Source organism: Dermacentor silvarum, chromosome 6 (assembly GCF_013339745.2).
Source record: "Dermacentor silvarum isolate Dsil-2018 chromosome 6, BIME_Dsil_1.4, whole genome shotgun sequence".
Classification (NCBI taxonomy): domain Eukaryota; kingdom Metazoa; phylum Arthropoda; class Arachnida; order Ixodida; family Ixodidae; genus Dermacentor; species Dermacentor silvarum.
In genome coordinates, this window is record NC_051159.1 from 136875145 (window position 1) to 137019323 (window position 144179).

A 144179-nucleotide genomic window follows, 5' to 3' on the forward strand; every position below is an offset into this window, starting at 1 on the left:
TACTGTAAACCAGGAAACAATACACACAAGTCATGATTTAGAGCCGAGAATTCGTGAGTTAAAACAACAGGGGGTGCTGGTTAAAACCTCGCCTACAAATCAAAATTATTTTCTCGCTCAGGGGTGTTTTGTGATAATAGATTGACGGTCCGAGCGAAGGTAGACACTATGCAAAGATACAGCTGTGATATGTGCAGATACTATTGAAATAAAAAGAATCGCAACATCTCCCCAACTAAGACTTCATCCCGGGTCCTCATAGCATAAGATCGTCACTCGATCCTGGGGTCCGTTGTCGTCGTCATTGCACTTATATTTACGTCTGCTCGCGGTGGTATGATCGAATTGGTACGGTGCCAACAACTGTTTGTTTTAATACTTGCAAGTATTAGTATGCACGGCATGCACGGTCTTGTTTTAACACGAAAGTGTTTTATGCCGGGGTCCACCAAGACTTCACTGACGTATTTCCGTCACGGAAATACGTCATAGAACATAATACAAAGAAAGAAACCAGAAGAAAAAGTTCCACAAACATGCAAAATTTGGGAATCGAACCCACGACCTCTCGGTCCGCGACGATAGATCGCCGAGCGTTTAACCCATTGCGCCACAAACGCATTTGCAGAGAGTTACACAGACGCGCCTTATATATCTAACACTCCTCCGTGTACCCGCGCTCTTGTTCGGGGCGGTGCCGCCGCCTACGAGCAGAAAAGAGAAGTACTGCATTATGACACTAACGCGCACCGACAGTGAACGCTTCGGTGGTCTCACCACTACGACGCCTCGATGCCAGCATTCGAAGGGACGCTGGCATCAAGAAGCACTACCAACGCCACCTAGGTGGCGTTGCTAGGTGGCGTTGGTAGTGGCGTTCACCGTACTCAGCACAGCGGAGCATGGCCTCCGCAATTAGCTCTGAAAATGTTTCTGAAGTTGATCGCGGAGGCTGCAATTACGACGCGCTGTACGCGCTGATTTGACTCGGTGACGATTCAGTTACGTGCTTTGTCTTGCGCGTTGTATTAGTGTGTCAGTTACGTGCTTCGTCTTTCGCGTTGTGCTAGCGTGTGCAGCGTAGTGCAGCTTCCATATGCACGACGGTTGCTCATGGTCATCGACGTTGGTAGTCGTGATGGAGGAGACGTGCCACCAGGCGTCAGCGTGGGTGCATCAACGCCTAAGGGCGCTTTAGCCACAAAACACCAATAGACATTATATATCAATGTGCAATAAACATTACACTACTTCTGTGAAGACACGTTTCACTTTCGTGTTCTATACCGATTCCTATATAAGAGGGATCAACCACATTTTTTTTTTCAAGTTACCGACGCTTATGCAGTATTTACTAGTGCCCCAATAAACATGCCTTTGTTCAAATGTAGCCGTGACATTATTGTGCACTTGTAAAACTCCAACGCATGTGTCTCTTGTTTCCTGGTATCTAGTAATGGTTACCAGATGCTCACATGTCACGAAGTTAAAATGAACTTCGCTTTTCCACCCTATACCGCGGGGACCCTGCGGTGAGAGTTCCCGGTGCCACTGAGCAACTTTCGGCATTGCTTACCAGGCGTGTCTTCCTTCTTCCTGGTAGCCCAAAGGTTGAGATACTCGAAGTTCGCGTTGACTGACGGCAGGTATCGCGTCTACACTCCGCCATCTCGCACATTGACATTTGTACATCAGGCAGCTAAACACGTCCGGCCTGCGCTCCACTCCATACTCAAAATAATGGTGTTGTATATATAAACAAAGAACGAATGAATATCAACTTTACAGGTGTACTTTCGAAGACCTGTGACCAGGAGATACCCCGACAGCCGCTACTGAGGTAGTATTAGCAAGCGTAGGGGATCGAACCTTATCGCACCTCGTTACACCGCCCTTCCCTGCGCCTCTGATTTGATTCAATAAAAAGGAGTTGAATGAAATACATTACCCAGTTAAACATGCGTAAAGCATATAAGCCAGGTGAGCACGGCGAAGCGGTACAGGCGTTTGGTGACTGGTGTTAACTACCCGAGATTGCATGATGCATGCAGGCAATCGAACACAAAGCAAGGGGTGTGAAGAGACAAACTCGTGCAGCGATTCTAAAGTATACGTGACAGTTTCACGATATTTGCTCGTGTTCAAGAGTTTAGATGGGTGTTTTAACGGCGCAGGCTCCTTCAACGAATGGTCCTCCCCAGCGGAAAGCCGATAGCCGCGACGTGCCAGTACCGAATCTTCTTTGCTGGCTGGTTACCGGTGGCAGCGGGTTTATAACCCCCAACTTCATGTAGCTGAGGCACGAGTCCAAGCACAAGGCTTAATTCACTTGCAGAACATTTTCAAATGACTGCACTATCTTGCGTCGATTGCAGAACAGACCGTTTTGGAATGTCGATCTCATAAACTATCGCAGCAGAAGGTGACGAAGGCAATGCTACAATTCTTAAGCACTAGAAGCCTGCAAGAGCGGCTTTAGCCTTGTGATTGAGAATAGATTGTGAACAAGGCTCCCCTGTGGAAGCCGAAGCGTCTTTTAATTTTTCACTGAAAATATTTTTTATTGTCGGTATTCTCCTTTTTCATCATGCCTCTTCCCGAACAGACAGCATTCCAAACCCTGGATTTCAGCCTTAATCAGTGTCCTTGTGCTGCACGTGATAATGTGTTCTGGTAGTGCGTGGTGATCGCGAATCGCTGCGATCATGTGTCTACCATCTGTCACTATCTGTACATGCTTTATACTCGCCCTCTCTTCCCTATCCCCAAGTGTAGGGTAGCAAATCGGATTTTCTCTTCTGGCTAACCTCGGTGCCTTTCTCTTTTTCCTCGTCTCTCTCTCTCTCCCTCGAACCTCCAGTCACCTGCATCGGAGACCCGAAATTGGCGGGGCGCACGCGAATGATGCCTCGACCATAGCCACGGCAACCGTCGGCTTGATGACGGGTCGCGTTGGAGGTGTCGCAATCGCTGCTCGGTCTTCGGCACACCTGCCTTCACTTCGGCGACTACTTCACATGTCATTCACGTTGTCTCAGGTCATTCAGGCAGAAACGAGGTGAACAGGACAAGTGTGCGACTATAATACATAACCAAGCATTGCTGATGAAGAATTCATGGCGATGTAATCGTTTCGCACAATTAAGGACGCTGCTTTATTGTCCTCAGTCTCTCTTCCTCCGAAAAAAAAAAAATGGCCGGGAAACCCTGGTCACCCTTTCTTTCTTTCCTTCTTTCTTTCTTTCTTTCTTTCTTTCTTTCTTTCTTTCTTTCTTTCTTTCTTTCTTCTTTCTTTCTCTCTCTCTATCTTTCTTTCTTTCTTTCCAGGTATTATTCGTGTTGCGGCCTATAACTTTCTTACTGGCTTTGTGAAAACGTGAGTAGTGAAACAAAGCTGCGCTTTTAAAGCGAATAACTTTCTTTTACTATTTTGTCCTCTTTTGTAGGGGTCGGACTTTTACCACCGATACAAAGGCGCTGCCAATGAATGGCACGTGCTCTGGCGCATCCGAGTTTCGGGGCACGTCCGTTGCCGAACGCAAACTATTATAGCTTTTTGAGACGCAAGTGATGTCGCGAGAGAGCTTTGCGGCGTCTGAATATTTATAGACCTCTTCACCATAGAGTTTCTCACTATATTACATTGAGAAACTCTATGGTTTTCACAAACCGACGTTTCAGTAGTGCCATTGCCCGACACGGGCGACGTCTAGCGTCACAACATGTTATGCTGCCATTTTGGACTGTGAGCCTTGCGAGAGCAGGCCGGCTGCACTGCGGTTATGTGATCTTCGCCGAGTATGATTTCGATTGTTTTCTTCCGCTTCGCTTGTTTTGTGCCGCTTGAATTGTTACATGTTTCACGTGCTCGTGTGAGCGCTCGGTGCGAAGTGCAATGGCAACAGCTAGCCCAGCCAGTGGATGTGGCGTTTTGTCGACGGTCGCGCAGGCAGCCCCGTCCGCTTCGTCGAGACCTGGCGTGCTAATCAGCGGCATTTTTCATTGTTATTGCTGGGCACATGCGACTGTAGTCGTCGATTTAATCTGATCACCATTACGTTTCACGGTTGAGGGTTACCTCATGTAGCGAAAGCAGGCGCATACGTAGCTCTCAGGCAATGCTTAGAACCAGGCGCCGGTGGCCCGCCGACGCATGTCAGCGGTTGGTAGATATGCGGTGATTACTCCATACGCTTCCGGCGCAACTCAACAGCTCAATCATGCAAAATTTATTGGATCTGGTGCAGTGCAGGGTGCCTGTAACCAAAGGTCAAAGCAAAAGCGTGGCGCTCGAGCAGCGCGGTACCTGCAGCGAACCGACGTGCGACAGTGATCACAGATGCCCGCGCAACTGATACAGCCCCAGGCGCTAGATTTAGAAATTACCTGTATGTGCAGGGCCGCGCAAGGGCGCGTGTGAACGCAGACAATGTTTTGGTGGACACAGGGGCTGCATACATCTTCCATACGCCACAATTTTTCCAGATCGTTGCGAAGCGCATTTAACGACTAGTTCTCTTGCTTCAATTTGTCTCATACCGGTGTCACACGGCCACTTTTGATAGCGATCGAGCCCGATCTGGAGCGGAATGTTCGACCGCGATTGGCTCCCTTCCGCATATTGAGCAAAGAAGCCCATCGCGACCGAGAAATTCGATCCAGATCGGGCTCGATCACGATCAAAAGTGCGCCGTGTGACCCCCCCCCCCCCCCTCCCCCAACCCGGATTAGGCACTGCAATGAAGTCGTGTGTGAAAGAATAAGAAATGTAGCCTCTGCCACCACATACGAGAAAATCTTGCATCGAAGCGCTGACAATTCTCGGCACCTACTGGGAAATGTGCCGCAAAGCGTTTACCAAAATGCGTTTTTAACTGATATGTGCATTGGTTCATATTAGACTGCAATGCTAAGTCCTCAGGTGATGTAGGAAACCGGTGAAGCGTGAAAATACCACATCGGCAGTGGTGTCGCGGAGTGCTGCGTTGTGGACACACTATAGTGCCCAAAATTGTTATTTTCCTCTGGTTGTTTGTGCACCCATAAACTGCACAGTGCTGGCCTGTAGCCTTTTGATGAGTATATATATGCCATTATTTACGCACGTAAGTCATTCGTGAAAAAAAACAAACGGAGACATCGAAGGAAAGCTACCACTCCGCAACGCAAGTGCAAGGCAAGCTCGCAGTCCAGACCAAACAGGCAACACTGACACATACTGTCGACGCCAGACCGTCGGAAACGCCCTCATGAAAACGTCTATATACTGTGTAAAGTGTACTAGACAATTCTAGTACACTCTAATACTGTGGTGGTGCGCACGGGAGGGACTGCCATCCCCCTCTCCCGCCGTCCTCCCCCCCCCCCCCCCTGCGTCGGCCATGAGAGAGGAGAATGGCAGTCGCATTCCACGCCTGCGCTCGCATCGCTGGAGACAACACACATATGACGAATCGGCTTATAGGGTGTCCCAACTATCATGCACCAAGATTTAAAAAAAAAAAGAGCAATGGCGCTACTCGAAGAAAACCTAGTGCATATTGTTCCCAGTACAGTGGAGTAGCCGCCAGTATTTTTTTTTGTTATTGAGATTTAATTAAGTAATTGTAATTAATTATCTTACTCGAGAAGTACTGTGCTAATTATCAAAGTGTCAATGAGAAAATTGTAGAGCAACATGAAAAACTCCCGATACAGGTTTGTGTTGCTCAATACGTGCTACATAAAATGTTTTCCGAGCCTGAATGAAGCCCGCGAATACACGCAAAGTGCTTCGAGCGGCCAGTCGCGCGGCAATTTTGCGTGTATTCGCGGGCTTCTTTCACAGCTGACTCAATGATTAGAGTTCAATTCAGACTCAGCTAGAGGTCGCGAAGCGGCTTGGAGCTGGAGTAAATGACGCGCGAAACAATATGTATGTATAATGGACGAAAGCAAAATGCCGGTAATAGTTTGACATTCAGCTGGAAGTATGCAGGTTCACGTGTTTATGCTGCGCAAGAAGGCGGCAGACTTGTGCGACATTGCAGAATCACGACCCGATTTCCAGCGAAGTGCTTTCTTGCCAGAACTTCAATAAGAATGTGAGTTTCCTGTAATTATACCACATATTGTAAAACGGTGACCGCATATAACACTTTCGAGCACTTTTGAGCGCAACTTTGATACCAGTGGCATTTATAGTTCCCCCTATAGGGAAGTAGTTAAATTCTGCGCCGTTCGTAAAACATACTTATAACGCTCAGGAGTGTTTTCATACGTAATTTATTGCAGAAGCCACAATCAACCTACATAGATTGAACATTGCTTACATATGACCCATCACCTACCCCTTATTCTCACCAAGTATAAACAAGATGCCTCATTTAGTTCACTGCGGACGCCGGGAGGACCCGTGAATGCATGAAAATATAGGAGGTAGGAAATAACACCCGAAAATAGGGGGGACAATCGAGGGTTCAGTGATTATTTGAAACGCTTCTAACTAAGCCACAACTGTAGAAGTTTCGCCACGCATCTCGCCACACTTAGCATGCCCCGCTTCTCACTGAATTGGAACTCGGTGTCATGTACAGTTGTTTTAGGTGTCTGGAAAACACTGCGGATAATGGCACTATGACACTTTGGAACGCTTGAATAAGTAATTTTCTACAAAGGCTGTATTAACCTACACTCATCAAACACTTATCGTACGTCACCCACAATATACTTCCTACTTCAACGAAATTTGGACAATGTGCCTAATTATACAATTCACCAAGCAGAGCGGAAAAACCAATTACATGCCTCGTATAACTCGTATAACATTGTGAGAAAGCGAGCATTCAATAATAATTTTAAAACACATATTTAACCTACACACTTCAAACAATCTGTACAAGCCAACCATAACATGGCCCCCATTTCCTCTAAATATGAAATTGTTGCCGTCATTGGCGCTCTCAGTGCAGCGTAGCCACTTCGTAAGCGTTTCTTATAACGCCTCGAAACAGACCGAAAACGAGGGTCTATCAATTTACCTTTAGCCCCCAATTAAGTTACACTTGAAAACTTGCCTGCAAATGCCCCTTAAAATTTCCCACATTTTACTCAAAATGCGAACTTCGGGATTGGTTTAGATCTTTTTTTTTTCAAAAATTGTGTAAACCGGCACATAAAGTTTTTGGAGCGTTTTTAGTCGCACTAACAGCTTCGCTTCAAATGTCCGCTTTATAGATATATGTTCACTTCGCTGTTATAGTGGTATTAATGACACATTTTATGTTTTGTTGTTATTGTTCAGCTGGTCCTATAACTTAGCTGATTTCCCTCTTGTATATTAAACTATAATCAAATTTCAGTTTAACATTAATCCAACAGTAGTCTTTAGGCACCTAACCTGTTTTCATTGCGTCAGTTGCAGGTTCCGTCCTCTTGTTTCGCTTACCGAACTATTGTCACTACAAGATCAAAAGTATTCTTGCTCAAACTGGGCGTTAGATGCCGAGTACACAATGTGTGGGCCATCCATGTTCTTTTAAGAGTTGTCATTGTCATAGCGCTGTTACCGTTACCTTTAGCTTCGTCGTCATTATTCTCGTCGAATTGTCATGTTGTCGGACAAGCTATTGTTTTTATGGCGCGCACTTAACGCCTTCCGTTTAAGTTGCCTTCTACATCTTCTTTTCCAATTTGGCTCTTCTTAAAGCGGAAGTCTAGTATCCCAGCGACAGGCCTGAAGTTTGGGGGAATTGGCGGGAGCGGTTGGTGAATAGCGCGCACGTAGAACTCTATTAGTTTTTAATGCGTTATCATTAGAACGCTCATGCGAATGAAAACCCGTCTGTCGGATTGTGCACGGTAAAGGAGGGGAAGGGAATAGAGAGTAGAGGAGGCCGACACAAATGGAAGGGGAGGGGGCACCTCACGTCACGAGAGAGGAGGCGCGCCGCTGGGAGGAGAGCACAGGTGCAGCGTGGCTGGAGAAAGAAGCGTGCATCATACGTCATCCGCTTCGGACCCAGTAGGGTGCCTCAATACCACGTAGGCACCCTAGGATAGATGGATGGATGGATGCTATGAGCGTCCCCTTTGTAACGGGACGGTGGGTTGCGCCATCAAACTCGGTTTCTTATTTTCCCTAATGTCTTACCTATATTTTTTTACGAGACAAAAAGTCCCAACGTCAAACTTTCTGAACCATAATTGGGAAACTTGTTTTGGTACCCGTCCGTTGTTTGTGGTCTTCCTACTTTTCTGCCACCAAACCTCCAATCACCTGTTACAAGTCGCAGTTGCGGACATGCTTACTTTCTCCCTGCTATCCCTGAGCCCAAGGGCTTCAAGGAGACCAGCGGAGCATAAACCGACAGCTGGGTAGATATCTTCACATTCTAATGAAAAATGCTCCATCGGTTCCCTAGATTTAACTTAGCAAGCGCGTACTTGTTCTTCTTTGGTGTACCTCGCTTTATAATTACGCGTTCTTAGGCATCCTCATCTCGTTTAAAAAAATAAGGAGGTTCCCTCTGAGTTATCCTAAACTGTTTATTTCCGGATTTCGTTTTTACTTCTTAGGTAATTACTCATAGCTGGATGATGATGATGATGATGATTTATTGGGATCCCCTTTGAAACGGGGCGGTGACAAATCGTCCCCTAGCCTGCTTGTTTAATCAGGTATACTGTACTTGTTTTTCATTCTAGCATTTTTGTATACATCTCTACAATCTTATTTTTTCCCCTCAAAACTTCTCTATTCTGTCGCTACCTATGCCTGTAACGGATCCGGCCGTATCTATTTATTCCCAGATTTTTTTTCCACTAGTACTCTAAACGTCTCTTGCTTATCGCGACTGCTGACCGGTTGATGCTTCGGTCCGCTTTAAATCCAAGCGCTTCTGGGAGGTGTACGTTACCTCCGAGTCTAACTGGGTGAATCCCTTAGCATTCCATTAGGATGTGCTGAGTGGTCTCCGGATTTTCGCTGCAGCATACACATCTCTCATCTTGTTGAGAATATTTGCTCCGGTATGTTTTTGTCCTTAGGGCAACCAACTCGAGCCTCAAATAGAAAGGGCACTGCCTTTATGTTATCGTACAGACTTCGCCTTCTCGTTTCTTCCCATTCTTGTAAATCCCCATGGTCGTTTTTGTTTCCATTCGTTGCATCCAATTCGTTGTCTCTTTCTCTCACTTTCTTTCTGGTGACTCGTGGTTGTCTATTTATACTTCCAACTAGCCTGTACTTGGTTGCCAACTCTCTTGACCTCTTCCTCCATTTTGTGTTCACGCTTTTCAGGTACAGATATACTTGTGCACTTTAGCCGCCCATTTATTTTCATCCACGTTCCTGAGTCTTTCTTCAAAAACTAATTTTGCTCTGCGCTTCTCCGACTTCAAAACAGGCTCAATCCATGTCACCCTGCACTGCCTCATTTGTGGTCTTACCTTGGGCTCCCAAAGCCAACCGGCCTACCGATCTTCGGTTAACTGCCAACCACGACAATATATCCGATTTGAAGCACAGAATGATATTTGCGAACGTTAGCGCTGTCACCATTACTCCTTTCCCGATCCCACGCACCACCCCATATTATTGTGGTCCCGAAAGTGTTTCATGTTTCATTATTGCTGCACTTCGCTTCCCATTTATTTTCAGATTATCTTGGAGGGAGTAAGTCCTTCCTTCGTTTATGTGTACCCCGAGGTATTTACATTACTTGACTATGGGTATGACTTGCTGTTGAATTGACACCACGTAATTACTCGTCTCTTCATTCAAGATCGTAATTCCCGATTTCACTGTGCTAAACTTAAGGCCTAGATTTGTCGCTGCGTTGCCGCAGATATTCGCAAGTCTCTAGCATTGTCCGCTAGTAGCACTATGTCGTCCGCATACATTAGTCCGGGGACCTTCTGGACCCAGGGGGGCGCCGCACCACCTGGTGCGGAGCCGATGTAGGAGACGCTGGGGCGGCGGCCGTCAGCAGATGAACTTCGCTCCCAAGTCCGCTCACGTGTCGCGCGTTCAGATCGCGCGCTAGTGGCTGCGCTTGTGCTATGTATAGTTAAAGGTGACGATGCACGCCACACCTTTTACGATTGGTACGAGTGATACGGTACCAAGAGCGTCGATGGAAGAATGCCGCGGCTATACGGCGAAGAGTCTAGCACGTCTCATCATTTCGCGCAAAATGAGCAACACAGGGGAAAAGTAATGCTGACTCATTACTATCGCATGAATCCCACTGATCACCCTCAAAGAGTTTTTGGGCGGGTGGCAGAGTAGCAGAGTTTGGGAAGCACTGAGTTATTTTCGTGTGCGAAGGCAGACCCTCAAGACGTAATAATGAAAAATGCAAGATTCAAGTGCTAGCAGAAATTCAAGTACAAACAGAAAAGACCGCTTGATTTGTAAACGCTGTGCGCTCGCAACGTGGCTTCTGGCTTCACAGCGTTGATGACCTGAGCGTAAAAGCACATTAAAAGTGAAAACACGCGGTCTCGTTACGCATGAGAATCCCCTCAATGGACTAATTTCGCTCTTTTAGAGATTGGTCGGCAACAAGATCACAAATATTAATCCAAAACCAGCTCCAATTCAATATTCGACAGCCGACGTGGCAGCACGCACATGTCTATACAGAAAAGATGACCGAGCTAAGTGCATACTTTGGAGATTAAGCTCACAATGAACGACCTTTGTTCGATGGTTGACATTCTTTACTTGTATTTCTTCATGTGAGCAATGAATTCGCCTTTGCACCTGCATGTGGTTTGGGAGTTGGGTGCGCCCACTCTGATAAGTTTAACGTCTGCCGCAAAAGAGAGGGCAAGGTATGTCTACATTCTTTGTCAAAATCTTCGAAGCCACTGCGGGCGTCACCGGAGCTGTAACAATGTATGGTGCCGGGATCCCGCGGAACCTTCGGCGCTCGAGGAAATACAGTGGTCATTGCAGGGCTAAAGTTGCAGGGCTTAACTCAAATGCAGTTGACATCTGCGTAATGCTTTACGTAGATGTCGCTACGTAGGTGTTTTTGTGGCACCACTTACCCAAGATGGCGTCAGAGAGGTTTGTTGAAGAGCGGCACATACCAAGTGGCCCCAGGGGCACATATTTTTAGATTGCACTATATCCGGGATCGGCCCATGAAAACGTCCATCTAGGTTCCAAGAACTTGGTTGACTCGGAAAAGAATGCTTTACACTAAAAATAATGAGCGCGAAATGATGACGAAGACGGGGATAGAAACACGCAAGCGATACCAAACTACGGGACCCTAACAAAACCGGTTGTTGTTATCCAGCAGAAATGTAGCTCATACTGATAATGGAGGATTCGCCAAGAGATTGACGGATTATTCCAAGTTATAATCGGAAATCAATTTTAAGGATTGATATAGAGTAAATGAAGTGCGACGGCGAAACTACACGTTAAAATGAGAAGATACAACAGTGAGAAGCATCAATCATTATTTGAAAAGTGGGAAAAAGAAAGAGGTGCAAGTTTATCAGGGCTGTAGATTAGTCTCGATAAGAAATTCCTGGAAGGCGGAGCAAACATTCCTGCAGCTGAATCCCAGAGTCAAGGCCAGAAACGAAAGAATAATAGGATCAATCAAATCGAGGCCAAGTCTTCGAAGGGGAACTTGCAAGATTATTTTTCTTGCCACAGTGAAGCGGCGACAACGCAGAAAGTCGTCTTGTCCGCGTGTTTCTGACCGTGTCTTCGTCTTCCTTTCGCTCTTATTGTCTCCAAGCGAAATAGCGCTTCAGACTTGATGGAGTCCAGATCGACCGGGTTGGTTTACACTGCCTAACAAATGGAATTCTGGCAACACCTCTTGCTGGAAGCAGCTGGCTGTCTTATGTTTGACCTAATTTCCAATAGTGCAGTGTGATTGGACGCAAGCAGAACAAACGTACAGTCGGCTACATAAACTGGCGGTACACAAAGTTTGCGAAAGACTGAATTCCCACGAAGCCTTGGCACATCTATAGCCTCGAATTGAAAGTTTCGAACTGTAGTAGTTCGCGCGACTTACGAAGTGACCGTTGAATTAGAAAACGTTAACAGAGCAGACATTGAATATTCGTCGTGGAACCCATGTCCCGCAAACTTTTGTGGCTGACTGCACTCCATAAAGAAAAAGCACGAAAGCAAACGAAAGTGGAGTTAAATATAGGACAAGCTGTTACTTTGCCACGGAACAGTCGCGAGCATACCCTTATTCTTCAAACAATGCCGAAGCCCCGCCACAGGGCCAGGCCACTATTCATGCCAATCTCGCAGTGGCCTAGAAACTTTAGTAATACTGCTCGTAGCCGCTTCAGGCACGGCGTGCACAATTATGCACGCCAAGATACTGCCTCAAAAGCAACAACACTAATGAAAACAATGATGTTTAAACCATGTCGCATACGTCTTGAAACACCGCTGATTAGATCCGCGCTGCAAGTTTGAATAATATTAGGCTAATAAGTTGAAAAGTAGGCGGCTGGGATGCTTGCTCTCGGCGTCAGTTTGCCATCACGTAGCGGGCTTCACTTCTTTCATTGTTTTTCACAATATTTCACATCGAGAATCTTTTTTCATGAAGGAGTTGATGTTCTCATATCTGCCATCCCTGTAGAGAGTTTTCGCATAAAGTCCACATTTTGTAAACTTAACAAAATGCACTGATGAAGAATTGAAACTTCCTCATCCATTCTAAAGCTGTAGGCTTCTCATGATTATGAAGATGCAAGCAATGTGGCATGATTAAATTTCTAATGAACCTAACTATTTGGCGCCTGAAGGGTACAGAATAGCAGTTTCCATGAAAGTCAGCATGTTAAAAACCTGGCGGCTCACGGACCTTGGCGTCACTTGTTTTAGCGAGGACACATGAAGCGAAACGAACAAAATATAAAACTGGATGTCACGTTCCAATGAAGACGCGATATATGGCTCGTGACAGCTTTCTGCAACACAACTCGCTTCGCTTTTTCTCTCTCGCATTTATTGAAAACAAGGCCACCTAAGCAGGACATCGTGTCCGAGAGGGCGCAGTTTAAGTATAGTTGTCACGTGTTTACAGTTCTGTGCTCACACTTATGAGTGACTTAACCATATTCAACAAACAAGGCTTTGCAGGCAATATACGCTTGTACCAGTACGTTTAAGGGAATGTATGCCTAGAGGGATATGCACAAAGAGGCGGCTATCGCAAGCGCAAGTCCGTCCTTTCCCGTGTCGCAAAGCATGCGCAGTGCTGAAACTTTTAAGAGAGAGCAGTAGAAAGTAAATGCAACATTTACAGCACAGACCGTTGTGCTTTCCTTCACTGTAGAGATGATCGTTTCATTACGTTTAAAGAGCGCCTTAAGATAAAAGGTCTGCGTTTGTTTTTTTCTTTCTTAGGCGTCAATCGCATTAAAGTTGTTTTCACCGATCTTCAAACCATGTTTGGATACTCGTAAGGACAGTCCTTGTAGAATTTTCGTAATGTCGGACAATTTCGTTGCCCACTGTGGCCTAACCACAGTGATTCCAAGCAGGGAGCTAGAGGCCGCACACGCGCATTGTATACGTTCACTGCGCACTATGCAAACTACCAAAGCGCGAGACAGAATGTCTGGCTTTATGATATGCGGGGCCCGTAGAACGAGAGCTTCGTTTCATCGTTTATTATCAACAGCACTTCAGAACAAGGGAACGACCGAGGTTTCGTCACGTGGTAGCCAAGTTCTCAGTGCTGCTCAATATTGCAGGTCGCCAAGCAGGTGCATGCGCGCGGGCGGGCTTGAATTTCGCACACGCGTCGCATACCACACGCGCGTGTCATCATCATGACAAGCGCTCGGAGCTGCCGGCGCACAGTACAAAGGCGACCGCTTAGCCTGGGACATAATACATGTGGCCGCTTTTCGAGACGTCTGTTTTCCTGTGCGCCCTCACCGCCGTCAGCGTCGTGCCGTTGCTCGCCAGGTCACCGGCCTCCGCGCAGGCGCCCACGCCGCACGAGTAGACGATCACGGAGCACGCGACGATCACGAAGAGCAGGCATATTGAGAAGAAGGCGATGGACACCTGACTCAGTGGCTCGTTGTACGAAAAGGAGGAAACGCTGCGAGAATGAAAGAGAGAGAGAGAGAGAGAGAGATAGAGAGAAAGGAGGAAATAGAGGTCAAGCACCCAGTGCGTTCTATCAGTGGCGACTAGTATGACAACCCTAGCTACATAACGAATCGTTTCTGAAGCAGTCCAGTAATTTCACATATTTCGTGCGCAGTTCTAGTGGAAGTCACAAGGGCTCCTTATCTATGTTGCTCGACTTCCTTAGAGTATGCGGGAAATATAAAGAAAAGGGTGTTGAAATGTGTACGGAGTGTTTCACACAGAAAAGTTGAGCGCCACTCGATGGGTGACGTAGCTGCTTCTGGACTACGATTTCAATCTCCTCGTCACAGTCAAGGGGTTTCCACATTTCACATGCGGACTTTAAGGGTGAGAACTTTTTTTTAGTCTCATTCGTGTGGTGTCAGGGTGTCCGGCAGCGCTATACAGGTGTATACACCTAGAATAAGTATACACGCTCCTGAAACATCAGCGGCTGCGCGGCCATGTATAGTGGCCTTTTAAAATCCAGGCACGCAGCAACATCCTTTGTTAAATGACACGCGGCAGCCAGGAGTATGCTTGTGGCCTAGACACAGCTGTGTAGTCTCGAAACTTCTGATGATTTCGAAAACTCTGGATGGTGAGGACGACAATTTACCCTTTGCCTTCCTCTTCTGAGTTTTCGAACGATGTAATGAAATGTTGGCGAGACGTTTAATAGTCCGATGAAGTGGTGCGCGCAGTGGTGTTTCCGACGAAGGTTGGACCTACAAGTTACTTCCAACAACTTTCGTAATACGACCGTTTTTTTTCATCTTTCCAAGAGGAACCTCTGCACACCAAAACATCCATCTAGGACAACTTGCTGTAACTAGTGCTAAGGAGTAAAACTATTAATAGACTTAATCTAGGCACCCCAGTGGAAGCCTCACAGCTGTTGAAATTTATTTATTTTGGTTTATAAACATTTTTTTATATCTCTCTCTCTTCCTCTTGAAAAGCATGGTTTTGACCACTGGAGCGTTGGACCGTGCCCAGGTGAACTCTATGGACTCCCATAATGAGTAGCCATCTTTAGGCTTTCTTTATCTTCTGTCATCTCCTTTTCGTCAATGCGTCTGTAAACGTATTCGAGGGCGGAATAACGTGACAACTTCGTTTCAATTCTTTTTTTTTTTCGCGTTTTCTCAGCGGTCCGTGCGGCACTCTATGTTATCACGGGAATCACCCGGCCGTGGGCTGGTCAAATAGGAATAGAATAGAGGGAAAGAAAGTTTTCCCGTGTAGAAACAGTTGACAATAGTAGCTTTCACCATCACTCACCCTCTCGTATCCATAATGTTACATGGCAAAACAAAGCACAGCGCGGAAGAGGACGACACACAAAGACAGACATGGCGTTGACACGCACGACGCACAAACTTCCTCCATATGAATAAATGCGTAAAAGAAAATAGTTTCAGCATGAAATAGCTGAGGAAAGAGTCTGCGATTGAGACGGTGAAGCCGAAGAATTTGTGCAACCAACAGATGCTCCAGGAGGCTTCCGCTGATTCTCTCCGAAATGGCCAGATAAATTTAGCGGACAACAAAAGCTACATCGTGGCCCACCATAGTCCTTTCCACACCGATATAAAACCCAAGATATGCCAACATATGCCCTGCATCCGATGAGAATTGATTTTCTACTAAAATAAACTGTGGATGTACAGCTGGAACACAAATAACGTGCTGGTAACCCGTTTTCAGCATGTAATCATACTTCACCCATATTTGATTTCACTTTTGGGAGTTGGAAAGCGTTCACTTCCGATCGAAAGCGTTCCTTGTCATAAGGCACAATCAGACTAAACGTACTATTGACAAAAAAAAAAGTTTACGGACCACGGGATCTCAGAAAACGCTAAATATCCTAGCAGCGTTAAAAAGTAGCCAGTAAAACCGTGATTAACGTGGCGAGTTGGTCGTGTTGGTACATTATTACGAGAACTGCAGCGCAATAAAACACAAAGACGACACAAAGAAACCACCAGGACGAGCGCTGAAATTACAACAGGCTTTATTGGAACGAATTTTACATATATATGCACTACCCAACACCGACGTCATTAGTTGCGCTAGCGTAAAAACGCCATCTATTTATCTGAGAGTTGTATCGATGGCACGCAACACACTTTTCCCCTAGCCGTGAAATAGGTTCTGCTTCAACAATTTCCTTTGAAGCGCGATTTGTTCCTCATATAATGACAGACGTGTGATGCAAGTCAGGTGAACAATCCTTACATGTTAAACAATGACTAGCCAGGAAACTTAAGTTTTTCCCTTCACGCGGGTGTTTCACATAATTCGCATGCTCCCTTAACCTAACGTTGACGCATCTCCCAGTTCGGCCAACATAAACATTTCCGCCTCTTAAAGGGATTTCGTGTGTTAGCGTGCCATCGATACAACTCTCAGATAAAGAGATGGCGTTGTTACGCATGCATGTGAAGCTAATGACAGTCTGTGTTATCCAACACATGTAATGACGTCTGTGCATATACATGTAAAATTCATTCCAATAAAACCTGTTGTAAGTTCAGCGCTCGTCCTGGTAATTTCTTTGTATCGTCCTTGTGTTTTATTGCGCTGCAGTTCTCGTAACAGTAAAACCGTACATCACAATGTTGTTCGCATATACCAGTAGAGGCTGGAATTGGGAATACCAGGCTGCGTTTTGAGGCTGCGGAGGTATTCAGCTTTTTGTCAGATCCCTTGGTCCGTAATTTTTTTTGATCGATCTATAGTACGTATGCCATCAGTGAACACAACTCGAAAACTAAGTTCTTTGTGGAACAAGCAGTTACTCCTAAAAAAAAAAAAAGACTTTTGACCCTTCAATTGTTTGTATAGAGCGCATTATATGAGCTTGGGTCCCATTTGAAAACGTAGAAAAAAAAAAAAAGACACCTAAATGCGTCCAGTACAGAACGCTTCTATTTATCAGCAAAGTCCACTGCAACCACACAGGACCGGATGTTTCTGAGGGCCGCAAGCTCAAAGCTGCCACGGCATGTGTGGAAGCGTTCACAGAAATACACAATAGCTGTGCGGGTACCGCGATTTAAAAAATGCGGCAGAAACCATTTTCGATGATTATCTAAGTCAATGCGAATTAAGCAGTTCTCCCCTGCACGTGGCGCAAGGACCTAACGAACTCACGTCCTGCCGGGCATGCGCTCACTCGAGGATCGCCACGTGCGCGGGCCGCGACGACCCTGACGACATACGATCGGAACCACAGGCGGTCGCAGACGCTATACACGCCGCACAAAATTCGTATTCGACAAAGTGCTTTTATAAGTATATACGCGTCTACGTCCCGCAAGTGGCGGCCCTCCAATCGGCGCCGCTTGGTCTCGGCGGCATGTCTTGTGACCATCTCTTTGGCGTGTCGCTGTTCTTCGGTCGCACGTCGCTCCTCTTCTTGCTCGCGCTCCACGGCCGCGCGTCTCCCGTCGGCCCGTCGTTTCGCCTCCTGCCTCACCGCTTCGGTACGCATCGCATACCTCTGTAGTCTCTGAAGAGCCTTCGCGCTTTCCCGCTGGATACTTTCGCGGCCTCATTGTTGTATCTGCAAGCGCAGCCGAGCCAAAAATAAGCCCCCACCCGCCCCAACATAATGCTTCGCATTTAAAATCCTGCTGTGACAGAAAAACAAGAAAGCGCAGCGCCTTTTTCTTTTTAATGCCTTTCCAATTCGTGTACAGGTGGTTGCTGACAATTCAATCGTCGAAAGATATGCGAAAGTTCGCTTCGCAACGAGAAGCGCACATTGTTTACCAAGGACGTCAGACATTGAGCGAAAGCAGCGTCTGTCTGGGGCCGAGACCGGTGTCTGTGTATACCGTCTGCTTTCACCGCTGCGAGGGCGGTGCCCCCACAAAGGCTCGAATAACAAGGCTGGTCACGCATGGCGGCTTCCCAAGCGCCACGGCTGGCTGCGCAGGCCAGAAGCGGGGAATGTGGCCCAGGCCTTCCATCTTCGTTGTTCCTCTCGCGCAGCATGTCAACCGTACCAGGTGCGGCGCGTTCGGCGGCTTTCAGAGCGCGAAATGTGAATCCGGTGACTCGTGCGAGATGAAGCCCTCGTAACCGTAACGGTCCCCGCCCGGCTGATGGTGGGTTCTTAAGGGCTTTACGTGGGACTCCAGCGTAACGAACGAACGAGCAAGCTACGTTGCAACGCTCAGCGTAGAATCTGGGCAGACTAAAAAAGAAGACAGCCAGACAGACAGGGAAGACGACGCAGGTTAGGCTGCAGTTTTGACGCGACGCTACGTGGAAGGACATCAGATATTTGTTGATCTTGTTTATATCACCGCGGCACCTGAATTGACAATGTTTTGCCTAGGAAGTGTTGAATGCATCGCATCGTACGTTGATCATGCACACGACTACCTTCGAAGCCTTTCTTCAAGGCACTACTTCAAAGCAAGCCTGCTTCGCGTACCACGGTGTGCTTGTTGTTCAGCAAGAATGTTAAAACACGCAATCCTGCTCCTTCTTTCCACCTCAGTAGCATTTATTCTATAGCAGTGAATGCGGGACCCGTTTACAAACAAACAAACAAACAAACAAACAAACAAACAAACAACAAACACACAAACAAACAAACAAACGTAACTTTCCATCTTCCTTGTACGAGGACTGTCTGCTAAGTAATAGAGAAGCAACAAAACTGCATGCTTATTAAGGCACAAACAAAATCTAAGGGCGCCTCTGTCCTGTACTTCCAGTCATAAAAAATTTCTTCCGGCAGCTTTCTCTTTTCTTGTGTTGGAAACAGTAATCAGTCCGGCCTATACGAAACAGCTGAGTCAGAACCATATTTTACATTCTTCCTGCTCCCACCTGCGTTACCTTTTAGTCCACATTCGTGTCCTTTTCTCTTAATTCTGCATTTCGATTAAGCACAGCAAATAATTTATCCTACGCTTTAAATGATTTCATTGTCTGCTTTCTTCATACGACTGTAAATAACGCAAAATCGAGTCCATCGAATATCCTTTATTTCCCGCACATTCTTGCGGACGATGTTTGCTAACTGAGAACTACTTGCGACATTGCCGAAGGCTTTTTATAAAGCGAAGCTTTACATGTCTCGGCGAAATCGTATATGCTGTGTACGTAATCGCCTGTGTAAATCGTAGTCGCCTCTGTACAGAAAGCCATCAGTGTCAGCATTGGCTCGAGTGTCGTCGTCTTCTTCCGCAGCTGGCTCGTTGGCGCCCCTCGGATTGCGCTCATGCTCGTGCTCGGCACGCGCTCGTGCCACTGCTCCCGCGTTCGTCGTCTTCTTCCACAGCTGGCTGCGTTGCCGCTCATCATTCCAGCGTAAAATTTCACATCTCTTCTGTCGTCGTAATGGAGAGGCCGCGTTTACGGGGGTATGAGTCATTGCTTAAGGGGGCATGAGCCATTCATTGTCTTACGTAAAGGACAGATTTAGTTTTGAAGCAACTTAATTTCGAATAATCTCAAGTGGAAATGGCGGGCGAATGCTGCTAACCAGTCGCCGAGCAAACTCGAGACATCAAACGCAAGCGACAACGGCGGACTGCGGGCATACCGTCTGTGATGTCGTTCTCTCCGCCGCAGCCGAACGTGTGTGTAACCTCATAAACGAGAAATACTTTAATCAACCCTCGGGGTTAACCCAGTGATAAACACCGGGGCCGCACGTTTCAGCTTCGCTGGTTAATCATTTTCACGGAGTAGAAGGGCCGACGAATTTTTATAGAAGCACTGGGAACAACTTTTGTGAACAAATGTTCCAACTCAACGAACAATTTCACGCAGTTTCGCTACTCCAATTTCACCGTCATTGTGAATAGTATACAAACAAATCAGAAACATTACTCAGTGGCGTTTATCGTAGTCAACGGACGCGCATCAGTGTCCATTCTTATTATTTGCAAGGTAACGTTGACTCCGGGAGGACGCGTGATTACACTAACGATGGCTGGATGCCCGTCCTGAAACTACATGTTGATCACTCGACGGCCAACTCGTTGTGTACGGACGCTTCATTGATGAACTAATCCCTGTTCAATGCAAATGGCGCGTCTGCAAGATATAACGACGCAGTTGCAGCCCCATAACACGTAGTTAGGCGAACTTACTAGACACAAAGAGTGCGTATATGCACCAAATGACACGAGTAATTTGGCTATGGCTTAACTCAGTTATGCCTGGGTGTGCGTAGCGAGAGGTACGGTAAATCTATTGTTTAGCTTGGTTCTCTCTACGGTTACATCTTGATCGTTTAGCTTCGTACGTCTGAGTGTTTAGGTTTGATTGTTACTTCTCATTAAGTTATGGTTACATTAAAGACTAGACATTTTTAAAGTGTAACGCATTTATTTTGAAAGTCTTCATCTTGTTGTTTCTCAATTGCCACAAAGACGGCCCGATGGTCGGTGAGGCGGGAGGATAAGGGGTTGTCGTCCAGTGACTTGAACATGTTTCGGGTGCTATCCTCATCTGAATCCACTCGCCTGGCGCTTCGTACTTACGACGCTTCTCGAGGTGTGCGGCTCGTTCTTACTCCGTCTCCTCGGCTCGCTGCCTCCTTTTGGTTTCGTTCCGGTGACGAAGCTTGGCTTCTTTCAGTCTCTCCGACTCACTTTCCATATCTGCCGACAAATCCCACCGAGCCGCCCCTTCTACATATACGATAAAACGCCGGCTCCTCCTCTGACGTCACGGCAGATGGCGCGGCGAGCGGCGCTGCCAGCTGCGGCGGTTGCTAGGCAACGGCTCAGCTCGCGGTGCGGCCACCGGCCACAGCGAAAGGCGAGAATACGGCCAATGTAACTTTCGCTACAAAATGCAACAGATTCAAACGCAGTAATAAATTTACAGTTTGCAGGAATGTTACAATACCAGTCAATTTTCATTGGACGGATTATTTAGGCGATTTATCGCACGTGATAAAATTGTTCCAGACTTTTAAAGAAAGCTAAGTGGACGCGCGTCTCGCACCTGACTTGGTGTGAGACACGTGGGGCAACACCGATGAATGAGACAACGTACGTAGTATTGCTTCTTGCATCCAAAATGGCGAACTGTCACAGAAAAAGAAATCCGCAAGGATAAATTGCCGCCACGTTGGTTATTCAAATGTATTTTTTTTTTGCATCCTTTGCCCTGCTTCTAGAAATGACAGTGACCTAGTCAAGGGTGGGGGGGGGGGGGGGGCACCAAACAGATATTTGGACTGATAGTTGTCCGCACCATCTTAGACAATGAATGGCTGAAGTCTATCTGAACGTTCAAGTTTTCCCCTATTGTACAGTTTGTTTGACTTGATAACCGAAACCATTGTTCTTCGCGTTTACTCTGTGACACTTGACCAGAGACCTTGGTCGAAGCCTCGAATACTCATCTCGCTTGCGCCACTGCGAAATCTCAACGCATCTCCTCGCAATGGTACACCGCCTCGTGGCTACGCCCTTACGCTGTTTTGTTCACTATCACGCACCATCTGAACTGAGCAGGCTCTCTGGTGACTTTGTTGAGCTTCAGTTCGCGCTTTTCATCGACGCCGAACACAACAAACACGGCCGCCACTTAAAGCGAGAACGAGCTTCACGGGAAGAACGGACGATTATAAAGGGTCGACAAGCAACCGGAGAGAAGCGATAAGGTTGATCTAACGGGGCTCAGAGTCCAGATTCGTTGCAGCCAAGCTCGGTTTAAGAGATGTTCATTGAAATGAGAGCTGTCGCTGGCCTGCAATGGACTCCAACCCTTCTCTTGCCTTCCACGCGCATTACCATACTCTTTCATTAAAGATGTTTATGTCACCGAGGAGACAAAGTGGCCTGGCTTTACAAAATTGGCCCGATTCCGGAGAGCGACAAATGCTCTCACTGCACACAAAACGCCTACGATAACCTGAACCACCTACTCTGGACATGTCCTGGTCGAGAACAGAATCTGCAAAAAAGTAACGAGTATGCTAGCGACACTCAGACTCGCCCATGGTGTACCCTCAGCCTGGCCCAGACATCCAAAAAGCGTTTTTCGAGAGCATGTACGCGTGAGATACATTGCTCCCGATCTCTAAACACCCCTAATCCTTACCCACCACACCTTTCACCTACATGGTCAATACCAAAGGATGATCCTACCCACAAACATTTTAAGCAAACAATCTAAAATACAAAGCGCTTCAGCCGTTTTGATGCATGCTAACACCACACCTGAAGGACGCTTTGGCGACGGTCTTGAGGAACGACTCGTGCTTCGGCTCGTGCTCGTCGTCACGGACGACGAGAATGGCCATGGACGAGGCCGCTGGGCTGGCCGTGAACGCCTGCGTTGTAGCGTGAGTCGGGGTGTCGACGTCGTTGGAATCTTCGCTCAGCCAGCCGGCAGCATCGGTACCGTGGCTGCTGCTGCCGGGCCACCACCTTTCCTTTCGCGCGCCACCGCCGCGCCACTTCGAGGCAGCGCTGCTGGTCTGGTCGCTCCTGGTCAAGTCGTGGATGTCGGCGTCCAGGAGCTCGCCCTTGACGTCCACGTCCGCCGTCGACTGCTCGTCGCCCAGCATCGGTTGACGACTCCCGTGCTGACGACGTCCGTTCTTCCGGTTGACGAGGCTCGGGTCGCTGTCACTGCTGCTGCTGCTACTTCCACTGCTGTCCTTCCCGGGCTGCCGGGGGAAGTCCCGAGATCGTGGCTTGAGCTCGCCCTCCGGCTCGCCACCGGCTGCCTCGCTGCTCGTGGAAAGCGAGTGCTTCTTTCCGCTCTTGATCGAGCTCGATGTCGAGGTTGAACGCTTGCTCATCGCTGCTTTCGTTCACTTCGGAGACCGACCGACACTGCAACGACGCGCGCCGAGGCGGTTTTCTTCTTCCTCTTTTCCCGTATCGACTGCATTGAGTGCGTGCCATAGTTGATGACCATCATCATCTACTGGAACCCGTAATAGCGAAAAAGGCCATTTCAAAACAACCACTTATGTGAGTCTTCTCTAGCTAAACAGTTGACGAGCTGGGACCCTGGCTCTGGTTCCGGATTCAGTAGACATGAAGGAATCCTAAAATATGCTTGATATGGATCAATGTTACGTTGTTGAACGCGGCGATCACGGCTCTTGAACATATGGCCATCCACTCAGCATGCTAATTAGCTTAAGTAGCGCAACACTCACGACGACGACAGCAAAAATAAACAGCCGCGAGTGCATGAGGCTCTATTTTTGCGAAGTACTAGGGCCGAAAAATTCGAACGTTAGCTTGCAAGCCAGAACATGAGTTGCATTAACCTCAAGAACAAAAAAAAAAATTATATCTGTCCGACTGTGCGATGAGTGACGTCTGCAACGTTGATGAGCCGGTCTTACAGGACAATCTCTACAGATTACGATGACTCTTGTTCACTGGGGCTGCTGGGAGGCAGCCACCATTTCTAAAGCAAAGCTTTCTTTGCGAATCCTCTCGAAGTTTTCTGACTGTGGCTACTGTCTTGCCGAAAAGTTCACATTGAAAAAAAAAATAGTTTCGCCCGAAAGGCGAAGCACCGATTGCGATAGCAAATTAGTAGACAACTATATGAACTAAGGATAGTAGTTTAATCGGCCGTATAAACTTGTAAACATTAGCTTACTACGTAAATCAACAAACACGGGGCACCGCGTGCGCAAGTAAACTAAAAACATGTCGCTCGATGACCGTGGAAACTCGCTGTCAAAACGCTGGAGTGAGGAGGCGCGGCTATATCAGCGAGCGAATTGATCTTCGTGCCGTCTCCCGCTTCAACGCGAACTAAACGTCGAAAGCACACTGCATACGAAGCTACCGGCGCTAGTTGCACTTCGTTCACATCGCAGATCGCTTTGAAGACGAGGCATGCGCGGGCGCGCACTTTTTCCACTTCGCAGATCGCTTTCAAGATACGGCGCGGCCGCCGCCGGATAAAACGACCATACCCCCTCTCGCCCCCCCCCCCCCCCCCCCTTTTCGTTTTTTTTTTTTTTTTTTTTTGCCTCGCGCGCGACAGAAGAAGTGCTTTAAGAAGAAGCGCGCTTCCGCGCCGCCTTTCTCCCTCGCGCGCGCGAGATTGCGCCGCAATCGCCGGCTGACCCTCGCAAGCACGGTGTGAGAGCTCGCAAGCTTTCACTCGCACATACAGTGTACGGCGCGCGGCGACGATGTTACCGCGTTTCGACTTTATACAGAACCTCACAGCGACGTCCACGACCACGTCAGAAATGCGCTTGGTGTGTCCACATAATTGCTATCGCAATAAAAAAGAAATTTGTAGATTAAAATGCTAAATCTAATAGCCGATATTCTAGGTGAAACTAAATGCAGCCATTGAAGCGGGTATTGTAAATAGCCCCGCAAGCTTTCGAGGCTTACAAGATTTGCAGCAAACTGTCTAATGAAATGAACAAGTGAAACAAGTACTCACAGCACAGTCATCGGCGGCTGAACTTCAAAGCGCAATTGACAAAGATAGGGTTTGAACAGCATCATATTACCTTTATTGTCAGTGAAATAATAATTCTTCAGGCAACTCACCAGGCGAAATAAAAGAACATACTTGCATTTCTTTTTACGTTTGAAGCACTGGCACAAATAAAACTTTTGGCACTGGTCTGTGAAAAAGATGCCCATAGTGGCACAAGTCGATGGAAGGACTTGTAAAATTTTAACTTTCTCGATGTTCGCGCTTTTAACAGGTAGTACTGTCCTTGTGTTGTAACCATAACAAATAACAGACACAGACAATGGTCTTAGGCCCTCTTCATCACCTGACAGGAACATGGGCAAACATCGGTGTTCGACCTACAACATTTCTCGGAGATTCTATCCAGCCCAACCTGTTTTCTATGAACATCATGTCAGAACACTATAAAGGTGGTCACGAAATGCTATATCTGCGTGTACAGACTCTTTCACTAGTGACATTTTGTATATATGCTAGTGTTCTATAACTAAGCCATTCATACATTGGTGTGCTTCATTGACTATCAATATCTTAGGCTGCGCTGATGTTTACTAAAAAAAAACAAACTATGAATGTTATGCCACACGTATTCAATATGCAAACGAATACGCATCACGTAAATTTCAGCACTGACTGAACCTACTAAACTGCGTAGGATTTTCCCGTTCAACGGTGAAATAAGAACAGTAATAAAATCACAATGTAAGGTCGACTTCACAACCAAACGTTTTTTTTTTTCGAAGCTATTCCTCTGTCACAACCGCAAAGACACCTACGAGAATAAGTAGCTATGTCGTTGCATCGCGATTCAAGCGCCCGAATCAGTGGGTATTTGAAGTTACACGAAATAATAATAATTAAAAAAGAAGGTACAGGTATGTTCATGCTTTGCACTCCACAAAAACAAAACTCCACCGCACAAATTAAGAAAACAGCACAGACATTACATTGTGACAATCGCGCCGGCTGGTTGTGCCGGGTACGAAAAACACTTTTTAGTTCCCAGCACCACAGGGCAAAATAGTTGAGGCGTAAACTCGCAAAGACTCATGGGACGCGTTGTCTGCTCAGCGCTTCCGGTTAAACAGATGCACGATGCAAGAGATGCAAAAGATAAGCGCGAAACTGCGACAGCACGCATATAGGTAATTCACGTGTTCGAACAATTCGACTGAAGAGAATTATTTTAAATGACCGCCTATGCTCAGATTTCGTGGTTGGTCATCGATGCGACCAGCACAGGCTCTAGAAATCAGCAGCATGGACAATACCTTACGATGACGATGCACAGAGAGCAAGCGCGAGCGGCCCCGCGAACGGAAAATCGTGCACCGGAACAGTCATCCGTTGAACCGGAGGCGCAGAGCAGACGCGTACCATGAGCCTTTGCGAGTTTACGCACCACCTGTTATGTCATCTCCTTCGTAACTTTCCGAAGCAACTTACATTCCACTGAAGTTAAATGAAAACGTTTCGCATGTAACGTGCTTGCGAGATGACTGTTTTTGTCTTGGTCTGTGCTGTCGATCGACGCCTCGAAAAAGTATTTTCGGGGTATCAGTTTCCATTAACAAAAAATAATGATGTTGTAGATCGACGGAACATTTCTGGTCCCTAGGTATACTGGTGTGAGAACGTTCCGTCTCACGCAAATGAGTGATTGCGTACTTAGCGGCATGGAACGCCGTAATCGCCACGGAGTTGTGGTATACGGCGTTATACTTTGAAACAACACAGCACGCAAAACAGGCAAATTGCTCGGACGGTGAACGATCTGGAAGCGCACACTTGCATACAAAACGCCTTCCTAAGCATAATAGGAAGAAACGGACAATTCACTATAAATTGCGCCAAGTAAACATCATGAGACGGCGCAAAATAAAATAACGAAAACAATCCCGACACTGGGGATGGATTCTTAAGATCACATAAACATGAGATGCAGAAAATCAGCTGTACGACTGCATTCAATCGATATCGCCCAGCCGTGTCCAGTGCGTGATGCCCGGTGAGTGTGCAGCGACGCGCATCACGAGAATTCTTGGCAGGTTCGTGAGATGTCGCTCGGAATGAGCGTCTTGTGACACAACTAGCAGTGATCGATGGGCCGCTGTAACTATCAACCGCGGCGCCGAAACAGCCATCGGCGCTGGAACAGCCACCGAACTCGTAAACGAAACCGAGAAGAGGGAAGCGTTGTATGAAAATAACAACACACAACAGCGTCGCCATCGCCTCGCCGTCACGTGACGGCAGACGACTTGCGACAGTAACAGAAGTAGGCGAAGTCGAACAAGAGCCGCTGACACACAAACTCGGTGTTCTGTAGCTGATCACGCAAGGCGAACATCTCCTTGGCGGTCGTGTAGTGTGCGGTCACCGCCCTCTTCACCTCGCAAACGGATTCGATGCGCAGCGAGTTGAACCCTTCGACTTGGACGCGACGCGCGCCGATGCTCTCGGCACACGAACCGGTGATGTAGGCGTCCTCGATCGGGAACGGCTTCACATGTCCCGTGGCCCGGTACAGCGCATCGATGACGTCGCCTCCAATGACGTAGGCCGAACCACCGACGTAGTCCGGATAAGTGTCGCGCGGGTACTCGTCGGACGTCACGTACCACTTGTTGGTCCGGTCACGAATGGGCTGGCTCATTCGGTACAACTTGCCGTAGATTGCGTCTGCGGAGCGGGACTGCATAGCAGCGAAGAAGTTTCCTGCATTCAGGTACGTGTCGTCATCCACTTTGACCACGAACCGAGCGCCGGGGCAGAATTGCGTCGTCCACCGGAGCATCATGATGGACTTGAGCGTAACGTTGCGGTACGAGTCGAAGAACGCCTCCTGAATGACGTCACCGTGCACCGAGGCCTCGCTCTCGACGGCCGACTGGAGCCTCGAGTCGCTGCCAGCGCCCAGCAGGAAGGCCAGACGGTTGCCGGTGAACGCGAGGACGTCGCGGCCCCAGGTGCCTCGAATGGCATTGCGTCGGTCGACGTTGCCCATCGCGGAGGATATGAGGAATAAATAGTCGATGCGGTGCCCATGCTTGTCCGTGCGGTTGCCGCGGCACAGTCGCTCCTGGTTGACGAGGTACTCAAAGGGCTGGCTGTAGACACGGCTGCCGGGGAATGTTCGTCGATGTAGCGGCTGCTGCTGAGACTCCTTGTAGCCCGCTGCCTGGGACGGCAGTGGTACGGGTGGTGGGTAGGCCGACGACTGGCGCCGCGTAGCGACCGCCCGACTGTCATGGATCCGCGTTGCGCTGCTGGAAAAGTGAGCCAGGCTGGCGAGCACCGTGACCGCGGTCACGCCAGCGGCCGCGAATCGAGCGAATCGCCGTTTCCTCAAGGACCACATCGTGGAATCCTGCGAGACGGAAGGAAAAAAGGAGAATGTGAGGAAACAGCGTTAATTGATCGATTGTTCGAGAACTAGAGCATTTATAAAGCCAACAGACAATGTTGGTATGCTATATGGCCATGATTAACAAAAATTGAGCCCCTCGGTTTCCATTCTTCTCGAGCATTTATGAAACGTATACACGGTGCATCACGGTATGAGAAATGCGTGCAATGATTTGGAGTTACTTCGTGGACCGTGTACGGACATACTGCGCCGTAAAACACCACAAGTAATACGAAGTATTCTTTCAGATTTCGGCACGACAAAGTTTCCTGTGTTATATCCCGCTGCCAAAGATTTTGATAATTTAATGGCCTTATTGTTGTTTCTTTATATCACCAAGTTGAAGTATCCTTCAGTCGTATAGATATCCTTTTTTCTATTCCCTGCTGCAAGTATGTCCACTTAATAATCACTGCTAAAGAAAAAAATACATGTGCCCCATAAGTCCTACGTATTGTAATCTCATACAATAAATGGGAACATGCGAAAGGTGAATACATTTACATTACTTCACTAAAAGTGCGTGAAACAGCTCGCTGCAAGGAAAAAAAATGGCAATGCACAGACTTGCTGCGTAGACATCGTAGACGAGCACAACATTTGTCAAAAGTACACAAGACAGCAAAGAACGCAAAAGAATAGAGATACGACGGAGGCAGTGTATGTTCATGCAACATTTGAATACTGCACTGGAGAGTTGGTAGGTACAGCTGCAGTTGCCAAGCTCAAGGCAGCTGCTGCAGATATCTACTGGTACTCCCGGTGGTCTGTAGAAATATGTCCTTAAACTCTCCTAATTAGCTTCTACGTGTTTTTCTCACCAGGAATGCCACAGGAGCCTCCCTGCACGCCTCCGCCATTGCTCTTGTCACTGTACTAGCCACGCACGAAACGCCTTTAGTACTTTTCATACTGAGGGTACTCCCCTAGTAGCAAATGTCTTTCGCTAAATACTCAGCTATGAAATGTCTGCAGAAAAGCTCACCAGGAACTCCAAGGAGCCGTGAAGCGACATTGATGGAGCAGACAAACACTAACATTTTGACTTCCGATAAACTTTGTTTGCACGTATGTTAAAGTAAGAATACTTTTACGGCTAATGTGCTGTTCCTTTTTTCTCTTGAATACATTTTACGAGGCGTTACCTGTTGCGTAGCAATCATATTATTCGGAAATACGCGTTGAATCCGGTACTCCGTGCAATAGCGCTCAAATGGCCAACGAGTATTATGCAGGGGAAAGAACTTGCTCACCATGACAATTTCAAGGAGTTAAAATATAAAATAAATGCAGAGAAAAGCGGTCTTACGCCACTATTTTGAACAGCATCGGAGAAAAATTAACACGTCTGTGATGTCAGCACCAGTGTGAGTAAGTGATATACTCATATGCCGACTTCTCTTCCATGTGTGGATCTTAAAGCTGCGCTAACGCAATAGTTAGACTACCAGAATCGTCCAGAATGTTGTATTGCGTCCTATTAAGTTTCTTTAACTGATGTACAGCACAAAGAGAAATACTGCTTTGTGCCCTCAACGTTTCATAATAAACAATCAATACAATAAAAGTTGGCTTTCGAGTTCCTGGACAACGGATATAAACAAAGGTTTTCTCGCCTCCTACGAAGACATTGGTTTTGCTTTTTCACTGCTATGACTCCAACTAAATCAAGGATCAAGAGGACGAATCAAGTGGACCCATGATCAGATTTCGCAGCTGGGACCGCAGCGATGGCCTAGCGGTAGAGCATCCGCCTCGTATGCGGGAGGTACCGAGCTCAAATCCCGGTGCCGCCGGGAAACCACCGGTTTTTCTAATGGGTAGAGATGTCCCCTGGCCTGGTGCTCGGCTGTCGTGGGGGTCCACATCTCGAAAGAGGGCCCAATAGAGATTTCAGCTCTTGTCTCTGGGCGCCTCTTGTCCAACCACAGACGGCCTTGTAGACGAGCATCCGCCGCGGCTGTGGGAGGCAAGTGCTGCCGCCGGGTACCTACCGGTAAAATAGGTACAAGCTCGCTCCCGGTCTGGTGCTCGGCCATTATGGGACCTCAACGCTTGGAAAGGGGTGTTTGACCTCAACCCGAAGGCGCCCCCACCTCAAGAGGTGCTTGGGGCGCCACATGGGAAATGACCGCCATGGGAGCGGCCCGGACATCACTTTTTTTTCCCTGCTCACGTTGGTTTCGACGGGAATTCAGGGCGCAGGCTCCTTTCCCAAGCGTATCACCCCTGAAGGAAGCCGAACGCCAGGTCGCGGTGGGAATCGAACCCATAGCCTCCCGCAGCCGAGGCGGGCGTTCTACCACTAAGCCACGGCCGGTACATCTATCTATTGCTATCAGAACTTTCGAGGTGGTTGCATTTGCCTCCAGAAAGAGGCACAGGCCACGTCCCAATTCGCGTTCGCCGCCATGCTTGAAACGATGTTCTGAAATTAACGCTGTACATGCAAGTGAATCTGGAATACGTCATGTCGCACTATAAGACAAGGCCAAATATATTCGACGTTACTCAATCCTGCCAGCTACTGCACGTAGTCGGAGTGTCCTATAGTCTTTCTACGCACAAATGCACCCAGAGGAACAGGCGCGACACTCTACTATTTGGTGACATCCTGTTACCAGCTGCTACAAAAATGTGCAGTAAGACCGCTAACCTATCTAACAGATCAGCAGCCGGGACAGCGAACTACGAGAACACAAGTGTAGATTCAGTGCGCATGTTTTTGGCTGCGTGTTCCTTGCGTTACCATTAGCGAACACAAACACGAAAAACTAGTTTTTCTCGCATACGCACCTACTCTTAAATCAGACATCTGGGACGTCGGTTTCGACACCCGGCTTTGTATGAATGGTCGTGGCGGTGTTTTAACTTATCGCCTCATAGGCCTTCGGACCATTCCCTCAACAATACATGTTTTAACAACGGTATCCAAAAACGCGCAATATGATTGGACAAGGAAACAGACACAAGAGCAGCGACGGCAAAGCGTAGAAACCTTCAGAGATACAACTTAGCTCAATTGAACTGCACTGCGTACACGAGCACGCCGCAAGAGTGCAGTAGCCTGCAGCCAACTTCCCTGAAACACGTCTTAATAGCACGGCTACCGCCCCTACGGTGGACGCTTATCACCTCTTGTGATGTGTGAGGCAAGTAGAGAAGCACTCGAGATATTAGGCACAATATGCTCATGGAGCCCAAGCTCAAGCCTAATGTTACAGGGTACTATACTTGTAGTATAACTGACAACAAATGTGCAAGCTGTTGCAGTATCTGTATCATGCAGGGCTGCATGCAGTTCACGCCCCTTTTATCATGCAGTTCACGCCCCTTATATATAAAAAAAGTTATTTACAAAATGTGTCTCACGGCAAATCTCCTGAAGTAACAAAACGTCGACGAGTACTTACCCGCGTACTAACATAAAGAGTCACCAAAAGCTCAGCGAACAGCACTGTACTTCACCGCGGTGTTTCAATGCCACAGGCAGGAAGCATTCAGCATAGTACCTACTCACTTGACGTGGAAGGTCGTCAACGTACGCTGACTGCATAGCAAGCACAGAGCGCGCGAAGAGGTTCTCTGTCGCACTCTCTTCACAACACTGTGTCAAGCCCATCGAAGCGGAGTCCCGGCCGTGCACGGTTTCGCTGACAGCTCGCTGGTGAAGTGGTGGGTTTGACATATTCGCAGCGATTCGAAGCAGCGCGAAATCGCTGGAACGCATCTGCGCAGCCGTAGTGCACGTTACCGTAGAACCCATGCACGTAACGGCTGCTTCGCTACGCTCTTTACGTAATTGCACTTCGGCGCAGGGTAAAGAGAAACGAAGAGACAGGGAAGAAATACAAAATTAAGGTCGTAGGTCACACGCTCGATAGCCCAGAGGCCACTATTAATCCATCGCAAGTATAGGAACAGCTATAAATGGCAATCACGTGCTCAGAAAGTTAGACGCACCGCAGCGGATTCCGAGCGGCAGAGGAGCATGGTTCGTGAGGTGAATTGAAGTGCACTCGCAGTAATCAACGGGCAAAGAGAGCAGAGTATCGGACACGACGGGAGGAAAGGGGGGCACGGGCGACCGTCCCGTCAATCGAAAGATTTGGTCGTACGTGGTTCTATATATATATACGGGCCAAATGCGCTAGAAATGCGGCCGTTTCCCACATCGGTTGTGCGTGATTTCACCCGGTATATATCACTTGGATTTGGCTCGCGTACAAGTGTGACAGTGCGTGTTCCGAATTATGCACGGGAGCGGATGTCTGCAATTACAAAAGCACTATAGAACACGGGCCCGCACATGCCTTATACAGCTGGGTTTTCGTACTGGGCCAACTCGATTACTGTATAAACGTTCTGCTTCAACGGCATACAAGACTACATCGCTTGGAATAAAGCTGTTTTGGTAGATAAATATGTTAATATTTAAACGCTCGATATTTATAGATGAAAACAGATAGAAGTCAGTATAGAAAATAATAAGCAATATCCCTCGTAAGGTGCCAAGGTACACCGTAAAAACATTTACACCCTTTTTCGAATTTACACCCCTTCTCGATTTACACTCTTTTACAATTGTTTATAACTCACACCCTAACACCCAAAAAGAGTATTAGGTTGTGTGAGTTATAGACACATTTACACTCTTTTTCACTTATATGGGTGAAAATTATTTTATAGTGTAGGCTTCAATTATAAGTATAACGTCGTGTAAAAGAAAAGCAACCTACAGAGAGAGAAACAGAGGAGAGGAAATGCATAGAGGCTAACGAGACGCACGTCCGGTTTGCTACCCTGCACTGGGGGAAGCGGATATTGGGATGAAGAGAGAGAGAGAGAAGTGATATAAAGCACAGCGTTTTTGTTTTCCAAACCTTCAAATGGATGGAGAATGCACACAAAAATTGCGGAGTGGCTGGTTTTCACATGGCAAGCATTAGTATGCATCATGGTAGTAACTGACACAGCGCTTAATTGTGCGGCATAGTGCCTATATGGCAGTTAGCGGCGGTCTTGTTTTCGAAGAAGCGCTTAGACGGTCAAAGTTTGTGAGGGGTAGGTCAACCATGCAATTATCTTATGCTTTGAATATTCGAAATGCGTCCACTGATTGTCTGCAATGCTAAGAGGGGGGTGACACACGACAAGTCGTATAAAGGGTGTTTCAGCTATCATGCGCGAAGTTAAAAAAAATGCAGACAATTCTACGCGAAGACCAAGTACATGTTGTTAGGATCGAAGTTTAGAAGCGCCGTCAGTGTTTTTTTTTACATCTAAGTAGTTAATTAAAAGTAATTGGCTAACTTAATTTTTTGTTGTTAGACTGTCCCTCCGTCGATTAGGGAGACAACTTAAGGATACGTCAAAATTATATTTTTCCAGCAGGGTGCATACATCGCGTCTGCATTTTTTTCGTCTAAGAGTGACATCCCGCGAAATACGAAATAAATAATAAAAAAAAAGCCCGCGCGCACGGGATAGCAACGCCATCGAAGAGTCTCATCGGGAAAGCAACCTGTCCATCTGCTACCGGGCCGATCAGCGAGGATAACAGCATGCATGTTCTTTCCACGAAGTGTCAACAGCTTCTGTCGATTACTGCGTACCAACATCAAGAAAACGCCCTGCCCTGAAATACAAGGACGCAGCTGAACAGGGGCGCACTTGCGCTTTTGTGTGAAGCCATCCAACGCTTCACTCTATCTATTGACGTTTTGTACGTTCAGTACGTTCAGTATAAATATAATAGTCAATGTATGTTCAAACGCATTTTTGGGAAACACTAAAAGTGAGGCTTCAGATAGGGCGAAGCGCTATGTACTCAATGAACGGCACAGAAGATGGTCGTCACCTTCAGGCAAATGCAAGCTTTTGTTCAACATCGACGCAGAACTCCAATCAAGGCTACCACAATGTCAACCACGACATCTGTTGACCCTCTATCACCGGCTTCGACTGAACGTTGCATACACGAACAATCTTCTTTTATAGCACTGGCCAGACCACAAATCCATGTTGTGACAACTGCAGGCGCCGTGCAATCTCTAGAGCGCATCTTGCTTGAGTGCCCAGCTTACAGAGACGAGCGACATCGATATAAAATGAACACGGAAAAGCTCGACCAAGGCCCCTTGACATTGACGCGGATTCTGGGTCCCTGGCCTAGCCCATCAAAAAAGCGCAACGCCGTGGACTTCTTGTTTTTATATATTGAGCCAATTGGTTTGTTGTCTATACTATGACTCATGCACGTCGTCTCATCAAGGCTGTGCATATTCTTCTCTTTTGCATTGGCCGTCTACCTTAATCGCATCTGACACTTACTCGACTATACTGATAGCATCACAAGACCTGCATTTTTGTTCACCTTTTTTTTTTTTTCTGCCCACCTTCCTCCAGGGCATTTCTTCTCCTCCATCCCATTCCCTGCAGATTAGCATGTAGGCGTCAATACGCTTGCTAAACACTCTGCTTTTTCAATAAAGAGCTTTCCCTCTATTTCTCTCTGAAACACCCAGGGACCGAATTCCCAAACTTCTTATTTCTTAAGTACACTTTTGACATTGGTCAGTCACCTTCACTAATACGACGTACCTGTCGTCTAGGATTGGCTGAAATTTTCTCTTACGAACAATTCTAGCGTAAGAGCTTTCTTGCGAACACAGGCCCCGTTCTGATGTCACCCATGGTGCTTGACAGTGCACACACGACGATGACGCGCTAAGTCCTGTCCTGTGCTGCGACGCTGGAGTTTGTGCTTACCCTGTGCTGTGTAGTCCCTTATTCGCTCAATGTAGGTGCGATGGAGACCAAAACGAACGGAAGTGACCTAAGACTGCCTGCTTCATCACTCTTTTTCGATCGATAAATGGTGATAACAAATATAATAATGCCGCATACACTTATGCATGCGCTGCACGTAAATAAACAATTGTCAATGCGTAGAGGAGTCTAACGTTTTTGTTTTTTGCGACCTGCATTTAATGTTCCGCAATGGAGTGCTAAATTATGGTTAAGTAAACAGAAACTATAGGTAAAGGCGTCGACAAGTAATACTAAATTCGCAGAATTGCCGCACGACTGGCCGCTGGAGGCACTTTGCGTGTATTCGCGGGCTTCTTTCATGCTCTGAAAAACACTTTTATGTAGCACGTATTGAGCAACGGAAAGCTGTATCGGGAGTTTTTCATGTTGCTCTACAACTTCCGCATTGACACTTGGATAATTAGGACAGTACTTCTCGAGTTAGATAACTAATTACAATTAATTAATTAAATCTCCGCAACGAAATAAATACTCGCGGCTACTCCACTGTACTGGAAACAATACGAACTAGGTTTGCTTGCCCGTAACGCCGTTCCTCTTTTTTTAAATCGTGCTGCGTGATAGCTGGGACACCCTGTATATATATATATATATATATATATATATATATATATATACAGGGTGTTTCAGCGAACACTTTCAAAAATTCTTAAAGGTTGCCAGTGGCAGATAGCACAATTCTAGTTAATGAGCTGGTCTACTCGAAGAGGCAGACATTACTTGCACAACAAATTTAAATGCGTAATCGAATAATTAACAAAAATTCACTAATTAAGTTTCTAACAAAATACCTGATGGCCCATATGGTAATTTACAAATTGTAGCCATAGAGTTCGCAAGGCGGATCCATTTGTAATTAATTCTCAGGATGACACTAGTTTCGAGATATTAATTCCCGAACTTTGCAGAGAAATGCATTAGTGTTCCAGTTAGTTTCTTAACAAAACGTCGCTTTATGCATTGAAGCACAATATTAACTGGAACGCCAATGCATTTCTCCGCAAAGTTCGGGAATTAATATCTTGAAACTGGTGTCATCCTGAGCATTAATTCCAAATGCATCCGCCTTGCGAACTCCACGGCTACAATTTGTAAATTACAATATGGGCCATCAGGTAATTAGCTAAAAACTTAATTAGTGAAATATATTGGTAATGATTCGATTATGCATTTCAATTTCTTGTGCAAGTAATGTCCGCCCCTTCGAGTAGACCAAATCATTAACTAGAATTGGGCTATCTGCAACAGGCAAACTTAAATAAATTTTGAAAGTGTTCGCTGAAACACCCTGTATATATATATATATATATATATATATATATATATATATATATATATATAAATTGTGTGTCAACGTTAATGTGTGACTCGAGTCTCAGTCTACACCCTTTCACGCCGCAAACGCGACTCTCTTCGGAATAGAGCATCGCCCGCGTAATGACCGCACTCACCGTCGGTTTATATGGCTTCTTCGGTCTCCCCTCGACGCAACGAGCCTCGCAGACAGTGATAACATAACCACAGGCTTGACCGCTACAGGCAATAAAGATGCTTATCTGGAGGCGTCGATTGCAGATAATATGTTCTCGCCGCACACAAGAAAGGCAGCCCCGCCACCTTACAAAATTCTAAGCCGCAAAAACGTTCACACAAAATATACGAACCACGAGGGTCTATACTTACGTTGCCATCGACCGCATTAATGTTCGTATAAGGTTCAGCGCGGTATTCTAATATAGTGCTCGGAGAGCACTATATTAATCTGAGAGAGGGGAAGGTTTATTCCAGGGAAGTTAGATAGGTCGTCCTGCTGTTTTATCTGAAGGCAGCTCGTGTACAAGCGACGGGTAGATGACCTGTATCTCGATAACGCAATGAGTTCGGCGTATTGTTGAAATTTGGCAACCAAACCCGCTTGCCGCATGCTGCAGGGGTATAGCCTAACACAATCACAGTGGCTGTCAAATGGCTGCAACTACGCCGGTTTTGTAATTAAACAACAGTCATGCTAATGCTTGCATTTATTACTATTGATGACTTGCCAACGCTAGAAACGGTTAGTTCAGAATGATCACTCTTATGCAACAGATCACCATGAGTTGGAATACAAAAAGCCCCGAACGATTCGCAGGTACTAATAGTCACATGAACAATGCATCCACAAGGTTGTCAAGGAGAGCACTGTTTTAATCAGAGAGAGAGGAAGGTTTATTCGAGGAAAGTCAGACAGGTCGTCCTGCTGTTGTATCTGAAGGCAGCTCTTGTACAGGCGATGGGTAGATGACCTACCTGTGTCTAGATAATGCAATGATAAAATTTCGCTCCTATTAAATGGCGCGCGACTGATTTTTTTAAATGTTTGGCGTACAATTCCTCACCAAATATTATTGGACCCCATATTTTAACCCGTGCGCAACCTGTTGTGTCCTGCCGATTTCTATAGCCTCTGCATAAATTTTGAAGAATATTGAACCTATTTTCTTTCATTAACGGAATTATGCGTGGAGTGTACATATTCCGAAAAAGCGAGTCATTGCGTGCTCCGCGTTCAGCCGCAAGCGACGCCACCAACGTCCGCTGATCAGTATCCCACACACACGTGCGCATCATGCAGCCGGCATTCCCAGTCGATCAAGACAAACCCGTCCGTAACTCTCGCCAGCTGACGAAAAGCAGCCTCGAACAACCGTCCACTTTCCCGCGCTGTTCCACGAGAAAGTAGGTGGACCAATCCTAACTGGTCCCAGGTCAATTAAACACTAATTAATGAAATTATGGGGTTTTACGTGATAAAATCTCGATCTGATTATGGGGAACGCCGTAGTGGAGAACTCCGGAATAATTTGGACCACCTGGGGTTCTTTAACGTGCACCTAAATCTTAGTACACAGGTGTTTTCGCATTTCGGCCCCATTGAAATGCGGTCGCCGTGGCCGGAATTTGATCCCGCGACCTCGTGCTTAGCAGCCCAACACCATAGCCGCTAAGCAACTATGGCGGGTCCCAGGCCAATTTAGAATGTCGTAGTACACTGCATCAACATTTATATTATATAACTTGCACTGGCGAGCCAGACGTTAGCGCCGCAACCAAACGACACTCGATCGGGGACGTCGTGCAGGACACCACGAAGTCAAAGGACAAGCTTTCCGGAGCAATTTCTCACAATATATTTTTTTCAAGTTACGTATCGGTAGTGTAAGGTATAGCCGACTGACTGCTTCATGGACAGCAGTGGACAACACAATTCAGCTCTGCAACGTACAAATACGAGAGGACTAGCGCCCCACAGAAACCGTCGCAAGCTCCGGTCACGGCGAACGAGCCTGTTCAACCAGTCATTACCGCTAACAACACAACCGCAAGCACACGGCATATATACAAGTTCACTGCGGTCCTAGCACATCATGCGCTCATGAAGTTCGAAAGAGCGTGATCTAAAAACTACCCTTTAGCTTAGTCGCCAGATCCAAACAAGTTTCACATTTCAGAATGCCTTGACTACTTCTAACTAATAATGGCAGCACACGCAGCAAGAGTTAACAGGCTAACGCAGGTGGATCGATGCGTACTGAATCGGAGCGAACCTCTGTTCGAAAGTTTGCACTAAAATGCTTTCTAAATAAGTCCATTCAGGACTATGAAAAGCGAACAGAAATTCTTAGAAATGTCAAAAAGGATTTCAGTTAACGCTGCTCGGAAACGAATCATAAAAGAGGTGTTGGTACATGACTTAAAACCCCTGTCAAAACTGCACACAGCGCGGGTTGTGTTTTCTGGTCCGGGCCCAGCCGAAGCCCAGAAGTCACCCCGCCCGATGACGGTTCAGTGGTTTCAAACCTGACCCTTACCCTGCCCGCGGGCCCCAGAAATTCGGGCCCGCACCCAAACCTGGCCTAGCTCGGTTCAGTTCAGTTTGGCCCGTTAGCCCTTAAGACGAAAGGAAGCATGGTCCTGTTTTCTGTTATTGTGAAGATCCGAGCCACACAGACATACTGGGCTAGAGACCGGTTTGATTACGCCAGGTTCTCCATTGCAGTTGCCGCTGAGAAGTAAACAGGTAAAAAAGAAAAAAAAACAATCCTCTCCATTATGCTTGAGCGTTACGGTGTGATTTGTACTCCCGTACTACATTTGCCGAACATTGGTACATTAATATACAGTGAAACCACAGGTGACTACTCTTGTTCCCACCGCTAGCTGTTTCATCTCACTCTTGAATCTCGAAGAACAACGTACATGCCAGTGTATTTATATTGACACTCCCGGTAATTTTATGCACTCCAATTGTAATTAGAGCGAATAAAATTGGCGGGAATGTAAATTTAAGTACGCTGTTCTATTGACTTTCAAAATTCCTTAATGCACTGCTGCTAGAAGCTCTTCTAGCTGTCTTTTATACAAACTGGTGACACGCAAGGGTAACGCTGATGTGCGACTACATTGTCACATCACACAAGGACTTTGCCTTATTCGGCTTCTCTTTAACGTCAATTTTTCAGTTAGCAGTTCAAGTATCCATGCCTAATATGAAAAAATTTCGGCTTTGTGTAATTTTGTGTTAACATGTGGGGTGTTAAGCTCAGTGGATGTACAGCGTAGACAGCGCAGCTTCTTTTCTCTCTCTCTCCAATTTCATATGTCACAGCTATTCGTTCACGGTAACTTTCAGCGAAACCACGTAGTGCCAAAAAATAAATAAGTAAAAAAAAACAACACATGGCAATGAATATGTGGGCAGCGCCATTTAATATATCGTTTAAAAGCATGATGTACAGAGAAATCAAATTTTTACTGCGTTCTGTTTTATTTTCCACATTCCCTTCAACGTTGCAAGATCCGCGTTGGTTTGAAGTATTTATCTAAGAACACTTGAAAGTCTGAAATTAATTATGCGAGAAATCATGGCTCATTACTAAGGTCGCCTAAACAAAGAATGAAAAAAAAATCGGTACCAGTAGGGAGCTGCACAACGTTTTAGCACGAAACATAATTCGTGAACGTATAGCATTCCAGAATTTATCTGCTGTTATGTTAATCTAAGAGAGTGTTTAACATTTGTTTCATTTTTATTCTTGCATGAAAATGTTGCCCAGTGTAGAGAAAATCGGGCAGAGGCGGACACGGGTGGCCTCTGGAACCATTTTGCCAGAGACTTGGGGGCGCCGCTTACCTAGGCAAATTGGTGGAGTGTGTCGCTACTGTGTCGTTGCCTGCCTGCTACTGCTTTCCCGTTGACTGAAAAGCGTCACCGACCCAAAATTCTATAAGGGAGTCAAGTTTTACAGTGGACAATTTTTTCGAAGTTACAAATAGCATACCCGGGCCTACTACGGGCCCGACTGAAGTCTGACCCAAGCCCGACTGAAGTCTGACCCGAGCCCGAAGCTCCCAGGCATGACCCTGACCCGGGCCAGCATGCTAACTTGCTTAGCGTGCATGAGCGAGGCCCGCGGGCTGGGCCGGGCCAGGCCGGGACGTTCGGGTAAGCCAGAGCCCGTATACAGTGCCCTACAGCACACACCGCGATTTAGCGGACGTCGCCTTGCCCAGCTACTCCGTAAAGATGGCTTCTCCGATGCCGAATCCGTTCATCGTACGGCTTTTTTTTCCCTCACAGACAAGGTCTTCTCCCACATAGTGCCTCCCCGTACAAAAATGACTGTTGATTTACCATTGATATATTGTTGGGTAATTGTTGAATCAACGGACTTTCAACAAAATTTCAAAAGTCCCTGAGTTCGCTCAACAGTTGCACAGTGATATTACCATTGAGAGCTTCTCAATAAATAATTTATTGGGTAATTTGTGTTCATTTTGTATTTCTTGTTGTATAGCAGTTGAGTCCAGCATAGAATAATTAGGACTCGCATATGAAGGCGACATTTGAAAACTTAATTGCGAAGCATTTTTTGCTCCATTCTTGTCACTTTGCGGTAGGATAGGTTCTTGTTTCGGCTCGCTTTCATAAAAAAGAAAATAATGTGTGACCGACGGTGGCATCGAATGTTGGCCGCCGAGCGCAGCAGCCTGGTGCTCTAACCTGTAGGCCACGAGCGCACGCATACGACTCTCGTTCCAAAGCCAGTCAGCTCTTTGAAGCGCTCGGCGCGCGCACCCCATGTCACTTCCTCCTCGTCTTACTGCGACAGCTCGGACTTTGAGGCGCCCTGTTAGACTATACTACGTCCGGGACCAGCCCACTTTCGTATCCGTTTACGCTACGTAGAAACTGCGGCGTTGAACCAGCTTCATGATCGCCCACAATTTCATAATGCTTTAACACTTGTTCTCCGGCGTACAAATGCCACCGTTGTTTTAACAAACACCAGATGGCATAGCCATAAGTGCGATCCAAAATGCGCACGCCCTAGAGAGCAAAAGAATACGAAATTCACTTTTGCAAACGCGGCAACTGCGCGCATGTGGAGTTCCCCAAAAGTAGACACGGCGGCTGCGCGGACCGTGGCGTTAAGGCAGGCGCCGACAAGCGACGACGCTACCTTTGAGCATCGGACGCGCTGTGAGAACCGTGGGATGCAAGCGCGCACAGGCTGTAAACATACACTTCAGAGGTCTTCGAATTTCCTGTGCCGCACTCTCTGTCTCGAAAACATGTTTTTTATTGCGATAGCAATTATATGGACACTCAAAAGCAGATTTCTGCCGTCGGCGTCGCCGTGAGGTTCCGTATGACGTCAATGGAGATGAAATCGTCGCCGATGATGATGATAAGTGGTTCTTGAGGGAAAGGGAAAGGTTGACGCTATCTTCTGCAGCCCTTGAGGGAGCACGGCTCAGCGCGCCGAACGCTGTATGTGCGAGTGAAAGGGCGCGAGGAGCGCGCGCTTTCACGGGGAGTGAACGCACGGCGGAGAACAAACGCGCGTTCTGCGCCGTGCTCGCTTAACGGCTGCAGAAGTATCCGTCTCTTTCCTCCTTTACAATCACCATATATGTAGAGCTATAGGAGGCTATGGTAGAGCAAACACGCCTTCTTCCGACGCGCGAGAGGCCGTGGGGGAGGGGGGGAGGGGGAGGAAAGGGAGGCGACGTTTAGCTGCGGCACCAAGTGCCTTGGTTGCCGTATCGTCGAAGGTACGGGTGGTTGAGGCTAAGCGACAGGGCACCACCCTGGTGCTGCGTTTTGCTGCCCCTTACCCCCCCGCAAGGATCTACCTCTTCAGCATGCCCTTCGAGGTGCGACCCTCCCGGCCTCGCCCTCTGCAGTGCCTACGTTGCGGGTGCTACGGGCACGCCACAGCAACCTGCCAGAGACCGGTACGGTGCATGCGGTGCGGTGGCCCACACCAGACGCAATCGTGCTGTTCGAGTAGGTTCAGATGCCTGCATTGTGGGGGACCACATCCAGCTGACTCGCCTAACTGCCAGCTATGGCAGAGAGAACGGCGCCTCGCCACGATAAAGGCGTCAGCTCCCACACACCTGTCGCATCGCGAGGCCCAGGCGGTCCTACGGGCTACCCCCACCAGCTCAGTAGCAGCTGCTTCTGGACCGCCATGTGTTGCTGCTTCTTCTTCTCTTCCCTTCCTTTCAACATCTTTATCTCCTTTTTCCCCTTCCCCTGACGCTGCGCCGTGCTCCCTATTGGGCAGCAGAAATAAGCGTCACTTTCTTCTTCAATAAAATCACTACTACAAGTGCCTATTTATATCAGAGGCTCCGGCAACAGTCACCAACGCCGCACGCATTTTGAGCGAACGCGGGCAAAACGCCGACGGCGTCGACAACAGTTCTGCGTGTTGCCGGTGCTGCTGCATGTCCAAGTTTATACAGCTGATAAAGCTAATATCATTTACTCCGTCCTTGTGCCAATAAACCCCAATAATCATCATCATCATTTACTCCGTATAGCTCTCTACAAATTTCCTATCGCAATTGATGCTTCGCCTTTCAGGTGAAACTGCGACAACTTTTTATTGCGATAGCAATTATATGGACACTCAAAAGCAGATTTCTGCCGTCGGCGTCGCCGTCGGCGTGAGGTTCCGTATGACGTCATTTGGAGAAGAAATCGTCGCCGCGCGCCGAACGCTGTATGTGCGAGTGAAAGGGCGCGAGGGGCGCGTCTTTCACGGGGAGTGAACGCACGGCGGAGAACAAACGCGCGTTCCGCGCCGTGCTCGCTTAAGGGCTGCAGAAGTAGGCGTCTCTTTTCTCCTTTACAAACACCATATATGTAGAGCAAACGCACCTTCTTCCGACGCGCGAGAAGCCGTGGGGGAGGGGGAGGGAAGGGAGGCGACGTTTAGCTGCGGCACCAAGTGCCTATTTATATCACAGGCGCCGGCAACAGTCACCAACGCCGCACGCATTTTGAGCGAACGCGGGCAAAACGCCGATGGCGTCGACAACAGTTCTGCGTGTTGCCGATGCTGCTGCATGTCCAAGTTTATACAGCTGATAAAGCTAATATCATTACTCCGTATAGCCCTCTACAAGTTTGCTATCGCAATGATGCTTCGCCTTTCAGGTGAAACTGCGACCACTTTTTTTTATCCAACGGCCTTGGTACTAGAGATCAAACACCGAACGCGCTTTGAGATCACAGCGCGTTGGAATAGTTTCGGATTCAGCAACAGCCGCAACAGTAGGACAGCTAATCGCTGTCTCAACGGCTGCTCTCGACACACGCCTTGCAAGAGGCATGCGATAAAATTCTTGCCATGGAAGCCTCGCCTAACTGTCGTCTCCCAAGCCTACAGCTCTCGTATGTTCAGTCAAACAAACGAATGCCAAAGGGAAATGAAAAAATGAATGAATGATAACTTTAATTATAATCCGGCGTGTTATTCGCGCATTTGGGCGAATACCCCTGCCCAGGTGTCGGCCACGAGCCCTTGAGCTCTGGCGGCTTCCTCGGACCGCTGGACGGCCCAGAGTTGGTCTTCGAGGGCGGAGCTGAGCAGCGTTCCCAACGCTCTCCCAGCGCGTTCGGCTCGAGGCTCGGTAGTGTTGCGTTATTTCCCTGTAACTCGTCAGGCGATCCTCCCACTCCCACCCCTCACCAGACGGCGTGGCCGAGGCGGCGGTAGTGTGGTTGGCGGCTCGGTCCGTAAGCCCTCGAGCCGCCCCATGCGCCGCCTCGTTGCTGGCGAGTGAGGTGTTTTGGGCGGTGGTGTGGACAGGGAAATAAAAAATAGCGTAGCTTGCACTGGAGGCGCAATGCTAAAGAGACAACGGAGCTGATGGTCACCTAGCTAGTCCTGGCTTTTGGGCAACGCTAAGCATATACCACGCATACTGACCCTTTTTGCGGCGATCCCGTGGGCGCTGCCATGTTTGATCACGTGGTGACGCGTCCATTGCTTGCCTCAACTGCCTCCGTTGCCTCCTTGTTTACAATGGAAGTGTATATGACGCCGGCGCGGCTTAGAAAACCTCTGTTTTCGGAGATATCGTAGACGGCGACTAGGTGGACGACACGAAGCTTTGATCACAGCTTCAGAGAACATGCAAAAGCGCTTTCGCAGCTAATTAAGCTATGCCCAAATGGCGCAAGCAGCGTATATGCTGCTTGTTCTAAAAGCGGGGCTAAATATATACTCCAAGCTATCCAAGCTTTCCGATTATGAATTCAGTCAGGATTAGTGTGTTTTGCTCTTTGTTCTTCATTCGGCAAATATTTTGAAGCAGTGTCTAGTCAGTTTCTGACTCCGTAAAGTTCCTCGGTGCGACCACTATCTGATTATTTTCTGTCGAATCGCTCGCGGGTGTGCTCAATTCCGATAGATTTGTTGTTGCTGCGCACAAGGCTTGAAACGTAGCTGTTTTGTACATTGTAATACCTTGTAGCAAATATATATTACAGCTAGTAACTCGCTTACTCTTGTGGACCGTCACGAAACATTCAGCTTCGACCATTCCTGCGCCATAGGTGTAGTCCGTCATTTATTGCGCGTATACAGTGCGCATATATTCAAGTGTGGGCCAATTCACGTATTCTTGATACGTCGGCGATAGAGTGGGCATAAGTTTTCGTGCCTTTGGGACAGATGTGTATAAATAACGTGCGCGAAACTTACTATGACAGGAAGCGGCCTTTGTCATTGTTTAACGAGTGGTACTCACTCTTTCCGACGTTCTGGGGATGAAGCCCTCTCTTTGAAGGTTAGCGATACAAGGCTGGCGGATGAGCAAGTTTCTGTATCCTCGAGGCAAGCCGTACATCACGAAGTGCCGGTAACACGTTCGGACAGTTGCAGCAGCGGTCGGCGAACTTTGCCAGACTGATTCATTCCATTCCTTAACATGCTAGTCACTATTTTTGCAGCCAACTATTGCACACGTCTTCAATCCACATGATTCAACCTAGCATGTTTGGAGCACAGTGTTAGCGAAAACTCAGTTGCATTTCCGACAGCTGATCGCACAGAAGCAAGGTAAAAGCGGTAATGGTTTCGTATTCGTGCGCGGTCGCTGAGGAGAGGTATGGCGCGCCGCCGTGAGCGCCATTTCGTTTCTCTAAAGCAAACTGCTCCGGGAAAAGGGTGAATACCAAGTCATCAGCAGCATTTTCCGGAATTTATCGCGAAGCGCGGCCTTTTCTTCGGGAGTAGGAAGAACCTTTGGGCGTCCCATGACTTCTACTATATTCTAGGCACTATACTTCTACTCATCGAGCGCCGCCGCGCGCACGCTCACTGTTGCGTCAGGGTCAGCGCATGCGCAGATCCAGTCGCCAGCCCATGCGCAGATCTCGGCGCGGCGGCGGAAACCGGTTGCGCGCAGTTTCTCTGAGCTGCTGCCGACGCCGCCCGCGTTTCCCCGGCGCGAACGCGGGAAACGCGTTCGCTGTCGGCGCAATGCGCAGTACCCAGGTGGTAGGTTGCGCCAGGTGTTCTAGCAGCTGCGGCGTCGCTAGTTGCCATGGGTACGGCGCGGCTGGCTTTCTGTGAAACACCATACTTTTTACGGCTAGCTTAAACAGCTTCTCTCTTAAAAACAAAAGTTTCGCGCTCACATTATACTTTACTTCTCACTAAGTCATCTGCAAAGATGCTGCAAACTATTTAAAAAAAGTAATTGTTCGTAAAAATAAAGAAATCCGTAATAACTTTCACTACCAGGTGACGCCATGAACGTCAAACTAGTGTTTGAGTGTGTGTGCGCGTGCGTGACTTAGTTTTGAACAGTCTTTTGCAACCGTACCCATAGTGTGCCGTTAGTTTCGTAGTCGCAGTTTTGTTGGTCGTAGTATTTATTGTTTAGGCTACAAATTAGGTTGTCCTATAAAAAATTATGAAGGTTAGTATGAAAAAAATTGTCAATAATTACTGACGGATCTTTGGCGGTTATTTTTTTGTTGGAACAGTAATAATATTAACTAAATACATAGTGACGCTGTGAACGGTTTTCGATTCAGTTACTTGGTCACACTTGTGCGGCGGTTCGCGCCTCGCGCTCTTCGGCTGGAAATATCTTTCTTTTCTCTTTGGGCATCATGGCCCACGTTTTACTGAAATGGCTCTATGAAAAGTTTTACTGAAAAGTGGGCTGTTTATCCGTTGGAATCGTTGGCTGACGCAGCTACTGGTCTTGGACTGATGTTCGAGCCTGGCAGTTTTGATGAGTTGCGCGGCAGAATTCATGATGGAAGGGAGGCGAACAAAGCCGCAGCCGAACTTCTGCACATAGGTAAGTATATTTCGTTTTCTTGGGCACATAGCCGCGTTTTTATTTTGGCTTTGACGAGCGTGAGATGTTAAGCACACCGTTCACTTTCTGCAGGCAAACCGCATGCCCTGGAGCGAAAGGGAGCGAAACTAGTGCTTGCTGCCCTACTTCGATTGAAACAATGGAAGGAGAAAAAGAGGCCGCGGCGCCCTACGTGCGTAAAATTGCATTGCTTCATTTGTTCCTGTCCAATAACTTTACTCCAGGTAACATTACTTTGTATGAGAGAACTCAGTTGCAACATAGGGAGCAGCTTCTCTGCACGGCGACAATTTTGCACAATGGCCCCGCCGTCTTTCATAGGGGCTCATGTGGGCCGTCCCAGCGCTTGTTATCTCGTTCCGATACGTAAGAGGCGCGTTGCCTTTCAGGGCAGCTAGGCAGGCATTGAGAGCTTAAGAGAATCGCGACAAATCATTTTGTAGCAGGTGTCATTGCTTAAAGAGAAACTGAGACTTCCACCCAAATGTAGCAATTCGCTACTATGGAAAATCAACCGGGTTCCTCGAAAGAAAACCTCGCAGTTGAAGAAAAATTCGTCCTGGTCCGGGACTCGAACCCGGGACCACCGCCTTTCCGGGGCAGCCGCTCTACCATCTGAGCTAACCAGGCGGCTAGCAGATGGCAGGGCGAAGTCGAATTTGTCGACAACTCGAAGCAAAGGCAAGTATATGATGTAATAATTCAGCGGAAATCCGCTAGGTGGAGATAAGTAATTAAAGAGAAACTGAGACTTCCACCCAAATGTAGCAATTCGCTACTATGGAAACCCAACCGGGTTCCTCGAAAGAAAACCTCGCAGTTGAAGAAAAATTCGTCCTGGTCCGGGACTCGAACCCGGGACCACCGCCTTTCCGGGGCAGCCGCTCTACCATCTGAGCTAGAGCGGCTGCCCCGGAAAGGCGGTGGTCCCGGGTTCGAGTCCCGGACCAGGACGAATTTTTCTTCAACTGCGAGGTTTTCTTTCGAGGAACCCGGTTGGGTTTCCATAGTAGCGAATTGCTACATTTGGGTGGAAGTCTCAGTTTCTCTTTAATTACTTATCTCCACCTAGCGGATTTCCGCTGAATTATTACATCATATACTTGCCTTTGCTTCGAGTTGTCGACAAATTCGACTTCGCCCTGCCATCTGCTAGCCGCCTGGTTAGCTCAGATGGTAGAGCGGCTGCCCCGGAAAGGCGGTGGTCCCGGGTTCGAGTCCCGGACCAGGACGAATTTTTCTTCAACTGCGAGGTTTTCTTTCGAGGAACCCGGTTGGGTTTCCATAGTAGCGAATTGCTACATTTGGGTGGAAGTCTCAGTTTCTCTTTAATTACTTATCTCCACCTAGCGGATTTCCGCTGAATTATTACATCATATACTTGCCTTTGCTTCGAGTTGTCGACAAATTCGACTTCGCCCTGCCATCTGCTAGCCGCCTGGTTAGCTCAGATGGTAGAGCGGCTGCCCCGGAAAGGCGGTGGTCCCGGGTTCGAGTCCCGGACCAGGACGAATTTTTCTTCAACTGCGAGGTTTTCTTTCGAGGAACCCGGTTGGGTTTCCATAGTAGCGAATTGCTACATTTGGGTGGAAGTCTCAGTTTCTCTTTAATTACTTATCTCCACCTAGCGGATTTCCGCTGAATTATTACATCATCAGGTGTCATTGCTGCACTCCACATTTACTCATTTAGTGACTATGGCGGCCGCCGGGGCAATTTGGGCCTGTTGGTATCGCTCTGTCTTTCCGATGTTCTTGTCACGTACTCGCGTTACTGTTTTGTTGTGCGGCGAAGCGTCCTTGTGGGTTTGCACCACGGCGGCGGGCGCCGTACCTTGAAAGCGATCTGCGATGTGCATAATAGTGCAACTAGTGCCGGTAGCTTGGTATGCGCTGTGCTTTCGACGTTTAGTTCGCGTTGAAGCGAGAGACGGCGCGAAGGCAAATTTGCTCGCTATTTGCCGCGCCTCTCACTCCAGCGTTTTGGCGGGGAGTTCCCGCGGTCATCGAGCGAGATGTGATCATGCTTACCTTTACATGCGTTACACCGTGCTTGTTAATTTAGTTGGTAAGCGAATGTTTACAAACTTATACGGCCGATAAAACTACTATCCTTATTTCGTATATTTGTCTACTAATTTGCTATCACAATCATGCTTCGCCTTTCGAGCGAAACTGCGACATTACAAAAAAATGTGGTTGATCCCTCTTATATAGGAATCGGTGTAAACACGAAAGTGAAACGTGTCTTCACAGAAGTAGTGTAATGTTTATTGCACATTGATATATAATGTCTATTGGTGTTTTGTGGCTAAAGCGCCCTTAGGCGTTGATGCACCCACGCTGACGCCTGGTGGCACGTCTCCTCCATCACGACTACCAACGTCGATGACCATGAGCAACCGTCGTGCATATGGAAGCTGCACTACGCTGCACACGCTAGCACAACGCGAAAGACGAAGCACGTAACTGACACACTAATACAACGCGCAAGACAAAGCACGTAACTGAATCGTCACCGAGTCAAATCAGCGCGTACAGCGCGTCGTAATTGCAGCCTCCGCGATCAACTTCAGAAACATTTTCAGAGCTAATTGCGGAGGCCACGCTCCGCTGTGCTGAGTACGGTGAACGCCACCTGGCGTTGGTAGTGCTTCTTGATGCCAGCGTCCCTTCGAATGCTGGCATCGAGGCGTCGTAGTGCTGAGACCACCGAAGCGTTCACTGTCGGTGCGCGAGTGTCATAATGCAGTACTTCTCTTTTCTGCTCGTAGGCGGCGGCACCGCCCCGAGCAAGAGCGCGGGTACACGGAGGAGTGTTAGATATATAAGGCGCGTCTGTGTAGCTCTCTGCAAATGCGTTTGTAGCGCAATGGGTTAAACGCTCGGCGATCTATCGTCGCGGACCGAGAGGTCGTGGGTTCGATTTCCAAATTTTGTGGAACTTTTTCTTCTAGTTTCTTTCTTTGTATTATGTTCGTGTACATTGTAAGCTGACGTATTTCCGTGACGGAAATACGGCAGTGAAGTCTTGGTGGACCCCGGCATAAAACACTTTCGTGTTAAAAAAAAATTTAATCCGTAGTGGCTCATCGTATACCTTACGGCTGGTGTACACCTTTTGTCGCGTAGTCGTTAACTGCGCCTCGATTTGCGCTGTGGCTAATGTCGCGGTGCGCCGCAAAATATATTTCGACTTTTCGGGATGTGCGGAGAACGGCCTACCGATAAGTCCTGCACCGGCGTGGTGTCGCTACACAGATGCACATCGCAAATGAACAGAGACGTGGTGGCGACGTCGGCAAAGAACATAGTCGCCGACGGGCTCGCCTTATCACCCATCGCCGCCAACCCAACCGCAGTACGCATCTTCATCAAACGTGGCGTGTTGCCGTCGAAGGCGGACTGCACGCTTTTAATAGGCGATAACCCAAAAGCGCCGCCGTTTTCTGGTGTATCTTTGAGATGGGCCGATTCGAATGTGCGTTGCTTGCAGAAACGAAAGGAACGCCAGCCGGCGCATCGGCGCATCAAAGCTATAAGCGCCGCACTCGGGCACCGTTTGCGCGGCGAGGAATGGCGCGTGCACGAAGACAGCTCACTGCACTGACGCAAGCGTGCAATGCGCACTGAACGTGTACGCGACGCGCTGCACACAAATCGCGGGGAATGCTCTTAGCCACGCGGCAGCGGATACTAAAGCGGTGCTGGTTCTCACTATTATAGCACGCTCGCGCGCGCATCGCTCTCCGGGAATTTTTAGGTCTGACCTGCTGCTCCCAAAGATTCGTACGCTGCTTGGTATCGGCTGTGCACTATAGCATGGTGTTTGGTTTTGTGAGCGAGCTGGGAATATATTTCGCACATATATCGCTGTGCCCATCTTTGGTAACATTTACTGTAACAACCCATTTCTCCATTTTCTCGACGGCCCTCGTAAAGAGACGTAAATTTTTACTCGCCAGTATAGGGTGTACTACTATTTAGTGCGTAGTTATGTATAGTGTGTGGCAGATTCTTAATCTGCATAATTTGCTCTTTTGTTTGCATTCCGTTCTCATAGGTTGCACATGCAGCAAATGTCCGGGTGCTAACGTGTCGTTGGTCCAGAACAGCTTGGCGTCATTTCTCGCAAGAGACATCCATTGATCTGCCGCTAATTCACCAGGAAGCTCGCATCTCTGTTGCCACTCTGCGTCAAGTGGTATTTTAAACTATTAAAGCGAAGCTTTGTACCTTTACCAGCCAAGGGTTCTGTCGTGTCCGTCGTTGTAAGCAAAAAACGATCCCGACGAACCGCTAACAATTGCAGGTATATCAGTATAGCTTACTTGAATTCAGGCATTCAGCGTACAACTAAGCACTCGTTTTCGCAAGAAAAACCACAAAAACAAGCTTCAAAGTGATGAGCCAACATGGTGGATGGTAAGGGCTGCGGGCAAACAACGGAAACAGGCTCGGCGCGGTCCGTAAGATTAGATTGGAGCTGTTGCAAAGCTTATGCAGCTGCTTGAAAGAGGGTTGACGTCATTCGAAACCCTTCCAGCCTAGTAACTGCTTCGGTTCATTTTCTAGACTACCCCACTATGGGGTAGTCTAGTAGTGTATATCACACCGATCATAAAGCAGTAGTGAACATTGTTGTGAAGTAAATAATAATAAAAGCCGTGGTTAAAGTTACGTTGTAGTGTGTGAAATATCAAGTGCGCCGCAGTCACCATGAGGGTGGCGTAAAAAGCTTCGCTTTCCAACCACCTTCACAGGGTGGATTGGCGGGCATTTTTTTTTTTTTTTTGTGCTGCTCTGTGGTGTGACAGCTGCCTTATGGACGCTGTGAAGGCTTACTTTCGATTTGCTCTGGCTTTTAGTTGTAAAGAATGGGCTACATTTTGAGTGGAGGTAGTGCCTCTTTCTTGTGAGAATGTTTATCAGCCTGACAAAGTGATATGTGCGTACTTGACACAGCAGCGCAACCAGACGAGGACGATGAAATAGGTGGAACACACACAAGCGCCGACTCAACTAGAAGTTTATTCTCGAAGACTTTAAACACACCGGCCAACTTGACAAAGATGTGGCAGAAACAGCCAGGTGCGACAAGAAAAAAAGTGGAAGAAAAGTCATGTTATGTGGAATAAACGTGCGTCATAAATGCCCGGGTACAGAACTGCAACGAAAACTGAAAGATTTGTCCTGTAAGCGATACTACCTAACGAGAGATGCTCTTTTAATAATTGCAACTCTTCCTACTAAGAGCAGCAGATGGCTTGCTTATGCATTTGTTTCTTTTGTGATCAATAAATAATGCTTTCGTAATTCCTCTGGTGGTCTGGTCTTTGACATAAAATTTCTGCTGTAAGGGGCAGAACGAACAATTGTTTCATCACGAACACTAGAACACAAGAGGAATTATGGAAGCCTTATTTATTGATTGCAAGGAAAACAAATGCATAAGCAAGCTATCTGTTGCTCTTAGTGGGAAAGAGTTGCTGTTTTTAAAAGAGCTTTCCTTGTTAGGTGGTATCGCTTATAGGACAAATCTTTCAGTTTGTGTTTTTTGTTTGTTTTTGACCCGCATATTTATTCTACAAAACATGTCTTTTGTTGCACCGGACTGCGTCTGCCGGGCATCCACGGCTATCTTTCTCAAGCTGGCCAGTGTGCTTAATATGTTTGTATTCACGAATACATTTCTAGTTGAGTCAGCGTTAGTGTGTGTTCCTACCGTATTTCATCGTTCTCATCTCTGTTTGAGCTGTTTGTTAAGGATGTACATACATCAAATTGCCGAAGTATTCGTAAAATTGAGATACATGAAGTTATTTGGACTATTCATTTCTGCAAGACTGGTATAGTTTCTCATCTTATTTGTTTTTAACATTTCTGTACAGTTCTTGTAGTTTATAGATTGGAGAGAGATGTTTTCTGCAAGTTTAAACATGCGTGATGCGTGTATCTTGCTTTCGTTAAAATTTTTTTTCAACATGGGTGCTGTAGCTCCATCTTTCAGTTACTGCTGTGTCGCAACTTTTCTATATTTTATGCAGCTAAATTCTGGTGGAATTTTATATTTTACGTGTGCAAGTGAGGTAAATGGTGTTTTGTATGTGCATTTATTTGCGTTCTCACTAGCTCACCAATCTGGCTGTCCAGTCATTGGAACCTTTTCTCAGGCTTTATAAGCCGTTCTGGGCTCATTGATGATGCAAGGGCAGCTGATGGTTTATTTCACTGTTTGTAATTGTGTTAACTGTGTGTCACTCCAGTTGTCTGTGTTAAATAAGTATTTTACGTCACTTTATTATATCATTGAAAGTATTAGCCAGCCTTGCATTAGCTCTTTATTGACTGAGGTACCACTTAGTTGTTGCGTAGGGTGAAAAAGGCCCAAAGAAATGCTTTCATTAGCTTTGTGCAAGTCCAGAAAAATTCACTGATGAGCTCATTAAATTCAGGAATTACCCCCAGTAAACTCTTCTGTACCCAAAATTAACACAAGAAATTAAATATTGTGCAGTTTTTGACTTCTGTCGGGGAGGTAAGCTGCCTTTAGAACACAAAAGTTTTAGAAGCTTACCTCTGAAGAACACATGATTCAGGTGTATGGTATATATTTACATGAAGTCATTCGTTTCCAGTCTACTTGTTATTTTGCCTGCTCAAAGGCAGCCGTAAATCCTTCTGTGAGTGTTCGTGTGCGAAACATTTTACTCGGTGTGCGAAACATTTTACTCTAAGGTATCCAGTGGCCTTTATTTTGTGTGTTTACAATGCAAGCCAAGAGTTCATGTGTTCAAAGTTAGTTACAAGGGTATGCTTAAGGCCTGCCTTAGAGTCACTTTACCTTCCACCAGTCATAAACACAAGTCACAAGAAAAGACCACAGTGATTGTTCCGGAACGATTGAGTGCAGATGTATAGTATTTCAGGTGTATTTACACTGTTAAGAGTGCTGTAGGCACTAGCCTGTTTTCAGATTCCATGCAGTTTTGGCTTATATACTGTAAAAATGTTTCATGTGCAGTGCATGCATTTACGCATCGACGGGGGGGAGAGGTTTCGGATGTTGTAACCCCACCCTGAGGGGCCGAGTTAACCCCCCCCCCCTCCCCCCGCGTCCAGCCCCACCAGTCCAACGTTACCTTCAGCGCTCTGTTCACATTGTCATTACAATTCAGGAGGTGGCTTGAGATCGAATTTTCCTGATTAACAAAAACACTGTATCACTCACTGTCTTGTATTTATTCATTTGCTCTTGAATTACTTTGAGTAAAACACTGAAGAAATAACATCCTCATCATACTGTCTTGTACTTATTCATTTACTGTTACAATACTTTAGTAAAACACTGCAGATATAAACATCGTCATTATCCTTGGTGCCATATTATTATAATTATTAGGCATTTTATTTGCTGTTGGATTCCTCTGGCTGAAGCAAGGAAATTCCGTATTATGCAATGTGCTTGCTTCCCCCCCTCCCATCACAAAAATTCAACCCCACCCCTGGCAGAGATCCTAGGTGCGCTACTGTGTGCATGTATCTTTGGTGCAAATAAGGGTTCCTGAAATAGGTCAGTTTCTCCTTTGATTTTATTCGTGTCAGGGAAAGTGATTATGAACACCAGGCACCGACCGGGGCATGCAAGTGTGAATAATAGTAAAGCAATTTTAAAATTCAGTGAAGAGTAATGCACATGTTGGAATCACCTAGCGCAAGACAGGGGTAATTGGAGATCGCAGGGAGAAGCCTTCGTCTCGCAGTGGACATAAATATAGGATGATGATGATGATGCATGCACTAGCCCAACGAAATATCATTCATATTTCAATGGCGAGTTATTAAATCTCAATGCTATCTGAACTGCGGCAAAATGTATATATTCAATGCTGTGTCAATAATGACTCAACAGCTGGTCAACATAACTATCAACGCCATTACAATGCTGCAACAATTATAACCCAACAGCAATTCACCAAACATTACCCAACGATATGCCTAAGCACAATGCTCTTTTACCACTAACTCAACAATCACTCAGCATATATTGCCAGATGATGTTTCAATAAAATTTCAGTGGCCAATATTCAAAAGCTCTCACCACTGCCCCCAATGATATCAACAAAATCACAATGAGTTATAATACGATTCTTAACATTGACCAATGGTATTTAAATAATTTCTCAACGAATTTTTTTTGTAGGAGTATACACAGCCGGCCACATTAGGGTGCATCGCACTCGTGGTAGAAAAAAAAAGGACCGGCGTATCTTTATCGGCACGTTACGACATATTTCCACGAACAATTTTGCTTTGCACGGAGATCTTGTGTCGGCGCCGCGTTATCATGTAAACGGTCGTGCGCGAGGCGCTCTCGCTGTATCGGTACCCGCTTGTTCTTGCGTAACGATTGCTTGGCGACTTTTAAAAAGGCTTTTACTGCGCGTAGAATCCCGGCTGTCGCTGTTGAGCATGTACAAAAGACATGTTGACAGCAATCGAACAAACAGACCTTCAATGGTAGAGCACACGGGGCACGAGAAGTGTTCAGGACCAGAAAGAATAGAGTTCCCGTGCCGTCTTATTTGACCTCCAAATTGCTTGCACTCAACACACCATTGTTCAAGTTCTAGCAAAATGGACCCTTCGGATCACCGATCGCGTGCCAGCCGCGATGATTGTGATACGTTCCGGTATAGTTGCTTTCGAAACTACACAAAGCGCCTCCCGAATCCTCGAAGAAATACAAAGCTACGGTTGCACGTACCATTGAAAATATGAACAACAATCTAGAAGAGGCTTCGAGCTACACCGTGGTAAGCTTTCGCAACAGATCAGAGAATGGTGCGGAACCATTCCGTTTTTATAAAGCGCTGTCCAATTTCGTTAAACGCCGCCGAAAGAGTGCAAGTGCAACATTTCAAAGTGGCCTCCGAGACTGCGGAAGCCAACTGTACAACACGACTTGCGATGCGATAACGGACGCATTTTTTTTTTTTTTTTGCATAATGCGGCTGTCACCAATTCGTTTTGAGAAGCGGGACATTCAGGGTAGAATTTGAAATGCATGCATGACAACAGGCGAAAACAAATTAGCAGCGAAATTATATCCGTACGATGGCTTATATGTATCCTTTGCGTTTCAGCCCCACATACCTGTACTATATGGGCTGCATCCTCAAGAGGATCTATAGCACGGAGAACTGTTGTCACAGCCAAAATCACGCGTCACATTTCATGGGTTTATCACAAACTTACACGTTGCCCTCGCAAAACGATTGAAAGGAGGTTAAATCCGAGAACGAAAAATACGAAAAATAATTCTTGCTCGCCGCTCTTCACACGGCACGTGGATAACATTGAAAGACAAAAAAAAAAAGCCTGAAAGGCAATGATAATTAGTCAACAATAAAAAAAAAAGTCGTCGCATAGTCCGCTACATTTAGGAAGAATAGGGATAACGTGTTTATTATACATAGTTTTACTTCCGAAGACAGTGTATGCTACTTTGGACTCCTCCTTTACCCATTATTTTTCTTTCTTTATTTGCACTAGCCCAACCGTATACTCCCGCACACACGAACCTGACAAGAAATAAAATTACGCCAATATAAACAAGCGATGAGAAAGCGGGACGCTACAAGTGTCATACCGGCCCACGCAGGCAACAGCATCGCCGCGAATCATGCATGGTTCGTCGACGCCCCTAACTCTGTCGTGTACGTGGCACCGCATGCCAGCCAGACACAGGCGAGATTGAGGTTAGCAGTCTATACATGCCATGGTGTCTCTAACGCGCTTTCCCACCCTCTACTTGTAGGCAAAAAAAAAAAAGACACATTTGCAGAAACCACAGAGTCCACACAAAAATAGCAGACAGAGTCGTGTCATTAGGGTAGAATGTGAGGGAGGTGACGCATAGGCAAACCGTGGGCGCTGCTAACAGGAGGAGCTTGTTACGAGCGTCGCAAAAGCGGATAATTGAATATTTAAAGGGAGGAGCGGCGGGCGTTCGAATACCAGTGTTATAAGAGAGGTTATACGGTCAGTGTTAGAAGAGACGAGCAATCAGTCCTACAGTAAGCCGGGCTGCGTGCAGAGGAAGACCGGCGCACGGGGAGAGAGAACGAGGAGGCGAGAGGCAGATATATGAGAGGAAGAGATGAGCGCCCGAACGGCGGACGCCTCCTGCTATCCATTATGCATTCTCTTCGCCACAGAGCCGCCAGAACATCCAGTATACCAACGCCCCACCTCCCACGGCGACGAGCCGTCACCCCAAGCAACGACCGCGGCAACAGAGCCACCAACACGGAACGGCCAGCGGCCTCCCATGAGGCTGCAGCTGGATGGCTCAGCGTGTTGCTCCATTTGCGAGCGTCTTGCTGCTGCCGGCTGCGTGTCGCGCCACGCAGCACGTTCCTTCTGGCGCGTGGCATGTTTTCGTGAGGGGGTGGGTGTAGGAGATATTCACCGGAAATTTCGCGACTGCGGGAATGAAGAATTTTCTATTGCAATGCACGTGGAAACGCAGCTCGAAGTGCGTATATCATATACGAAAAATACGCGTAATTCTAACATGCGTAAAATTTCACTGCGCAACTGAAAACGCTCGCGCGACGCTACAGTGGTATGCATGCATTTCAGGGCTGCGACAAGTTTACTTGGGTACAACCTCTGATAACGGTGTCCTATATGGAGCATACGTATTGCTTGAAAACAACGTACAGAGCACTCGTGCTTTCGCCACTTGTATTCCTGAACAACGCAGACGAACAGGAACGAAACGACAAAACGCTAACGTAACCTCTATATCGCTTTTGGTGTGCAGAGTTTTGCCTGTATTAGTGGTGTTGCGCGATAAATTTGCAAAAACGTCCTACCAACAACGCCCGGTGTCTAACGTTATCATGCTTTATCTATCTCTAGATGTCATGTAATTCTCTCCATAGAAACTTAAGTTTCCTTCTGCAGATTTAGCAGAAAGCGTATGTGATAAAAGGAAATCCCGAAGAGGTTAAGAAAGATAAATAATATATTATAGAGCTACACGTAAGTCAGACGAATTGATCAAGCGCACTGCACACATAGCTATAATGTATTTGTTTATCTGTTCATTTTTTTTTGCACATCGAACTCGAAAGATGCACTTACTAACGCGCAACCTTTTCACCATGCAGATGGTTAGTTAAGACAACAATCATAAACGACCCACGCTAGTACAAAACAGGTGCGTTAAGCACATATAATAATAACGCAGGCCCACACTTCTCCTACGATCAATAGGATACTCGGCAGTTCAAATTGTTCCGGATGAGGTCTATCGATTGCCTTTCTCCTATACGTACGATGAAATATACATATAGTATGGCCACAATATATAGAGGAGGGATTGCCTGAACCGAACAATTGCAACTTTTGTATGCTTTGGTGGTTCGTCATTCTAATATATTTACAAATACCGTCATCATGCATAGCAAGAGCATTTTGTCGATCGCTCTGCAGCACCACCAAACGTTCGCAGCATTGGAAACAAACAAAAACGCGCGTGCTTCAATTCCTCATGGCCTCCCTACGTGACTGACGCACCTACTATACGCCTGCGTAGACACCGTAATAAATGAGCATATTACTTATACTGTAGGCACATTGTAGATGAGGTAAATATGAGCGAATGTCTCAAATACACGAATGAAATGTTTTGTATGTTTTGATCGTTTGTCTATAAGTTTTACCTACTGCAAGACGCATCATTCCGTTATTTGTATTACAAACAAACAAAAACAAACAAAACAAAACAAATAAACAAGCACAAACAAACAAAAAATGACAGGATTAAATCGCTCATGGTCTGTCCGTGCGGCCCACGCACCCACCATACGATTACTTAGAGCTGTCGCAGGTTTCACTTATCGTATTTCCGCTCGCGACAGTTATTTTTATGAGACTTGACGTCAAGACAATTTGTTTCCTTCTCGACGAAAGGAGAACGGCTGTAGTGCCGCGACAGGCCTTCGTCGACGGCGAAATAAAACACCCCAGCAGGGCTCTCACGCAATAACAGTGACGACGTAATCCCACCAACGGCAATTTGCCAGAGGGCTGCGGTTAATCTCCTGTCAGCGCGCTCGCAACATCGATATAGCAGGACCGCTAAAGATAACGGGAACGAGCGTCGGCCGGACAGGCTATGGCGGTCATTACCGCGTCCCTTAAAAAAAAAAAAAAAAAAAAAAATCTTGTCCGGGGGGGAATTGCCAGCGGTCGCTGCCACTGGCTATACGATTCATGGGAGAAGCCCCCAACTGATGTTTCTCCCAGAGTCGAGGTTAACAACAACTGTACGGCCAGGGATGCTTAGTGGAAGGACACATTTTCTTTAAAGAACTCTAACAATTAAATGTCTAAAATAAAATGAAATGAGGTGTTCTGTTGCGAAGCATTGTGTCGTGGATAAGTAGTATAATAACTTCGTGAATTCAACTCGCGAAAGCAACACCATGCCATGAATGACGTCATAGTGGAGGTCGCATTCCCTTCTCGCGATGGCCTAGTGGCTATGACGTTGCGCTGCCAAGAACGAGGTGGAGGGTTCGATTTCCGACCGCGGCGGCCGCATTCCGATGGGAACGGGATGCAAAAGCGCTTCTGTATACCTTTGCTACAAAGTTAATCCAGCATCCTCCAGTACAGCATGCTTCGTAACGAACTTACCGTTTCTGGACGTTAAACCCCGCAATTATTTAAATCTCGCCGCTCGTATTCCGATGAAGGCGGGATGAAGCAGCGCTCTTGAACTTAGATTTAAGAGCAGGTTGAAACAACCCACGCGCATGAAATTATACCCTCTCCCTCCACCTCAGCATCCTTGATAACCCACTATGCAGCCCCTGAACTGAGTAACCTTAATTAATTATTCGGACGAGGAATGTTAAAAAAAGAAAGTTTTTCCATTTATTTTTCGGACCCTTTTTTCAAAGGAATGGTATCTGGATCTGCACGTGGTTTTTTTGGATGTATAAGTACGACCGTTCCGGGAATTGAATTTCGGTGTTGATAGTTAGCGCTTGTCTCCGTCTTCGTTTCTTCGTGTGTCCGTGTTTTGCTGCGATATCCAGATACCATTCCATGATGACCGACCAACAAGCCCATATCGCCGCCCTCGTCTTTTTCAAAGCACTGTTAGAAACCATGAAACACGAAATATTCTTTTTTTTCACGTGTTCTGGTGAGCGAAATCTACAACACGGTCAAGAAGGCCCACTTGCACGTATACGCGACAATGTATGAGCAAAGACCCGTATTGTTGGTGGTGGTTGATAGTGGTGCCGCATCAGGCGGGGTTAGCATGGCATGCTTGGCGGGAAAATGTTCCGCCTGAGCATCTCATGTGGTGTTGACACTGGATCTCTGAGGAAGGCAATCAACCGACGTAGAACAGTATATAGATTTTGAAAGCTAACGTGTGGGAGACCTTTTTTTTTTTTTTTTTTTTGCAGGCTGAGAAAAAACAGCTCTTTTACAGCGAAGCTGTTTATAGATAGGGTTCCGTGGATTTTTCGACTCCGTAAGCAAATACTCAGGTCCCGAATTTGATGTAAAATCGCTTCATTCTAAGCAAAACCGCATAAGTCTCATCACTTGGATATGCATATTGGGTAAATTAGTTATCAATAGGCACTGTTTTCAAGATCAGTAGACTCTCTGGTAGATACGTTTCTAAAATATTTACCGCTGTGCGGCCCACGTCGGCCATGTCTACGTTCACACCGCCCTCTCTCCTATAGGGCACAACTATATAGACGAAGTGTTCCACATCATCGATCTCACCACATCAGGCACAAAGCGGGGAAGCGGACTGTCCTGTCGTAAATAACCTCGCCGGGGCGTAGGCGGACGTAGTTCTAGCGAGATTCTTTGCGTTAGCAAAGGTAGGTAAAAAAAAAAAAAGGCACGAGAACGAGGTAATGATTTGCCACTCTGTTGCAGGCGCCACGAGATTACCACAATTCTCGAAGAAATATGTGGAGCAAAGGGCGATCGAGAGGCAATCGCTTACTTGTATGTAACTAGTAGTGCCAGGTCCGCCACATTTGGTTGGGTCGAACGTATGCGTGTGGGGATGCGCACTGCGCAATTCTGTATTCCTCCTTACCATGGAGGCAAATGCGGCGGGGTCGAGATACGTTTTATGTCCCCGCGCTGTGTAAATAACTGCTTGTCAGCATTAGAGGAGCGGCGGCCCCCCTCGTGTTTTGGTGTGGGATATCTGGCAACGCCACAGTGTAGACGAGTGGCCACACGTCAATTTCCATGGAAACGTGTTACCCATCCACGGATCATCACGCAAGGGGGACGCACGCACGCGACTAACTGCCATACACGTACAATATCGACCTTAAGGGAAACCCTTTCTCGTATACAAGGAAGCGTAAGGCTTGTAGACGCCTGTTGGCTTCTATTTTGCTCAGCAACATTTTCTGTGTCAATCTTCCTCAGAACGAATAAGAGTGGATCACCTGAGACGCAAGCGCTACCAGTTCATTATTTGCACACAAGTGATAGCACGTCCCATTGTCTGGTGCATACCGTCTGCACGCATTTTGAACTAAACGAAAAGAAGAACACCCACGCGTCAGTACACAGCCGGGCTCGGTCTGACGCGGAGATAACAAAAAATAAAAGGAAAAAAAAGAATAACCAGAACGAGGTCACGATAGATCGCGTGTTTGTTTCCTACACCAACCTCGCCTCAACGTAAGAGAAGCATAGTCGACTAGTATTTCATCCCAAAAAATGTCGGTAGTTTCGCTCGAAAGGCGAAGCATCAATTGCGATAGCAAATTTACTAGTACAGTACACGGAGTAAGGGTAGTAGTTTTATCGACTGCATAAACTTGGACAGATTCGCTTACTAACTGAATTAACAAGCGTGGTGTCAGCGCGCACAAGCAAACATGAATAGATCACACTCGATGACCGCAGACAACCACTGTCAGAACGCTGGCAGCAAGCGTAGCCGCCGCAGCGAGCGAAGGTTCGTGCGGTCCATCGCTTCAACGGAAACTGAGCGGCGAATGCACAGCGCATACAAAGGTCAAAGCCGTGTGGAGATCGCGTTCAAGATACGGTCCGGGCGACCGCCGCAGCCGCGCGAAGTACAAGTGCTTTTGTCGGCAGAGTAGAAGCTGCCTCCCCCCCTCCCTCCGGCGCTGCCTTTCCGCTTTCCTCCTTTCGCGTGCGAGACTGAGTCGCCAGTTTCCCATGCGCCCGGTTGAAAGATACGCATTTGGTGCCACAGCACAGCGCCGCCCCCTCCCCCCCCCCCCACCGTCCCTACCTCCCCTACCCCCACGGCCTTTCGCGCGACGGAAGTCGCGTTTGTTCTCCGCCGTGCGTTCGCTCTCCGTGATAGCCATGTCCCACGCGCGCTTTCACACGCACATACGGCGCGCGGCGACGATTTTATCGCCCTTGGACTTTATACGGAACCTCACGACGACGGCGACGACAACGGCAGATATCCGCTTGAAGTGTCCATATAATCGATATCGCAATAAAACACATCTGTTGACACACACTAGTCGGTACTCGGCAGCGTTAATATATATTCAGACGGAAACTGTAGCATTTATAGTTTGATAGCCTTGTGCAAGAAGGGTAGACAGTTACAACCCGGTAACGGACAGTATCAGTATTGTGAACTTCGTTTTCTTGCTTTCTTTTTTTTTCCCGCACCACCGTGCGTTCGCTCTCCGTGATAGCCATGTCCCACGCGCGCTTTCACTCGCACATACGGCGCGCGGCGACGATTTTATCGCCTTGGACTTTATACGGAACCTCACGACGACGGCGACGACAACGGCAGATATCCGCTTGAAGTGTCCATATAATTGATATCGCAATAAAACACATCTGTTGACACACACTAGTCGGTACTCGGCAGCGTTAATATAGATTCAGACGGAAACTGCAGCATTTATAGTTTGATAGCCTTGTGCAAGAAGGGTAGACAGTTACAACCCGGTAACAGACAGTATCAGTATTGAGAACTTCGTTTTCTTGCTGTCTTTTTTTTCCCGCTTGCTGTTCCCCAAGTGTAGGGTTGCAAACAAGGTGGAACTTGGTTAACCTGCCTGCATTTCCTTTTCTTCCTCTCTTTTAGCATCTTGCTTTAAAGCTATTTTAGAATATAAGCACCATTGCTCGATTTCATTTTTCCGAGAAACTAAGTGTTCACTCATCGAACAGCAGCACCTGGTAGCAGATGTTAAACAGATGTGGGCACAACGTGTTCTTTAAAATACGCATGGAACTCAGACCAGTGTCCGCTTTATGCCATCCTTTTTTTCTTTGTAACATATCTATCACTTCTGCAAAGCCTACGCCAAGGTGTTTCCTTCGCGTTCAGAGCGCACGCGCGCGCACGCACACACACACACACACACACACACACACACACACACACACACACACACACACACACACACACACACACACACACACACACACACACACCTATATATATATATATATATATATATATATATATATATATGTCTGTGTCTGTCTGTCTGTCTATCTCTCTATCTATCTATGAACGAATATAAAAAGAATCAATGATAATCAACCAATCAATCAATCGTGCTTGCGTTTGGATGCATGAAACGTGAAGTTGAACAAGCTGGAGAAAAACGAACCGATAAATTGCTCTGGCAGTGAATACGAGGTGACTGAAAGCTAGGTTCAATGCTGGTGCATTTGTTTCTGAACGAAGGGAATCTGCAGTGCAATCTGCGGCGCGCTATCGTGTTTGTTCCGTATAATGAAAGTCCCAACGTGCTCGCCTCGCTTTTCAGCGCCGGCACAACGGACACAGTTCCGTTATTAAAGAAGCATGCCGCCCCCTCGGAGAAGAACAGCGCTGCTATATGGGGGCCAATTGCAGCTCAAAAGAGCAATATCCCGGTCGACTCGTCGCAGCGAAGAATGGAACACCGGGGACGATGGTCCGTCTCCATAGCCTTCGAGCGAATAGCTTAAGTGGTGATTTATCTTTCAAACTACACCAGCACACAAAAGGGAGTGGCGCGGTTACGCGGGTATTCCTCGTCGCGGGTGACAGAGGTCTGCAGCTGCACATTTATGCCGTGATACACGCACAAAAAAAAGAAGAAAAAAAAAAACGAAAAAAAGGAAGGAAAAAAAATAGGACAGGCAGAAATTACAAAAAAGTGTGTGCACAAATTACGATCTTAACAGTAAATTACGTACGCAAGCTATAAGCACCGTTATAAATGTGTTTAAGAATAACACAGAATTTACCCTCCTGCCCTGGGGTAACTAGAAACGTCCCTGATCACATCAAGCGAAAGTTGAAGGAACATATTAGTCATTGTTTTGGCCAACATATTACGTTGGCCAACATATGCCCAACATATTAGCCAGGTAGCGTGGCGTTACCAGCCAGTGATCTGGGTTGTCATGCCGGGTCCGCTCTGGACAGGTTTTCTAACTTTTTAGGTACCGTCAAGTGCTCTCAACGGACCGAGAGGCACCGTCAGCGAAGTCACTGCCAACGATGCCGCACTGACCTCACAGCCACTGAAAAATGATTTTGTGGTCCTTATCACACAAAGGCCTATTCATTGCTCATTGGGATGGATGGAACACCATCCTGCGACAGTTGCGGGTGTGAGGAGCGTTAAGAACATCTCTGCATCTGTGCCCGTTAATACAACCCACGCCTTCAGCTGTGTATTCGATAAGATGACCTAATTATCGAAGACAAAGGTCGTTGGAACATGACCACATGCGTTGCAAGCCCAGGAAACGACATGTGCATAGCTGAAGCTCCTGAAGTCAGCAGACCTCTGTGTTCGAATGTAGTCCATCCGAACCTCCGGATGAACGTACCCTCAGCGTTTTCTCCCCTTTCTTTCTTTTCATGCTCTGTCACCGAATGTCAATCACACAGCGTTTCCGGCCAACGCGACGGGCAGAACCAAACTTCAACACGACGTCATCGCCAGAGCCGAGCATATAGAGCTGTAGTTCTTGCAAGGACCTCGACCTATTTTCCGTCCACGTATCCAGACAATTAGGAAGGCTTTCTCCAGATCCACGAGCAGTCAGAGTACGAGACCGAACTGAAGTGTTATTTAGGATAAATACCGCCGCGGTATTGTCTAATTCGCCATTTTGTCAGGGCGGCTAGGGCTTCGCCGATTGGCTCTAAGCGCCCACATGGCGGAATCCGACAATATGGCAGCATTTGACTGTGTTCAGAATAGCAGCCCTTGTGGGTGTTCTCGCTGACAGCAGCCGTCATTCACCGAAATAACGCGTACTGCCCCATCGCCATGCAGTCTACGCCAGATCCTTATAATGCCGTCAGCTATTGACCCTTTTCGCGGCGATCCCGTGGGCGCTGCCATGTTTGACCACGTGGTGACGCGTCCATTGCTTGCCTCAACTGCCTCCGTTGCCTCCTTGTTTACAATGCAAGTGTGTGACGCCGGCGCGGCTTAGAAAACGTCTGTTTTCGGAGATATCGTATACTCGTGTAACAGCGCGAAAAATAACAAGGAAGGGACGACAATAGAGACAGAGTGAAAAGAGCGCTGACTTCCAACTGTTTATTCTACTGACGATGCTAGGCATATGTACATATACGAAGCGTCAGCGAGAAAGGAAAATCAAGAGGATAAGGAAAGAAACATCAGTCAGCATGAATGGCACAAGGTGATAACAACATGGACCCAATCACCAACCATCTAAAAATCGTAGTTCTTCCTTAGTCAGTGTTAGTGATGGCATACTCACACACATTTCTCCCGCACGAGCAATCTTAACTGCCTCAATTATTTCTCTGACGCGCTGGTCTTTGTGTCGAAATACAATCCCGCTTTTCTTGAACTTAGGCTTGCATGGCTTGGTATGACGACACGTAGTTTTATCACCACATTGACAGCAGTGTAACCCAAGCTGACCCTGATTACCGTCACTTACATTCTTGCTGTGCTCTCTTAGTCTGGTGTTTACGCATCTGCCAGTCTGTCCAATGTATTCGCGTCCGCAAGCCAACGGCACGCGTTATACGACACCCTCGTCACAACAGATAAAACGATCCTGGTGCTGAATCTTGCATGATTTCTTCTCTTTGATATTGCACGGGTTTGTTTTCTTGCAAAGGATTGAAAGTTTTAGCGGAGCTGAAAACACAACATCAACGCCTACGCGTTTCCCAATCTTCTTTAGATTGTGGGAAGTTTGCTGGATGTACGGAATGACGGCTATTTTCCTGCGCACGTCCGAACCTGCCACATCTTTCTTCTGAGATTGCCGAACTGCTCTCATTTTTTGCAACAAGCCCTTAGCCACGGACACCACCAAGGGTTCTGGGTATCCCGAGTCAGACAGCCGTCTATCTTGAAGTGCTAGGCTTTTTTGGAGCATATGTTCACAAGACTTTGTTAGAGCATTAGTAAAGCAGTACTTAACAACGCTACGCTTCACGAGCTTTGACTGGGCAGATACAGCCGGCAACAAAGCTTTTTTTTGCTCTCGGTTCAAGACCAGCGCGTCAGAGAAATAATTGAGGCAGTTAAGATTGCTCGTGCGGGAGAAATGTGTGTGCGTATGCCATCACTAACACTGACTAAGGAAGAACTACGATTTTTAGATGGCTAGTGATTGAGTCCATGTTGTTATCACCTTGTGCCATTCATGCTGACTGATGTTTCTTTCCTTATCCTCTTGATTTTCCTTTCTCGCTGACGCTTCGTATATGTACATATGCCTAGCATCGTCAGTAGAATAAACAGTTGGAAGTCAGCGCTCTTTTCACTCTGTCTCTATTGTCGTCCCTTCCTTGTTATTTTTCGCGCTGTTACACGAGTTGCAATGAACCAACTAGCCCAGCAAGCTGCTATCGTAGACGGTGACTAGGTGGACGACACAAAGCTTTGATTAGAGCTTCAGAGAACATGCAAAAGCGCTTTCGGAGCTGATTATGCTATGTCCAAACGGCGCATTTAAGCAGCGTATATGGTGCTTGTTCTAAAAGCGGGGCTAAATATGTATTCCAAGCTATCCAAGCTTTCCGATTATGAATTCAGTCAGGATTAGTGTGTGTTGCTCTTTGTTCTTTATTCGGCAAATATTTTGAAGCAGTGGCTTGTCAGTTTCTGACTTATGAAGTTCCTCGGTGCAGCCACTATCCGATTATTTTCTGCCTAATCGCTCGCGGGTGTGCTCAGTTCTGATTTGTTCTTGCTACACACAAGGCTTGAAACGTAGCTGTTTTGTAAATTGTAATACCTTGTAGCAAATATATATTACAGCTAGTAACTCGCTTACTCTTGTGGACCGTCACAAAACATTCAGCTTCGACCATTCGTGCGCCATAGGTGTAGTCCGTCATTTATTGTGCGTATACGGTGCGCATATATTCAAGTGTGCACCCATTCACTTATTCTTGATACGTCGGTGATAGAGCGGGCGTAAGTTTTCCTGCCATTTGGGACAGATGTGTATAGAAAGCGTGCGCGAAACTTACTATGACAGGAAGCGGCGCTACTCCCTTTGTCATTGTTTAACGAGTGGTACTCACTCTTGCCGATGTTCTGGGGATGAAGCCCTTTCTTTGAAGGTTAGCGATACGAGGCTGGCGGATGAGCAAATTTCTGTATCCTCGAGGAAAGCCGTACATCACGAAGTGCCGGTAACACGTTCGGACAGTTGCAGCAGCGGTCCGCGAACTTGGCCACACAGATTCATTCTATACCTTAACATTCCAGTCACTATTTTTGCAGCCAACTACTGCACACGCCTTCAATCCACATGATTCAATCTAGCATGATTGGAGCACAGTGTGTTAGCGAAAACTCAGTTGCATTTACAACAGCTGATCGCACAGAAGCAAGGCAGAAGCGGTAATGGTTTCGTATTCGTGCGCGGTCGCTGAGGAGAGGTATGGCGCACCACCGTGAGCGCCATCTCGTTTCTCTAAAACAAACTGCTCCGCGAAAAGGGTCAATACTGTTGCTGCATCGACTACTGATCCGCCGGAATCAAATACAGGCGTCAGTTAATATTCTCATTCTCATCCACGTGCTCAAGGATGCTAGAAAAACAGCTGAAGGATCAAAAGAAATAAGTTAGTAGACTTCACTTAGAAACAACCTGCCAATGTGAAATGTTCCTGGTCACCGCTCGCGAGAAAAAAATGAAAATGTCAGCTTTCCAAACAAAAACCTTGATATACTTAAAATAGGCCTTTTTATAAGTGTCATAAGTAAACAAAAGCTAAGAGTATGGATATATCACCACTATAATTTTTATCTTTTTTTTTCAACGTTAGCTGAATTTTTTTAATCACCTGTGGCACATAGCACAAGTCTACTCATTCAGTTGGGTTACTCGAAGCTGCGGATATTATACTTGCAAAAAATTGAAAAAATAAAGCAAACTGACTACTTAACATAATTTCACTAATCGGATTATTAACTAATTACTTTGGCACAAATATTGCAAGCTACGAATTGAAGCTATTGATCTCACAAGACCCCAGTGTTGCCACTGTAGCGATCTTGTTGCTAGACTTAAAGACTTCTTGGTCTGTATAGCGACAACTTTTTCTTTAATGACCAACGACTGTTTTTAACGACGTGGTAGAACAAATGGCGACATTTTAGCTGCTTAGAAGTTAAGAAAGTTCCTGCAGAAACGCCTTCTAGAACGCTCTTTCCTATCAAAAATCTAGAAAAAGTCAGCCGAAATTGGCTGTATAGCAGGTGGGCTTTGTGACCATGATGATTTAACAGTGTTCTTCACCCACGATAATTGCGCTGGGGCCCACAGGTTGAAATTGCGCTCACAAAATGCACGTCCCCCCGCACGTGCACGTTTTGTAGATGCACGTTTTGTAGATGCGTTACACCATGTTAGCCTATATTATAGTGTTCCGATTCCACGGCGCGCGTTGGAAGTAGCAGTCACTGCTAGGACAGATGACAGATGAACATACGATGACCTTTAATTTTTTTTTTAATTCTTGCCAACCAATCTTAAAAACGCGGTGCTGCCACAGTCACGCAGCGCCGGTACAAAAACACACAAATGACTGAGGATTCCAGGAATTATTGGTACACAATGCTGCCCCACAATTCCCGAAGTACAGAGATGACCGACAAGAAACGAAAACGAAACTTAGTATGTGTCCCACACATATAGTGTACCAAAAACGCATACGCTTAATAAAGTCACTCGACAGCTCTAGCGACAATTTTAGCGACTTCGGAGCAGTATTAAGCGAATATTTTGCGACTTCCATATTTCAGTTTAGCGACATGCTCAAAAAAAAAAAAAAAATTGCAACATTGCAAGGCACATCCGCTTGGAACGAATAGGTGGTGTGCAAAACACAGCGTCTATGACGTATTTCCGCCTCCAGTATCGCTTTCGGCGCATGCAGTCTACAAAAGCACGACCTTCGAGATCAGCTTCTGTTACCCAGAGAAAGCCATCGCTGGGGGCGTGGATTTGGACACCACCTATTTTGAAACTAGCGCCTGTGTTGATGATAAGCGTTGTCAGACTGCCGGTAAAAAACGCGCTCTTGTCTCACGTACTTTTTAAACAAAATGTCTTCATATGCATCGTAGCTCAAAAATAACTGGGACACCAATGCATTTCGTCGCACACTTTGGGAACGCATTTTTCGATGTTTGATATTTGCATTTGATCTGATTGAAATGATCTTATCATTTGTACGTGCCGCATTTGTCTAGAAATCTTGACGGCCCGCTGGCGACTGCAGATCTCGTCCATCACAGGGCTTCTCGTCTACATGAGCGAGGCCCGCGAGGCGCACAGGTGCCACACAGCACACTCGCACGACGTGAACTCGCATAACACCAATGCCACTGTAGAGCAATAGTTGAGAAAGTGGAAATAAACCGAAGAGACTCTTGTTTGCGTCTGTTTGTCTTTCAAACGCATCTCTTATGCCTCAGTCAGCATCACTATGGCACGGAAAGGCAGGTGTGAGAGACATGGACTTAAGAGGGCGAGGACATGGTATCGCTCTTAACGATATGCCCCGCCTCAACCGTAAGGCGCACTTAAACTAAATTGTCGTGTTTAACGCCCATGAACTGTACATAGGTTCAGAAGGGTTCCGTAGTGAAGGGCTTCAGATTAGTTTTGACCACTTGATGTTCTTTAACATGCACCCAATGCATGGTACCCAAGCGTTTTTGCATTCCGACCCCAATGGAATGCGGCCGCCGCGACCCGAATTGAACCCGCGACCTCGTGCTCAGCAGTGCAACGCCATATATATATATATATATATATATATATATATATATATATAGTCACTGAGCTATCATGGCGGCTATAAGGCGCACTTATATTGTATAGAGCTATGTCTGCAAATTTGGCAGCAAGCTTGCAATTACGACGGTGCATAATAACGTTAAACGGTGCTCCCCAGGTCAACAACCGTGTTCCGCCGGTCAACGATCGCGTTGCAATGGTCAACGATCGTGTTACAATGGTCAACGATCGCGTTACATTGGTCAACGATCGCATTACATTGGTCAACGATCGCGTTACAATGGTCAACGATCGTGTTACAATGGTCAACGATCGTGTTACAATGGTCAACGATCGTGTTACAATGGTCAACGATCGTGTTACAATGGTCAGGGATCGTGTGCAATGGTCGAGGATCGTGTTGCAATGGTCAAGGATCGTGTTGCAATGGTCAAGGATCGTGTTGCAATGGTCAACGATCGTGTTGCAATGGTCAACGATCGTGTTCCAATGATCAACGATCGTGTTCCAATGGTCAACGATCGTGCTCCACCGGTCAAAGATCGTTATTTCGGCGTTTGTGTAGTCGTTCTCGTTTTACTTGTGTCCGTGTTGTGTAAGTGCCTGCCTTTCCGTAACAAGAATTCTCACTGCTCAACTTTCATTCTTTCCAGCATCACCACTGAGGGTAAAGTGAACGTGAAGCCCCGGGGCTGTTTTCATAAAATTGAACGGACAAGTACGCAGTCAGCGTACTGGACGGGTCCCTGAAATGTTGTTCCCGCGCCGTGCACGAGTCACGAACAAACGTCGATAAACGAACCGCTTGACAGAACAAACTCACGTGTTAACACGGCTACTTTCAGGCCAGCCCGAAGGCCACGATGAAAGTTAGCATTTCCATGGTTCCCCTGTCAGGATAACTTGTGCCTCAGTTCTTCCTACAGCTTTTGTTTCTCCTATTAGATCCCTACTCATTCAGAATTGGACAGCCAAAGCGACTCGATTACGCTTAACAGTCCTCCTCCTCTCTTAATACATTCTCTCCCTTTTCTAACACGAAGACATCGAGAGCGAAGCGTAGGCCGAGGAAAGGACGATTTTCAGGCCGTTCTATTCTTGAACCGCGGCGTTTCTGTCGTACAAGCGGCAGCAGCGCCATGTGCGTGACGCCACGAACTCGGCAGCCAAACGCGCCTGTGCCAACACGCCGTCCAACCTGCAGCGCTCTGTTTTTGTCTTGGTTGTTCTTGTTTCTACCGATAAAAGAATGGAGAGACACGCCGCAAAGATATATTCCCCTGTGGCATGCACCCATTAAGCTAGACAACGACCACAGTGCTTCGTTTTTGTTCGTTGGCGCGAATGAACATGCGACGACGACCCGACAACGAAGAGCCCACGGTTGGGTCCTCCTTCCCTTCGCTCCGCCCCATTTCGTTTGACTCAAATGGGTCTTGTACCGCTGTATCGAGCGGATGCGTTCTATAATATGTTTCGGGTCGCGCGTGCGGTTGGCGCGAATTGATGCGACCGTAGCGCCTCCAAATCTCTTTCGCCCCACGCTCAGTCTAGAGCCGCTTCTAAGGTTTCAGTACGGCCTGCTCGATGATGACATTACGGTTGAAACACGCCATGCATCGAGAATTCCGGAGATCGCTGCGTGTCTCACGAATTATTTTGTGTTCATGTTCAGCGAAACAAAAGCAATAAAATGAAACCGCTGATTTAATTATACAGGCTACAGTTGCTAGTTACGGCAGTAATTTGTGGTATTTCACCCACTAAACCTACGGGGTTGGCGATATAAGAGTTGCCGTAGTGCAGGGTTTTTAGTTAGTTTTGACTACTCGGGATTTTTTAAACGCGCGCCTAAACAGGTGCACACAGTCATGCTTCGCACCTTGCACTCGCCGAGACGCTCAAGTCATGAGAACGAACTAACTTGACAAGTTACTACTCTGTTTTATTTCTCTCCGCGTTTATTCGCGGGAAATATGACTTGAGCGAAGAAAGTATCAACAGAAAGTCGAACGTCCTTCTCTGTATATACATGTTTACTGTCCCCACGGCGTCATCGTTGGAAGAATAATGTCACTTCACTGTTTCCCATAAGTCCTTCAGTGCGTCTGGAACGATCTTTTTCCTTTTCTTTTATTCTAGAACCGTCTGCAACAGTGTGCCATGGTGAATGCTCGTGCACCTAAGTAACTAACAACTGAAAAGTTTAGGTAGTTATTAAGGCGAAAGCTTTAGATGGCTCATGGGTCGCAAATCCGACGTCCGTCCGGCGTTATGGGCACTAAAATTCAAGTGACGTCTCAAATGACGTCTCAGACACGTTAAGGAAACTGTTATAATGAGTAGAAGCAAGTTCTAAATGACATTTGGTGACGCATGCGCCAGGAAGTCAAAAATTTCTAGCTCGATTGCCTCCGTTCGCGTTGAACGGACACTCTACTAAGTAATAAGTGTGGCCACAAAAGTGTCTGCATATGGTCTTCTCGGTTTCGTTCATATTTGCCGAGCAATGCACATACGTCTCATGACGTTTTTATGACGCCTGCGGCCACTGGAAAAAAATCTGTTGAAGGTTAGCGCTGTGTGTTTGTCTAATGTGTATTTCCGTGTCCCCCTTATTCTGCCTGCGCTACAAGAAAGTAAAGGAACGAAAAAGAAAGAGAAAACCACGACCGTTCTAACGTGCCATTAACCACGCAGAACCAGTGGCAATGTCTAGGCGACTGAAAAGAACAAGAGAAAAACAAGTAAAGAGAAAACAAGCAATAGGAAGTAACAACGCATTCGAATGAGAATGTAAAAGTAATTTAATGAATGTCTCGTGAGCGCGTAGGTCTTCATCCTCTTTAGCGTATGCCAAAGTGACTGAACTTTTTTTTTTCTCTAAAAATATGCGATGTTGCAATGCGACGAAGGTCTTTATTGTCGTATATAGACAAAGTAAACCCACATACTTTTTTTTTAAACGCTGCTTATTACTTTCACTTGATATTTCACGCTACATAGTTACCTTTTAACTAGACGTAGTCGAGAGTGATGATTCAGCCACTCACTAGACAAACATTGGCGCCGCTAGAGCGTTGTGTTATTGAAGGATACGCCTGAAAAAAACAATTCCTACATCAGCATTCCCGCGTCGTCTCGCTGATTCCTGCGTCGTCTCCTCAAACACCGATGCTTCTGTATGCTTTTCGAATGTGCATGCCTTTGCGCTTATACGCCCGGCGCGTCAAAGCACGAGTGCCATTTTGGAAAACGAACTCGTACAGGGGCGAGAACACAGGAAAAAGTAAGAGGACACACACACACACACACACACACACACACACACACACACACACACACACACACACACACACACACACACACACACACACACACACACACACACACACACACACACACACACACACACACACACACACACACACACACACACAGTTCTGACTCACGACCTCAGTTTCTTTGTTAGAAGACTCAAACATGAGAGAATATGCCACCGAAGCTGCCGGCTATGCCACCAACATAAACATATATCATAAAAAAAGCTAATCCAGAACAAAAATGAGTGTCCCTATATGTTGTGTATGCATGTCCCCCATAGCATATCCTGCGTTGTCCACTGTGCACATTGCCGTTACAAACTAGTCTATAGTACTGATAGATAATACGATTAATAATAATTTTAAAAAATCTGTTTCTGGTTTCCTTGGCGTCTGCTTCTGTTGGCTTGATGCGGTCGCAATGCGTTAGTATAAGGAAGGAGGAACATAAGAAAACGTAGGCTGGTAGGACGAGCTCTAACTTGGCAAGTAATCGGTATGGAAAAACCCAGAACGCAAACAAGTAAGCGACGAGATGTAAAATGGTGGCCGAAAGTGAAATGTTCTATACCTTGGCGGAAGTAAAATCACCAAGAGCACAAACGTGTTAAAACGTGGTAGCGCGCCGGTCTCTTCACATTGGCTTGTGGCGCTTAGAAGAAAACTGCTGACCCACGTCAAGTTCCGCAGTGCATTTCGACATTTACAATTAAACCTGCTGTCTGCTTTTTAGAGGTTCCGGGGACGCCCCTAAAGTTATAACGAAAGAGAGAAAGAAAGAAAAAGAGGACTTTGCTGCAGATTCAAATGCACAAAGCAAGAGAGCAGACGGGGGATTATTTTGCGTTCACGTAGCTATCTTTCCGACCGCAAAGGCCTTCAATACGGTATTCTTTCAAAAACGTTTTTTTTTTCTCGATTGCGGCTGGTGCACTGCAACACGCGGCGCCGCGTTAGTGGCTTTGGAACTGCGCTGCAGAGCTCCACGTCGCCTGTGTGATGCCGGCCGCACCGGCCGCGTTTCGACGGGGGTGAAGTGAAAAAAACACTCACGTACTTTAGATGCACGTTAAAGCACCAGAGTTAGCCAAAATCAATACGGAGTCCTCCGCCCACCCCCCTCACCCTATGGCGTGCCTCAATAATAATCGTGTTGTGGGTTTGGCTAGTAAAAACTACAGATTTTCTCTTGCCGTTGCATGGCTTGAAAGTTAATTCAAGACATTTTAAGCCCTGTTCGCTTCATTATTCTGAGACTATGGGCGCAAGAGCTGGAGCTGTTTACCAAGCTCAGCGTGAAGTCCTGAACAACGCCTTCCGCATCCATATCCGTTGAACATTACACGAGCAGACGACACACCGCTGTTCGCGGATGCAGCGCCCCCGGCTCTAGATTACGCATCGCATTAGACCTTAGACACTCGTGTGGCCATCAAGGCGACACAGGATGTTGCTGTCCCCCTACTCTAATGATTCACACATGCGCGGAAATGGACAACACATCCGTCAAAACCGGCCTCATCTGGTCTCAAGGTCGCCCCTGTCTTCCCACGGAACGTTTCACGAACACGCGGGCGATATGCAAAACCAGAGAGAGGCTGTGCTCTTTCTTTTTTTCAGCTAGAAATAATTTACGCCAACTTATGAGTGTATCTAGGATGAGACGGGGCAAAGCGTGACGAATTTTTGCAAATCAACGCGATATTTATTTTTACTAGAATTTGAGAAAGAAATATTGGGCCTCCGCTCCTGCTTGGGCCACGCGAAGACCTGCAGTATAAATAAATAAATAAATAAATAAATAAATAAATAAATAAATAAATAAATAAATAAATAAATAAATAAATAAATAAATAAATAAATAAAATTATATTCTTAATCACTGTATCAGTACACTGCACAAATATATAATGTACCTGAAAGTATTAAAAAAAACAAGAAAAAAGAACAGTAACGCATGTCGAAAAATAGAAATAGTTTCACTCTTTCCCGACCGGTTTAACGACAAAAAAGCAGTAATGTTTCTATCTTCAGTATACAGATAGCGCCATTTAATGGCCTTCGGCCGAAGGTTTGCGCTGCTGAGCACTAAACCGCGATTTCCATTCCCAGCCGCGGAGGCCGAACTGCGATGCGGGCGAAATGCGAACGTCCGTGCGCCGGGACTTCGGTTCACATTAAGGAACCACAGGTCGCCTAAGTTGTCAGAAATGTCGAGGGGAAGTTGTTAAACTTCTTCCCGCCACGGATGCGCACGCAAGATTCAACGAAGGTTTCCGCGTCGCACATTTCGTTAAACTCGCTGCACATAGGACAGAGCCCGCGCCTATACAGGGTGTTTCATTTTAGCTGCGTCAAATTTTTAAAAATTGCCTGTGGCAGATAACACAATTATAATCCTTGATCTCAACTACTCCATGAGGCGGCCATTACTTTTACGAGAAATCGAAACGCCTAATTGAATAATCAACATAAATACGGTAATTAACTTTTTAATTACTTATTTTACGGCACATCTTTCAATCTACAAATTATAGCCGCTGAGTTCGAAAGCCGTATCCACTTGGAACGGATTCTCAGGACTGAACCAATTTCGAGATATTAATTTTCAAAGTGTCCGACGAAATGCATGGGTGTTATAAGACATCGCTTTCCCCCAAAAGTTCACTGGAACGCCCATGCATTTCGTCGGACACTTCGAAAATTAATATCTCGAAACTGGTTCAGTCCTGAGAATTCGTTCCAAGTGGCTACGCCTTGCCAACTCAGCGGATATAATTCGTAGATTAAAAGATGTGCCGTAAAACAATTAATTAAAATGTTGATTACCGTAATTATGTTAATCATTCAAGTAGGCGTTTTGATTTCTCGTGGAGGTAATGGCCGTCTTTAGATCAAGGATTATAATTGCGCTATCTGCCACAGGCAATTTTTAAAAATTTGGTGCAGCTAAAATGAAACACCCTGTATATAATAGTGTCATGTTTTGAACGCACAAGCTGTAGTGCACGCCGATCGCACTTGTATTCTTTTAAAACGATCTGACTTCCATGCGATTAAGTCCATTTAAAACGCAGGCTTACGCGGTGGCGGCGAAAGCGACCGAATTGACAGCGAAGTGCCTCCTTTGGGAACTATACTGTATACAGTATCAAGTAGTTATATCAAATGTCGCTTCAATTCCAGGCATGCGGATAGGGTCAACCCAAATAACGATAGAAATGAAATAGTATAGACATTTTAGCTGAGCGTTCGTACTACGCTCCGCTCAGACGAATGCACCCTAACAAATTGCACACAGCGGCTTAGTGGTAACGCCAGTGCACACAATTCCAATGCCGGCAGAGGAAAGCCGGATCGGTACTGCGTCCACAAAACACTTTCTACAAAAAATTTCAAGAGCTGATAGTCCGGAATGCACTTGTGGACACGCGGATGAGGAAGTACAGCACCTTCTGTTAGAATGTCCGCGGCACGACACACATATACAACGTTTAGCACGTGAGTTAGTGGTATTAGACAGCAGGCCCATCAGCCTCAGGAAGATCTTGGGTCCTTGGCCAACGTATTCATTGCAAAGGAGAGCGTTACTGGCCCTTTAAAGATTTCTAGAAGCGAGAAATATTCTCGGAAACTATCGAGTGTTTATCCGTGATAAGATCAGTCTATGGGATTTTTTTTTTGCCCGACTTTGACCAATTCAATGTCTGGATTTTATGTACCTTCACATGTATCTACCATCCAAGCTTTCTTACGTGCCCTGATTTTATTTCTTATGCGCCTTGATCTTAGTGTAGTTATGTGACTGGGCTCTGTGTTGCTGTGATTTGGAGTTGACTTTTAGCTTTAATGCGTTGAGGTTAATCCTTTTTTTTTCTTCATACCTCTATGTGAAAGGAGTAACCGGCGCCAATTAAAGGCGACAACATCTCCTAAGTACCATATAGAAGAGGAACGTAAACTTTATTATCAAATCGATAAGATTTGAGTCCGGCGTATTTTTGGTGGGTCTGGGCACCCGCCGCGGACGCGGTTCCGAGACCTTGTCTCGAAGCGGCTTCCTCGGCTCGCTGGACGGCCCAGAGCTGTACTGTCAGGTTCGAGCTGAGCAGTGCGGTCTTCCAACGCGAGCGGAGGCTGGCGGTGGAAGAGACGGAGGTGTCGGCACTGCCCGAATTGTTTGTTATGTCCTGACATTCCCATAACATGTGATTAGGTGTGGCAACCTCGCCACAGGATGGTAATAAGTATTTAAAAAAAAGCGGCCCGCAGCCCTCGCACCGCTGCTGAGCTCACAGAGCGGCACGTGACCGTGCGATCCGCCGCGTTTTAAATGCAATTAGCACTCTTAGCCTATTTCACGCACTTCGGCGTGCTGCTGCTATCTGCTATCTAGCCCTTGAAACGCCGCACTCGCTCCCGAAACAAAAAAAGGAAATTATACACCCGACGGTTGACTTCGTGATCAGTTCCCTCAGCACAGCCGTCTGATACTGTACGCAGTATAGCATCGACGCAAGCCTATAGAAATCGCACATACCACCCTTACCAGCTTGATTCGTGCAAACCAGCGCTTTGAGACACTTGGCACGCGAGTCGCGTCACATGCCAACAATTTACAGATAAAAGTGAGAACGCGCGCTCTTCTAATGAAAAACGAATTTCTAAGCATGAAAAAGAAGCCGATGCAATCGCGGGGTTATTAATTATCTCTTATGTTGTCTGCGCATGTGTGAGTGACGATGTGGTCACGTGCCTGGGTTCTTGCTTGAAATAGCCTACGCTTTGATTACCAAGAATAAACAGTGGGCAGTCTGCGCTCGTGGCGTATTGTGTGTTCCTTCCGCTTGCCCTCGTTTTTTCGCGCAGTTTTAGCCTTCCTTCAGGTTATTAATTCGAAGTCAGATATGCTGAACCCCAATTATACGGTGCCAACGGGACAAAACTGGCAGCGGTTGAGATACAGTGTTTATTGAAGCTTACTTTGGGACATCCGCAAACCCGAAGCATTAAAAATCTGCTGACAGAGACATGCGACAGTCGACACGCATCGTCCCCGCGCCTCCTCGTACATTTTACCACCACGACACCTGCTTTATCTGCCAAGCACAAACGCCCACACTGGCCAACGACGCCGCCACACATTATATAGGGTGTCCCACATAACTTGAGCCAAGTTTTAAAAATATGCAAGTACCACGTAGCCGGACATAACCATGGTAATGTTTGCCGTTGTTTGGAGATACTCAGATTATTTCTTGCGCTGCGCCTAATTATTCAACTTCTCAAATATTGTAATTCTATTAAAAGTGGAGCAATTGTAGAGCAACAGGAAAAACTCCCGATACAGCTTTCTGTTGCTGAATACGTGCTACATAAGTGTGTTTTTTTTCAAGCATGAAACAATTAAGCCCGCGAATACACGAAACTGCCTTTCTCTCTCAAATACAATTAAATTCAAATCGGCCGTCCACCGGTTGTCCCACAGAAACCTTTCTTTTTTGCACGTGTATTTAAAAAGGGAAGTTTGAGTTGGCCCCGGGCTAAAGCTTCCTCTTAAGCCGACCTCCCAGCTTTTCTCTTATAATAAAGCTGTATTTCTAATTGGCTAAGAGCTAAGTCTATCGGAAACTTATTTACACTGAATACTTACTTTTTCGAATAGGATGTGCGAAGGTAGACCCTAATAAGCCGCAATGAAGTGCACACACTAAAAAAAGTTTACACCCTTTGGGTCGTATCTTGTCCCGAAAGAATAATCGTCATCTGCCTTATTGCTTGCGTTTCCTTTCGTGAAAACTCAGCGCTCGCTACTTTCCTGCCCAGAATGCTGTGTCACGCTGATAATGCGCAAGCCTCTCGTGACTAGGAACTACCGGGCTCGCAGCGTTAAAGAAAGAAAATGCGGAGATGACAGATGTTTGGGGACAAGATACGACCCAAAGCGTGCAAACTTTTTTTTTTTTAGTGTGTACTGTGTAAGTGACAGCGCGTGAAGTGACCTGGTGACTGCGTAACTTTGGTGCCTGAAACGCCACTCGCGTTTGGAAACAAGCTATTTTTGTGGTTTACTACAACCACATCCGCGAGATTTCGTGTGATTACCATAGGACGTGTCGGGGTGCCTACAGGGGACAGCGTTCCTGACAATGGCAATGCTAAGACTGTGTGCTGGGCATTGTGCCAGGAATGCTGTCACCCGTAGACGCCTTCGCATCTGATACTTGACTCGCACGAATTCCCTCGAAAATGATCTTATCATCGTGTGTTCCCGATATAGAACATCTGCCCCAGATGCCTGCAAGGTAAGTACAAAACGTTGCACAAGCAGTTGGGCATCATTTCCCTTAGCGCGCGCGTCGGTGAAGTTGCTTCGAGTTCTGAAGCACTCGATCTAAGATCTAATATTTTGCTCGTCGCCCTATTTGCTCATTTTTTCAAGCTAAGCTTGTATACGCTAGCCTGCGCCGGCGATGTAACGCTAAAAAAAAAAAAAGCTGCTGCTCTCAGAGCTGCTCGAGCGTCGTCTCCTTCGATAGCTGGCTGCGTTGCCACTCATCATTCCAGCGTAGAATTTCACTTCTCTTCTGTCGTCGTAATGGGGAGGCCGCGCTTACGGGGGTATGAGACATTCATTGTCTTACGTGACGGACAGACTTAATTTTCAAGCAACTTAATTTCGAAGAATCGCAAGCGGCAATGGCGGGCCAATGCTGCTAACCACGCCGCCGAGCAAACTCGAGGACATCGAACGCAAGCGACAACTGGCGGACTGCGGGCATACCGTCAGTGACGTCGTTCTCTCCGTCGCAGCCGAACGTGGGTGTAACCTCATATAATTGAGAAATACTTCAATGAACCCTCGGGACTGACCCAGTGATAAACACCGCGGCCGCCCGTTTCAGCTTCGTTGGCTAACCATCTTCACGGAGTGGAAGTCTTCTGCAGCTGGCTCGTTGACGCCCCTGGGTTTGCGCTCATGCTCGTGCTCGTGCGGCACGCGCTCGTGCCACAAACGAGTCACCACAAGCTTTGCTTGCACCCCTCTTCACAGTAGTGGATTGAAGGGCGGTCAATTTTGTTCAGTCGTTAATGCATTAACAGACTCAGCTTATGTACAAATGAGGAATTTATTTTTCACTCTGGACAACTAAAAAATAATTAAATTCTGGGGTTTAACGTCCACAAACTGTACAATGGTTTAAGTGTAGGTCTTTCTTGAGCGCCGAGACTACATCGACGTCTGAGTCGGCGGAACCGGACCGATTTCTCCGCTCCCGGGCTGGCGCCAGTCCAAGTATGCAGCCGTGACGCTATACGTGAGGCCTCGAGCGTCGCTTTGAGCATCGTCTTTTGTGCGTTGATGCGATGACGAACGCGACGCCACGGCTGATGTCGGCGGATGCGCCGAGCGAACGTGAGATGCGTGCTTCGCACCAGCATCCCTGAACGGCATGGATTCAACTTGAGCTTCTGCTAGCGAGAAATTCTTATATCACGGCTGTGTGCTGCGTGAGGAATTACCACGACGTTATCGGAAATGAAAGATCTGCTATCATAGCGGAAACTACGTAAAATATAGCGCCGCTCTGTATCTCCGTCGAAACCGGTCGGGGTGATGGCGCATGTCCAAGTTTCTTGAGTCGTAGCTTGTCCTCGTCTTGTTAACAAATTGTTAAGTGTACTACCTTTTCTAAGAAAAACATACTCACGCGTTTGGTACGGATACGAGGAAAGGTTCGAGGGCTAAGCGTACATAAAAATGTTAGTAAAGAAAGGACAGGTGTGAAGTGAGTGATTGATTGTTTATTTCATGGAGTTTAACGTTCCCAAGGTAACAGTGGCGCTTTGAGAGATGCCGCAGCAGAGTGCTCAGGATTAATTTTGGCAAACTAGGGTTTATTGGGGTACATGTAAATATAAGTTAACGAGCGTTCTTGCATTTCGCTCTCAGTGAAATGCGACCGCTGCGGACTGTTATCGAAGCAGCGACCTATGTTCTCAGCAGCAGAACACATTAGCCCACAAGGAGGGTACATGTGAAGTGAGGCAACGTTTTAGCTGCTGATTTACTCGACTTTCATTGTTCCCTTTTTTAGGCTAAACATTCGACATCGGTCATAAGATGAACCAATCACCTTCATAAGTCTGACGCATGTTGGAGTTTGAAGCACCTTGGAGCTACAACACGGAATAGCTAGAATGATATTACTTGAGTTTCAAACCATAAACGACGCGGTTAAATCAATTAGGATGCCGTCTATGTAGCGTCAAACCGAACCTGATTTGCTCTCTGCAAACCTACATTAATTTGCTCATAACAGTTGAACGTCCCGAGGATGTGACCACAATTGTTGCGTGTTCACGGACGGGTACAAGAACTTCGCAGTGGACCTTGGCTGCTGAAGCCACCATAACGGTTACTGAATAACCGGCTGGAAATGAATCGTTTAATTGTTCCAAGCATTGCATTCGTGCAAGATCGCTCAGAGTTATTGAAGTTGGGCGCCCTTTAAAATGTTCCACGCACGCAGCCTGCAATAGGATTAGAATAATGAAGAAACATCGATACAGCAGGAATATTTAGCTTCACTAAAGCGTAGAAAAACGAGTAGTAGAGGGCTACAACGGCTACTCAGGAAGATAACGCGCATTAAGATATTATCTGCGATAGCATTTTAGCGCCAGAGGACAAGGACAAAAGGGAGACGCAAACACCACGATGCGCTAAATTGAACAATTTGTTCTCGGGAACATTAATACATTTATACACTATGCGCAACCGCGCCACTCCTGGCTGAATTGTCATACCGCTCTTTCACAAAAGGCCGTCTCTCTATCAAGCAGGTCGACAGACGAGCTGCGTTAACGCACGTTTCACCATTCCGCCTGATAGCTTGCGTTTCTATAATTTCACGCACTTCCTTATCTCTGTGTCTGGCAAGAATAACGCAATCACTAAACAAAAGTGCGCAGCAGCACTCTTCACAATGAGCAGACAGACAACCGTCATTGTTATTCCTCACATTTAAGCCATATTCTGCTATAAGCGTCCATTGAAGCATCGCCCCGTTTGTCATATGTATTTCCTCCCACATGACAATGGCAGCTCATACACGACTGCCTCTATACAACCGACGAAATTCAGTATTATCTTCAAGAGCGCCCTGCATACGCATACGTGTCTCTATCAAGAAACTCCGTGCAGGCCCAGCAGTATACGGCGTCAATAACGCATTGAAAATGCCCCGCTCTAAACATCGCTACCAGGAAATGACAACTTGGCGATTTTTTTTCCTCGTCTGCTTGAAAGGTCGGGCAAGCACGTGTCAATCCGGCCAAGAAAGAGCGGCGAAGAATCGCGAGCTGACGCGCTTTTTTGTTTTTTCCCCACGCATGCTGACGATGTTAAGGAAATGGGCGCGTATTAACACTCGGCGACCAGTCGGCGCCCTTAGCTAAGCGGCCGTCGTTAAAAGTGGCTGCAGGGAACGGCCCACAAGTGGCTCGTGTGCGCCGGCCACTGCGATTATCGTATTTCCTTGGCTATTCTCGCCGAGCGAGGACAAGCGCAATTCGAGGGACGGGAGTAGGTCGTTGCCGCCTTCGCGGCAACGCATTAAAGACAAAAAAAAAAAAAAAGTTAATATAGAAAGAAAAAAAAAAAGAGAGAGAGAGAGAGACGACGCTTTGCCGAGCCCGAAATGTTGCACGAAGTCACGTTAAACCAAGAAAATAGGTCCGTGCGGCGTACAGGGTGAGATGACGGCGCGAAGGAAGGCACATGGAATGGCACGAAATGTGCTTATAGAGTGGCGTAGGTGATACTTTTACGGCTGTTCGTCGCGACTTTCTCGATCTGCGAGTGGGATGTGCTGCCGTGCCGGAAGAGCGAGTGTATTCCTCAGTGCAGCCACAGGGAAATTGCCAATTTATTATTCAAGCGTATCTTGGCACGTGCAGAAATGTGCCTCGACGCGTGCGCGAATATAATTATCTTTATTCTGTAATGCGTGTACACTCTATGGCTTACTTCGCTCTTGATTTTTCAATGTTGTGGCCATTTAGTCGTATATATTTATTACCAATACGTGAAATGAAGTATAGCCGTCACCGAAATACGGCGACTAAATCTCTCTTATTCTCGTTAAAAAGAAGAAGAAAAAAAAAGGGGGGGGGGGGGAGGAGGACATATTATGTAACAAATGAAAGGGCCTTTATATGCTCACGTTCACTCAGTGCATGTCGAACCGTCGGTGTCGCACAAGTCAACCTGATAATCTGTGAACCTGAATGCATGGAGACGCACGGGCTTCCCAGACAGCTTCAATAGTCGCACTGAACGATGATAGTAGAGCCGAATATAATTTTACGAACCAAAGTCGACAGCAGACGTGACACGCTGTTTTGCAACATTTGCATATCGACTCAAAAAGGTGGCATGCTCTCGAGCAAATAGCTATGTCCCGGCTTGGAAGACCGGAATCGGTACGTGCAGAAGTCGCGACAACCGCTATACGAGAGGTTAAAACGTTTTGACGAATAATATCGCGACACTTATTTATTGCTTCAGTTATCTTGTGACTGCTTGTATTAATATTGCGAGCGCGAACACATGCTTGAATTTCATCTTCATCATCTCTACATATCATCATCTATTTTACATCTTCCTCATCTGTAATATCATCATCAGCTGCAAAGCTTCAGCTTCCGTGTGGCAGAACGAGCTCGGCTGGAATAAAGCGGTTCCTTATAAGCGGCGGCGGTGCTCCTGATTAATTATAGTACCCCCCCCTTGCCCCCTTTACTCGATGCCCTGAAATGGGCCTGTAAAGTATTTCACATAAATATATAAAAATAAGCAAGGGACGAGAAAGAAACACTATAGGAACGCACTGCGCTCCGTGTCGTGTTTTTTTTTTTTTTTTTTTTTCTCGCCCATGCTTTATCGCGCTATCCTTAATATGGAATAGCTATTCGCCCTGCGTTCATTACTTAATACGTTTGTTGCTTAAGTAACGGGTACACGGTACCATCATTTGAGCAATACGCGATACGACGAAATGGAGTACGATATCACTGCAAGGAAAGAGCGCCGAACCACCGCGACATGATGCTAAGCGCGACAGAGAGAGATGCAAACTCATATGCTGGAGGTGTCAACCTGCTGGATGATCGCCCGGCATGCTGTAGGCGCACTACGCTGCCGGGGCTGGCTTATAATTATGACACACACACACACACACACACACACACACACACACACACACACACACACACACACACACACACACACACACACACACACACACACACACACACACACACACACACAATATATATATATATATATATATACACACTCTTGATGAATGCCGGACCCCGGCCGAAACGTCAGTAAAGTCTTGTTATGTTTTGCCTACGTGCTTCTATTTTTTGAACTACTTCTGTGCCGGCTCCGGTTACTCTTTACTTCACTGATATATATATATATATATATATATATATATATATATATATATATATATAGTTTTCTTCTTTCTCCCAGGGTTAGTTGTAGTAGTAACACAAATATCACAGAAAGTGGATGGGAAAACGGCGCCGCGGTTAGAGCTAAATGGTAAGAGCATCACACGCGTACGTGGGATCGTTACCCACCTGCGGCAAGTTTTTTTTTTTTTTTTTTTCATCCACTTTATTTTCCATTAAATTATCATTTCTTTAATTCGCTTCGTAAGGACAAGTAATTTCCCCTATGTTGTCCTTGGTATCGCTGTTTGTTGGCTTCTTATGATATATACTACAGAAATGGTCACAGATGGCAAACATCAAAGTACAGCGATATTCAAATCACGTGTCGCGCGTGCCGCAAGCATAAACAGCACACGGAAAACACGGACCGATTGCAATCACATTTGCTCCACGGTTCACTCTTTCGTTGTTGTCTTTTTTCCACAGGCAGAAAGATATGCAGCTATGCGTGTGCCAACTGTTTGCGCTGGCGTTCAAAAGTCGATTGAGTAAGATTACCAGATTGTGGGGGGCCGGTGGCTACCCAGCTAGCACAAAAGCGATAGAAAACTGCTTCCATACCGATTTGCCAAGACTAAATGAACGTCTGAAAGACGCACTAAAAAATCCGTGCAGTCCGTTTAGAAGGTGATAAACGGTCGTATATCGTTGCTAATGTCCGGCGGATATGACTATTGCAAGAAGTTCTAGAATCCTGCTTAAAGTAGTTTCGAAAAATCCTGTCTTGAAATGGGATTTTGTAAGACCATTAGAAGCATTTAAAAAATACAGATTGAATCCTGCTACAATCAGGATTTTGACATCCGTTTTTTTTTCACCCTCCCCTCTAGCGCCCCCCTCGTCTCCCTTTCCTTCCCTCTCCCCATGCCCCTGCGGCGTTTCGCCGGCCGGCGGCATGCAGGTTTGCGCTTGTGCAATACACGAAACACATACAGCAATAACATTTTTTATTGCAAAAAGTAAACACGACTAGACAAGCTAGCAATCAACATTAAATATGAGTGCCTCCGGGTAACGTCCATTACAGGTATCGACCTTGATAAACCTGGTTTCGAACAGGCTGCTAGGCTGTAGCTCCTTAATTCAGCAGGTCTTCCTACTGCAAAAACATTAGGCATGTGTAAAACGTATATTAATTGAAGCACACTTTTCTTAGTGAACGTATAGTTTTTCAATGCATTGGCAATAAGCACTGCAATATATCTTGGCAATGGGCAGCACTACAATATATTGGTCCAAGCACACAGTTTTCGAGCATTCCACCTTTATTAACATGGTTCTAACATTAACCGATCACAAGTGAAATTCCGTTCTGTTGCCTTGAAGACATACTTTACATCTAACTGAAGGTGTTGCATGTACAATCGCCAAGCAGTGTAAGTGTCGGCTATTTTGCTAGCTTTCAGGAGGCTGTTGTCTTGACTAGTTGGGGACTGGTAGATGACAGCAGCCTCCTAAACACGTGCGAAGTAGGTGCCAATTAGCATTCAAAGAAAGGAATAGATAATGCATTTCTGATAGTGTTGTACGAGAAAAGAGGTAAGTGTGGCTCTGCAAAGGCACAGCTTCAGTGTGACAGCATTGTTACACCACCGCAATTTTATTTGCCACAGATGACATAGCCAACTCAGAAATGGCGCAGGCTTGAGCATATACCTAAACACCAGTCTATCGAACACATCGCATACTTCAAATTGAGCAAATATATTGCGATTCCTTAAAAAATAAAAGACAGCAGACGAGTGCAACCTTAAGTAACAGCGACTATTTGCAGAACGGCTGCTTCAAGCATATACACTAAGAACTTCAGTTGCTGTAATTAAACCATTAAAATGTTGCACGCCTATGACTTGCCTGTTTGAAAACCTCCACACAATAACATTGCCAAGCACTTGTAAAGAATTTTTTTTACAAAAACAGTGAGTCATCCACACACAAGGTGGGAACATAAGCCGTAATTTTCCACCCAGTTTCACTAACTTTGACCTTGGTGACATAATTATAGTTACGCAATGGGTTAAAGGTTAAGCTCGTGCAGTTTATATATCAATTATGATCTAGAGTGCTTGCATATGCAATTTATTGCTTACACCGAAATGAGCCCACACACTAAAACCCACACATGGCGCGCGGCGACGATTTCATCGCCGTTGCACTTTATACGGATTATCACGGCGACGACGACGGCGGCAAAAATGCGCTTGGAGTGCCCATATAATTTCTATCGCAATAAAAGAAAAAGAACCGCGGCGTAAATTTCTCTCTCTTAAATGGCATGGTCGCCGTTACGTCGTCGCGCCGTAACACGCGTGTTCGAGTCGATGTCTCAACGCTGCGGCTGCGACGCAGAGGAGCTACGACGGAGGCCCAGTCCCGCCAACGAAACTGCTCACAACCGGCCAACGCTCGCTTCAACGGCAGGAAAAGAAAGGGAGAGGGTTAAGCTGGCGCCGGGCCGGCGGCGGGCGCGCACGGAGACAGTCGAAGGTGGGGGAGCTACGAGGGAGATGAGAGGGAGAGTGAGGGGAGCCACCGAAGCGACGGGGTCACCTCTGCTCAGCCAAATCCGCTTCCCTGACGCCCTCCTCCCTCACCTTTGACGTGTCCGCGCGCGCCCGGCGCCGCCGTGCTGGCGCCGCCCGCTGCCTACAGCATCGTTTTCTGCGAGCGTTGCTCGACGTGGGCAGTCTCGTGGCCCCTACTCGCCATCTGCTTGCGCGCCGTGATATCTAACGACTCCATTCGTACGTCGTGCTGTGGTGCACGAATACTTCAGAAATAAGTCTTTCCTTTAATTAGAACAAACTTTCGGGCTCCTTCGAGTTCGAATTATCGAGATACGACTGTATATGTATCACGCTGAAAATTTAATTCGTACGACTTTAATATGAAATAACAGTTACCTGGGTTCTTGGAGTTCAGGAGTTTCGTGGTGGCCCTTTAGGCGGCGGCGTTTTCGTCTGCCCATTTGGCACCTGTAGAGGGTACATGATCGGTGTCTTCACCCTCACGCGCCTTCTCTCTTGCACGTAGGTATGTGCCTGCATAGTAAGTTACAAAAAAACTCTTTATTGTTATGCTGATAAACTCGGAGTATCTATGTTTATAATGTAACAGCAGTGCCTATTACAACTGTATATTGGAATTTTTCTTTTTTTAACAGAATTTTGTTACTGCACAGACTTGCAAAAAGAAAACGCCAGTGCGACCTCAAAATTTATTTGTTGCATGACTGAAGCCAAAAATTGTTAGGTATCCTAAAAAAAGATGCTGTAAATAGCTACACTGTCGGATTATGTTACAAAAAACAAGGCAACAGTGCACTACATGCAGGGTGTTTCATTTAACTTTAGCCAAACTTTAAAAATATGCAAGTGCCACGTACCAGGACAGAACCAAGGTAATGCTGGAGATACTCAGATTATTTTTTGCATTCCGCCTAGTTAGATAATTAGTTCTAATTAATTAATTAACTTCTCAATTACTATAGTTAGATCAAAAGTGTCAATGAGAAGATTGTAAAGCAACATGAGAAACCCCTGATACCGCTTTCTGTTTCTCAATATGAGCTACATAAAGTGTTTTTACAAGTGTGAAAGGTGCCTGCCAATACACGCAAACTGCCTCGAGCGGCCAGTCGTTCGGCAGTTTTGCGTGTATTCGCGGGCACCTTTCACGCTCGGAAAAACACACGAGTGATCTCGCACAAGAGCGTTGACGGAAGAATGCTGTGGCTACGCGAAGATCGTAGCACGTCTAATCATTCTGCGCCAAACGGGAATGTCATCGTCTTCCTAACGATCAATGGTCAACGAAACGTCGCAGAGGTAATTTTAGACAGCTTTGGTAAACCTGAATACGCATACAATAAAAGAAACGTACGCAGACGTAAACATGCCTCTTAAACAATATTAGAGATTGCAGTTAAAATCAAGGCGCTTTCATTGAAAAACTTCATTACCGCCTAAAACTTCCACCTAAAACTCCCGCCTGAAAACCGTAAATAATTAAACACGACAGGTGTCAAAGTGGCCGTGACTACTTACGTGAGCAAAGAAGATGTGGAAGGCAGTCTGGCGCTCCGCAGTTCATGAACGAATACGCGTCCGGAACTTAACGGCTGGTCCTGACAAAAATATTGGTCAATGTAACGGCGGGTTCAAAAGTTACGCAATCTGGAGGGAAGCTCCGCGGAGAGCGCAGTCCGCTTGGCTGCTCAGACTGCGTCGGCGCAAGCGATGACGCCGATGAGCCGTCGCGCCACTCCTCGCTTTGTCAGGTAGCCGCTATGACACGTCACGGCGCTGCATCCTCTTGCGACACACGCTGCTGCAATGCAGAAAAATACTCAGTGTGGCTTCGTACTCGGTACCTGAAGCACAGAAATGCTAGCTAATTTAACTAAGAAAATACAAAATGCGGCTGCTACCATAATGCTAGCGCCACCTCACAAAGATAATTTGAAATAACAAAAGTCGAACTTTTTAATGCCTCATTCTTGGCACTTTGCGGTAGGTAGGTAGGTTCCTAACTCGCTTTATAATACAAACAAGTGATGTGCAACCTATAATGGAATCGAACTTCTGCCGTGGGTTACAGCAGCCGGTTCTCTAGCAACTAGACTACGGTGTCTTTTTCTTCCTTTCGGTCAAAGTAAAACAGGTTAACCAAACAAAAAAAACGAAAACTGCGACAAACAATATCAAAACATTTTACAGTTTGAACCGTCAGTCCAACTTGGCTGACATTGTCATTTAACATTCTCTGAGCGTTGTCAAGGGATCTACCCTCGACAGCCACTCAGGAACACAGCAATCATGCGTTCTAAATTTTCCTTCACAGAAAAATGGCAATATTCGCCAGGAGGGACAGATCGCGTTGAAGTGTATCGAAGACTGTTCAACAATGTCCTCGCGTCGATGACAAAATCAACGTCGAAAGTGGTGCTTAGTTTCCGGAGAAGTTCAGAAACTGGGACAAGCGGAATTCGGTGACTTGTAACCCATCATAGCCATCCTTGAAATTCCACACATTTACGTGGACAAAGACTTGCCTGATTTTCTGCAGATGATGATGCATAGTCCGAAGAACCTCCATTTTCGATGCCCGCGCTCATAGGAGGGTCGTTTTGTGGAACAAAATATTATCTAGAAATGTCTTGCGTGTGTGCTTCTGCATTTTCTCCTTTCAAGGCAAGGTCACTTTCGTGAAAACTGTCCTCGGATTGAGCATCCTCATGTGGCGAGGATACTTCACTAGAAGCATGGTTACTACTTTCATTAACCTACCATGATACTTAGTGGACGGTACTCGTGGCAACAGGACTGGCAGATATCGGTTCGTCATTAACTCTACGCCTCTTCTGACGGTCTGAAAGGTCAGCATAACTTGTCTTCTTTATTGTGGACTTCATTATGAGCATAAAGAGCAAGCAGCTGCCCCTTCAGTGCTCACTCACCACAATGCAAACACCCGCGCCAGGGTTGATTGCACTCTCTTCTAACAGGGCGAAGCAAAAACAAAAACCAATGTCCGTTTTTCCCGCCAAAAAGCGGAAGAAAACAACAACAAAAAAATCAATAATTGTAGGCCGCTAGAACAAGCGATTTTAAACGTCTTCTAAAATCCGCCTTATAGCAAGATTTTTCCATCCCAATTGAATCCTTCTCGATGTTGACTTCTTCAATCTAGATTTTTGACGGTCAAGGCGAAATATCCATGAATAAGAATGATTATATCTCTTTTGTGCTAGCTGGGTAGTGAACCGCGTGCCTCCGCCCTTCCTCATACTGGCATACTGCTGCATATATACCTACAATATAGACGTGGCCTGTAAACGTCAATACGAATTTTTCATCGTTCTTCGCGTTCTCAACTTCCTAAAATGATATGGAACAAATGGAAGATTGTTTTTTTCGTTAAAGTTAAGAAACACAGCTGAGACACTCTCAGATTGCATACGTTAACTGAACTGCGACGCTCTTTGCATGCTTGAGTTTACTCCTTTGATGTCCCGTCACCTTGCGCAGGCAGCTTTCTTGTGTGTGTTTCGCAAACAATATTGATTATGAAAAACTCGGCGCAGTATGGTGGGTGGGAGGACCGGCAGACCATGCACAGATCGACGGCGCCAGAATTTTAACGGACCGCGTGATTTGGGAAAAGTAGAATTTACTATAGGGTCCTTGTTCTGGATTATTCAGAGAGGCGGGAATTACTTTCACTAAAAATCAAAACACGTATTCAGATATTTAAAAAGAAAATTCACCAATTACCTTTTTAATTAATTACTTTACGGCGCATATTGCAATTTACTAATTGTAGCTGACGAGTTTGCAAGGCGCATCCACTTGCAATGAATTTGCAGAATGACACTAGTTTGGAGATAATCGAGCTCGCCGTAAAAATGCACTGTTGTTCCACTTCCTTTTCTTAAACAAAACGCTATTTTAGCATTGAAGCAGACAACTAAGTGGAACGCCCATGTATTTCGTCCCACACATTGGGAAATAATATCTCGGAACTGGTGACATCCTAGAGGTTCATTTCAAGTGGATACGTCTTGCAAACTCACCGGCTACAATTTGCAAATTGCAATAAGTGCCGTAAAGTAATTAAGAATTAGGTTCATTAATGAATGTTTTTAATTAGTTGTACAATTGTTTCGATTTCTCATGCTAGTAAGTGGAACGAGATAAGGAATTATTTGCATCTAGAGTGAGGGCACGAATTTAGTTATACGCTCGTAGCTCACAGGGGAAAAGTTGACTATCAACCTGATCGGTTTTCCTTACCATTCCGGTCACCAGTACGGCCATCGACACGATGCGGTTATTCGCATCCTGCTTGCATAGGAGTTTCCTCCGGCGTTCAGGAAAATGAATCAAAGCATAAGAAAAGTACTGGATCTGCGCCAGACTGAAGATTATGTAAGTCGGCACCGGTTCAACAGCCGCAGAGATCCAGTTAACGCTTGTCTTCTAAAAAAAAAAAAAAAAAGAAAAAAAAAACCGAGGGAGGGCGGAGAGCGAAGATGTGAAGGTCCGCCACTGCAGCGGTGATCCTTCAGATAAATAGAAGACAGAGATACCGAGCGACGTAATCTAGACCGCACATGCAGCTTTATAAGTGCCAGAGAAAACGATGGCAAAAGAGAGGATCGCCTCTAACGCTTGCAAGAATAGACAAGGGTTGCAAAACATTTAACGGCTTGGAAGGCACCGATGCTGACGCTTGTGCACAGAGAACGGTGATGAAGCCGGAAATAGAAACGGGAGCGCAAGCGATAACCGACACAGAACAAGCACGCGCTCAATGCAAACAAACACACGCCTCCACTCGCACTGCGTGGGAACGCTCACCGGCGGGCCTCGGTTCGTTTGTTGTTTTCGTTGGAGGAGCCGCGAAAACGGCTTGGAAAGTTTTGGAAAAGCAAGTCCGTCACACTCGTGTGTCATCAGCTCAGCTGGAACGGCGCTCCGCCCAGTCGCTCAGAGAACGTGTTCAGGCCTGCCTCACCTTCGAGTCGTCGTCGCTGCGAAGCGCCCAGCGGCGGCATGGAGAAGTCCGGCGTCACCACGACGGGCTCCGGCGATGCTCCGCCGCTGCTCGGAAGAGGACGCCACCGAAGCCGCCGACGACGAAGAAGAAGGCCCGGGCTGGTCGATCCGCTGCTCCCGACGCATCAGTTCCCCGAGAGAAGCAAAGCCATCACGCGCACCACGGAAGCTTCAAGAAGTAACATCGCTGTACTACGTGCACAATCCAGCCTACAGCACCAGTTTCACTTCTCGGCCGGCCGAAGCCGGCGAAGCGATTCGACTGCTCGCTATCGCGCGCACAACACCGTTGCTTCATCCGCGCAGCTCGGCTGCTACGCGACGCGCGCCCGCACCAGAGCGAGGGTGAAATAACTGCGTGGCTATTTCCTTCTCCGTGTAACGTCGCTTAGACGAACGGATTTGCTTGCTCTGCCGCTCAGCGCTGGCGCGACAGCGTCTCCCTAGGCGTGGTACAAGACACGTCCTACCCTCGCCTTCGCTCCCGCTGCGTGACCCGCGTAGCGTGCGTCGCGGATGCTCTGCGCCGCCTCTCCGAGCCCAGCGAGGGAACTGAGACTCGTGACTGAGAGGGCCGAGAGCGGCGCCAGTAGTTCGGGCGTCTGCCGCACGGTGTATCTCGGGCGCTCCCTGCGCACGCTTTCAATTTAGCCTTCCAACACCTTTGCGCGCGCCTTTGGCAACTTTGTGCGCGCGCGTCCTCCAACAAGCAATGGAGGGGTGTGCGAATAATATTTTAATGCGAAAAGCGGTATATGTCCCATTATACGAAAATCCAGCATCGTGTAAGTGTAAGAGTGAGGTTGAAGATTAATATGCAGAAGACAAAGATAATGTTGAATAGCCTGGCAAGGGAACAAGAATTCAGAATCGCCAGTCAGCCTCTAGAGTCTGTAAAGCAGTACGTTTATCTTGGTCAATTACTCACAGGGGACCCTGACCGTTACAAGGAAATTTACCGAAGAATAAAATTGGGTTTGAGTGCATACGGCAGGCATTGCCAAATCCTGACTGGGAGCTTAGCACTGTCGTTGAAAAGGAATGTATACAATCATTGCATTCTACCGGTGCTAACATATGGGGCAGAAACTTGGAGGTTAACAAAGAAGCTCGAGAACAAGTTAAGGACAGCACAAAGAGCAATGGAACGAAAAATGTTAGGCGTAACGTTAAGAGACAGGAAGAGAGCGGTGTGGATGAGACAGCAAACGGGGATAACAGATATTCTAATTGTCACTAAGAAAAAAGTGGAGTTGGGCAGGCTATGTAATGCGTAGGATGGATAACCGGTCACCGATAGAGTTACAGAATGGATACCAAGAGAAGGGAAGCGCAGTAGAGGATGGCAGAAAACTAGGTGGGGTGATGAAATTAGGAAATTTGCAGGTAGAAATTCGAATCAGCTAGCCCAAGACAGGAGGAGGGAAACAAGAGAAAGACAGAAGGCAGGGAGGTTAACCAGGATAACGTCCGGTTGGCTACCCTACAGCGGGGGAATGGGAAGAGGGAACACAAAGATGACAGGGAGAAAGAGGAGGGAAGGAAAGAAGGGAAATGAGCGGTTAGTTCGCTGACGCGTGTGTTAGTGCTCTAATAGCCACAGACGTTGACACAAGCCCGTCGTCCTCAAGAAGCACAAAAGTGCCTTCACCGCTCTTTGGACCGACGAGCGATGGGGGCGGTGTTCCAGCAACACCTGCACGGAAAGCATCCGATTGTCCAGTTTTTTTAGCGCGTTAGCAAGTTCTTGTCTTTCTTGGGCATATCGTGGACAGTGGCACAGCAGGTAGTCAATAGTTTCGTCGGTGCCGCAGACCTCGCATGCTGCATTGTCGGTCACTCTAATTAATGTAGAGTAGGCCTTTGTGAAGGCAACTCCTAACCAAAGGCGACAGAGAAGCGAAGCTTCACGTCGAGGAAGTCCAAATGGAGGTTGGAGCTGCAGTGAGGGGTTTAATTGATTCAGTCGTGTAAGTCGTAAGTTTGGCGAGTTCCACTCGGTCAGTGAGAGACTGCAGGTGTCGAAGCTGCCTTGCGGCGTCTGTCCTCGAAAGTGGAATTGGAACGCTGAGCTCTTCTTGGTGTGATGTGCGAGCAGCGTTGTCTGCGGAATCATTGCCACTGATTCCAAAATGACCAGGTACCCATTGAAATAAGCCCAAGACAGGGGTAACTGGAGATCCCTAGGAGAGGCCTTCGTCCTGCAGTGAACATAAAAATAGGCTGATGATGATGATGATGTCACACAAAATAACAAAATCATATTACGGTGAAACGTCAGCTGTTCGTATTTGGACATGTGTAACAAAAGTTGCAATCTTGGAACCCACTCCGGTACATACGTCTGCACTTTCTGCACTTCGGAAAAATGGCACACAGATTGGCAAAAATGTTCGCGAACGGGTCTAACATCACTATCTGCCTTGTGTACAGCCATCCGAGTTTGCCGTATGCTGTGCAGGCCCAGGAGCATAACAAGATCAAAAGGCACGCCATCGTCATTTTCAACCGTGAGATAACGCTTTCCACGCGGACTTAATGGCAACTCCTTTTTCAGAGTTATATATGAGATTACGCGGAGACAAACCCCACTCCAGCAATCTAAAACACGTGTCAAATTGCTTTTTTTTGCATAATAAACAATGAGTACCACACGGAACAAATAAAACGATATATCTTCTAACCATGCTTTAATGGGTAAAGTTCCTGTGTGCCGCTTAACAAAAAGGTTTTAACCTCTGGTGCTACGAGCATTCTTTTAACGTGTTTCAAAACATATTCTCCTGGGCCTGCACGTATAATTCACGGTATAATGGCAGAGGAAATAACACATGCGCGAGGTGTTTGTACAGTTTTCTACGTGACACCTCGGTCAAATATTGCAAAGAAAAATGCACCGACCAGAAACGGAAAGATGAAACCACTTCTCTGAGATATCCTCTGTAGGAGCTGGCAGTCGTAGTCTCGGAGTCCGGCGTCAACTGCGGGTCGTTCTGTAGCCTACGCCGCCGGTGCGTCTCGAAACGGGTAGCTGGCCTGCGCTACCGGGGCGTCACAGGGAGGCTTAGCGGACCCACGCCGTTGTCCGAGCAGAGTTGACAAGAGTTCTTTCGCAATGAGTACGAGGTCGAGAGGTAGGGTAAACGGAACGGGGAGTTTATTTACATGGAAGAGGCAAACTTGTTTACAGAACAAGGGGATGAGCATTACCCAATCTGGCGCGTCTTGGTTCCTGGGATGGCCCAGCCATTAGCGGGTTCGCTTGTCGAACGGCCTTGGCGGCTTGCTGCGGCCGTGGGGAAGCGTCGCAAGCAGTTTCCCAGGCATTCCTTGGCCCCAGCGTCGTGGTTGGCGGCCGGGTGACATCTATCAGCCCCGTAGCCGTCAAACGCGTCTCGCCTTGGTGTCGTCGCTGGTCTGTCCGATGCGACGTGCTGGGGACTTCACCATGCTGATTCGTCTCGGGAAATCAGAAGTGGCTCGAAGGTCGCTTCCCCCGCCGGCCGATTGCAACACCCCGTACTGGGCCTTGTGCACACAACGAAGACACAACGCATTTCCGTAGCACTTTACCCAGCCTGAGTTGTATCATAGTTCTGAGAAACGTGTCATATACATCTCGGAGAAAAACAAATCGATTGACCAGTTGTCTTACACATAGATGCACTAAACCAAGCCCAGCATCGCGTACTCTTTTAAAAAGATTTGTACGGCTCGTTTTTTTTTTTTTTTTTTCACACAGAGTTCCCAATAAGGACTCCGAACACTCTGTGCATTTTTTGTACATTTAACTTGTTACCATGCAAAGCTTGCATTACATACCATAGCTTCCTTGTGAGAAATACGTTGCAGGTCGTGGCCTGTGATAAGTCTGCGCTACCACGGCACTACCACTACCACTGCTCTACGACTGCACATGCTTACTGCTCTACCACTTGCTTGGAAAAATCCTTTTTACAGCATTGACAGTATGCATTACACTTTCATGATCAACACAGAAAACTGCAATGTCGTCAGCGTAAGCAAGAAGGCTGACCTCGGTTTTATATAAATTAAATCCTCGTATCGAGTTGTTACTAATTACGCTTAGACAAAAGAGGTTCAATAGATATACAAAAAAAGAAGTGGTGATAACTGGCGCCCTTGTCTGACTGAGTGCTGCACTGGTATGGACTCACCTACTGATTTGTTTATTTTCAGCCTCGTCGTACATACGGCGTAAGCTATCCGCACACCTTCGCTGATCACATTGCCTACATTCCCGTAATCAAGCATAGATAGAAGCAAATCGTGCGGCACGCGGTCGAATGCCTTCTCAAGGTCAACCTGCAGCATGGCGACTCTGCGTTGCATTGCCTCACCGCATTCAATGATCGATCGTGCTGTGTGTAAATTTGCCATAATTGGCCTTCCTTTTATTCCGCACGTTTTATTTGGCATCTTTTTCTTCCTTTTATTCCGAATCTTTCAGTACTGTCTGCAACCTGTTAGCGAATTCTTTCATGAATATTTTATAGTCTGTGTTTATCAGACTGATTGGCCTGTACGATGTAACAATACGTAATTTGATTGGGTCTTCAGTTTTTGGTATTAAGACGGTGTGTGCAGACAAAAAGGATGGCGGAAGATGTTTTTTTTTCTCGTAACCCTCGTTGTATAGTTCAGTGCAAAACAGGCGCGATAACACCCTTAAACGCTTTGTACAATGCAGCGCCTAAGCCATCCAGCCCCGGTGACTTGTCATTATTTAATTGAACGATCGCCTTCTTAACCTCCTCTACTGCTATGAGGACTTCTAATATTTCTTTGGTTTCATCATCTAATCTTGGCATCAATGAAATGAAGTCATCTTTAAATCGATCAGTATCAAGTTGACTACGATAAAACAATACTTTGTAATATTCGAAAAAAGAACTTGCTATTGTACCGGTGCTAACATATGGGGCAGAAACTTGGAGGTTAACAAAGAAGCTCGAGAACAAGTTACGAACCGCACAAAGAGCGATGGAACGAAAAATCTTAGGACTAACGTTAAGAGACGGGAAGAGAGCGGTGTGGATCAGAGAACAAACGGGGATAGCCGATATTCTAGTTGACATTAAGCGGAAGAAATGGAGCTGGGCAGGCCATGTAATGCGTAGGATGGATAACCGGTGGACCATTAGGGTTACAGAATGGATACCAAGAGAAGGGAAGCGCAGTCGAGGTCGGCAGAAAACCAGATGGGATGATGAAGTTGGGAAATTTGCAGGCGCAAGTTGGAATACGCTAGCGCAAGACAGGGGTAATTGGAGATCGCAGGGAGAGGCCTTCGTCCTGCAGTGGACATAAAATATAGGCTGATGATGATGATGATTGTTTCTTTGTTGTTAAACAATGACTGATTATGTTTTATTTCTGTTATTTGATTTCAAGAAGCATATTTCTTGGAGGCAGTGTAGTGGAGGTCTCCGAATTAATTTTGACCAACTGCGATTCCTTAACGTGGGCCTCAATCTATAAGTGCACGAGCGAGCGTTATTGCGTTTCTCTGCCCCCGAAATGCGGCCGTCGTGGCCAGGAACCAAACCCATGACTTTGTGCTCAGCAGCAAAACGCCATTGCACTGTGACTAATTCCCCTTGGAAGACTGGGCCATATTTAGCCAAAACAAGCCAAACGTAGCCACCGTTGCTCAGTACTTATGTTTGGCTTGTTTTTTGGCTAAATATAACCTTGGTAATCGGGATGGTTGCGACAGGTCGACGCGCAGTTAGCGGGCCGGAGCCCGGGAAGGAAAGGGCACCCAAATTGGAAATGGATCAGGAACAAAACAACCGCTGTGGTGACGGAAAAAGACGGCGCGTAGATGTATTCGAGAAGGTCACCGCCTTTTCCGACCGCAAATAGAGCAGTGTGTGTTTACACACCACCGGTCGTTGCGATCTCGTTACCCGTTTCATCGTACCGTTGCTGACTCTGCGCCTTTCGCTGGCCTATGAGAATATCATTCCTCGACTGGCCAACGAGCAGGCTTGGACGTTCTATGCTGCTCGCACGAATTACACGATATAGTGGTAAAGAAACACGCAATATTTGCCTCCGAAGTTCATCTCTTGTCTGCCTGAACGGGCGTGCGCAAAGGGCACCAATAGTAACGAGATACCGTTAAGTGATTAGCGATCCATCGGTCCACTGGCCTGTGCCTATTTGCATACGCCCCTGTCTATACTGTGCTTCCCACACAGCGTAGTCAGCGTCGATAATGACGCGAGAGCCTTGTTTGGAACCATGTCGCCAAGATGGTTCCAACAGTGCGTCTGTTTATGCTGACCTTGATATGATATCAGCCCATACGACACCGAGAGTTTGGAAGCATTAAGCGATGCAAATCAATGGCAACCTCCGAAAGAGTACGCACTGTCCGATGCCATTTTTACGATTGCCCCTATTTCACATGATATCGTACGTTGCACCACAGGGTTAGCGTATGAGAAATTATCAAGACTTTACTAACATCTACTTTAAAACGTTTTTTGGGCGTGTCCTGAAGTGAAAGTTTCGCAGTACTATCCTTGCAGTAACAAATTCATCGGTTGTCTGTACAGACTAATCAAGGGCGTAAATCAACGTTGAAATGAATATAAACAGATGTCGCTAAAGTAGACTGCACGGAAGAAAAATATACGGTGCATTTGAATGATCTAGCGGAAGCACAGCCTCATTTCCAGAGACGCTGTTTATTTCCAGCAGTTGTGTTAGGCATTTTCAATGTCTGTAATTATGCTATACACTTTGAAAATTTGCCCACATTTGACCCGTGACATGGCTCGGACGTTCCGTAAGTTTAAAATCGGTGTCAAATAATTACGCTCAATTATGAAGTCATTGCCTGTGTCACTTCTCCGATGACACCGGGAAACAAAAATTGCTTGTAACAGTTGTATAACACTTTCCAACACATGCATAAGTAATGTGCTGCGAAAGCTGCAATGCCGTAACTACGAGTACCACGCACATGCACACATTAAGCATTGCAAACTGCCACAATTTGCTAGTGCCATAGTGCATGAACCAGAAGGCTAATAACCATTTCTCTCAGACAGCGATATATGACGGTAATTACTGTAAAGAAAACTGGGCCTACTTAGTGAGCGTTACGTCATTTGTCTTTCCATCCTCGTATTGGGCTCACTGAGACAATAAGCTGCACCCATATTGACTAACGCACCTAATGCACCATGCTATAAATGTTTACATTTTTTTAGGTCACAAGTAGCAACAAGAATTTTTCGTATGTTTCAGTAGAAAAATAAGGGCTGAATGGCACCGTTATATTATTCTACAGCCATTGAACATATCCATACGTATTCAGTTTACTTTTCGTTTGACGACTTTACAAGGAAGCCATCCTACAGATGACGTAGCATAAGTATAACTTAATTTCTTCCTGTTGTTGTTGAAATGGCAGTCAGAAACCCTGATACCAGTATGTTCATGTAAAATTGTAGGTTTGGTATACCCCTTCCAATATAATTTGTGTGACGTCCTCCGCTGGTTATTGCTAGAAGTCTGGTAAAATTAGTCTGCTCATTAGCCTGCTAAAATTTGAAGTAAAAGCAAGTGTTGCGTCAGCAATCAGATAGAGCGATCTCGGGCACGCTTGCGGCTACAAACGTATTTACCATAAGCACAGCGGTGCAGAGGCAGATCATTATAGAATCGATATGACAGTTGCACTGAATTGTCCTATGTCAGTAAACAAAAGGCAGAAATAGTGACAGTGTCCACAGTGGGAAGGTCACGGACACTCATGATGTTTTCTTGTTGTTAAAACTATTACTCGAAGATTTTATTCAGTAGCTTACTGATTATACGGGATGTGAGAACGACAGAGGTGGTAGCCATTGTCTTTTACTCAAAAAAAAAAGAAAGAAAAGCGGTGCCCTCAATATATCTTGCTATTATTCTCTGTTGCTAATACGGAACGTTTATTAGTGGATTATTTCAGCAGAACATATTCGGCTATGAAATCGCAATTTTAATCAGTTTTCTTAGTAGGCTTCTAGTCAGAGGAGAAAGAAAATGAGGTAAAGAAATACCAATCTAGCAAAAGCGCCATTCAAAGATCCCCCCTCTTTTCGTCGATATGGTATGCCTGTACTATACTTAGCGGTGTACGGTGAATGCGAAGGCAAACAGCATCGCCCACAAAACATTCAGCTCGACACCGAGGCCCTCCATCAGGGCTGGACAGGTGCAATTTATCAGCAGACAGAATCCATTACCGGATATATATATATATATATATATATATATATATATATATATATATATATATATATATTAAGTAAACAGGCATCGCATGAAGACAGTCACCGGCAAGCGAAGTTACGCACTTCCTTTCGCTTCAGGCATTCGTCCTTTTTGACGAGAAAGAAAGAAAAGAAAAAAAAAAAAAAAAACAGAGGAGAAATCCCGTAGTTGTTTTCTCCGGTGCGCTGCCCCGAAACTTTGCTAATTGAAAAAGCCGGCAGATCCCACGCCCCGTGGGAATCAATGTTACGCGAAGCAGTGTGCGGGGAGCCTACCAAGTTAACGAAACGACCATGAGAGGATCAAGACGTAGGTTTCATGACCTATCATTTATGTCCGGACGCATTTGAGTGGTTTTTGAGTGTTCATTGTTTTTCGCTGAGTCATTGCCATTTTTGCTGAGTCATGCTCATGACTATGACTTCTACCAATGCAACCAGCTGGTCTGCTTCAGCCTCGACGACCTCCTTGCTCACCTTTCGAACAGGTCGAGATGGATTTACTCGGCCCGTTTCCCAAGTCTTCAGCTGATAACCGCTAGATTGTTGTCGCCACCGATTACTTGACTAGGTACTGCGAAACCCGAGCCATTCAGCGAGCTGCTGCTTCCGATGTGGCCAACTTCTTTGTCAAAAATATCGTCCTGCGACATGGTGCTCCAGCTGTCGTTGTCACAGACAGTGGTACGGCGTTCAGCGCGCTGTTCTTCCGAGATATTCTGCAACTGAGGGGTACAACTCACCGTACAGCAACTGCGTGTCACCTGCACGTCAATGGGTTAAGGGTCATTCCACGACAAACGTCCCAAACATTGAGGTCGACCGTCTCCGATTCTATTCTAAAAAATTGTGGGCGATCTTTTTAGTGCACTATTTGTCCTCGTAAAGTATTTTTGGAAGAAAACATTTTTTCTGTCTCTTACAGTGATTTGAATGTTGCTGTAGTGGGTCAAACCTAGGTTGCCGAAAAATACTCTCAAAAATACAATACTACAAGGAACGCCTTAAATATTAGCGATTTGCTGGAAAAGGAATGGCGCTTTCTTATTCTCTCCCATTGTCGGCCACTACTAAGTCTCACAAAGTGCTTTGTGGGGAAGCATTACGGCTATTCTGCGTCCATTTTGATTATTTAAAAAAATTTTTACAAAGTCTACAGGTGCAATGCAACTATATCAACTGACTGGATAGTTGGCAGTAAATGCGAAAAAAAGTATTAAAATCGATGACCGAGTAGTTTCGAAGTGGAAGGGGCGCAAACATTGGAAAATGTGTGAAATTCCCCGTGTTCAGGCACATGTAGATTGGTGATGCGGTTCAAGTAAAAATGCACGCTTGCACTAATTTGGAAGATTAAGCAAAGGAGACTTATTTGTGAAAGTTTCAATAGAGTGAGTTTTCCTTTAAGCTAGAAACAAAATTTTATGTTGAGCATTCGCCGCGTCCCAGGGCACTGGCCCGTAAGTCCGCTTCGCTGCGCCGCCACGCTTCCTTGGGGCAACGGAAATATGCGGCGACCACGCAGGTGGCAAGATCGTATGCTCTTGTGTGCTTTCATATTGCTAAAAACTTGCAAACAGTATAGATGGCTGGCAGGAGGTTTCGGAAGGGCACCAAACGCTGCCGGTTAGTTGTCGGAGATGAGCACTATTTCACTGCCACAGGTCTCACTACAAGCGCACGTACGACACATGCAAAACTTGGGTTGTTGTCCCGGTTTTCAATCTTTGCGTAGGTTGCAGTTCTCATTCCCGTTGCGGACGTATGGTCTTTGCCACTTGAAATGCCTGTGTTGCTGAGTAGGAGGTAAGCCCAGCATTAACAGTGGTCAGTGATGATGGCACGAAATGGTGAAACGCGCGCGTACCTTTGAGGGAGATTGTAGACTCAAACCTTGCTGAGAGCTCAACTTTCTTTTCTTCAACCCTTTTCTCTGGCACCCAGAGCACACATATACCTTTGATATTTTTTTTCTGCCCATGTAAAAAGCTCATGGGGTGTAAGGATATGTCCCTTGTAGGTTCTCTGAAGACTTGCCCTGGCTGCCAGCCGCTTCACGGTGCCGCCAACGCCATCGCAAGCGCTCTTGCCATGAGAGGTTGCGAAAAAGTTCCACTCTGCAGCAAAACTAAAGTATTTTTCGTGGTAGCACAAGTTTACAAATTTTTTCTTGTTTTTGTTCTGTGACGATGCACCGTCGGAAAAGTAGTGAACTTTTTGACATCAGGAAGCTCATGTTTTAGAACTTTGAGTACTTCATCCTGAAATGTAGCCACTGCAGCTGTAGTGTGTTCAAGACAGTCTGGAATCACAACAAGTGATTTTGCCTGAAGGGAACCAGTTTCTTTGCAGCGATGGTATACGACGAAGGGATGCAATGTGGCTCGTGTGGTATGATTGGGGAGCATCTTGCACAAGGAAACTATAATTCTCGGCGAAATCCAATTGAAGAATCAACTCGTCGCTATTTAGGTTCGTTTTGAGCTCTCTTAAATATTTTGCTTGCTGCTTACTCACGAAGTGGTGCAACTTTAGTTCTTGTAGCATGTGTAAAAACTTCTCATAAAATTCTGCTGGACTTAAGATAATTGTTTCGAGCCTGCAGCGGACACCACTGATCCATTGCTGAACATGGAGGTAGTAGTCACCCTTATCTGTATCTAGGGATGGTGCGTTCTCCAGCATGCTCTTGAGGGCGTCGCTGCCTGGGCACACAAGACAACAGCCGCGCATGCAGTCTTCATTTTCTGTCTGGCATACAATTGTTGACAACAATTATTCTGTTGTATGAGTGAATCCTGCGGAATTGAGCACCAGTTTGAAGTTCTGGTGCGCCATGCACACGCAAACTGTGTGGGTGCCACTTCCTCCGGCCAAAACGCAGTGAGGTGGACGCAAACTTGCGAATGAAGAGAATCTGCATTGGAGATTGCAACTTTTTTTCCATTCCTCGTAAAGTTCTCGCAAATTCAGCAAAAGCAGTAGTTTTTGTTGACCGCGGATGACGTCTTTTTTTCCGGTAGACAGTATGAAACCAAATCGTCTTCACAAAATTTTTAAAAAACGTACATTAATATATTTCTAAACAAAATATCTCTCGTGTTCTCTCACACTTCGTCGGTGGCACTGCGGATAGCCGAAGAATGTGTGTAAAAACGTGAAAGCACACAGGAGCATACGATCTTGTCACCTGCGTGGTCGCCGCATATTTCCGTTGCCCCAAGGAAACGTGGCGGCGCAGCGAAGCGGACTTACGGGCCGGCGCCCTGGGACGCGGCGAATGCTCAACATAAAATCTGTTTCTCGCTTAAAAAAATCCCTCTGATGAAACTTTCACAAATAAATCTCCTTTGCTTAATTTTCCGAATTAGTGCAAGCGTGCATTTTTACTTGAACCGCATCACCAATCTACATGTGCCTGAACATGGGGAATTTCACACATTTTCCAATGTTTGCGCCCCTTCCACTTCGAAACTACTCGGTCATCGACTTTAATACTTCTTTTTTCGCATTTACTGCCAACTATCCAGTCAGGTGATATAGTTGTATTGCGCCTGTAGACTTTGTAAAAATTTTTAAAAATAATCAAAATGGACGCAGAATAGCCGTAATGCTTCCCCACAAAGCACTTTGTGAGACATAGTAGTGGCCGCCAATGGGAGAGAATAAGAAAGCGCCATTCCTTTTCCAGAAAATCGCTAATATTTAAGGCGTTCCGTGTAGTATTGTATTTTTGAGAGTATTTTTCGGCAACCTAGGTTTGACCCACTACAGCAACATTCAAATCACTGTAAGAGACAGAAAAAAATTTTTTCTTCCAAAAATACTTTACGAGGACAAATAGTGCACTAAAAAGATCGCCCACAATTTTTTAGAATAGAATCGGAGAGGGTCGACCTCAATGTTTGGGACGTTTGGCGTGGAATGACCCTTAACTGAGCGTCTCAACAAAACGATTGCAGATATGGTTTTCATGTATGTCGCCACGGATGATAAAAATTGGGACGAACTGCGCCCGTATGTGACATTTGCGTATAACTTTGCGCTCCCACCAGGTTTCCTCCTTTTCGCCGTGTCTACGGACGCGACGTCACCACTACGCTCGACGTGATGCTCCTGCTAGCTTCGTCTGATACGACCGCTCCAGATACAGACGCTCTTGTTCAGCGTGTCGAAAAAGCACGGCAGCTTGCACGGCAACGAATTTTGTCTCGCAACGTCAATATGCTCGTCGATACAACATACGCCACCAAGACGTAACATACAAGCCGGGAGATCTCGTCTGGGTTTGCACCCCTCTATATGTCTACGAGGCCGCTGGGAAAAATTATTGCACCGTTACTTTAGACCCTACATAGTTTTGCATCGCCTAAGTCAACTACAAAGTTGTTCCAGCAGAAACATCGCACCACTCTCGTAGACCACGTTCCTCTGACGTCACCAGGATGAAGCTCGACCACCCGCGTTGACTCCAATTCACAAACTTAGTGGCGCGGTCCCGGTCCTTACGGCCGTTGTCTTTTTCATTTCTTTTATTTTCTCCCCGTGGTATTTACCCGTAGCCAACTTTTGTGGCTTAACTTTCACTGTTTTTTTTTTTTTTTTTGTGTGTAGTGGCATCGAGACGATGTCTCTTTTTTTTTTGGAGGGGGGGGGGGGGAGCAAGGGTAAAGCCACGCGCTGGTAACGCTGAAGGACTAGGACGAAGAAGTTGTTTGGTCGCTGCTGCGGCTAAAACTAGAAACAGTTGTTCGCTCAGAACTCATTGCTTGCCTTTTCCTATCACGAGAATATATTATACACTGCCCTGAAATATTCTACCAATTTGTGTATATAACTTTTGCAAAACCCTTGCCAACATTGTGACAAATTCCCATACGCTCTAAATTTATATATAAAATTAATCCGCTTTAGATGCTCTAACGGATGCAGTTTCCAGAAATTCGATCTCTCTTCATGATACACTGAGCTGTGGATCTGTAAACTTCGTACTTTCGTTTGTTCAAATTTACCAGTTTTAGGAAATTCTTGTAAATAATTCCATGCTCTAAATCAAGATTATGGCTTGCAGTCACTATAATTTCATTTATGCCTCTAAATGCAACACATTTAATTAAAATTGGTCCAGTGGTTTTTTCATAAAATAATTTCTGCATTTTACATGTATTTAAATAGGTGGCGTCGGAGATAGGCCCGAGCTAATTCATCCTCTTAAACAATGCATCAAGCCGGTTCTAAAGAAAACCTCAATTGAAATCCCTGAAACAGAACGTTCACGTATATGGAAATACAAAAAGAACTTAGTGTCCTTAGACTCTGTGAAGAAGGACGGCCAGCGAAGCAGTTATGTGTTCTTCTAAAATGACAAATTTATATATATATATATATATATATATATATATATATGACTAGATATATGCAATTAAAGCATCAAGACAGACACCCTAATCCACCATAATCCTCCTTCACCCACCTTAATCTAACTTATTCCAGCTTAAGCAGCCCTTATCCTTCTTAATACACCTTAATCTAGTTTTGAACTTGGATGGAAAAAAATCCTCCGGACCAGATAACGCACCTAATGCGTTTTAAAGAGATATGCCGAGTCTATATCAAAAGACCTGTGTTTGCTCTTTAAGCAATCACGGTCACTGCGCACCATTCCAAAAGATTGGAAAATAGCAAAAGTAATTAATTTATATAAGTCCGAAAATGAGAGTGAACCTTCCAATTATCGCGGGATCGAATCCCGGCCACGGTGGCCGGATTTCGATGGGGGCGAAATGCGAAAACACCCGTGTACTTAGATTTAGGTGCACGTTAAATAACCCCAGGTGGTCCAAATTTCCGGAGTCCCCCACTACGGCGTGCCTCTTAATCAGATTGTGGTTTTGGCACGTAAAACCCGATAATTTAATTTAACCTTCCAATTATAGACAAATCTTACCTTTTACAGTTGGTAAACTGATCGAAGATATAATCGTGAAACACATAACGAATCACCTTGAAGAATACACAATTTTATCTCCTTTTCGTCCTGGTTTCCACCAGGGCTTGTCTATACGGTAACCCAACTTACCGAATTGGTCCATGACACCTCCTCAAGCATCGATCATCAAAAGCTAATCGATCCCATTTTGCTGAATTTTTCTAACGCTTTTGATCGACTGTCACACTGTCAATTTACGCTGGGCAAGGGACAAATTCTTTACTGGGTCACCAGCTTCCTCACAGACAGATCGCAATTCGTAGAACTCAATCATGTGAAACTTTTAGTCGTGCCTGTGACCTCTGGTGTAACGCAGGGTAGTGTTTTCGCGCCGGTATTATTCTTACTTTTTGTGAATGATCTACCTACATCTGTTAATGTTGAATGCAGGTTGTTTGCAGAGGACTGCATTCTTTACAAAGAAATCAATACTCATGATGACCACACCCCCTTAAATACCTCGTTAGAGGCAGTTTCAATGTGGTTCATAGATTGACAAATGCACATAAACGAAAAATAGTCCGCTCTGTTATCCATAACTAGAAATAAGCATTCATTCGACTTTTACTATACCATTAATTAAACTACCCTCTCTAAAGATAAGGAGCATAAATACCTAGGTGTCATATTCTCACAATACCAACGATGGGATTCTCATATTCAATACATCACAACATCTGCACTAAATAGACTGCCTTTTCTAAGTAGATGATTACAGCTAGCACCAGCAGACGAAATATTACTGACCTATAATACAATTATCTGACTCATCCTGGAATACGCAAGCACTGCTTGGTTTCCGTGCACAAAACAAAAACTCGCCAACAAGCTCGAAGGAGTTCAAAGAAAAGCGCCTAGGTTTATTTTAAGCAAATTTAACCGAACAGATTGGCCTACAGAACTGCTTAAGAAGGCTGGATTGATAACTATAAAAACGGATGAAATTGGCACGCTTAATGGTAATATAACAATTGTTACACAACCACCTAAATATAGACAAGCCCCGTTATATTATGCAATCCGCAGCAAGAACTACCTACCAGAAACACTGTCATACCGTTGCTTCTTACAGATTCCACACAGATTCCCTCAAATTCTCGTTTTCCCCCTTGGCAATCAGAGAATGGAATAACTTGACCCCCTCCACCCTTAGCCCGTTTCACTAAACTGAATGAAAGCGATTTGCTAGCCTCACAATTTCAAAACAGTGTTTTGTTTTTGCTTTTGTTTTGATTTAACTCATGTGTCAATGTAATTTTTTTGTACAGCAAATCGACCTTAACCGACCCCAGTCCACCTTAATCTACCCTAATCAACCTTAATCTGCCCTAGCTATTATTAATGCACCGTAATCATCCTTCATCCACCTTAACCCATCTTAATCGACCTTAATCCACCTTAAGGTATCTTAATCAACCCTAACCCTCCTTAATTTACTATAATCTTCCTTCATCCAACTTAATTGACCTTAATCCACCTTAATGCGCCCTAGGCCTTAATCCACCGGAATCCTCCTCCATCCACCTTAATCCACCTTAGTCGACCTTAATCCACCCTAATGCAGTGTAATCCACCTTAAACAACACTAATACTTCTTAATACACCTTAATCAGGCTTACTCGATCCTAATCCACCTTAATCCTCCTTTATCCACCTGAATTTGTGGATTGGTGGTTAATGTACCTCCGCCGGGGGTCGGCCCGGTATTTCACACCTTCGGGATCGGCCCAATGTTTCCTTTGTCGACGCGACTTTTTTCTACACACCCTGTCGACGCACGCACTTTTGGTGAGAACCTAGCCCCATACAGCGAAGCTGCAAAAAAATCACCACCCTTTCCACTCCATGAAGATGGTCGAACAGCGAATTTGTGCTAGCCGGCCTGCCGCGTCAGGCCCGTTGCTATGGGAGCGAGCGTCCGAGCCGCATTCGTTGCCGCTTGGCTTGACCAAACGGCGTTACTTGCGGGGGATGGGACGCGTCGGCGTCCACGGGCGACGGCGTTCCTAGCATGTTCCTCACGTTTTGTAGCGTTAGCTACACTGGCCTAGCCAAGCCCGTTTCGCGCGGCACATCAAGAGCCGTGCTGCGCATGCGCAAGGATCAGTGATGTCACACGGCTTGCGCACCGGAGCCACCGGAGCCGGCACCTCTCGCGCACTCCACCGCCGCCGCGCGCGACTCACCGCCGCCGGTCTGCGCATTCCAGAGGAGTGACGTCGTAGCCGTGGTAGACGCACTGGCGCCGGCGCGCGCTCGCTGTGCAGTCGCCGTCTGACACTGCGCTGGAGCCGCTGCGCTTCTGACTGGCGTTTGCCAGTGTGGTATAGCCATGGAGAAGGAGAGCGCAAATGCTTATGCCAGTCGTGTTGACGCTACCAGAAGCTCGGGAGTCTGCATCTATGTCAGGAATGGGATTGCTGCCAGTGAACTGCCAAACGTAGCGGTGCCTAAGGGTGAAGCCTGTGCCGTTCAGCTTGACGAAAGTGGTGTGATAATCGAAGCCATGTATGTGCCACCGAACAATTCCTTTAAAGACACTATAGACGTAGTGGCTACGTGTATACCTAGTCGGGCGGCAAGTGAACTGTGTGTGGTGGCTGGTGACTTCAATCGTGCTCCAGACTCTCTTTGTGTTCCTTTGAAGGACAAGTTTAACCTCGACTTAGCCAGTCTTCCAACTGCACAGACGACCCAATGGGGAAGCACCATTGATCTTGTCTATCAGAGACAGACAGACAACTCCAAATACTGTGTTGGGGCCATAGAGACGGCAGCGTGTTACTTCACTGATCACCGAGCCGTCTTTGTGGCAATAGAGAAGCAACGTGACGTTGAGAAAAAATAAATATACATGTGCCACATAATACGTATACCGCGTGTGTGTCATTGGAGCAGCAGTAAGCATGACAATCAAGCTAATCCTTGACAATCTAGACAACCAGGAAAGCTAAGAATAATCAGCTGAACCTTTGCTAACGCTACGTATATCCTGGCATAGCCGAGCTAAGCCACTGCAACTTTTTTCTAGGACATTCTCAGACAAGAAAGAGACCTTGACTAAAGCTCCGTATATACAATCAACGCTAACGAGAACTCGTCTCACATACCCACTCCTCCGTTGACCTGCTTTCTTCCTGCACCGCCATTTGTTGGCATGTCTCACGCACTCTTCCTCCAACGCAAGTATTGGATGGCGCGGCTTACGTCAAACCCCCGCCCCATTGTCCTTTTCATCTGAACCCTCTCACAACATTCTCACAGGGGAAAGGGGTCACTCAAACCCCTTTCCCCTGCTGAGCTCTTCTTTTTCTCTCCTCTCCCGCCCGGTCACGTGGCCCATTTTTAGCGAAGTCCGACAACGATGGCAGAGGGTCTGCATAAACAGCTTCGCTGTAAAAGAAAACAACTGAACAAAAAACTGTGGCTCCAATCCACGCTATGAAAGTGGTTGGACAGCGAAGCTGTAAACGACACCCACAACGATTGCCCATTGTGACGTGACTTGAATTCACACATGTGGCTCTACAAAGAGTGAAACCAGAGTCACTGGTTTCAGGAGGGTTTTGAATGACGTCAACCCCTTTTGAAGCAGCTGCAAACCTAATCTTTACCGGAACGCGTCAGAGGGTGTTCTCATTGTTCACACACAAACGGGTGCTGAGCTGTACGCTGTATGCCTGATTTCCAAGGAGATATGCTGTTTGCATTCAATTTTCAGCCCGGCGTTTTTTGCTTACGCCGACACAAAAATTTCCTTTGCTGGTAGAGGTATTGTCACAGCTGTCACCGATTCGTCGTCGGCGCGAAGTCGATCGACGGGGTAGACAAGCCGATTGGTCGTTCCGTACTCGAGCGAACACAGTGAGAGAGTCAGAGTCGGGAGTAAAAAAAAGATATTTATAGGCTGACAAATATACAGAAATTAATAAAATAAAATAATAAAACGACACAAGACCGACTAACACACCTGAAAGTAATACAACACAATGATGAAGACAAATCAATACGAGCAATTAATAGTACATATAAAAAATGAAACAGTGCGAGGATCAAATACACAAGAATACACCCAACAGTATTTCACTAGAGCAAAGTTCAAAAGAAATTAAAGTTCAAAAGAAAACAAATGGTGTCATACGCATGGCCGGGCAGCAGCAGCAAGTCCACAAACCGTGAAGTCGGCGCGCAGAGCTTTCCTAAAGAATGCTGGCGGCCGATGTTGTCGAGGTGTATGCGATTGCTGGACTGGGTTTCCCGGGAGTCTAGATTTGACGTCTTCTCTCAAGCAGGTTGAGCTAACTTGAGGCGAACTACCGTGAGCTTCGTTGCAGACGTTGGTTTGTCGTCTCGTACGTCAACTAGTTCCTCGGAGTTGCGACGTGGCCAGGCGGCCCAGGCGATACTGGACGACACTAGCCTCCCGACGGCTTCAGGTTCAGTTTCTAGACTAATCAGCAAGGCCCAAAACCTGCGCTTAAATAGCCTCTCCTTTCCCTAGTTCCCTATGTAGGGGAACTGCCGGTATGCAGAGTTCACCTAATTTTTTCACGGCTCCTCCCAAAAGTCTTGGCCGCGCCTCTTTCACCATGGACGAAGGACGGTAGATTCCCCTCTCTCCAAGGTCAAGGGCCAAGGTCGAGTCCTGTCACTGTAGCACACGGTCGCCCACGCACAGCTCGGGGTCCGTTAATCGGCGTGTCACGTCTCGAATCGAGATGGCACCCCGTGAGGCCACGACGTTTTTGACGCCCGTAATTCGGCATGTCGCATTCTCGAAATTGTACGCCGCATAGTGAGAACACCATGTTTTTGGCGGCCATTAATTAGCGTCAAAACCACTCAAAAACTCGAGAAAATATGCCGCTCCGTGACAGGTATACAGCTTTGCTGCAAAACTTCTTCTTCTTCTTTTTTTTTTTTTTTTTTTTGATGCGGGAGCTTCGCAACAGCCGCTATCTCGCCCAGACATCTCATCCGGCATGCCGACGAGCTGTCCAGTCAGATGTCTAGGCAAAAAACGTCGACTCATTGCTAGTCACAGCAAGTAGCTGGCCGTCTTAGAAATAACGATGATACCCAAGCGCACTTGTTTCCATGTACCGAAGTGAAGCGACCGTCTCAGGGTATGCTTCTTATTTTATTTTCTTTAGTTGTGCATCATGGCAAACGGGTCTTGGCACAAATTGCGAACTCCTTTAAACCCCTATATATAAAAAGCAGTGACACTCTCCTCCTTCACCTTCCCTCCTCCTCGTTTCTCCTCTCTTTTGCGCTCCTTTTTCGACCGTTGCGCCGCCTACACCGCTTGAAACACGTGCACTTGTTTATCTTTCACTGCTGATCAGATTCGACGATCGCCGACTGTGTTCGTCGCTATCGTCGTGCTCCTCGCCAGTCGGCAGACGCTTCTCGGGCGAAAATGGCGATGGAGCGTGATCGTAAACAAACGCAGCCAGCGCCCGGGGGCTCGACGGTCCACGTGATGCCATTAGGCCAATACCGACGCGGCGTCGGCCTCGGACAGTGTGTGCGAGGAGGCGGCGGCATTCTTCAAAGCGTGACGCTACTTTTTATATATAGGGGTTTTAAACTCAAGGTCGATACGCCAGATGGTGGCGGAAAAAGGAAACTAAACGAAATGTCCCTTATTCCTGGGTATGCGAGTGCTCGAGCGGAGGAGCGGCACAAACAAAAGCATACACGTCAAGGGATGCGCTTGTATAAGCGTGCGACGACATTACGACAGCATGCATTGGATTCGTTCAAAACGAAAACACTGTCGCCCATTAGCGCCATCATCTGTCGACGTCTTAACCTGAGAGTGTAAGTAGCGACTAGCTCTTCATAAGCGGCCGCACTATTCAGCGAAAAATGACGTGTCTTTTCGACGGTGTGTTTGTTTGCGGTCGGATACAGTATTTTGGAGACTGGCGCTGCTTCGGAGTTCTTGAGCTACCAATTATATCCCCCCCCCCCCCCCCCCCCCGTGGTTCTATCAAGGAGGTAAGTGTTTAGTGTTTAGGATTTACGATTAGTGTATCTTTGTAGCTTGATGGGACTGTAAAGTAACCGAGAAAGAAACCAAGGGCCTAAAAGGGCACTGCCCTTTTGTGCTCTTGGCTTCGTTTATATTTGCCTATTAGTTGTTATTTGGCTCTTATACATAGATAACTTCTCGCGAGTGGGCATATCTTGGCCTGGTACAGTTGACTATATTTGACGACGTAATTCATGAGTGGGGTATTGGGACAACTAAGTAATTATAGCGGTTGGTTTGCATGAACAGATAATTTAGGCAAGCATTGGCTTTCCTTGTATTCTACTAGAGCTTTGGTCCGGACCGTTCTTTTGTACGGCGAAATTAATAAAATACACCGAGAACCTTAACGTACCGCGCGGAGTAAACGGTGTGGTATAAAAGGCTCACAAAGCACATTAATAATTTCGTTCCGGTATCATAGCGTCATGAAGTCCTACCTAGAGCGCAATTACATTTTATTGCGATAACAATTATGTGGACACTCCAGGGCCGGTATTTTGTAGCGATGCCTTTCCGGTCATAATGCCTTTTCGCGCTTATCGCGCTTTGTCAGTGGTCGGAGCGACGGTCCGCTCGCGTTATCAACGGGATCAGCCGGCCGTGAGCGGTGGATGACAAGACTAGAGTAGAATAAGTCATAATGCATCGCTACAAAATCGCGGCCCAGGCGCCTTTCTGCCCTCGCCATCGCTGTGAGGTTCCGTATAAAGTCCACGGGCAATAAAATCGTCGCCGCGCACCGTATGCTGTATGTGCGAGGGTGATCCGGCGATCGCGGCTCAATCTCGCTCCCGCCATTCACCAAAAGTTATAGCGAAGGCATTCGCTAGAACTTTTGGTGAATGCATTCGCTAGAAGTTTCTGGTGTCACTGAACATAGGAGAGACCTTTTCGTCTCTCCTATGTTCAGTGACACCAGAAATGGCGACCTTTTTTCTATGACAAGTCAGAGTACCATGACTGCTTCCTACGGTCCAGCCTACCAGACGGACGAGGCAGACTTCACTCTTGAGCTGCGACACGCGCTCAGTCTCTCCAAACGCCGCACTGCCCCACGTGAAGACGGTGTGATGTATGAAGCATTACAGTGCATTGATAAAAGTTCTCATGACCGTATACTGGACGAGTATAATGAAGTATGGAGAACTGGTGCAATCCCTGCTGAGTGGAAACCGTCCATGGCAATACCAATTTTAAAGCCCAGGCGCCATGCAAGACACCTCAAGTCCTACCGGCCGATATCCCTAACATCAAATGTCATCAAGTTAATGGAGCGAATGGTCCCGTTTCGTCTAGATGCGGGCTATAGAGAAGCTAAATTTTTTTCCTGATGTGATGAGTGGTTTTCGTCGCCGCCGTTCAGCTCTAAACAGCATTTAAGACCTTGTCTCAGCGCTTGAATTTGCTAAAGGAAACAAGCACTCCGCCTACATGCTCTTCCTAGACGTACAGCAAGCTTTCGACTCGGTTACGCATAAGACGATTATTTTCGCTCTTACAACCGCGGGAATTTCGGGTCGTCTGCTGCGCTTTGTGTGCAATTTCCTATCGGAGCGCCGGATGGAAGTGCGTGACGGAGCAGTAACAAGTAAATCCCGCACTGTGAAGTGCGGTGTCCCACAGGGCAGTATTTTCGTTCGAACGTTCCCGCCGTGTGTTCGCGGTCGAGGTTTGCCTCGTTGCGCTAGAGCGCAACAATACTCAAGCTAAGGGTTGGCTGTGTGAACTGCGCGAACGTTTATGCAGAGAAGGACGTGTGGCCAGTCCGTCATGTACGTCTTGTGGTGGCTACGAGACACTTCAGCACCTGTTATTGGAGTGTCCCGCTTCCAGTGCGCAACGCATGTCGCCAGTGAGTGTCTTTTATCTCCTTGGCCTGTGGTGTACGGCACTAGACGAATGTTTATATCCCAGTTGTTGTGCGTCTCGACGTGATCAAGCTCATCGCGTTCTTCTTACTTTTCTGGAACTAACTTATGTTCACTTTTGTAACTTAGAGACTGTTTCTGTATGTGACCTGTACTGTGTATTCTACTTTATTCTTTGAGATTGGTCATCTTGCTCTTTCTTTCCTCTTTCTTCCCCTTCTTCCTATGTTCAATTGGTATGTTTCTGGCTCCTCCTTTCTGAAGAGTAGGCAGGCGTTGTGCCCCTTCTGGTGGCAGTTGCCAGCTTGCTCCTCGCTTTCCCTTTCCTTTTTCTGTCAAATGTGTACGTTTTTAAGTCGATAATAATAACAATAATAATAATAATGGAAGAAAGCGGAGAGGAAGCGCGCTGTCTTTCGTTGCGCGAGTGCTTTAACAGAGAGAAATTATACGCATGAAAATACCATACAGCGATAAGGAGGATGTGCTGAGACCATACATCTTGGATGGCAGTAAAAAAACTTCGGGATGAACATGAGCGAATAGACCCAGGTAATGAATTCCAGTCTTCAATCGAACGAGGGAAAAAGCTGTATTTAAACATATTTGTGCGTGCAAAGTAGGGCATGAAGTTTAAGTTGTGATGTCACCTCGTCGATGTTTCTGGTGTGAGGCTAGTATAGTTTTTGAAAGTCTAATGGAAGAGTTGACGATGCTGTGCAAGAAATCTAATGATGCTATGTGGCGTCGTGAAAAGAGTGAAGTTAAATTCAAGGAACGAAGTGCAGGCAAGGGTGAAAAGTCACGATCATAATGGTGACATATAAATCTTACAGCTTCCTTTAATTACTTCCAGCCTGTTAATCTCACACTGCTTATAATCATAGCTTCCAAACAACAGAAGCGTCGTCAACAGGACGCATTGGCGATTTATTTAATGGTGGTTTTGTATATTTGGGGGGGGGGGGGGGGGCGTTATACTTCGGACGGCCCGGGCTGCCGCGAGCGCCCACCCGGGTCGCTGTATCTTGAAAGCCGCCTGCGACGGGGACAGAGTCCGCCGTGCGCTGTATTTGCGCGGCTTAGTTCCCGTTGATGCGAGCGGCGGCACGAAGGTGAATTCGTTCGCTGCTTCCGCCGCGCTTCCTCACTCCAGCGTTTTGACAACTAGTTCCAGTCAGGTGTGTTCATGTTTGCTTGGGCGCGCGTGACACCGTGATTGCTAATTTAGCTTGTATGCGTATACGGCCTATAAAACTGGTTTGTGACTAATCTTGGTTTGTGGTAGTCGGTGTGCCATAGTTCAGGAAATAAACGGCGCTAGACAGACGCGGATAGCGAACACATGGGACAGAACTTACACTTGCACTGACACACTTCCTTCCCTACGAACCAGTCACAACGAACCTAGCAACTTAAGCTACAACTGACACACTCACTGAAAACCGGCAATCAGCAGCGGATCCACACTGTACGTCTCGGTCTGCTTTGAGCAGTGTGTGTTGAGCTTCGAATTTGGATCGCGAGCGTCAAGGCTCTGGACGATAAACACGTCTTGGCTTCTAGCTTTCAAAATGACCTTCATACTCGGCTGCTTCCGCTACCGACCCCTTTTTCGCTTCAATATATTGCCCACCGCTTCAGTTCCTGTTTCTGGTTGGCCCGGGTCGGTAGTGCGTATTCGCCTAGTAGGTGGCGTGGTATTGCGGTAGTTGGTTGCGGTTGGTGTTGTAGTATGCAGTGGGTAATGTACATGTGTCTTCTCGGCAAGACAGCAGAAACCACTCCCCGCAAGATTAGGGCAAGTGACAAAGAAATCTTTACTTTAAAATAGAGAGGGTGAGAGGTAAGACTACATTGTTTCTCAGAGGATTAATGACCAGGCGATTCCAGTCCAGCCCACCTCTGTCAGCGTGTAGATATGACACATGCTGCCAGGTATTGCTCCTGGACTATGGTGGCCGTAGTGAGCCGCACAAATTTGAAGGGAAGGTATAGCGAGGTGAAATAATGGAGTGGAGAAAGTGGATGATGACATATTCAGAGGATATGATGAGTGTTCGAGCAGTCACCCGAATTGAGGGACCGAGTTGAAGGCAAATGTCCCCCCCCCCCACACACACACACACTCTTCTCTCGCATCCCGAACGTTTTAGGTGCGGATATAGCAAAGAGGTGATTACTACAGCAGGATGAGCTCGAAGCAAAGGACAAACCGATGAAAAACAAACATAAGAAGTTAGAACTTAAAAGAGCGCTGAAGTGCCGATGAAGGAACACCGGTGGAAAGGCCACAGATACAAACAGGACAGACGCTTACTTGTAATTGCTCTTATTGAAGCTTGAAGACTCCCTTAAACATCTACTGTGCATGCGCGTGGACCAGATCGCTTCTCGCCAAAACGTGCAAAACAAATAATTCTGCCGTCAAATGTCACACCAACTAGCCCAACGGTCCACGCTTCTACAAACACAAGCCATTCAACTTGCTCCTGAAAAAAAAACTGTGCAACATGACTTTTTTTTTAAAGTTCTGAGTGCTATATGTTTCGTTTGCAACTGAGAGTAAGTGTCCGAACTCTTCCTGGAGATCAACATACACGTTGGTGAGCAAGCATAAGTTTATAGATTATCGTACGTCACTCAGGTTGTTATCACAGGGAGCATAGCGATTCCACCACCGTCGCCAGCATGCGGCCTCCAAGACTTACTTGTTTAACAATACTTAACATTATATGGCCAGTCGGTCGAAAAATTGCATTAGAAGCCAAAAACTCCTTTCCCAGTACAGGGCGAGAGTGCGCAGTTTCAACACATTGTGTACGCGGTTGATAGCTGGTATACCAACGAATAGGTGCGTTGGCGCCAAACATCGTACGATCCTCTTCGCTTTCGCCGTTCCCCATACGCCATACGTAGAAATGAGGCATTAAACCTACGCCATATATGCCTAAGACTATACTAAAATGGGTTTAGCAAGCAGTACAGGACGCCCCGGTGAGGATTGAAGGTGCAGTATACGGGCCACTCGACCAGTGAGTATGGAAAGTGACTAAATGGGACTGAAAACGAGAAGATGCGCCACTCGTGCCCTTATTACGCATGCACGCGCAGCCATCCCTCCCTCCACTGCCTATGACTGCACAAACGCGTTGGATATGTCTCGCCGGGCATACCGCACACAAATTAAGCGTAGGCTGCATTAACGGAAGCTGTCAAATATAGGCGTATGGTGGTCGGTGTGGTGCGGAATGTATATGTTCAGCGAAGTAAATATGTGCATCTCTCTACTCGTACTCTTCACGCATATATAAATAAATAACGGATGCTACATGAGCACAACCCCCACAGACATAATTACCACGCATAACGCATTCCGCTCTACGCCGACGGCTATATACGCTATGCGTATCTCATGCAGTACCCGTTCAGTGAGGTTTCGCATAATTTTTTCATCTTAATAAAAAGAAAGAGTGACTTGCACTAATGAGAATTGACTAACCGAGATATTATCGAAATTTATTATTGTTAAATCTACTTAAGGAGATGTTGGAGCCTGCAAGTGACGCCGGCAACTCTTCTTTTCTGAAATAATAATTTTGTTCAAAACAATAATTCTGACAGCAGCAACGATGAAAAACAAAGACATATCCAACGTACATGATGGAATCTATATGAAGCAAAGCTTTTGTGAATCTGTTGTATGCTATACGTCTAGACGATGTGCGCAAAATTGCACTTATTTTCATTTTTATGCAACATTTGATGTCATACAATGTTCGCTTCTATACACCGTGGACGGTAGACGGTACGTGAGTACATCCCCCCTCTCACCTTGCGCCCTCTGCACCTTCCGGCCCAACACTTCGTGCGCGAGAAAAGTTTATAATAGGGAATATCAGCGAATCATGGTGGCTAAGAAATTCACAAGAAGCGTTCCGTTCAATGACACTACGATAGACCTTTCCTTTGCAATGCTTTATAAGAGTCCAATTCGTAGGTCGCATATTTTTCGAAATCGCCGCGCTTTGGGGAAAGAAACAACGGACATATAAAAGAGAATGGTACATTTTCGAAACCGGAGCGCCATCCTTGCTTCAGCCCGACAGATTCACAAGGCCTCCAAGATTCATAACCAATTTGAATCGTGAGGTCCTTTGTGCGAAGCAAGGTAGATGGCGCGGCCTCTTCCGTTGGCGTCAGTCAGTCGTCGCGCGTCCGCGGGCTCCCTGCGGAGGCCCTATCAGGGATGGGAGATAACCTACAAACTTGTCAGTTTTCTCAGTAACGCGTAGTTTTATCTGTAGATAATGTTCGTCTGCTTGCTCTTTGTTGCAAACGGAACAGCTCAAAATGTACGCGAAACTGTTTGCGCAGTTTTCCTAATTTTTTTTTATGGAAAAGCAGATTGAACGGCTCGTGTTTGCTTTCCGTCGTCTTGTTACCTGCTTCACGCAGCGCACTTCTGGACGATATGGAAATGCACATTGGTTAGCCTATATCGTTCTTCTGTCACCCTTCTAAGCTACTAGATTTACTGCAGTTTTCCGGGCGCACTCCCGTTGTAAACATCGATTGCGAGGACATTTTTGCGTGTATTTAGCAAATCTCAGAGAGCTAGGACGCATCAAAGTGCGTTCCTATGTCCCGAGGGACGATAAGTCTACCGCAGGTGTAATGTATAACATCGATGTCGCCATTCCCAACGCGAACTTGCCTGTCCTCGTCAAACCAGCAAGTGAGGGTGTTGTCACGCATGTGAGCCGCCTTGGAACTTCACGCTGCGTCAGACTGATTTTCAAAGGAGATTGCATTCCATCGCACATCAAAGTCGGACACTTCCGACACCCTGTTCGGCCATTCATACAAAAGCCTCTTCAATGCCATCAGTGCTTTAGGCTTGGACCTGTCAAGGGGGTCTGTCCAAACTCGTTACTGTGTCCCCGGTGTGCTGAGTCTCACGCGGAGGACACTTGCCGGGCTACTGTCCTAAAGTGCAGCAACTGTAATGGTTGTCATGCTGCCTCGTCTAAGGACTGCCCTCGCATCAAAAAAGAGGTCGCAGTTCTCAAGTAAATGGTTCGGGACAATTCGTCCCACAGGGAGGCTGCTGAAACGATCCGGCGTCGGCATCGGCGTCACCGAACCTCCTCAAAAAAGGCAGAGAAACGAAAGGAGAGTGACCCTTCCATTGTAGCACCCACAGTCTCCAGTCTGGCCACAAAGGGGCTGAACAGCACAAGAAAGTCAGCTGAAAGGAGCCTTTCTCAAGAAGAATAGCCTGCGCTTCCGAGCCAGCAATTTCCCAAAGAACCACAGACTGCCAAGCCCGCTCGGGAGCCTACTCCTGCCGCTGATGACATGCCCAAAGCAGATCATCAAGTTATCTCAATGCTGCGTCCCCTCATAGATGCCATTCGAGTGATTTTGTCGACCATTGGAACCACGTCTGCTCGAAGTGCACTGAAAGTACTGGACGCCTTTAGCCCAGTGCTTGAATCTCTCGAATAGAGACATGGCCAACCATCACCCATCCTTTCGATAAGAAGTCAAGGAAGCGTCAATAATCCAGTGCAATGCAAGAGGATTAAAGTCACGCCTTTCAGACTTTCGTCAATGTATATATTGACCCTTCTCGCGGAGCAGTTTGTTCTAGAGAAACGAGATGGCGCTTACTGCGGCGTGCCATACGTCTCCTCAGCGACCGCGCACGAATACGAAACCATTACCGCTTCAATCTTGCTTCTGTGCGATCAGCTGTTGGAAATGCAACTGAGTTTTCGCTAACGCACCGTACTCCATTCATCCTGGTTTGAATCATGTGGACTGAAGACGTGTGCAGTGTTGGTTGCAAGAATAGTGACTGGCATCTTAAGGAGAATGAATATGTGGGGCCAAGTTCGCGGACCGCTGCTGCAACTGTCCGTACATGTTTCCGGCACTTCGAGATGTACAGCTTTCCTCGAGATACACAAATTTTCTGATCCGCCAGCGTTGTATTGCTAACATTCAAAAAAGAGCTTCAGCCCCAGTACGTCGGCAAGAGTAAGTACCGCTCGTTAAACAATAACGGGAGTAGCGCCGCTTCCTTTCATAGTAGGTTTCGCGCACAGTATTTACATACGTGACACATCTACCCGAACCAGCACGGAAACTTACACCCACTCTTTCGCTAACGTGTCAAGAATAAGTGAATGAGCGCACACTTGAATATATGCGCACAATATACGCACAATAAGTGACGGTACTACACCGATAGCGCACGAATGGTCGAAGCTGAATGTTTCGTGACGGTCCACAAGAGTAAGCGAGTTACTAGCGATAGTACGCATTTGCTACAAGGTATTACAATGTGCAGAACAGCTACGTTTCAAGCCTTGTGCGCAGCAAGAGCAAATCTAACGGAACTGAGCGCACCCATGAGCGATTAGGCAGAAAATGATCAGATAGTGACTGCATCGAGGAACATTACTGAGTCAGAAACATGACAAGCCGCTGCTTCAAAATATTTGCTAAATGAAGAAAGACCAAAACACCATAGTCCTGATTCAAGTAATGAGCGGAAAGTTTCGATTGCTTCGAATACATATTTAGACCCGCTTTTCAGCTCCGAAAGCGCGTTTGCATGTTCTCTGAAGCTGCGGCCAAAGCTTCGTGTCGTCCATCCAGTCACCGTCTACGATATCTCCCGAAACAGAGGTTTGCTAAGTTGCACCGGTGTCATACACATCCATTATAAACATGTAGGCAACAGAGGCAGTTGAGGCAAGCAATGCATGTGTCCCCACGTGATCAAACATGGCAGCGCCCACGGGATCGCCGCGAAAAGGGTCAATACTAATTTGTTCCCAATCATTGTCATACGTGAGCCTAACGTGTCAAAACCAGTCAGATTATCGGGATACGAAGCTGTTATGTCCACAACAACTGGTGCATGCAGCAAAGTCATTGTTTTTATTCGTCGAGAACTTACCTATGTTTGCCAGCTGATTCCGCCTCCCGATGGCAATCAATATGTTTGCCTAACAATCAAAAAAGGCAAAGTCATGTTTACACTTGTAGGCGTCTGTATATCACCTTCAAGTAATTTTGATTCCGAAAGATTAACGAACATCTTGTCGGCGTGTCCTGCTCTATATGTCATCACCAGAGATTTTAATGCGCACCATATGGCACGGGGAAGCACAAGGACAAATGCAAGAGGACAAAGACTAGCAAACTTCGCCTGCAACCGTGGCCTTTCACTCCTGAATGACGGCAGCCCAACGTTTATACGAGGCGTGAATTAAGGCAGCTGTCTTGACTTAGCTTTCAACTCCAGTTCTTTCACAAGATGCGTTAAATGGTTTTTAGACATCGAGACACACGGGAGTGATCACATTCCCGCGTACCTTATCATCAAAGGGATGTCCAGGTCCTTCCTACGGAACACTATTCGATTAATTGACTGGACTAGATTTACCTCTTCCATGGAACAGGCTTGTCGATATGGCTTGTCTTCTGGATTAGAGGAAACAATCAAGTGCGCAATGTGAGATGCCGTGCACACTGTCACGGTTTCGTCGAAGCACACGAATTTGGATATAGAGTTGGAGCGGCTTCGTGCACTCCGTCGTCGTGCGGAGCGGCGATACCGTACAAAATCCATCGGTGACCTTAGGACAGCCAGACGACTACAAAATAAAATTCAACGTCGCATAGATAGATTGGCATCACGACGTTGGACATTGTTTTGCCCCGGAAGCCACTTTCCCACATATGGAGAACCGTACGTGGTCTGCGTTCCCTCCCCGAACAACGCTTCCCGTTCAAAGCACTGGCGCTCTTCCAGGGGCGGCTGGATGTTGATATTGCTGAAGACGTTTGTGCAAGGATCGGTGGCCAAGCAACCGGTCCAGGCTCTCCAGCCCCCAGTGACATCCCCGTTTCACGTGACTGCCACATGGATCTTCCTTTCACAATGGAGGAACTTGAAGCGGCTCTTGCTCTATGCAGGCGTTCTTCATCCCCGGGACCAGATGTAATATCCTACCGCGCCTTGAAAAACGTGAGTGAATGCGCACGGAGAGAACTGTTAGATCTCTACAACGTATCCTGGCAAGATGGCAAGGTTCCCGAAGAACGGAAGACAAGTCGCTTGGTTCCTCTCCTGAAGCAAGGCAAGTCCCTACTTGAACTCACCTCATACCGCCCAATAGCGTTGGCCAGCAGTGTGGGAAATATAATGGAAAAGATGATCCTTGTCCGCTTGGAGTGGTACCTGGAGCACTCAATATGCTCCCAAATTGCATGGCTGGTTTTCGTCGAGTGAATGAATGAATAAAACATTTATTAAAAGTTATATGTTGTATCAGTTATTGCTGGAGAGGGTCGGGCGGGTCCCTATTCCGGGAATCCGTTGGACAGGGCTGCCACGTCGAGATCGCTCATCAATAGATAGTGTTGTGGAACTCGCTGCGTATGTCCAACATCAAAAGTCATGCAAACGATTATCTGCAGCTTTGTTCTTGGATGTCAAGGGGGCATACGATAAAGTATCTCACGAGACTATCCTCGCTGCTCTTGAGATGGTTGGCTTAGGTGGTCGAGTTTTTCAATGGATTTCTCATTACGTTCTTATGAGATCGTTCTTTGTGTGTACCAGCGATGGCCAAACTGCACGACACTACACCTACCGAGGCGTCCCTCAAGGCGGAGTACTAAGCCTCACTCCCCCCCCCCCCCCCCCCCCCCCCCCTCCCCTATTCAACCTCACACTCATTGGTCTTGTTGAACATCTGCCAGCAGCGATCAAGATATGAATGTACGCAGACAACATATGTATATGGACTTCAGGTGTGACACGCCCTCAGATACGAGCAAGACTTCAAAAAGCTGCTACACTGACAGCTATATACCTCCGCAACCAAGGTCTTGAAATCTTGTCAGACAAATATGCACTGGTGGCATTCACCCGCAAACCAATGACACCCTACGCCATCTCTATAAATGGCCAGATAATTTCTCATGAGAAGACTCACAGATTTCTCGCATAATCTTTGATAGAGATCTCTCATGGGGCCCGCCCGTGATCTACTTGAAACAGCGTTTGACAGCAATCTCCCAGCTTTTCAAGTTTCTGGACGGAAAGACTTGGGGAATGTCAGTACATGCAATGTTGGAATTGTACAGGGCTCTTTTTCTGGGCTTCTTGAGATGCAGTTGGCCCGTACTGACCAACACTTGCCAGACAAACCTTCGTGCTCTACAGGCTATTCAAGCTCGGGCTCTAAGGGTTTGTTTTGGTTTGCCGAAAGGCACATCGACAGTGGCAACTATTGCAATCGCCCGGGACCAACCCATACAAACGCTCATTGCGGTGGAAGTGTTGAGAGTGCACATTAGGCACTTTGCCCGGGCCCGTTCCCATCATCTGGCAACACTACCGTCAGAAAGACCGCAGGCATCATTTTGCACTACGATTTCGGATTATTACACTCGCCTTCCATCAGGCTTCTCCCCCGCAAATAAGCCATCGATTCCTCCATGCTGTTTGGATCGACCTGCAGTGCACTTCACCATACCAGAAATCAAAAAGAAATCTGAACTGTCATCACCTGCTCTTAAACAACTCACTCTGCTCCTTTTTCAGGAAAGTACGCCGACCACGTACATATTTACACTGATGGATCGGCAACTCTCCAGTGTTCCTCTGGAGCCGTCGTTTTCCCAGCGAAAGCCACCGCTATCAGTTTCAAGACGTGTCACCCAACGACATCGACGGCTGCGGAACTTGCACCTCTTCGCGCTGCACTTCGTGTCGTCAGCCAAGAACAACTTCGAAGATGGTCAATATTCAGTGACTCGAAGGCAGCACTGCAGTCTTGGATATCAGCCCTGTGACGCCGACCACACGAACAACTGGTATTCGAGATTAGAGAACTAATCCATACCTTGACTGAGAAAGGACACCACGTGACATTTCAGTGGCTTCCAAGTCACTGCGGCATCACAGGAAACGAAAACGCCGATAACGCTGCTCGGTCGGCTCTTCAAGGTGACGCAGAGGAACCAATACCGTTTTTAAGGACAGATGCCGCTCGAAAACTTCGAATGCTCACCCGTGATATCACCTTCTCCCTGTGGAACGCAGGAAGTTTTCAAAGCAACCGGCTGCACTACTTAGACTCCTCTCTTCACCTTTGCATCCCAGCTGGACTCTGCCATCGCGAAGCTACCCTACTTCTTAGAATATGGCTAGGAGTGGCCTTTACTAAGTCTTGTGCATTCCGAATCTGGGCGGCCGCCGACGCCTCGTGTGATCACTGTGGTAGCGAGGAGACTCTTTAGCACCTTCGCTGTGACTGTCCTCGCTATAATTTACAGAGACGATCGCTCGTATACGCGATAGCGCGCTTTGACCAAAGACCTGTAACAGAGGAACTTGTTTTAGAATGCCGACATCACAAGCCATCGCAGCGGAGGGCGACGAGGGCACTGCTGCAGTATTTAAGGGCAACAGACTTGGACAAGTGGCTGTAGCCTGGACAGATGTTTATGGTGCTGCAAGTGCTACTGTGCTGTGAAACCTGTGACCGATTGTGATTGTGTATCTGTGCTCCTTTCTTTCTCTATCACTACTTTCCTGTCACTTTACCTCCCCCTCCCCTCTCTCCCCAGCGTAAGGTAGCAAACCGGATCTTCCCATCTGGTTAACCTCCCTGCCTTTCCCCTTTCTTCTGTCTCTCTCTATCTCTTCTAAGCCACGAGTGCAGAAGCATTTCTTATTAATTAGTAGAGGACATCCAGCCGGGAATATTATTGAAAGTGAGTAGCGAAATTTCTTGCTTAAGCGAATCAAATTGTTTCCCCGCAAATTGAGAAGCGTGAGCGAGAGTCCGCTGTTTCGGTGCTTAGGACACAAGAAAAGTTGTGACACCTTGGTGATTAATTTTGTGAATTTGCATTGCTTCATTCAGAGGCGTAGGAACCCTGAAAACCGGACACTCTATCAGGAGAAGCTGAACTAAATACAGCCTCTTCACCCTGACTCTCTCCTCTCCGTATAAAAACAAAGAAAACTGAGCTATGTCTGGCGATATAAAATGAATTCGAGATAGGATGATAATAACGTTTGCTGACCAAGCTTCGTAGCATGTCGCAGTAATAATAATTTGCGCGATGATCGTGAATCCATTTATTAATCGGCAAAAAAACTAATTAACGTATAAAAATTACTGACCTGACAGGACATGTTGTAATTGAACGATTGAGGTCAGCCAGTGCTCAGAACGCAACCTTCTGCAAGGAACTTTGTGGCTAGCACCATCTTCGAGAAACACGAACTCAAAATGTGACACGAAATAGATTGTGGTTCCAGCTACAGTTTTCCGCACTGCTTTTTTTATATTGTGACATGTATTAACTGGAAGAGAAATATACATGTTGCTGATTTTGAGTATTTATTCTTTGAAACTGCTCCGAGCCACATAGTTTTTAGGAAAAGGTCATGTTCTGAGTACAATAGCTGACTTGAATTCTCCAACTACAACAAGCTCCATAAAGTCAGTTATGAAAATGTTAATCTGTGAATTTTTGTCGGCAGTCGTATCGGTGCTTTTTGTGCCGACGTCTGCCGCTGCTGTCGAGCTTGGTCAGTAATAATTATAATTTTGTTTCGTAATCTTTTGTTTAATAATCTCGGGCAGTCGTGGTATAAACACGAGGTATACTTTGCGTATACTCGCTGTGGTGGCTCAATGGTTCTGCTGCGTAGCACGAAGTCAGTGGTGCGATTCCCCGCCGCGGTGGCGGCATTTAGTGAGGGAAAAAGGCAAGAAACACTCCTGTACTTAGATTTGTGTGCGCGTAAAAGAAACCCAGGTGGTCAAAATCGTGCCGTAGCCCTCTACTAGGCGTCTCTCATAGCCCCAGTGTTGCTATGGGACGTTAAACACAATCAATCAATCAATCAATCAATCAATCAATCAATCAATCAATCAATCAATCAATCAATCAATCAATCAATCAATCAATCAATCAAGCATATTTCGCGTTTTCTCGGATTTGCAGCCATCGGCTGACAATGCCATCAACTACAGTACTTGTGACAGCATGCCCGTGGCACGTGTTGTGCTCATGAAGCATTCGAATGTGATACCACTCTGCCCGCGCCGCTCTCAAAATGTCAGCTCAGCGGACGCATCGTGCTTGACGCCCAAGAGCTACTTCCATAGAACCACAATTTATCTTCATTATTTAAGTTAGCATCGGTGTCGCTAACTTTCTTTTCATTTCATTATGCATCCACCGCGTCCCTTTCTTTTGTTGGGACGTTATCGCACACGTAGGCTCTACTGATTTATCAGCATGACTGTCCCATCGTCCGAAAAGTCAGATGATGTGATAAGAGATTTGACACCAATAACCTCTTCACAGGCCGAACGCGTAGCTGAGCACCGAGTGGGATGACACTTTGCCTCTCGTAATCTTATTGTTCACAGCCTGAATGCTAAAACCACTATCAGCCACCGATATTTAAAAAGAGAGCAATTGCGTAACTCGAATAAAACCTAGCGTATATTGTTCCCAGTGCAGTGAAGTAGCCGCCAGTAATCTGTTCGTTACTGAGACTTAATTAGGTTTTTTTTGTAATTAATTATCTAACTCGAGAAGTACTGTCCTAGTTATCAAGATGTCAATGAGAAAATTGTAGAGCAACATGAAAAACCGCCGCTACAGCTTTCTGTTGCTCAATATGTGCTACATAAAACTGTTTTTACGAGCGTGAAAGAAGTCCGCGAATGCATCCAAAATTTCCGCGCGACGGGCCGCTCAAGGCATTTTGCTTGTATTCGCGGGCTCCTTTCACGCTCGGAAAAACAGTTTTATGTAGCACGTACGTATTGAGCAACAGAAAGCTGTATCGGTAGTTTTTTATGTTGCTCTACAATTGTCTCATTGACACTTTGATAATTAGGACAGTACTTCTCGAGTTAGATAATTAATTACAATTACCTAATTGAGTCTCTGTAACAAAAAAATACTGGTGGCTACTCCACTGTACTGGAAACAATACGTACTAGGTTTTCTTCGAACAACGCAATTGCTATTTTTTAAAATCTTGGTGCATGACAGTTGGGCTACCCTGTATACATAAGCAAGTTGCTAAAAATCCTTCAGAATAAAATGGCAACTACGCTGCTCGCATTTCTGACGTATTTTTTTTTTTTCGAGGAGACCATCCTGCAAAACGGACCAAATTTGGGAATACGTGATCTATCGAAGCACCTACCTGTTTAGCTCGATTCTGTAGTAAACACCCATCACTTATAATAGACCAATTTTTATTCATTGGTGGAAAAAGCTGTAAGCAGATATAATAGGGACTTATCTACGTGGCCTTATTAGCAATAGTTCTCCACCAAATATTGCAGACGCGATATGGGCTCGCAACAGTTCGAACCGAATGCATTAGTGATAGCTATCGATAGAAATGCAAAGAAAGGACATTGATATGGGTGATGATTGCTACTAGCAATGATGGTGGCTATCATTCCCAACTGGCATTTGTGCTTAAAGTTGGACTTCTGCGAGATTGTTTCACTGGAACGCAGGACCGAACAGTGTTTCTACTGTTGTAGGTCATACTTGCGAATTGCAAATTGAGAGCCTAAAATAAGAGCAAAGAATGAATATCTTCAACATCACATAAATGCTGCTTGCTGAAAAAGCCAGCTGTAGCTTCAGGAGTATAAAAGTTGTCCATCCAGATGCACTTGCACTCGCCGCAATTTCATGACCAAACGAAAGCGACGCTATGAATATTTGCAACATCTTGCACCTGAATGTACTTTTTCTACACTACGTAACTTGGCAGGCAAATGACATTGCGGGCTGCCTTACTATAAGACGTAAGATTTTGTAATTAAAAACTCGAAGTACACACCTCACATTTGCTTTTGGGATCCATGTCAGCGAGCATAAGTGGATGTATTTACTACTGGTATATCATTTGTCTTCAGAATAATTCTTGACTAAATCACTATATTTAGTATATAAATTCGTAGGCCCTTGCAATGCCTCCGAGAGCGTCGACATGGCATAGACAGGGAGGATGTTTTTCCATGACCACCGCACTTTCATGCTATGAGGCAACCGTATTCAGCAATATAACTAGTTTTGGACCCTCTGGTGGTCACAAATAACCGAAAAGAAGTGTGGGATAATGCCGTTCAAAAGCAGATAATTCCAAACTCGCATGACTGAATGTGGCCAGTCGTCCATACCTTTCGTAAACGTTTACAGTGGCACCAGAAATGGTTTCATGAGCAACACATGTGACTACTTTTCGCTCTATTCTGAAGATTCCACGTTATGATGACTTCCTGCTGCAGTAACTGGGTTTGATTAGATTTATTTTAGTTCAAGAGGATGGAAAACTGGGCGAGTTGGTATTGATTCATGGCAAAAAAGCAACGGCGTACTAGAAACGAAGACGGAGGAAGATGCAGACACAACACAAGCGCTGCCTTTCAACTGCAAAATTCATTGAATGAACGAGTTAATATACGGTTGAAGTACGCATGCGCCCACAGGGCAGTGAACAATTCAGGACAAGCATTCGTGGTTAGATTAGGTGATGCTAAAAAATATGATTAACTATCAAAAATCTAAACCAATGTGCTGCGGAGCTATAGATGATTTGCGGAGTATAAAAAAAAATGTCATTGTAGTTCCAAGACTCAGGTCTTCAATTGTCATGTCGTGTGAGCACAAAGTGGCAGAATGTGAAAATGCACTGATTGTCAGGATCAAAGAAGCCAGGTAACCAGACCACGTGCTGCTGTTGGCCTGTGGAAAACTCATGCGAGTACCGAAGGAGGTGAAGATGCGGCTCCGATAAAGGAAAATGACAGGAAGGTAGCCGTTATATCGTACACCCGCCAGCTTTCGCACAGTTTAAATAAGGTGGGAGCTCGGCATGGCGTAGATGTGGTTTTCACAGCCCCCCAAAAAAGGTGGGTAACGTCTGCACAGCGGTAAGAAAACGTGTGGAAAAAAGCGCAAGTGCTAAAGTGGGCTGCCCCGTAAGGCACACTAATATATTTGTGCCTTGCACTACTGCGGTAGTGTACAGCATCACTATCACGAGTGGCCGAGTGTACGTAGGACAATCAGTGTACCTGTACCTTCACTACGTGTGGACCGCAGAATTTGCTTGGACCGAGATTCTTTTTCGCCACCCAGACCAATTGAGAAGGAAAATTTCTGAGGCCAATAGAATGCGGAAAGCAGGACAAGAATGCATTAGTCGGCCTTCAATAGGCCTCCAAAAAGTATAAATTTCGTTTTTAGAGTACGCAAATCATTCATAGCTCAGCAGAACATTGGTTTTGATTTTTGATAGTTCAATAAATTTTTAACGCGATAGCGTTCAGTGTCGCAGAAAATCCGGTGTCGGCGGTGTTGTCTGTATCTCCAAGCACGCATCCCCTGTGCAGGGCCTCCGCGTGGCGCGTAGGCTTTATTTATTTAATTGAATTTCTCAAAGTATCATGCGTCAGAATATTCATAAAGTACGACTTACACACAGCCTACAGACATGCTAGCGTCGGATTGTACTTTGAATATGCGAGAAAATGAGTATACGAGAAAACATAATTCTTTTACGCGGAAAGTCAAATACAAACCCATTTTCCAGCGGTCGTTTGAAGTCCTAGTATTCTTGGCGCGGTGGTTCACAACCTCCGCGATCGGCCCAAGGAAGAGGCCGCGATTTTACCAATCACAGAGAGGCGCGCGTCGCTCGGTTCCTTGCAACACCATCCAGATGGCGCTCGCCTCCGCACATGCGTAAAGTCCCTTGATAATTACATTAAAATACACAGAAGACAATCTTGCCATCTCGACTTTCATTCTTTGGAATGTACAAGACCTCGAAAAAAATGTTGGGCAACATTGTGATGTCTGTTGACAATGCATTGTAATTCCTGACTGACGGGCATGGTCAACGGACTGCGAAGCGGACGTCAGTCAAAATGACCGTTCGAGCCCCTCTATGTCTGCGGCTTTCATTAAATTTTTGGCCAATGATATACTGAGAAAAATTGCTGTGGTTTAGCTTTGGTTAACGCTGGTTGATAGCGAAAGATTCACTGCCCTGGCTAGGCCCATTGTCGAGCTGTGGCCGAGGTGTTGTTTCGCAATGATATACAGACATGTTTGCAATGAATACAGTGTTTATTCCTAATTTTTTATGCCTATGAAGACACTGCGGTGATGAGTAAAGTAATGAGACTTGGTTGCAACTCGTAGCCGGGCCCAACTCTGCTCGGGCAACGGCTGGCAATGTCTCCTTTCAGGGCTGCGTAAAGGCCTAAATATAGCCCGACGTAGCCTGAACGCGTGCACACGTTATGTCACGTTGGCGAGAACAACAGCGGCTATAGTTCAACCGATGGCTCGACTTACTGTCGCTGCCAACCTAACCGGACGCGCGACCAACGCTCCGATGGGCCCGGCGCGTCTGATGACGCTCGCCCGCGTGCCGATAACGTCGGACTATAAACGCGCCTTAATGTTCTCTGGTGCTTTGACCTCTAGCTCTCAAGGTGAAAAGTGTTGAGTCACCGACGGCTGCCCGAGGTAGCGTAATGAAGCTTTCGCTTCAAAAGGCTATTTTTCTATGCTAATGAGGTTGACGTGCATTCCCTCTTCTGTGGCTTCGAGACGTTGTGTAGGTGAGAACGACACCTTGGTTTGCATAATTGCCCATGGCGCCTGGATTCCGGTGGTGGCGGAATGCACAAGCTCTCGATCTTGTACCGGGATTTCGCTGCAGCATAATAAAGAAAGACCTCAATTGTAGGCGGGTTAGAATAGTGCAATTTTCGAATCGAATCCAATATCGAATATATTCTGATTTTCTGATATACGTTGACACATTCCTGCAATAGTACTCGCAGTTAAACACCCGGGCAACTGAAGAGGTTTCAGTTTTCTGAGGCACGAGGGTAATGACGAAAATAAAACAAAGGAAAAGCATGTGACCACATGCAGCTACAGTGTTGTGTTCGCTAAAAAGAGAACGAGAAGTGTAATACTACAGCACCACACGCTGTATTAAAGGGACGCAAGCATGGTGAGACTACCCATATAAGTCGGAAAAAATTTCAATATAAACTGCAGAAAAACTAGCCATTCTTATTGAACGAGTGTATAAATTATTCAGAAGTTATCTGCATGCCCCAAACGATCGCTCAGAAACTGGTGCCCATTTGCCAGAACCACTGCTATTAAGCAGTGGAATAATTAGGGGCAGTACTGACTTACAGCGTTCTGTCTTCCTCGAGGGTTAAATAAGTGTTTCTATGCTCTATATATTCGAGAGTAACGAATATTCGACAACTTTCAATGGTGAATTCTCTAATCGAATACGGATGCAATAGCCGGCACTATTCGATTCGGGTTCAAAATTTCGAACATTCGCGAACCCCTACTCAATTGGAAAAATTAATCCGGTGACCACTGGTGCATTTCATAGCCAGACTGCGCAGTTGGGTGTTGAACACCGTCAATTATTATTCACTTGTCGTTGCAGGCGAATGCAACGACTGCCACCCCAGAACGCCATTTATAACCTCCATGCTTGCACCCCGTTTGCAGTCTCGGAGGGCAGAGGTTCCTGGTGTCAGTTTTGTCTGGCTGCCGACAGATGGAGATCCGGTACCGTCACAAAAATAGATGGGTGGCTCGAGTATTTAGGGAAGCATATGGATGGTCAAATGTTAGCTACCGGTACGGGAAAAGCTATTACTCACAGAGAAAAAAAAAGAAAAAAAAAGAAAGGATAATTAACGAATAATTCTTCGGCTAACGGCATGAACAGCGGCCGCGAAAGGGTGTTAAAAGTGAAGTCATTGATTCAGGAACAGCAGATAACCGCAATAAAAAGCAAGCCAGTGATTGAACCAAAGTAACTATAAAATAATAAAATCTAAAGGGGAACGTTAATTTAAAATTGAGAAAAGCTTTATCACAGTAACTGAGGTCACGCAGTTATAGAGAGATATTTGCCGACGGTTACTATTCCAGCGTAGCGTCTGCAAATAAGACAAAGCCACGAAACAAATTTTGTTAGCTCGTCAGTGTATCACTGCAGAGGTAAACGAGCACGTAGTTACCCTACCGGAGACATGCAGTTTTAAGGACACTCTGGGAAAGCTAAATGATTTTGCGGCGGATAATAGTAACACACAGCTGAAGGATTGATGCCATAAAGGCATGAAACACACATAATGAAAAGAAGAGTACTTTTACGGCCAGTAAAATGCGTTAATATTCGGTAATTTGTTAGCACGAAGTACCCAACTTTTGCGCCGAGAAAAAACGTAGAATAAAGGTAGAATTAGCGAGGTTTATTGAGCAAGCCAATACCCCGTTTCAAAGAGGATGACGTTAAAATCTTGTTTCACAGTCGAACACATTATGAATGTATTTTGTGATCGAAATCAGTACTGGAGGCTTATGATAACTCGGAGCCGTATACGAGGGTGCGCGAGGGCACGGAGATCAAATAGAGAGTTCATTGATTACGCGTATTCTTGCATAGCCTGAGAAAAGAACACAGAAATAATTGCGAATGTTTTCTTGGCATTCAGCTGTATTCATCCACGAGGTGTGGGAACGTACTTGACATTCTAGAGGCCTTAGGGTGACAGGTGAACAAATCTGTGGTGGAAACGAGGAAAATAAAGATGAAGGATTGACAGTGAACACAAAGTGCAACGAACAGTGCTTGCTTAAAAAAAAAAAGAAAAAAAAGAAAAAAAAAAACTACATTTTTATTTGATGTGAAACCACCGCAGGAGCTCAGGGAATATTGTATAGAGGTGCTTAGTACAAGATGGCGGGTTCAATTCCCGGTCGCCGTGGTCAAAAGATGATGGAGGCGGATTGTAAAAAGGCTCGTGACTTTCGGCTTAGGTACACGTTAAAGAACGCTGGCTAGCAGAAATTATTTCGGAGTCCTCAAATAGCCCGCAAGTTCTTCTTGCCCGTTAAACCTCATAATTAAACATTTATTTGTTCCTTACCCCGAGCCACAGACCTTAAAGGCCTAGGAGAGACGCATAAGAAATGTTTAAAAAAAAAAAAAAAAAGCTAGCTTCCTGGCAGCAGCCAGCACACCGTATCAAAAGGTATCCTCGCAAAATCCAACCGTTGAACAAAATCAAATCGCTCGTGCATCATGTGATAAAAGAAAACAACATCATCCTCTCGCCGACTATCATGTCACCTTCCCCACTGCTGGATATTTAGCATCACGGTGTAGTGCTGTAGGTTTCTCCTATTTGGTGCGTGCTTTCACGCGAAGAGAGAGACTTATTTCTCGATTTAGGGTCTTTCGGTTTGTGCCTGGGGATTTGGCGTACATATTTTGCTATGGTCTGAAATGGTTGAAGCGGCTGTATATCTAGCGGGTGTATTTTTGCGCATCCCTACTGATGCGTATCTTGTTACGAGTGCCCCTTATAAAAAGAACCACAAATTCAATGTCTGGCAATCCTTTCGTTCCTGCACCTTGGCTAGGGCTCGGGCCTGCTTTAATCTACATACATAATATTCTGTTCCGGCTCAGAATAAAAAAAAAAAAGAAAGAAAAAGCCGGCAGAACCCCCGCCCTGTGGGAATCGACGTTATGCGAAACAGAGTCCGGGAGCCTACCAAGTTAATGAAACGACCATAAGTGCTTCATGATGTAGGCGGCTGTTTCATGACCTAAATGACAGGCATGTCATGACATTCATGTCATGACCGATCACTTATGTTCATCATACACTGTTGTCATATTATGCCAGTTTTGGTGCATACCAAGTTAACGAAACGACCATGAGAGCACCAAAACGTAGGCGGCAAGATATAGATAGATAGATAGATAGATAGATAGATAGATAGATAGATAGATAGATAGATAGATAGATAGATAGATAGATAGATAGATAGATAGATAGATAGATAGATAGATACTCTCAAAGTGGCAAATGTCCGCCAAGAAATGCTTCGCATTTCTTCTTTTTTCTGGGGTTTTACGTGCCAAAACCAGTTCTGATTATGAGGCAGGCCATAGTGGAGGGCTCCGGATTAATTTTGACCACCTGGGGTTCTTTAACGTGCACTACAACGCAAGCACACGGGCGTTTTTGCATTTCGCCTCCATCGAAATGCGGCCGCAGCGGCCGGGATTCGATCCCACGATCTCGAGCTCAGCATTTAAAAGTGGTAGCACTGCAAACGTGGAATGAAGGCAGAGCATCGTCTCGACTTTGAAGTTTAGAGCGCAGGAAGGGGCGACGACGAAGGATACTAGGCATCTTTCAGTCAGTCGGGCTTTAACCACCGAGAGCCGACGTGGCGCTTATGTTCTCTGCAAATGATAGCGGGTTTCGCAAGAACCTGATGTACGTAAAGTTCTGACACGCAGTGATACCTACAATTATGCACACGAGGGCTTTATTGCGTAGGATTCGTCGGCTCACGTGACGAAAACGAGGGTGCCAGTCACGCATACTGAGAGCATGAGCTTCGCCGCAGAACGTTGACACTAAGTTCGACAGTTCTAAGACGTGAGTCCCTGTTGTTACTGACTTACGTTCCTTAGAAGTCCTTGAGATGTTGTAAATATATTGTGGTTTATTACGTGCCAAAACCACAATTTGATTGTGAGGCACGCCGTAGGATGGGAGTGCGGATTAATTTTGACCACCAGGGGATCTTTAACGCGTCCCCAATGCACGGGACACGGGCGTTTTGCATTTCGCCCCCATCTGTATGCAGCCGCCGCGGCCGGGATTTGATCCCGCGACCTCGTGCTTGGCAGCGCAACACCATATGGCCGCTAAGCCACAGCGGCGGGTCGTTTTGCTTAGTACACGTTAGTAGTCGTGTTAAGAAAGTTTGCGTTCCCTTGAAAGAACACAAGAACCCGCTCAACGGGCTTGCTGTCCATTAAAGCATTAATTCGTTCATAAGTGAGACAAGTGCGTACGCAGGTAGGAAATACATAATTTATTTGCTCGTGAATAAATATATTGATGTTCACGTGCGTGCTTCAAGCGTTTTCGATTTAGCGGTGTTCTTGATGCAAGGAAATGCAGTGAAACGCCTTTATAACGAAGGGCATCGGGCCTCCAAAATATTTCGTTATACAAGTCACTTCGTTGTAATGGTCGCGCATCGTGCCCCTCACACTAGAGCCGAACAATGCACGTTCAAAAAGAGGAAACCTTTATTTAACATGTATTCAAGACATAAATAGTTAAATAAGTCCCTAGTCTTTTTGTTGACAGTTCGGCTGACAGAATGTACGACTGGAGTCAACCTTATTAACGCTGTTAGGGGCACCGTGCTCGCAGAAAATCCGGCGCCGGCGGAAATAATCATGCCGAACCACACCATCCGAACCACCCCGACCACACAGGCCCTTCGCGTGGCGCAAGGCGTTAGTGAACAAAATTGAATTTCTCAAAGTAAAATCTGTCAGAAAAGTCGTGAAGTACGACTTAACTACAACCTACAGGCGTGATAGCGTCGGATTGTCATTTGAATATACGAGAAAAAGGCCTGATAATCAGCCAGGGACCTTCGAATGCTATCGCGTTCCACTCTTAAAGGCGAAGCTTAAGCGTCCTCCAATTCTGATCGTGTTTCGTTGTACTTTGGTTCTAGGCAACATTGAGGGGAATGTTGAAAAACGAGACTTCCTAAATTTTGATCGGGCCCCATGTCGCAGAAAATTCGGTGTCGGCCTCAACGGCGTCCAATAACGCTATTGCGTTCCACTCTTAAAGGCGAAGCTTAAGCGTACTCCAAGTTTTTTTACCGAAGTTCCCAGCTGCGGCGAAACGCAGCATCTACGCAAGGTAAAGCTGCAGAGAACCGAATGCCGCTATTGCCTTCCTTGCTGTCAAATCCCTTGGTTCGTTTACATGATCTTCATCACTGTTGCCATCGTTGATACTCGCGTCCCTTCCGCCCTAGCTGGCTTTGAAGACGTCGTTGGTTGTCAGTTAAGATTACATCATCACGTTGTTATCAACTGCGGTGTATTCGTCAGCCGTTGCAACCGCTGATGCACTGAAGGAAGCAACGTACGAACGAAGCGATTCCTGAAACAGCGTAACAGGACTACTTATGACATTGTCAGGCTCTTGAATAGTTGACGTTAGTGTTAGCGCGGAGCACCCCTTTGTGATATCTGCATGAGGGTAGTGGCCGAATCGCTACGTCCATGGCGTTCGTTGTAAAGCAACAAATCAGCCGTCCATACACCTCATTTTTTCGTTGTATGGGCAAATTCTTTGTAGTGGTCTTCGTTGTAGACGCGTTCACTAATGCATATGAAATGTAAGAATTCAGTGGGGATTTAATCAATCCTCGGTTCACAGATCATTTCGCTGTAGAGGCGTTCGTTGTAGAGGTATTAGAGTGTAACTCCGAGGTCCCATCGACTTTGTTTATCGAAGTTTCAGTCCGAGTGCCTTCACTATACTGGTTTCAATGCAGCTTAGCTGTCGCCTAGGCTTTGTCGACTATCATTACAGGTCTTGCTAAGTCGAGTGGAATGAGAACGCTAGAAGATGGTCTATGAAGAAGCACTGGAGAGAGGGTATAGTGGAATAGGTAAGATGGTAGTTCACCAGCGAAAGGATACCGTGAACTCAACAGGTTCGCTTGGCTCAAAAAAAAGGGGGGAAAAAAGAAAAAAAAAACTTGACAAAGGGGTGCAACCCGTCGATGTGATAAGGCATACGCTCGAGCTGTCTGCTTTAGTTCCGCCGCCTCAGAAGCATTTCTGATCAGTTGAAGGCCAAAGCGGAAATTTTATCAGGGGCTGGCACGAAAACAGGAAAACACCAATAATGGTCGACGAGGTCTGCCTTTGCGTCACTCGCGTCTGGCTTGACTTGGAGAGAAACGATGATAGAGAAGCTGCATATCGCCAAAAATGTGATGATTCTTGTATGTTTGCTAATGACGAAACTGCAAATGAGATGACGTGCAACAAGGTACTTTCCTCCTCGAAAATGAATCAAGCTGCATACTATTTGTACCCTGCGCATGTTTTTCTATCTATGTCTACGCTATTCTTCTTCTTCTTTTATTATTATTATTACTATATCGTGCTAAGTGCAACAAGCAATGTTTTGAATGTTCATCAAATAATTGCGTTTCAGTGAACCTTTGTCAGTTGAACACCTTTTCCATAATTTCTTTCTTCCACATACATGTGCAGTAGAACTGTGCACGTAGGCAATTTTGCGTTTCGAGGGCCCGTAACTGGTTCTATATTATAATTCTGAATCATGTGCGTCACTTATTTGGCGCGATGCCTCACGAAGTGCTGTTAATATGGGTAGTTAGCGATGCTTGCCCTGGACTTTTAACCCAATGCAAATTCCTGACATACTATATACATAGGCATTAACGCAAGCGCATTATATTCCCCCTCTTCATCGAACGGCACACTGGCTACAATCTCACCTGACTGATAAGGTCGATTCCTGAGGTGAATGGCGGTGAAACGCGATCATATCGTGCCGCCGCAAGCGTATATCGGGCGCTCGGATGGTTCGGATAAGAAACCATAAGTTGCTGACCGACCTGTCCATTGTCTCCAAAGTGGGCGTCGTTCTCGCGTTATCGGGGCCTCGTGAATTATATAAATTTCCGTTTCGGCCCCACCGTTGTCACACTAACGACAGTCCTTCCAGTCACAATGGCCCGTCACTGTGCCCTTGCGCTTTGCCTGATCGCCGTCGTGGCTCCAGCCGTCTACGGCGACCTTTCGAAAGTCGAAGTTGAGGCCTGCTCAGGTAAGATGTTCTCTGTCTGGTTTCACTCGTTTTTGTTCATAAATAACAAGAAAGCGTGTCCCCAAAGTTCCGTCTCCCGTTGCTTGCTATTGCATAGACGTAACATTTCTTCAGTCAATCTGCTTTGCACAAACAGTCTTGCGATAATTGATTTTTGATAAGGTAGCCGTAGGTCTGGTTTTTTTCCTGACTGCATTCCCTTGTCTTTTCATGACGTGGCTTTATCACCAAGACATTTAATTTGTGCTTTAATGGTGTCCTGTATTTTCGCAGTGTTTCCTTTTACGGTGTGTAAAGAAAGGTAACCTCAATCTCTATGTCGACAACAAGAAAAAAAAAAGAAATCTTAGAAGCTCGTAGTTACCTTGTTCACCTTTTTACTGATTGCTGCACGGATTGTCATGCTCGCGGTACTGCAGTGGTCAGTCACATATAGGGGGAATACTCGCAGAAACGACGCTACCATGCTTTGTCCTTCCTGCGCAGATGGATCCACTAGCAACGTGGATGCTGTTCGCATCAGCCACTGTGCCACGCTGCCGTGCACGGTGACGTTGGAGGACAAGCCCCAAGTTGAGATCGACTTCCGCGCTGGTAAGGAACGGGGGTGAGAGGGACGCCGTAAATAGCGAAGGCATGCCCATCGCAAGAATACATATCTTGTTCTGGCGTGCACTTGAGTCACGTTGAATGGCACCTCCATGATTTGAGCGTCCACGTGGCGACCGTTGTCGGAGATGGGAGCATACACTCCCAAGACGCTGTCAAATGCGTCCTCTCATTCAATGTTCATCAAAGCACGTCTCAAGGGCAGAAACGTGCGAATCCCTTTTGCTCAGCACCGCTGAGACCTATTGCTTATGTGAGGTGCTTCCTAACGGCTCTAAAATATTCAGTGGCTTGCTTGCGAGCGCATGGTGTCGCATTCTCTGAATATAATATTTATTCTCCCTCTATCCATGCCTCCTTTTCAGTGCTTGTGCGATGCACGATTTGGTCTATTACTCCAGTTTCTTTTGAACACATCATTTTAGTAAGACGTGCGGTTAGGAGCTTTATTTATGAATAGTTTTATACGTTTTTATTGAGTCATTCGCATATAATAGTTTCCTTTGCAAGTTTATGGCCCACGCTAAACAAATAAAACTTCCCCTTTTCTTCTTATGGACATTGAACAATAAGTACAAAAACTGACAGTCACTTAAATGTCCTTTTGTGGTAAATGCGGATGCATTTACCACAAAACTTCTCTCATAATCCGTTACGTCCATGATAAGTGCCGTCATACATTGTCACGTGTCCTTTAAAGCTACCTTAATCCACCTCAGTCTACCTTGCTCTAATTTGTACCAACCGAATGCACTTTAATCTCTCTTTATCCACTTGACCCACCTTAATACACCTAGCTCTAACTTGTGCCAACCTTAATCCACATTAATCCACTTTAATTAACCTTGATTCCCTTTGACTCTCCTTACTCTAACTTGGTCTAACTTTAATTGAACTTAATTCACTTTAATATAAACTCCGAAGTGTTTTTGAACGTGCACGCAAAGCACGGAACACGAGTGGTTTTGCATCTCAACCCCGTCATATTGCTCTCGCCACGGTTGGGAAACGAAACTGCGAACTTATACTCAAAAGCAGAATTCCATAGACACTCATTCACCGATGATGCTTTGTATGTCTTTCTTCTTCACATCAATTTAAGGTGTAAAAGATAGAATCTATGGTAGCCTTGAACTCCGTACACACAAACGGGGACAAAAAAACTGCTAGAATGTATACTATGTTCCAGGACTTCTTTGTCCTCTTGTGTGTGTATTCAGCGCTGAAAGCTACCCCGTACTTACTATTCCAATATGCCCATATCAACACCTTATCAAGTAAAGGGAAGAGCAAGAGAGTTAGATGAGAAGAAGAGAGGCTGAAACTTGTGTTTGTTGACGTGTCTTGTGGCCCCTTGCAGCTCATGATTCGAAGACCCTCCGCGTTCGTGTGCTTGGTGCCATTGGTGACATGGCGCCACAGCCTTTCCCGAAGTTCAAGACCGATGCCTGCAACTTCATGGGTGTCAGCTGCCCCGTGAAGGCCGGCGACAAGTACACGGCCAAGTTCGAGCTTACCATGTCCCCCACCTTCCCACCGGTTAGTTAAGCGTTTCTTAATTTGACCCTCTTTTTCTCTCCCTTTGCTTGCGTGCCTCCTTCAACGCTTAAGAAGCCCGTCTAAGTTTCGCCCGCATAAGAGAGGTGAGGCTTTTTGAATACGACCAGTTTGCTTTTGCAAATGTTTAAATTTGCTCGAGAGTGATATTAAAGGAACGCGCAAATTATATTAATGTGGGAATTACTCCCTGCTATTCGAGCATAGTTTGTTTATTTTTTGAGATTAAATTACGCCTAAGTCTATATTTAGTTTGCAATGTTATTCAGAGGAAGCACTCGTGGGATTCTAAACGCAGGGGAATTTAGCGTTAGGGCAGAACTTGCATTAGCAGAGTGGTTATCGCTCTAAGCGGACTTCCGGATCAAGCAAACTATATATAAAAAAAAAGAGAACAGGCAGCCTTTACTTTGCTAGGCTACACTGTTTTCATATAGTATAAGCCAAGCTTTATTGTGGCATTTTTTTTAATGATTACAAAGAACGATGCTAAATACGTTCAATTTGTCCAATCTATAAACTGCGTAAAAAATAAAGTATGGGGTTTTACGTGCCAAAACCACGATTTGATTATGAGGCACGCCGTAGTGGGGGACTCTGGACATTCGGACCACCTGGGGTTCTTTAACGTACACCTACATCTAAGTACACGGGTCTTTTCGCATTTCGACCCCATTGAAATGCGGCCGCCGTGGCCGGGATTTGATCCCGCGACCTCGTGCTCAGCAGCCCAACACCATAGCCACTGAGCAACCACGGCGGGTCATAAAGTGCGTAGCAAAGCACTTATCCTAGTGCGCACGACACAGAGCCGGTCCGCCCTTGTAATCCAGATAAAACAGTGTGCCCAGCAGCATTCCGGTTAAAAAAATCAGTTCAATCAAAGAAAAGCCAATTGCCAGATGAGATACCTAATTTCTTAGACTGAGTTAAACCTGCTTTATCTGTCAAACTCCTTAACGCAGCTAGTGAAATTATATATCGGAAAACAACATAAAGTATTTTTTTTGTTGCGCTAGAACTTCGTTTTAAAGAACCGCGTTAGGAAAAAATGAGTTGTTTGATTGTGCTGAAATGGAATGCAGTATAATAAAAGGTGTACCCTTGCCTGGACAGGAGAAAGTATTATATTGTATTGTCTTTTATTCATATATGTACTTAATTGCAGTGTTTATATCTTGGTCCATACTATCATATTAGCCGGTTGCTCTGAATCGAGATCGTTCCTCAAGAGTAAATAAACAACATACAAAAGAAATCCATCAGCTGCTCAAGTGTTTATTGCATTAACTTTCCATTGTAAGACACCATTCAACTGAATTCAGACTTCACTAGGCCGCTATGTATGAACAACAATTTCAAAATCTAAGTTGTTAAATAAATTTATTGATCCACAAGAACATCGATATGTGTTCTAATTTTTTTTTTTGCTATAACGTTTCCTCTTGCACTTCCATTAAAGGTCGCCGGGAAGGCTGTTTTCAAGGGCCAGGATGCAGCAGGTGAATTCTTCTGCTTCAAGGTTCCCGTGGAGCTGAAACACTAAATGGACAGTGAACAATAAATACGAATTACCTGGTCGCATGGGCTTACTGTATATGTTTCAATATTCTCCCTGCTTCAATCTGAAGCAGGTATCTACAATCAATATGACAAGTGCGATGATAGCTAAGAGGGTTGAAGTTACTTAAAAAGAACTCGTATTGCCCAAAAATTCACACAATATTGTTTTGAGAGAACACGTATTCCTGATGCGGAAACTCGGCGTTAATTTACTAGCGCTTGTACCCGGGGGCATCCAATTAGTCGCTGTCGAAAAGCCTTACGCCAGTCCATACGGCGTTCGTTTTGCTTTCCAAAGTCCCACAGGGCAAACCGTTCGTTTGGGGAAAAGTACAAAACAGTAAAATAAAGCTGCAAGCTACACAACACTTGCGCCACGCTGAAAATTTGGATACTTTATTAGCGATAGTTTCATGAGTTGTATTAAGCAAAAATCTTAAAGCATATTAACGTGGTCGTGCTCTCCCCATGCAGATGGCTAGATGAACACGCAGAACGCATCAGCATTTCTGGAATTTGAAGGCTCTTCAGAGCTCAAAAAGTCGTTTTTTTTTTACCGGCCGCATGCGTCTGTTTATTACGCTTAGAATCATGGGCGGTAAGAAACAACTATGCGCCTTTACGTTTTCATTACTATCCTGCCCGATGGTACTCAGTCACATCCGCCTATCACATCTGACTTCGCGGTCAACGGGACTTATATTGCGATTTCAAGCTATCTCCTGCCTTGCAAAAAAAAAAAGAAAAAAAGAAAAAAAAAGTGTTTCGCATACACGTATTTTCTTTTATCAAAGAACTTCAACAGTTTGATTTGTTGCAACTTCGAACAGCTACAAATCATTCGTGAAGAATGTAGTGGTGAAGCAGTTCCGATATGATTTACCTTTTCGGGATCTTTAACCCTTTATCGAAGGTTTTCGCAAATTGACGGCGCACAGTAAGAGTGCAGCCTGGGCATATGTTTCCTGGCTAAGGTGTGGGTTGTCACGCTTTCCTGACAAGAAGTATTTTCTAAGGCTGCCATGCGGTCCATCTAGGAGTATAATCAATAGGTTAGCAACTGTTGTTTGCAGTCCCGATCGACGAAGTGCTCCTACCTGCAACACCAACTATTTTGAACAAGCTTTGCGAACGTCAAGAAAGTCAGTTCACGCTACCAAGCATTCTCTTCCTATTGTTTACATTTCAGAGATTACGGTGGTTATGTAGTGTGTTCGAGAATGCACGTAATTTTACAATTTTACATCAATCAATGACTGTAGGGACATGTTGTACAAGCACCTCGAAACTGCCTAGTTTTTCGGAACGGTAATGCCGTGCGAAGTTTCTGCTTTAGCCAGTGGTGTGGCCAGGAATTTATTTGTTGAAGGTGAAGGGCACGTACTTCACCGGTGTAGGGGCACGGGGCAGGAGGGTGTTGTCGCATTTCGTTTTATGCCAGTTATCAATGGGGCAGAGAAGTTTCGGAGGGAGGGAGAAGGGAGGGACACGGGTCAGGTGTGTGCACTTCCCCTCCACCCTTTGACTACGCCCACTGCCTGTAGACTGCGTTAGCTCTGACAGCACTGGACACTAGTAGGCCGGGAAAAGCACACGCCAACCATGCAAGCGACCAGGGTGCAAGGGGCAAACCGTTTTTTTTTACGTGGCCAAAGTGCGAATGTGCACCTAGAAAGGTGTCAACTGCTTACAGTATTTTTACCAGCCATAGCTTACCAACAAAAAATCACATCATCTCACCCTACGGGCAACCATGGTGGAATGCGAAAGCATCGCGGGGGGTGCGCATAGATTTTCCGTTTCGTTTCACTTGGCTACACAACCCAACGAAAGTTAGAGCGAGAGAATGTATTGAGAAGAGAGGAGACGTTTATACGGGGTTGTTGCGTCTTTATTTAGAGATCGTACGTGATTTCTAGCGTCGGTGCGTGCGGTATCTTGAAGACGATGGCTTTGTGGTCGGTGAAGTGTAGCGTCAATGCGTCTTGCTGCAGAGGGTCGAGTTTGAAATTTGCGAAGACGAGGTTTATGCACGTTCCCCTGGTGGTGGTGGGTTGCTTGTGATCATGGGAAATGCATCGCAAAGAGTTTACGTCCTTCATGTGCTGCACCGGCCAATCGATTGTCAGTATGT

The 144179-nt window shown here is 46.3% G+C and overlaps 3 protein-coding genes across 3 annotated transcripts; 1 reads left to right on the forward strand and 2 right to left on the reverse strand.

Moving 5' to 3' along the window:
- Positions 1 to 13638: 13638 nt before the first annotated feature.
- Positions 13639 to 24000, reverse strand: LOC125946411 (uncharacterized). Its single transcript, XM_049669536.1, has 2 exons — positions 22336 to 24000; positions 13639 to 14093 (listed from the first exon to the last, which is right to left on the reverse strand). Exons 1-2 carry the CDS (start codon positions 22920 to 22922, stop codon positions 13862 to 13864), a joined length of 819 nt encoding a protein of 272 aa, XP_049525493.1. The 5' UTR covers positions 22923 to 24000; the 3' UTR covers positions 13639 to 13861.
- Positions 24001 to 24600: 600 nt separating this feature from the next.
- Positions 24601 to 92814, reverse strand: LOC119456081 (beta-1,3-galactosyltransferase 1). The gene is made up of 2 exons (XM_037717684.2): positions 92227 to 92814; positions 24601 to 27959 (listed from the first exon to the last, which is right to left on the reverse strand). Exon 2 carries the CDS (start codon positions 27948 to 27950, stop codon positions 26832 to 26834), a length of 1119 nt encoding a protein of 372 aa, XP_037573612.1. The 5' UTR covers positions 27951 to 27959; positions 92227 to 92814; the 3' UTR covers positions 24601 to 26831.
- Positions 92815 to 138161: 45347 nt separating this feature from the next.
- LOC119456082 (NPC intracellular cholesterol transporter 2) lies at positions 138162 to 142069 on the forward strand. Its single transcript, XM_037717685.2, has 4 exons — positions 138162 to 138316; positions 138803 to 138910; positions 140286 to 140464; positions 141945 to 142069. Exons 1-4 carry the CDS (start codon positions 138220 to 138222, stop codon positions 142026 to 142028), a joined length of 468 nt encoding a protein of 155 aa, XP_037573613.1. The 5' UTR covers positions 138162 to 138219; the 3' UTR covers positions 142029 to 142069.
- The last annotated feature ends 2110 nt before the right edge of the window (positions 142070 to 144179 follow it).

What these genes read in the sequence shown, in the direction of transcription:
- LOC125946411 (XM_049669536.1), bottom strand. Translation starts at nt 22,922, where the DNA reads ATGAGCAAGCGTTCAACCTCGACATCGAGCTCGATCAAGAGCGGAAAG. An exon ending in GTCGCCAAAGCGTCCTTCAG is followed by an intron (nt 14,094 to 22,335) that starts GTGTGGTGTTAG and finishes TCATTCTCGCAG; the next exon opens with CGTTTCCTCCTTTTCGTACA.
- LOC119456081 (XM_037717684.2), bottom strand. Translation starts at nt 27,950, where the DNA reads ATGTGGTCCTTGAGGAAACGGCGATTCGCTCGATTCGCGGCCGCTGGC.
- LOC119456082 (XM_037717685.2), top strand. Translation starts at nt 138,220, where the DNA reads ATGGCCCGTCACTGTGCCCTTGCGCTTTGCCTGATCGCCGTCGTGGCT. An exon ending in TGAGATCGACTTCCGCGCTG is followed by an intron (nt 138,911 to 140,285) that starts GTAAGGAACGGG and finishes GGCCCCTTGCAG; the next exon opens with CTCATGATTCGAAGACCCTC. An exon ending in TGTCCCCCACCTTCCCACCG is followed by an intron (nt 140,465 to 141,944) that starts GTTAGTTAAGCG and finishes CTTCCATTAAAG; the next exon opens with GTCGCCGGGAAGGCTGTTTT.